General features: G+C 42.6%; 1 protein-coding gene across 2 annotated transcripts; it reads left to right on the top strand.

Moving 5' to 3' along the window:
• Positions 1 to 15,361: 15,361 nt before the first annotated feature.
• ube2f (ubiquitin-conjugating enzyme E2F (putative)) lies at positions 15,362 to 103,800 on the top strand. Of its 2 annotated transcripts, none has more exon segments than NM_001173966.1 (10): positions 15,362 to 15,544; positions 22,650 to 22,786; positions 26,765 to 26,794; positions 27,550 to 27,615; positions 59,699 to 59,766; positions 61,937 to 62,007; positions 62,552 to 62,609; positions 87,144 to 87,176; positions 89,171 to 89,233; positions 102,051 to 103,800. In NM_001173966.1, coding segments are annotated over 9 exon segments (558 nt in total). In that variant the 5' UTR covers positions 15,362 to 15,544; positions 22,650 to 22,668; the 3' UTR covers positions 102,102 to 103,800.
• The last annotated feature ends 19,218 nt before the right edge of the window (positions 103,801 to 123,018 follow it).

The raw sequence follows: 123,018 nt of genomic DNA, 5'->3' as shown, positions 1-123,018 counted from the left end.
CCAAATTCATCACATTATGCCAACTGAAAGAAGACCTTTGGTTGGTTCTTGGACCAGTCCATCAGATATTGACTGTTTATGATTAACTCTTTCAGTGAGCTAGTGGTAGTGCAGCTCAGTACAAAGCCTGTTGTTGTTGATTTATGGCTCAGTGATCAGTTGTAGTAGGGTTTTTATCTGAGTAAGGAAACTGAACTCATCCGGCTTTTGTATTTTCCCACATCAATCACAACAGGGAAAACACCTCATAGGAAAACAAGGTTCTGATCCCTCCCTCTCCCATCCTGTCTCCAGGGGACTTCTTATTGGTTCTGACACACTACACAGCTCTCTTTGAACCCATGTAACCCTGGTCCCCTTCATAAACATCCTCATTAGCAAACAACCCACATTCCTTATGAAGCCGCTGCACCGCCCCTTTCTCTATCTCTCTCATACTAGCCTGGCCAAGCGCCTAGTGGTTTCCCTGGAACTGGCCTTGTGAGGTAAGGGAATCTCTTGAAATTAGTGTGTTGGTGATCACATTCCTTAATGTGGCCTCCACACCCCAGTGAGAAAGAGAGCTTGCCTGAATTTGTGTAAAAACCTTATGAATAGCAGGTGTATTTCTGGGTTGGAGAATACATTTACATTTAAGTCATTTAGCAGACGCTCTTAACCAGAGCGACTTACAAATTGGTGCATTCACCTTATGATATCCAGTGGAACAACCACTTTACAATAGTGTATCTAAATCTTTTAAAGGGGGGGGGTAGAAGGGTTACTTAAAGAGGTGGGGTTTCAGGTGTCTCCGGAAGGTGGTGATTGACTCCGCTGTCCTGGCGTCGTGAGGGAGCATGTTCCACCATTGGGGTGCCAGAGCAGCGAACAGTTTTGACTGGGCTGAGCGGGAACTGTGCTTCCTCAGAGGTAGGGGGGCCAGCAGGCCAGAGGTGGATGAACGCAGTGCCCTTGTTTGGGTGTAGGGCCTGATCAGAGCCTGAAGGTATGGAGGTGCCGTTCCCTTCACAGCTCCGTAGGCAATCACCATGGAATACATTTCCTATTCCTGTTGTTTTTTTTCCTGTAGTATAGCTCAGTGGCATGGCCAATCGTCTGTTTGAAGGTATGGAGCATGCTGCCTCCTACTTAAAATAGTCTCCCTCAGCTCAATAAAGAGTTCATGTCCTTTCTGAATAAAAGGTAGGAGCAGTTGTGAATTCATGGATGCCAATGGAAGCCAAGCTTCCCCCAAAAATGTACCTAGAAAATAATCTAAATATAGAATAATGTATATTTCGCCTCTCATAATTGTCCTTCAATTCGCAAGAGGCTGAATGGATCTCACAAAAGAAAGATCCGAGCGAGCGAAACAGCGCCCCCTGTCTACGTGTGAATGGTCCTGGCTGAAGAAAAGGGAAGCGAGCTTGGATTTGTCGTATTTTTCAAATCGAATTGAACGCATACGTCATTGACAGAAACAACTTGAATTGTTGCATCTCGTTGTGTTATTGTTCTTCAGTGTCTCGCTAGCTAGCTAAATGTGGGCCTTTCCTAAATTAGCCATGGATGTAGATAGGGATTTGGACTTGTGGTTTTACTTAATTCTCCGTACTGGCCAATGATTTATAACGGCGATTCTGATCTAAACATTAATTCATACATTGTTGTACTACTGACCTGAGAGGATGGAAGTTCAATATGTAGCTCGATGTAGAAGGCTAACTTTAACTAGCTAATGTTGCCCATTGATGGAAGATAGGCTAGCGGGCAAGCATTTTAGCCAGGTAGCCTAGGACAACAAAAAACCTAAATCATGTACTGTATGACATAGTGATAGACCGTTTCGTCAACATGAGAGGTGGATTGCATTGGCGTTTCTCTACAAGTAGGGTGAGAACATGTTGTTTCTACTTGCACTCACACACACACACGTATAGAAATCAGAACCATGTGACCATATTTGGCTTACGTTGATTGGACCAAATAGTTTATGGTATCTTTAAATTGTCACTATATTACACTTGGCAGAGATTATTTGATGTTGAAATGGTGCTGGCATATTGGAGGCAGCTCCTGTTTTCTTTGCGACTTTCGGTAACTGGTTCTAAATCAATAGTTGTTTAGTGGTCCGAAAACGGCGGAAACATGAACTTGCTTGACCATGCTGTAGGTCATGTAACTAACTGTCTGTTACATGAAATATTCTTTGTGGACTTCACCGGACAGAGGTTGGAATCCGGTTTTGTGATAAAACAAAGGTGTGGTTGAATATATTCTGCAACTGTCTTATTGTCTCCGCCTTTAGGCCTATATATCACGGTCGCAAGGCATATGAATTAATTACACTGCTTGCTCTATAACCTGTTTTCACAACACAGATTGTAATACGAGGGGGCCTTGGCTTCCCCAGTGATTTTTACCATCGCACCGATACAGGGTAGCCGACTGTTTAAAAAAAAAATAATCAAATACCATGGAATATGCATGCTCAGATTATTTGGTTATGGTCTTCTGTGGACGTAAAATATAAACGTAACATGTAAAGTGTTGATCCCATGTTTTATGAACAGAAATAAAAGATCCAATACATACGCATTTCTCTCAAATTTTGTGCACAAATTTAGTTCACTGTTAGTGAGCATGTCTCCTGCTGATTAAACAGCATGATCATTACAGAGGTGCACCTTGTGCTGGGGACAATTAAAAAGGCCAAACTAAAATGTGCAGTTTTGTCACACTGCCACAGATGTTTTGAGGGAGCATGCAATTGACATGCTGACTGCAGGAATCTCCACCAGAGCTGTTACCTCAGACCACGTGTAACCATGCCTGATGAAACTGAGGAGTTCCGTAATAAAGCCCTTTTGTGAGGAAGAACTCATTCTGATTGGCTGGGCCTGGCTCCCAAGTGGGTGGGTCTCTGCCCTCCCAAGACTACCCGTGGCTGCACCCCTGCCCAGTCATGTGAAATCCATAGATTACGGCCTAATGAATTTATTTAAATTGACTGATTTCTGGATTTCCTTCCTGTAACTCAGTAAAATTGTTGAAAATGTTGCGTTTGTGTTTTTGTTCAGTATAGTTACAATGGCAAATATTATTGCAATACATTACAGTAGCAGACAAAAGTTTGGACACACCTAATAATTCCAGGGTTTTAATTTATTTTTACTATTTTCTACATTGTAGAATAATAGTGAAGACATCAAAACTATGAAATAACGCATATGGAATCATGTAGTAACCAAAAAAGTGTTAAACGAATCACAATATATTTTAGATTGTTCAAAGTAGCCACCCTTTGCCTTGACAGCTTTGCACACTCTTGGCATTCTCTCATCCAGCTGCGTGAGGTAGTCGCCTAGAATGCATTTGAATTAACAGGTGTGCCTTGTTAATTTGTGGAACGTTTTTCCTTCTTAATGCATTTGAGCCAATCAGTTGTGTTGTGACGAGGTAGGGGTGGTATACAGAAGATAGCCCTATTTGGTAAAAGGCCAAGTCCATATTATGGCAAGAACAGCTCAAATATGCAAATAGAAACTACAGTCCATCATTACTTTAAGACATGGTCAGTCAATCCAGAAAATATCAAGAAGTGCAGTTTCAAAAACCATCAAGTGCTATGATGAAACTGGATCTCATGAGGACCGCCACAGGAAAGGAAGACCCAGAGTTACCTCTGCGAGTTACCTCTACATTAGAGGATGAGTTCATTAGAGTTACCAGCCTCAGAAATTGCAGGCCAAATAAATGCTTCATAGAGTTCAGGTAACAGACACATCTCAACATCAACTGTTCAGAGGAGACTGCGTGAATCAGGCCTTCATGGTTGAATTGCTGCAAAGAAACCACTACTAAAGGACACATAAGAATAAGAGACTTGCTTAGGCCAAGAAACACGAACAATGAACATTAAACCAGTGATTTTCATCAAAGATTTACTTAGAATTCAAAGCACACTTAACCAGCATGGCTGTTTTGATGTCTTCACTATTATTCTGCAATATAGTAAACATAAAGAAAAACCCTTGAATGAGTAGGTGTGTCCAAACTTTTGACTGATACTGTATATCAATGCATGTTTCATTCCTGCTTTTACATTTTTTTGCACCAGAAAAAGATAGTCCATTGACATTCTCATGCCTTAAAATGTTTGCATGTACTAACAATGTCACATACGTGTGTGTGACGTTGATGTGTCCTGTTTGACAGAGGGGCATGCAACCCTTTGACCTGGCAGTAGATGACGGGTCAGGGTACCGTGCTCCTGGCCCCTCACTTCTCCTCGGTGGTGGGGACCGACGTGATCCCTGCCCAACTGCCCTGGAGCATGCCACTGCCCCTAACATCTCCTACAGGTCAGAGTCACCGCCACTAACATCTCCTACAGGTCACAGCCAACCACAGAGGGGAAAGGAGGAGGGTGGACTAGACTCGAGGGTCATGTTTTGTTTTGACTGACACTGTTGACTCAAACTCTCTTTACATTAGTCATAGAAAGAGTTTTGGTATAAGTAGGCCTACTAGACTTGTAGGTACAAAATCCTTTTATTCACTGTTAAATTGACATGGATTTACCAAGACCATCTGACGGGTGGTCAGTACCACAGTGTGATGGGGACTGTAGGGTTAAAGGCCTTTCTTGATGGGGACACAGTGAAATTAGGCCAAGGGCCAAGCTGGACAATGGGACTCTTGTCTCCTCAAACTCGTGCATGTTTCCCTCTGGTGAGCACATAAAAGCTACAACTACCAATACTATTCTGGAACATTGCCATCTGAACTATTATCTCAGGAACCAAACCAAATCACAAAGTTGCCTGCGAATTCTGGCCTCGTTCCCGATCGGTTTGTGCTCTTTTGCCAAGTCCTATCGTGGACTACTAAAGAAAGACCCAGAGGAGACAAGGAGACTGTCCACAGACATCACCCACAGGTTGGTCCCTCACAACATCACCTCCCAAGGCCTTGTTGATGCTGGTTGTGCTGTTATATGAACTTTTATACTTAGTAATTGTGTAAAAATGTCAAGGTATCAGTTAACATTACATCACAGAAACAAGAGGACATTGGGCCTCAAAGCAGAGGGAATAGTATATACTGGGAAAAGTACCTAGCATAGCACTTTCAGTCTCTAGAGGTTTTGCTTCATGGATACAAGCTTCTTTAGATTACTTTCCAGCATGGGTTTTCATTTTGTGTGTGTGTGCTTGTGCGTGTTTATGCCTCTGTCTAGGAGAGAGAAGTCAATCACACAATTCTCTATTTCCAATTGCTAAATTCCAATGACGCAGTGTCTTTAGCTACAAAATATTGTCATGCCATTTTATTGTTGCCCTTATTGAATGTGTCTTTTTGGATTCGCTTCCATGACATGTGTATAGCTGCTACCTGCGCTCTAATAATCTCTCCTGAACAGATCCCTTTACATAATCATATGCAATTATGTGAGATTTTTGTTCTGGGTGTTTGAAATTAGCGCCCTACTGACTATGGTGCCGTTCCAACTATGGTCACTAGAGGTCAGTGTTTAATCACAGTGATCTACAGAAACTACACAACCTCTGATGAAAATGGCATGTTTTCCCCACGCACACACAGACTGCCTTGGAGAAGTATATGTCCAGATTATGAGCCAGATCATACCATTACTTTCCACTTCATTACATTTGATAAGCATTAATGGAGTTTCCGTGGGACCAAGTGAAGATGCACTGACCTAGAGGAACAGAATAGTCTGTGGTTTATATTAGCTCTACATATCAAATATCCTACTGATTCATTTTCTTTTTTTGGTTACAATTTTTTATTTCTTTCACAAAATATGTGAATTCCACTAGAGAGGTCTTGTCATCTGAAATAATGTGGCACCAGATGATATAATCGTAGTAATATTTAATGGCATTATAAAGGTTTCTTTACCCAAGTATACATTACATTGATCTCTCATGACACTAGTGTCAACTTTCCCCATGGCAGAGGAGTTAGCTGGTCATTTCAAGGTTCTCTTGGTGCTCTATCCATTACCTGCGATAACAATGCAAATGTATTTTCCATATTGTGTGATATGAATTAAGTCTACATTTTTCATGACATATAACGTTTGTTAAATGGAAAACAATTATATTACAAGGTTAAATGAAATATCATACACCCTCAATGTTTTCTGCAGGATATATATGATAATCCACTGTGAATATCAGATTAATAACTACAGTATGCATCTGTACAGCAGACAGACGTGTTGTGATTGATTTCCATTTCGGAAAGATGCTCGCTCAATGGCTTCACAAAAGGTGCTCTGTTGCAAGCCCACCTCAAGGCTGTACACTAATTACTATCATTCTCAGTAGTAGCGAGGTATCAGTGGCAAATGGTAGTGCAGTAAAAAAACATTCTACTATTCAGTGAGATAACACAGACCCTATACAGCACTATTACTTCTTAGGCTACCTATGTTACTTCCTGTTGTTGTAGCTAGCCAGTTAGTGAATCTGTCTGTGTTAGCCATGTGTTCTGACTCTGATCCTGTATGACACTATCCACAGATGACCCAAAGTGACAGACCACTCCACCTCTGGTTTCTTCAACTGGGTAAAGCCTGGTCCTAGACCAGTAGATACAGTCCACATCCTGAAGTTATGACCATGATCTTATATGACAGACAGGGTTTACTCTGGTCCTAGACCAGTAGACTATGGTCCTCATCAGGTTGTCACAACATAATCTTGTATGACAGACAGCTGTCACTCTTCTAAAGGGCTGTACTGTCCCCTGTTAGTGGAAACACTGTCTAGCAAACACAATGAAAACGGTGAGACACATATCAGCCAAATTTGCAGTAGGGGTATGTCTACACCCAGATCTGACCTTATCTTCTTACCCTTTTCCTAAGCAACATTGGCCTTTATAGCTCCTATTTTAATATTCTGTAAACTGAAGCCTGGCATGGATGAAGAGCCAAGAGAGAGTGCTGGTGACTTTCATTTGTAGCAGGAAATTATGTTGGCTGCAGTGTTGACTGACTGACTGACTGACTCACTGGTTGGCTTGTTTCTAATCTAACTCGGGTCAAATCCACATTGGGGTATAAATAATGAAAATTGTTTTCCCCTGCCTGCCAGTATATCACAGTGTGTTGAAATGTCACAATGGTGGTCTGACCAGCAGAAATACCATAGGCAAACATAGTTTGACAAAATACTGTTTTTGATTGCCTATTAAGTTTGACGAGTTTTGGGTTCATGACTAATGACACTGACTGTATGAAAAATAAGTTTCCATGCCTGTTATCATCATTTCAAAATAAACTGCAAATACTCAATAGCAGAATTGCTATGTGGTTTTTCCTTTCACCATGTGAAAACAAGCTTTGCCCTCTGCCCTGTTCTATAATTCATTCTTAGGATGAAAACAGTTTATTTTTGCAGAGGTTTTATTTGTTTAGCTTATGCTTTTTATTAATTCAGTGAATACAATTGCCTCAGACCCGAAAGGCAATAAAAAGAATCCCTCATTGGATATATTTGATTTAAATGTCAGTCTCCTCTTTTCAATGGCTCAGCCTTGGTTCCTTTTTTTTCTTTATTCAAGCATTGAGTTGTCCATTGTTATATGCTCATATCATCTGTTGTATTTTTCTTTCCCTTTGAGATATTTTTTTATGATACAATATCATGGAAAGTCTCTCACAGCTCTGTATTATCACCAATATAAATAGTGATGAATGAAGATCTCTGCCTGCATAAGCCTGCATGTGTGTATCTCTGTGGTAAGATGTAGAGAGAGAGAGGATTTCACAGGAGCTTGTCCTACCTGTATGGGCATAGCGGGGGACATAATTACCTCCATCTGTAGAAACATTCACAGAAGAAACAGTAAATAACATTGCCTTAGGAAAATATGCCTTGAGTCCATCACAATGTTTGGTAAAATATAGCCAACCAGAACATTCAATAGAGAGTGGGTTCCACTCCTGGACCAAAATAAGTAGTGTGCTGTGCCGGATGTCCACCCACTCAAAGCATGGAAAGTGTGTGTGCGCGTGCTTGTGTGTTTGTGTGTGATATAGGGCAGGGAACAGCGGGTTGTTTCGCATCCATACTTTCTCTGAATAAGGGGCCAAGCTGGGACAAAAGTCCCACATCACTTCTGGAGCCACAGTCACACCAGGTGATCAGAATGAGTCCAGACCAGGACCAGACCACAGGAGTAAAGAATGTATAGATACACCCTCAGTTCTGGGATATTTATTGTCATTGGGTCCTCAGTCTACAGAATAATGCTGACACATAAAAACAAAAGATGTATAATAAATCTGACCCCTAGCCTGCTCTGTGGCTGTATATCATGGAAGTGGATGGCCATTAATCAGACACTGACTTGTCGTGAACACATGTTGTTTGAGAGAGAGCGCAGACCCTCATTGCACCAAGTCGTATTTTCTTTGTGAGAGGGCCAATTGGCTAGTAGCTCTATCATGGAACTGATGATGACATAGAGGGGAAAGCATTGACATCTCATTCAATGTTGGTGAAAATTTGACCCATTTAAGAAAATAGATTGAATTGCAAAGTATGAGTTCCTCACTTCAGCAATGACTGAAATGCCTGAATACTGCTGAAAACCTCATAGATGCTTAATTAAATGTACACATGCCAGATATGGAAAAAATTGGGATTTTAGAGATAAGAAATACATTGTTTCAGCTACTGCCCTGAGGCCCTTATCAGCATTCCCAAAATGTAAACTAAGGGTGGCAGCCTTGCTGAAGAAATTATCCCTTTGGAAAGGGTGGGTAGCCGAAGACCATGGTGTCACAACATAGAAAAGCAGTGCTGGCTCGCGGAACTTTTTTTTGGGGGGTTTATCTGGATCGTGGATTGCTCCTATTCTCTCATGCTATTCTCCTATTCTCTCATGCTCATAATCTCTGAGTTTTTATTTAGCTCTGCTGCCTGTAACACTTGGGTAAAACAAAAAAGGTATCACTTGGCACTAACAGACAGTGAAGCACCATTCATGAGACACCAAATGCGGGCCTTGACAGTCAGAGCAAGAGGGCACTGTTGCTTGGGCATCAGAACTGACATAGGCTAATTGGTACAGAAACCCAAACACTGCAAGTCTTGTGTCAGTGTGTGTGAATATAGTAGGCTTATGTAGCATTGTCAGGTTTGGGTAATTTCCAGTGTGTAGAAGTTAGCTGAGGCTGCAAGTTCTTGTGAATGGGTGGGGAGAAGCAAGGTTTTTTCCCACAAAAGTATTTACATTTTCTAACAAAAAAAGTAAAATTATCTCTTTTGACTTTCGAGTCCACTCACTGGGCAGTCCTGGCGGACAGCGCCGATTACCTGGAAGAGGCAGCGGATACCGTCTCTGAGTACATCCGTTTCTGTGAGGATCTCATTATTCAAAAAGAAAGTCAACATCTTCCCCAATATTAAACTGTGGGTAATTTAGGAATTAAAAGAGCTCAACCAGAATTATTTTTGTTTAAATCAGGTGGCAGTAAAGAGGAAATTAAAACTATTTAGAGGCAAATCAAAGCAAAATCAAATTAGAAAACCTTTTCAAGGACAAAGACATTTCGAAAGCCTGGTAGCCTTCCCTGTGGCTCAGTTGGTAGAGCATGGTGTTTGCAACGCCAGCATGGTGTGTGCAACGCCAGGGTTGTGGGTTAGATTTCCACGGGGTGCCAGTACAAAACAAAACAAAAAAATGCATGAAATTAAATGTATGAAATGTATGTATTCACTACTGTAAGTCGCTCTGGATAAGAGCGTCTGCTAAATGACCAAAATGTAAATGTAAGTGCTACATACCTTCACAGGCTACAAACCAAAGACACATTGTGTGACCGTCGAAAATGACCTTGCTTTTGCAAATCGTTTGAAAAGTTTCTATTGTACAGTCGTGGCCATAAGTTTTGAGAATGACACAAATATTAATTTTCACAAAGTTTGCTGCTTCAGTGTCTTTAAATATTTTTGTCAGATGTTACTATGGAACACTGAAGTATAATTACAAGCATTTCATAAGTGGCAAAGGCTTTTATTGACAATTACATGAAGTTGATGCAAAGAGTCAATATTTGCAGTGTTAACCCTTCTTTTTCAAGACCTCTGCAATCTGCCCTGGCATGCTGTCAATTAACTTCTGGGCCACATCCTGACTGATGGCAGCCCATTCTTGCATAATCAATGCTTGGAGTTTGTCAGAATTTGTGAGTTTTTGTTTGTCCACCCACCTCTTGAGGGTTGACCACAAGTTCTCAATGGGATTAAGGTCTGGGGAGTTTCCTGGCCATGGACCCAAAATATCGATGTTTTGTTCCCTGAGCCACTTAGTTATCACGTTTGCCTTATGGCAAGGTGCTCCATCATGCTGGAAAAGGCATTGTTCGTCACCAAACTGTTCCTGGATGGTTGGGAGAAGTTGCTCTCGGAGGATGTGTTGGTACCATTCTTTATTCATGGCTGTGTTCTTAGGCAAAATTGTGAGTGAGCCCACTCCCTTGGCTGAGAAGCAACCCCACACATGAATGGTCTCAGGATGCTTTACTGTTGGCATGACACAGGACTGATGGTAGCGCTCACCTTCGGATGCCCCAAACAATCGGAAAGGGGATTCATCAGACAAAATGACTTTACCCCAGTCCTCAGCAGTCCAATCCTTGTACCTTTTACAGAAAATCAGTCTGTCCCTGATGTTTTTCCTGGAGAGAAGTGGCTTCTTTGCTGCCCTTCTTGACACCAGGCCATCCTCAAAAAGTCTTCGCCTCACTGTGCGTGCAGATGCACTCACACCTGCCTGCTGCCATTCCTGAGCAAGCTCTGTACTGGTGGTGCCCCGATCCCGCAGCTGAATCAACTTTAGGAGACGGTCCTGGCGTTTGCTGGACTTTCTTGGGCGCCCTGAAGCCTTCTTCACAACAATTGAACCGCTCTCCTTGAAGTTCTTGATGACCTAATAAATGGTTGATTTAGGTGCAATCTTACTGGAAGCAATATCCTTGCCTGTGAAGCCCTTTTTGTGCAAAGCAATGATTGACAGAGGAAGAACAATGATTCCAAGTACCACCCTCCTTTTGAAGCTTCCAGTCTGTTATTGGATCTCAATCAGCATTACAGAGTGATCTCCAGCCTTGTCCTCGTCAACACACACCTGTGTTAACGAAAGAATCACTGACATGATATCAGCTGGTCCTTTTGTGGCAGGGCTGAAATGCAGTGGAAATGTTTTGGGGGGATTCAGTTCATTTGCATGACAAAGAGGGACTTTGCAATTAATTGCAATTCATCTGATCACTCTTCATAACTGTAACGCCCTGGCCATAGAGAGGGGTTTTTGTTCGTTATTTTGGTTAGGCCAGGGTGTTACATTGGGTGGGCGTTCTATGTGCATTTTTCTATGTTGGTTTGTTTCGTTGATTTTGGCCGTGTGGCTTCCAATCAGGCACAGCTGTAGAGTGTTGTTGCTGATTGGGAGTCACACATAAGTGCCTGTTTTTCCGTTGGGGTTTTGTGGGTAATTGTTTCTGTTTAGTGTTTGCACCTGACAGGACTGTTTGGCTGTCGGTTTTCTTGTTTTGTTTTGTGTAGTGTTCTTTAGTAAATTAAACTTCAATGATGAACACTAACTCCGCTGCGTATTGGTCCACTTTCTCAGACGATGAATTCTCTGTTTCGTCTGACGACGAAGACAGCCCTTACAATAACATTCTGGAGTATATGGAAATTGCCATCATACAAACTGAGGCATCAGACTTTGAAAATTAATATTTGTGTCATTCTCAAAACTTTTTGCCACGACTTTAGGTTTGACCTGTGATTTTACATCGCAGCAGAAAGTGGCCTTGGACAGTATAGACAGCATATCAGCTGTTGATATACAGATCTCCGTGAATGACGTCAAGCAATACTTTCAACGTGTCAACCAAAGATAATCATATGCTACCAACGGCGTCAGCAGCAAGGCACTTCAGGCATGCGCAGACCATCTCGCTTAACTGTTCCAGAAGATGTTCCAGCTGTCACTGAACATATGGCCAATTTACCACAGCTAAGGGCTGTTCTTACGCATGACGCAACGCGGAGTGCCTGGAAACAGCCCTTAGTGTCACACCTGCATCCGCTCCCCCTCCTTAGCGCTCGAGGGCGTCAGGCTGCCGATCACTACGCACACCTGTCACCATCATTACTCGCATCAGCGCTCATTGGACCTGCACTTCTTCACGTTGTTGATTGCCCCCTCTATATCTGTCTGTTCCTTAGTTTTGTTTCCCGTGTCAGCATTATTGTCGTATTGTCGTTTTGTTCCCCCATCCAGACGCCGTTCTTGTTTTGTTTGATGTCCGTTTTCCATTAAATGTTCACTCCCTGTACATGCTTCTCATCTCCAACATCGGTCCATACACTTAGCCTTGGTTGATTTACCATATATCACAAACCCTTTGGTGCCTTATTGCTATTATGAACTGGTTACCAATGTAATTACCAATGCAGGTCCTAATCCAGGCACTTGTCATCTCCCGTCTGGATTACTGCAACTCGCTGTTGGCTGGGCTCCCTGCCTGTGCCATTAAACCCCTACAACTCATCCAGAACGCCGTAGCCCGTCTGGTGTTCAACCTTCCCAAGTTCTCTCACGTCACCCCGCTCCTCCGCTCTCTCCACTGGCTTCCAGTTGAAGCTCGCATCCGCTACAAGACCATGGTGATTGCCTACGGAGCTGTGAAGGGAACGGCACCTCCATACCTTCAGGCTCTGATCAGGCCCTACACCCAAACAAGGGCACTGCGTTCATCCACCTCTGGCCTGCTGGCCCCCCTACCTCTGAGGAAGCACAGTTCCCGCTCAGCCCAGTCAAAACTGTTCGCTGCTCTGGCACCCCAATGGTGGAACAAGCTCCCTCACGACGCCAGGACAGCGGAGTCAATCACCACCTTCCGGAGACACCTGAAACCCCACCTCTTTAAAGAATACCTAGGATAGGATAAAGTAATCCTTCTAACCCCCCCCTTAAAAGATTTAGATGCACTATTGTAAAGTGGTTGTTCCACTGGATATCATAAGGTGAATGCACCAATTTGTAAGTCGCTCTGGATAAGAGCGTCTGCTAAATGACTTAAATGTAAATGTAATGTAATGTAATTAGAGCAGTACAAATAAATGTTTTGTCATCCCTGTGGTATACGGTCTGATATACAATGGCTGTCAGCCAATCAGCATTCAGGGCTTGAACCACCCAGTTTATCAGAACATTTATAAACTGGATGGTTCGAGCTCTGAATGCAGATTGTCTGAAAGCCATTGTAAATCAGACCGTATACCATGGGTATGAGAAAACATTTATTTTTACTGTTCTAATTACGTTGGTAACCAGTTTATAATAGCAATAAGGCACCAAAGGGTTTTTTTAATATGCAGATGACACCGCTGTTGTGGGTTTCCTTCACCCAGACCAAGCCTCTGTTCAATGTTTTGACAGAAAAACTGCAAAATGTGTCTTTCTTGAAATAAACGTTAAGAAAACAAAAGAGAAGGAAATTGATTTCAGATGAAACAAAACTCCACTACCCCCTACGAAGATCAATGGGGATTCAGTCGATAGAGTGACCACATATAAGTATCTTGGAATTGAAATAGACAATAAACTGAAATTAAATGACTGTGCCTTTGCAAAGATGAAGAAATTGCAACAGAAAATGTTTTTTTTTTTAACGCATACTGAACCATTATAAAGTCGACTGCCATGTCTTACAAATGTTCTATAAATCTGTCCTGCAGGGTTATAAAACCGTCTTAGGCCTCACAACCCCCTATCTGAGATACCGACTGCAGCCCTCATCCTCCACATACAACACCCGTTCTGCCAGTCACATTCTGTTAAAGGTCCCCCAAGGACCCACTTCCCTGGGTCACTTCTCTTTTCAGTTCGCTGCAGCTAGCGACTGGAACGAGCTGCAAAAAACACTCAAACTGGACTGTTTTATCTCCATCTCTTCATTCAAAGACTCAATCATGGACACTCTTACTGACAGTTGTGGCCGCCTCGCGTGATGTATTGTATTGTCTGTAACCAATCATGTTTGTACCATGTTTTGTGCTGCTACCATGTTGTGCTGCTGCCATGTTGTCTTGCTACCATGTTGTTGTCATGTTGTGTTGCTACCATGTTGTCTAGCTACCATGTTGTTGTCATGTTGTGTTGCTACCATGCTGTGTTTTCATGTGTTGCTGCCATCCTATGTTGTTGTCTTAGTCTTCTCTTTATGTAGTGTTGTGGTGTCTCTGTTGTCGTGAAGTGTGTTTTGTCCTATATTTTTATAACATTTTAATCCCAGCCCCCATCCCTGTAGGAGGCATTTTGCCTTTTGGTAGGCCGTCATTGTAAATAAGAATTTGTTCTTAACTGACTTGCCTAGCTAAATAAAGGTTAAATAAAACAGAGTGTGCTGTCCTTTGGTCTGATATGCATGTTTTTAAACATGCGAGTGCAAGACCAAGTCAAGCTTCAGCGCTTGATTAAGACAGTGGGAAGGATAATTGGTATAGATCAAGAATCAGCTACCAACCTGTACACAAAACTCATCCTCCTAAAACTTGAAAGCATTTTACAGGACAGTACTCATCCTCTTCATTCAAAATTCAGTCACAACAGCAGCCGGACAAGGGGAAAGAGACTTCTTCAAAGTAAATTAAAACGGATAGATATAGGGACTATTTTATTCCAACTGCCATTAGGCTGTGTAATAGATGATAGTCTGTTGGTCCCTCGAGTACACAGTATATTGCACTTTCACTTTAAATGTTTAGCTATGGCACTTTGAATGAATTATATTGTGTAGTTTCTGTGTTTTCATGTTTAGTGTACCTTCTCTTTAAGCACATGACCAAATGAATTTCCCCCTGGTGGGATAATAAAGTTGATCTGAATCTGAATCTTAACATGGTATGTAACTAGAAACCATAATTTACAAAACAATTCTTAGGGCGATTTCATGTATTTTATGTGAATGACTTTTCCAGTTCTGTTTTATGCATTCAGTTGTCGACTGTGACTGCAAGCTGGAACTGTAAAACAGACAACAACTGAAATGTATCCTGTGCTGAAAATGACACAACATATTGTGAGATAAAGCCATGATGAACATGGTGGCATATTTTTCCAACAATTAATCATCTTACCATTTAAAAAACAATAAAATATTGGGTTGTCTACATAACATAATAATGATGTGTTACATATTTTGCCCAACTGTGTTGCCTATTTCATTTTCTTTGTCTAGCGGAACAATGTTTTCATTAGATATTTGGCCGGACAACAATAACTAACGGAACAATCTCTGCACTTCCGTTAATGACACCGGCAGCAGAGTTGTTACAGCTGATTGTCAGCTTTTTTACATTTCAGTATTAACATTTCTCATTATATATTTGAGAGGTTGTTTGGCGACGGAAATTTTGTTTTAATCTGTCGCTGCAGGTGCAGCAAGAGGCTTAATTCCGAGTGTCGTTGATTATGGTGTAGAGGAAGCGTTTCTCTGAGACAGCAGGTAAACAACGGGGCAGACATTAGCTAACATGTTCACCTAGCTTGCTAGCAAGCCAAGTGACATTTCATTCGATAAAAACAATAACTATATAGCTAGATGTCTCTGGTAGAACCATAGCTATCACCCTTAGGTGTGTTTTTATGAATTGCTCCAGTTGTCATCCCAGTCTAACATTGTAACAACTGAAAGTTGGTGCATATTTCGATTGCTAACGTTGGCTAGCCAGTTGGTAGCTACGTTTCTTGCTACCTACATAGGTTTCTAGCGGCTAACGTTAACATCTTAACTACTATGCTATGTTGCTGTTATGTAGTTTACTAAAGTTAGCTAGCTAAACTAAACCCATAGCTAACTAGATTGCTGGAGTGATTAAATAAGTAGCTTCCTAAATATTCACTTGTCTAGCTACCTAGTTAGCTTTTATATGTTAACTAGCTCTATGTCATTGCTTTTTTAGCACTACAGTAGCTAATGTTAGCTACTACACAACACAGGAAACATTGTGTAAAGTTAGCTAGTTAACGTTAGCTAAATATGTTTACTACACTGTCACACCTAGTCTTAGCTAACTTTATTTTATCAGTGTTTTCTTGCTGTGTAACTAGGAATGCTTTAGCTATCTGTGCAAGTCTCCCCTTCCTTGCTTGCCACACCCTAACTACGTCCTAACTGAGTTTCACTTATTGTTTATTTGTCAAAAGCAGCATAATCCTGGCATCACATAACTATATGGGGGTCTTAGCTTGTTGACTGCCTGCGTTGGTGCAGTGCAGCTCTGCCCTGCTTTCATTTAGCTGAGAAACTGGTATCCTGGAGACCCAAAGTTGAATTTTATTGGATTCAACTTCTGACATAACTTTTCCCTGTTCCTAGCACTCATTTGACTTGCACGATCTCTACAAGCCAGAATGTTGAATACAATGATATTTTAACTTACTTTACCTGTTGTCTGTGTGGTTTCCACAGGAAAGTATAATTCAATAAACTTTTCAAGGCGCTGGTAGTGCTTTCAGATTTCTATCACCTGAAGCATGTACAGAACCATTTAAACGTGTGCACGAGCTTGGCAAGTATCCTTGCGTGGCGTGCATGTATTTTCTTATTTTGCCCATGCTTCAGGTGATAGAAATCTGAAAGCACTGCCAGTGCTTTGAAATGTTTTTTTTTTATTCTACTTTCCTGTTGATATATTATCTCACATTCCTACCTGCAAAAGGACCAACCGGAAAGTAAGTACAATGCAATGAAATTCAGAAAGAAAGAAACTGTCAGCTGTGCTATGGGAAATTAACAACCAATCTATTGTGAACATACAGTGGAATTACTGTCTGTAAACATAGCTAGGACAAGTGGCTTTTAAGTTAGTCCTAAATGTAGGCCCTGTGCAGACTGCACTTTGTGAGCTAGCTTTGTGCCGCAACGAGAGATTCTGTTGGGACATTGGGCCGATACAGATGGTTGGCTATGTATAGATCCAGTTGTATTAGCTTTCATTAATGTGGTTTTGTTTTTTCTTTCCTTTTATAGAACCACACGATTACTTCTTTGTTGTATGTGTGTACAACTGTGTGGTGGTGAGAATAAAACTCTGGATATGGAACATCTGCCTTGTTCTTGCCGGACAACCTGTAGTGAGTCAGAAATTTTGTCAATCAGCATTAAGTCACTAGCAGGTAAGGGAATCTATAGCCAACCGCTCAGACGGCTCCACCAAGCTGTTTTTACATGCCCAATATCCCTACAACAGAATCCCTTGTTGGGGGACAAAGCTACAGTACGTGAGCCTTCCCTGTAGTGCTGGCAGGCAGGCAGTGACAGCTGAAGCAGGTGGGGGTCATACTGGGCACATTTCATGGACACACTGATATCTGATACCTAGACCTCTGTCACTCCTCTAAACAAGCGCTCACTCCACATAGGCACAGGCAGCCTAGAGCAGCAGGGCCTATTCATTTTAAGATTTTGGGGTTGATATTCTGGTTCAGGTGCAGACATCCCAGGCCTGGTGGTTGTTGTTCCTTTTACATTCAGAACAAGAATGATTTGATGGATTGAAACAACTTCATCATAGTCTGGTATAAACTGCCTTGAACTTGTTCAGGAACAGGCTTGACTGCAGTTCTTAGTGCAGCATGAATGCATGCCGATTCAGACACATTCCTTTGTTTGAAACTGAGTAGGCTAGTCAGTCAGTGATTCCTCAAATCAAGCTGAACTATTTTAATTATTCTGGGTAGCAGTCCTAGCCACTAGCCAACTATGACAGCCACTCAGAGCTGAACTAAGAGAATAACCCTATCGGGATGGCCAGTCTCAAAGCGGGCGAATGACTCATCAAATAATGACAAGCTGGTCGGCCTGAGCCGCTGTATTGTTGTGCCTCTGTGCTGCAACCCCTCCCGACCGTTTGTCTTCTGCTGCCAAGCATCATCAATGGCCCTAGATAACAGTGCATCCAGGTGTGTTGACTGAGATTTAAACCAGCATGATGCCAACCATCTGCTCATTGTGAGACTAAGCTGACTACTGAGAACACAGTGAACAAGCTGATTAAAGTCAAGAGTCCAAAGGCCCATACAAGCTTCACTCAATTGATCTACGCTTGTGGGCGGAGTCGGATTTTTGGAGCAGTGGACAACTTTTAGCCCTTTTAAATTATACGATTCACGTAATATTCAACAAATGTAGTACTCAACATCAAATATGGACCAAACTTCTTCCTGCCATTGAGTAAAACGTGTGGTATCCAATAAAATGGTCCAAAGCCACCCATGGTCCCCCTCACACGCCATGCCAAGCCCACCCCAACAACCACTACAGTATAATTTCTCTTACAATCTGACAAGTAGTATGGAGCTGCAGCTTGAAGTATTGCTTTTAAATCCTTTGAAGCGTATTCCTGGTGAGTCTGGTGATTTTTTAATTATTTTTTTTTTAATTTAATTTAAAAAAAAAAATTATTCCCCCCCCCTCCCGTTTAGAGAAATGAGCCATTGCAGTCGCTTGCATCATTTACCATAAATCAGTGTGAAAGTGGTTTCCTGTGTTTATTAAATGGATCACAATATTTTCTTTGCAACTTTGTGTAAAAAAAAACAATAGCTTTTACTCATGATGACTGTGTGATATCACTCTCGGTAGCCGATGTGAACAAAACCTTTAAACAGGTCAACATTCACAAAGCCGCTGGGCCAGACGGATTACCAGGACATGTACTCAAGCATGCGCGGACCAACTGTCAGGTGTCTTCACTGACCTTTTCGACCTCTCCCTTACCGAGTCTGTAATACCAATATTTTTCAAGCAGACCACCATAGTCCTTGTGCCCAAGGAAGCGAAGGTAACCTGCCTAAATCACTACCGCCCGTGGCACTCACATCGATAGCCATGAAGTGCTTTGAAAGGCTGGTCATGGCTCACTTCAACAGCATCCTCCCGGACACCCTAGACCTACTCCAATTCGCATACCGCCCCAACAGATCCACAGATGACGCCATCTCAGTCGCACTCCACACTGCCCTTTCCTACCTGGACAAAAGGAACACCTATGTGAGAATGCTGTTTATTGACTACAGCTCAGCGTTCAACGCCATAGTGCCCACGAAGCTCATCACTAAGCTAAGGACCCTGGGACTGAACACCTCCCTCTGCAACTGGATCCTGGACTTCCTGACCGGCCGCTCCCAGGTGGTAAGAGTAGGCAACAACACATCCGCCACGCTGATCCTTAACGCTGGGGCCCCTCAGGGATGTGTACTTAGTCCTCTCCTGTATTCCCTGTTCACCCACGACTGCATGGCCTTAACACGACTCCAACACCATCATTAAGTTTGCTGTTGACACAACAGTGGTAGGCCTGATCACCGACAACGATGAGATGACTTTTATAGAGAGGTCAGAGAACTGGCAGTGTGGTGCCAGGACAACAACTCTCCCTCAATGTGAGAAAGACTACGTAGCTGATCGTGGACTACAGGAAAGGCGGGCTGAACAGGCCCCCCATTAACATCGACGGGGCTGTAGTGGAGCGGGTCGAGACTTTCAAGTTCCTTGGTGTTCACATCACCAACGAACTATCATGGTCCAAACATACCAAGACAGTCGTAAAGAGGGCACGACAAAACCTTTTTCCCCTCAGGAGACTGAAAAGATTTGGCATGTGTCCACAGATCCTCCAAAAGGTTCTACAGCTGCACCATCGAGAGCATCCTGACCGGTTGCATTACCGCCTGGTATGGCAACTGCTCGGTATCTGACCGTAAGGCGCTACAGAGGGTAGTGCGAACGGCCCAGTACATCACTGGGGCCAAGCTTCTTGCAATTCAGGACCTATACAATAGCCGGTGTCAGTGGAAAGCCCATAAAATTGTCAGACTCCAGTCACCCAAGTTATAGACTGTTTTCTCTGCTACCACACCCAAGCGGTACCGGAGTGCCAAGTCTAGGACCAAAAGGCTCCTCAATAGCTTCTACCCCCAAGCCATAAGACTGCTGAACAATTCATAAAATAGCCACTGGATAATTTACAACTTTGATGGATAACTAAGCTAGTGACTAATATGTTGACATTCCTGATAAAATAATACATTTATAAATCATTGCATGGCAGTAATTTGTTTTTCAATTATTAGAAAATGCTAGCAGATAGACTTCCATTCATTGCGCTAATGCTAGTTAGCATTGGCTCACCGAACTACCACTAACTTCCTTCATACTGGACATAAAAATGCTATCCATGGGTTCATCTGACTCTGGGGAGGTAGATGATGGGACTCATTGCTAAAATCCTGAAGTATCCCTTTAAACCCAACCCAATACCATTGCAAAACACTATACATGGCCTGTTTGGGACTTTTACCATTGAAAACCATTAGAGGCCATAATATTGAAACCATTAGATCGGCTGTAGCCTAATGGTTTTGTTTGTCAAGAATGGTCTAACTAATCTAGACCTTTTTTTTTTAAGGGAATCAACCACACAGTGAGGTGCCATTTCCCAGACACAAATTAAGTCCCGGACACAAAAAAACATGGTACTTTAACACACACTTGCGTTAAATAATACAATCGACTTCAATGGCTAATTTCTCCAAACGGAAAAAAACCCATCACCAGCTTCACATGCATTACATTACGAAGGATGACATGGAGACATAACTGATACTGTATACTGGTTGTTGGGGTGGGATTGGTGTGGGGTCCGTTGGCGGCTTTTGATCATTTTATTAGAATCCTCATTGTTGGGAAGAATTAGACCAATGGTCCAAATCGGATGTTAGGTACTATATATTGATGATTATGTGAGTCCTATAAATTAAAATGGCCAATTTCAGTTCAATCAATTAGTTTAATTTCTTGGATCAAATTATATTTCAACAAAATAATGTTTCAGGAATGCAAATGTTATTTGTTTCTAACTACAGAAACAATCTTAGATGGTGTCTGCTCTTTCTTGTGCTTTTGGAGGTGGAACGACTCCCGCGTGACCTATAACATTATCCAATTTGTTATGCTGCTTCAATGTATTCGCTCCCATATCAGCTAAAAATAGAATGTCATTTTTTTGTCACATAGAAGAAAAAGTAGAGTGCTACAGCTGTTTTTACATTTGAAAGTAGCCTAGAATCATGTATGAATCACTTCTAAATGGAATGATACAGCGCATGGCAATTTTCATATGCACAGGAGTTCTGTATGTTGAATGGCGGAGAGTAGTACATGAAGCTGCCCTTTTTGTGACGAAAAATGACATTGCAACACTGCGATACGCTCCAAATCAATCGTCTCCGTACCCCTTAAAGAGTGCCTGCAGCCCTGTGTACCATCTCTCTCAATGTCAGTCTAATTGGAAATAGAACACCTAATCAGTGTAAACTACTTTATTATTCCCTCTTAATTAGACTGGCTGGGATTAGTCTACTCATTGTGATCAAAGGCGGGAACAGCTGGGAAGTTAATACTACCTCTCCCCTTAATGTTTTTAAGCAGTTATGTCGTTTTGTGGTATGTCTGGGACAAACATGAATTAGGCTAGGACTAATCTGGGTCCATAAGGACTGACTTGGGAAATGGTTACTGTTGGGACTTTGTTTGAAAACAACACCTAACCTCTATGCCTTTACCCTAGCCTGCCTCCTGCCCAAGCCACTGGGACATTGCTTACACCTAGCCTATAGCCAACTGCACACCTAAAGGGAATGCAAGGTGTAAGAGGCTAGCTAGAGTTGTTCTTTTGGACAATAGTGTTTCTGTTGGCCGAAGGTCAAGTGCTGGTTGGTTGGTCTCTTCCCTGTGGTGGTAGAATGTAGCCTAAGGAAGTTCAGCCCATTAAAACACACAGAGGAGCTATCAGACATGGGCTTTGTCTTTTAGAGTAATGCTTGAATTAACTCTGACTTAAATGACTAATCACTATTAAACTGTCTAAAACTCTATTTATGTAGGCTATGTAACTGCACTGAAGAAACTACAAAGGAAGGTAGCTCCACAAATAAGTCTTGTTATAACTGAATACCACTGATTTTGTGGTCCTGCATGACAGTGTTAACATCAAGTAGCTGACTTGGGTTCTGGGTGATTAATTCCATTAGGTGTGCCAATCTATCAAACATGTTTCACACCACATGTAGTTCCTATCGACAGTGAAAGTTGCATGAATAAGTCATCAGGTTATGTGATTGAGCAGCCACTGCTGTTCTCAGCAAAATAGTTGCTGCAGTGTCTTTTGGGAGTGCAGTGACTTTTGAGTCCCAGGTGTGCTAAGTGTCCCAATTCCACTGGGCCTGCAGGGGACAAGAAGCCACAACTAACACATCCAGCCACACGCTGGTGGACAAAGGGCTTTGTGGGTAGCAGTTAGCACCTGTACACGCTCTGGCAAGACTTCATGTAATGTGAACATCAAGTAAAGGGAAGTGTATTCAGGAATTTGAGTGCTTATTTCGTTCTTTTATTTCTCCTTTCATGTTGTGTGTGTGTGTGTATATCATGGTCTATAGTCTACTACTATTCTGAATTGGTCATGTTTTATTGTAATATCACTACATCCCTGTCTCTTATGCATCATGTCACACACTGATCCACTGCTGTTATTGTGTGTTTTCAGGAGAGAGCGTAGGGTAGCCATGCTGACGTTGGCCAGTAAGCTGAAGAGGGACGAGGGGGTGAAGACTGGCAGGGCCCCTGGGGGCCCCTCCGACTCCTCTCACAGGGTCTCTATCAGGGACCGGCTGCTCATCAAAGGTACAACACACATGACCTTCTCTAAATGAATCTATCCGTCTCCCCCAGTTAGTCTTTTCACACTACTAGCATCTGGGTGAACCTAATGCTCTTCTCATGAATTTCAAAGAATTTCAATCTGTCCATCTCTCTTTCTCTCTTTTCATACTGTCTTTATTTCTTTACATTTTGATCCCTATATTCCTGTTGCTCACTCTTCTGTATAGTCTCACCATCCCGTTCCCTTAATCGTCTGTCCTAGACCAATCTCCTCTAATTTTATTCCTCCACACTCCATGTTCTGTTTCAAGCTCTGTAGTTCTGCTTTCTTTAAAAATCCATTCAAATTCAAGGTCAGAGAAAGAGAATGGATGTCTTTCTGTTCACAATCACTTTGGATGTTCATTCCTCAGTCTCTTCTCCATGATTCCTCCAAGTATTGTTTTTTTTCTTTGAGTTACATTAATGGCTTTTATTCTTTTTGTTAATTTCCTGTGTTGGTCAGGTCAAGACAAATTCCCCCTCAAGGGCAGAAAAAGTTGTTAAATTATGTCTGTCATTTGAGTTGTCTGTTTATGTTTTTGATGCTCTTAGCCTACACAGTGCAGAGCCGATACCGTGCCAGGTCACATTTTACCACTTCCTCTTTAGAGTTTCCTGAATAGCTAGCTAGAGTCAAACATCTCTGGTTGTGCCTATCTGTCTAGTGATTGAGGAGGTGGGCTTTGAACGTTAGCAGAACAGGAACACTGTCCGGATGTAGCGTCGTCATCAGCTCCTCTAGACTCCCTGACAGATTCACGTGTCCTCCCTCCTCTTTCTCCACCTCCCTCTGTCCTTGTCCGTAGCTATTACTGTTTTGTATCCTACCACTGGGGCATAATGTCCCAAGTTTATCCTCTTTTAATCATTCACCCTAACATCCACTGAAGGCAGTTTGCCACAAAGTACACAGTCCGATACTCCCTCTGAGATCTGAGGGAGGGAACATGCTTTTCTTGCTGTAACGGTGTGGAGCTGAAACTGCACAAGTCCAATGCATTGTATTGGTTGAAATAGCCCAGTACCCGTTGATAATACATATGCAGTACAGACTGTCTATTCACGATTGTGTCATGATTTATTGTTTTAATATTGCTTGCACAGCACTGTATCGAAGCTCCTAAGCTGTACCTAGAGCAAGATAAGTTACTCCTCACATCAGCACTGATGGAGATAGTAAGGAAAGGGGAACACAAAAGAGTAACCCCTTCTCTCCCCACAGGACTCCCTAGTGAGGTTACACTTACTGTACAGTCATCTGAGCTGACCCTTGTATTTATTTACTTTTTTGCACTGTCTCTATGCACATTCTCAGGGCCCTACACACACACTGACACTCCAACACACATACAAGCACTTACTCCATCATTTTCTCACACACATATAATATACACATGAACTCAGCAAAAAAAGAAACAGCCCTTTTTCAGGACCCTGTCTTTCAAAGATAATTCGTAAAAATCCAAATAACTTCACAGATCTTCATTGTAAAGGGTTTAAACACTGTTTCCCATACTTGTTCAATGAGCCATAAACAATTAATGAACATGCACCTGTGGAACGGTTGTTAAGACACTAACAGCTTACAGACGATAGGCAATTAAGGTCACAGTTATGAAAACTTAGGACACTGAAGAGGCCTTTCTACCGACTCAGAAAAACACCAAAAGAAAAATGCTTAGGGTCCCTGCTCATCTGCGTGAATGTGCCGTAGGCATGCTGCAAGGAGGCATGAGGACTGCAGATGTGGCCAGGGCAAGAAATTGCAATGTCTGAACTGTGACACGCCTAATAGGCTGACCACACCGCTCGCGTTGCAAAATAAATGTAGAAATCTGTTATTCAATTATTGCACCCACACCGCTCGCCAACGAGTGTCTGCGTTGCCAAGGGCTAAAATAGAAATCAGTTCTATTTCTGACGCAGATCGCGCTGCAAGTCCTGCCTCTCCCATCTCCTCATTGGTTTATAGAAGCAGGTGCCCACTTGCCATCTCCTCATTGGTTATACCCACGTGTGTGACTGAAAGACGAACGAGGTCAGTGGCAGTAATGCACCTAATTTATGAAAGTTGCCAATCGCAATATAAAGTCAAGAGAAGAAAAGGCCTGGAAGGAAGAGAGATGATTAGAAACGATTCGGTTGACCGTTTTATGTGTGGATGAATTGGCGGAGTAGAGGACCTTGTGCATTTCAGGTAAAATAACAACTCAATGTTTATATCCCAGGACAAATTAGCTAGCAACAGCAAGCTAGCCAAATAGGACAAATTAGCTAGCAAATGATAGCTAACTAGCTAAAGTGCCATAAATGTTTAATGCTTTTCGACTTGTCCCCAAATTAATGTAATTGGTTCAGAGTTTTGTTTTGATATTTTAACCTGTGTGTCGTGATTGCGTTTGGTGTGGGGGGACAAAATACATTTATGCACGATGGCGCAGGATGGTGCACACGCGCAGCCGGTTTGGGTTCCGTGTAAGACAGCGCCACAGGGAGACAGGATGGACAGCTGATCGTCCTCGCAGTGGCAGACCACGTGTAACAACACCTGCACAGGATCGGTACTTCCGAACATCACACCTGCGGGACAGGTACAGGATGGCAACAACAACTGCCCGAGTTACACCAGGAACGCACAATCCGTCCCTCAGTGCTCAGACTTTCCGCAATAGGCTGAGAGAGGCTGGACTGAGGGCTTGTAGGCCTGTTGTAAGGCAGGTCCTCGCCAGACATTACCGGCAACAACGTCGCCTATGGGCACAAACCCACCGTCGTTGTGTGTGTGACTTCCTGCAAGACAGGAATGTCAGTGTTCTGCCATTGCCAGCGAAGAGCCCGGATCTCAATCCCATTGGGCATGTTTGGGACTTGTTGGGTCGGAGGGTGAGGGAGGGCTAGGGCCATTCCTCCAAGAAATGTCCAGAAACTTGCAGGTGCCTTGGTGGAAGAGTGGGGTAACATCTCACAGCAAGAACCGGCAAATCTGGTGCAGTCCATGAGGAGGAGATGCACTGCAGTACTTAATGCAGCTGGTGGCCACACCAGATACTGACTGTTACTTTTGACGTTAACCCCCCTTTGTTCAGGGACACAATATTCCATTTCTGTTAGTCACGTCTGTGGAACTTGTTCAGTTTATGTCTCAGTTGTTGAACCTTGTTATGATCATACAAATATTTACACGTTAAGTTTGCTGAAAATAAATGCAGTTGACAGTGAGAAGGACATTTCTTTTTTTGCTGAGTTTACATTTATACTCTACTTTTCATACAATCATCATATACACTGCTGCTACTCTTTTATCATACAGTATATCCTGATGCCTAGTCACCTCACCCCTGTACTGTACATCTCCCTCATCACTCCAGTGTCCCTGCCCATTGTAAATATGGTACTGGAACTGACCCTGTATATACTTACTTGTGTTCTTATTTTTATTGCTTGTGTTTTTTTTCTTTTTCCTAATGTTTAGTGCTATATTGATTACTGTATTTTTGGATTCGGAGTTTGCAAGAAAGGCATTTCACTGTACTTGTGCACGTGACATTAAAACTTGAAACTATAGACAACCTGACTGTGGTACAAATGATTTGCTGAACCGTCTGCAGGTTTATCAATCATATTGTCTTTATTTTGATTAATTTACAACCTGATTTATGAGATCAATAATTACTGTGTAGCTACCATTTCATAATATTTGTTTCAGTCACACATTCAGCCTATGAATGATGAGGTAACTTTTTTCCATGGGTGTTTTGGGCATCTCCTCTAGTAAGTTTGTAGCATTCCAAAAACACAGGGCTGAGAGAGAAGGGAAGGGAGCGTGGGATATGATGTGTTGTTCCCTTAGGATTTGGTGCACACCACTGACTGCGCTCTCCTAGCTACCCACGCAATCAGGATTCTTAGTTTTAGTTTGACGACTCTCTCTCTCTCTCTCTCTCTCTCATATTGCAGAAGTTGCAGAACTTGAAGCCAACCTTCCTAGTAAGTGTATGCAGTGCAACATAAAATAAGTTGCAGATTCATGTGAATGTGTTTGATGTTCCCATGGCTCATTAGTAACTGAAGAGGCAGTTGCAGGCAGCGGTGGATGGCTCGGCTGTAGTGCTCCTGTCTGAACACCAGGGGGAGATTAAGAGCCACTGGAAAATGGATGATGATCATAGACCAGTTACTTCTTACTTCTATAGCCAAATACAGTACTCCATTGATATATATACACTACCGGTCAAATGTTTTAGAACATCTATTCAAGGGTTTTTCTTTATTTTGACTATTTTCTACATTGTAGAATAATAGTGAAGACATCAAAACTATGAAATAACACATGGAATTATGTAGTAACCAAAATAGTGTTAAACAAATGAAAGTATATTTGAGATTCTTCAAATAGCCATCCTTTGCCTGATGACATCTTTGCACACTCTTGGCGTTCTCTCTCAACCAGCTTCTGGTTACTACATGATTCCATGTGTTATTTGATAGTTTTGATGTCTTCACTATTATTCTACAATGAAGAAAAACCCTTGAATGAGTAGGTGTTCTAAAACTTTTGACCGGTACTGTATTAGCATAGAGATAACACAGATAGTGTAGACCTAGATTTATAATGTACACATAGTTATCTTAATCTATTTGAATCTATGTACATTTCCCAGAAAATATCAATTCAACTGTAAATGTTGGCTAATAACAACTGAGAGATGCCCTTATCCTCTCTCACCTCCTCCCCACCTTAGGTACGTGTAAAGCCAGCTTCCCTGATGAGAACAAGCTACATCACTTTCAGCTGGCTGTCTCTCCAGGTAAGACCCCACCATCTCACTAATAGCCAACCTGTGTGTATGTAGACCTACATAAATAACAATTGTTATTAACACAAGTGTGCAGTGAGCTAGTTACTAGGATAGTAAGGTATGATGACAGTCTGGAAGCTGTTTATAATCCCTTCAGTCAACCTTTAGAAGTAGGCTTTTAATAAGTGGCAGCGCTTAAGTAATTGTATTCTCCAAACCGTTGACCTCTGAGAGTTAAACTGGATCAGGGAGGTCAGAGGTCAGGAGGTCAAGTCTAAGAGGGACTACATCAGCGATTTCTCTAATTACTGCAGTGCTTATAAAGGGCATAAACTCCACGCCAGCTGAGTATCACACTGATAAAAATTAAAATCATGTGCTGTACTTATCTGACTTGTAGCTCACACCAATGACAAGCTGTACTAGTACAAACGTATTATTGAGTATTCTATAGTCCCCTATTGAGAACTGCTCTCCAGGCAAAAGTTCTGCTCCTCAGGAAGTTAATTGAGAGTCCTGGATCACGTCTGTGACAGCGCGTCCTGTTCTAGTCTAAGTGGTTGTTCCCTGTATTTAAATGCAGGCTGTCTCCAGCAGGATGGCAGGCAGGCAGCCATCATTATTCCCCAGGCAGGTCCTATCTTAGAGCGCTGCCTAGTGCATACCTGTCCTGTATACTGTAGTCTGAAGACGTACTGTTACTGGAGCAGCCTGGAATTATTCATGCCTTAGGAGACTTTGTTCTCCTAACTCTCTCTGTGTGTGTGTGTGCCTGCTTGCTTGTGTGAATTTCATCACGCACTCACCCACCCTTCTCCAGGTATGTGCACCTCATTTCTTCTCTTGCTAAATGAGCTCAGTTCCTTCCTTTAGCCTTCATAAAGTGCAGTATCAGCAGATTCTCTGATACTGCACTGTTGGTTGTCACCATTAAAGCAGTGTTATTCCGGGGTATTCAAAGACAGCCTGTTTGGTGGTCACAGAGGGCAGTGTGATTTAGTTGGGGAGTGAGTAGTGGGAACTGGAGACAGGATAGCTGTTGTTCTCCCTCTGTGGAGCCAGGAGACTTGGCTAGCAGCTGCCCCATGCGTTTAGCCTGCCCTGTCCAGGTTCAGGAGGATCAGCACAGAAACATGCATGTATAATGCAGTGCAATTGTAATGTTTTGCCACACAACATCTGCTGCATTTTTTTTCTCAGACGTATTTTTTTGTTGTTTTTTTAAGAGAGCCTTTACAATTTTGTAATATCTCCGTGGCCGCAGGGCTCCTGTAATGCTCAACTCTGTTTGAGAGCTTGATCTAGCATGGAGATAGTTCAGTTGGTGAAATGAGATGCTATCCACTATTTTAGAACCAAGCTCCTCAATACCTTGCATGGGTTGGAACATTGAGGTGCCTCCATAGTCCCTGTTCGAGGGGTGATTTAACAATTACCCTCATGCTGTACTTTGGTACGATAAGCTCCAAAATGTCCCTCAGCTGGCAGGCCCGCACTCCTCGAGGTTGATTCTTTTTAAATTCACAGTCTGTGTCAGTGCCTCAGCACGATGGAGAGGACCGCCCAGCCCCAGCAGTTGATTCTTTTTAAATTCACATCCTGTGGGAATGATACTGGTGATTTAATTGCGGAATCACCCGTAGATAAATTATCCTTCGAGTTTCTACTACACAGGTGATGTTGGCAAAACCCACAGGTTCTCCCGGCTCGAATTAAAATACCAAGAGAATGTCATGAGTTTGGATGTGGTGTGTTTAGGAGCCACCTCTCTATCTTTCTGCAGTGCTGTCAGCCAGTCACTCTCGAAAGGAGGCATATTTTATTTGCTGAGCAGTCATTTTAGTGTGCGTGTCTGTTTGTGCACGGGTACTCTCTGAGCCCTGTTAACGCTGAGTCAAGTGTATTCTCTCCTCTTGAGCCTGCTATTGTATTAACTTACTAAAGGCATGACTCCCCTGCTCTGGAGTTGACCTCTAAGGACCGGTAGAGAGGTGAGTGACTGTCTGGGAGTCTCAGCCTCAAAATTACAGTGCCTAATGAAAGTATTCAGACCCTTTGACTTTTTCCAATATTTTGTTAGGTTACAGCCTTATTCTACAATTTCAGAAATTCCCTCAAGCTACACACAATACCCCATAATGACAAAGCAAAAACAGGGTTTTAGACATTTTTGCTAATTTATAAAAAATGGAAATATCACATTTACATAAGTATTCAGACCCTTTACGCAGTACTTTGTTGAAGCACCTTTGACAGCGATTACAGCCTTGAGTCTTCTTGGGTATGACACTACAAGCTTGGCACACCTGTATTTGGGGAGTTTCTCCCATTCTTCTCTGCAGATCCTCTCAAGCTCTGTCAGGTTGGATGGGGAGCGTTGCTGCACATCTGTTTTCAGGTCTTTAGAGATGTTTGATCAGGTTCAAGTCCGTGGCTCTGGCTGGGCCACTCAAGGATAATCAGAGACTTGTCCTGAAGCCACTCCTGCGTTGTCTTGGCTGTATGCTTAAGGTTATTGTCCTGTTGGAAGGTGAAACTTTGCCCCAGTCTGAGGTCCTGAGCGCTCTGGAGCAGGTTTTCATTAAGTATGTCTCTGTACTTTGCTCTGTTCATCTTTGCCTCCCAGTCCCTGCCGCAGAAAAACATCCCCACAGCATGATGCTGCCACCATCATGCTTCTCCATAGGAATGGTGTCAGGTTTCTTCCAGACGTGATGCTTAGCATTCAGGCCAAAGAGTTCAATCTTGGTTTCATCAGACCAGAGAATCTTGTTTCTCATGGTCTGAGAGTCTTTAGGTGCCTTTTGGCAAACTCCAAGCGGGCTGTCATGAGGAGGGGCTTTTGTCTGGCCACTCTACCATAAAGGCCTGATTGGTGGAGTGCTGCAGAGATGGTTGTCCTTCTGGAAGGTTCTCCCAGCTCCACATAGGAACTCTGGAAATGTGTCAGTGACCATCAGGTTCTTGGTCACCTCCCTGACCAAGGCCCTTCTCCTCTGATTGCACATTTTCTAGGAAGAATCTTGGTGGTTCTTCCATTTAAGAATGATGGAGACCACTGTGCTCTTGGGGACCTTCAATTCTGCAGAAATGTTTTGGTACCCTTCCCCAGATCTGTGCTTCGACACAATCTTGTTTCGGAGCTCTACAAACAATTCCTTTGACTTCATGGCTTGGTTTTTGCTCTGACATGCACTGTCAGCTGTGGGACCTTATATAGACAGGTGTATGTGCCTTTCCAAATCATTTCCAATCAGTTGAATTTACTACAGGTGGACTCCAATCAAGTAGTAGAAACTTCTCAAGGATGATCAATGGAAACAGGATGCATCGGAGGTCAATTTGAGTCTCATAGCAAAGGGTCTGAATACTTTTTATTTTTATTATTAATACACCATCCCTACATTTGCATCTCTTTAAAAAAAAATCTGTTCGCTTTTCATTATGGGGTATTGTGTGTAGATTGCTGAGTTTGTATATAATTTAATCTATTTTAGAATAAGGCAGTAACGTAACAAAGTGAACGGTCAGAATGCTTTCCGAAGGAGATATAGATATATATTTTTTATATATATATATATATATATATATATATATTAATCAATTAATTAATTAATTAATTAATTAGAAAACCCTTTTGCAATTGTTAGCACAGCTGAAAACTTGTGCTGGATATCATAAGGTGAATGCACCAATTTGTAAGTCGCTCTGGATAAGAGCGTCTGCTAAATGACTTAAATGTAAATGTAAAGAAGCAATAAAACCAGCTTCGGACACCAGTCTCAACGTCAACAGTGAAGAGGCGACTTCGGGATGCTGGCCTTCTAGGCAGAGTGTCTGTGTTCTTTTTCCCATCTTAATCTTTTTCTTTTTATTGGCCAGTCTGAGATATGGCTTTTTCTTTGCAACTCTGCCTAGAAGGCCAGCATCCCGGAGTCGCCTCTTCACTGTTGACGTTGAGACTGGTGTTTTGTGGGCACTATTTCATGAAGCTGCCAGTTGAGGACTTGTGAGGCGTCTGTTTCTCAAACTAGACACTCTAATGTACTTGTCCTCTTGCTCAGCAGTGCACCGGGGCCTCCCACTCTTTCTATTCTGGTTAGAGCCAGTTTGCGCTGTTCTGTGACGGGAGTAGTACACAGCGTTGTATGAGATCTTCAGTTTCTTGGCAATTTCTTGCATGGAATAGCCTTCATTTTTCAGAACAAGTATCGACTGACGAGTTAACTTCTTGTGGGACGGTAGCGTCCCACCTGGTCAACATCCGGTGAAATTGCAGAGCGCGAAATTCAAATTACAGAAATATAAATATTTAACATCCATGAAAATACAAGTATTATACATCAAAATAAAGCTTAACTTCTTGTTAATGCAACTGCTGTGTCAGATTTCAAAAAGGCTTTACGGCGAAAGCACACCATGCGATTTTCTAAGGACAGCGCCCCGCATACAAAAGCATGAAAAACATTTTTCAATCAGGCAGGTGCGACACGAAAGTCAGAAATAGCGATATAATAAATGCCTTACCTTTGAAGACCTTCTGTTGGCACTCCAAAAGGTCCCAGTTACATCACAAATGGTCCTTTTTGTTCGATAAAGTCCTTCTTTATATCCATAAAAACTCAGTTTAGCTGGTGCGCTTCATTCAATAATCCACCGGTTTCCCTCCTTCAAAATTAATCCCAAACATTACCAATAAACTTATCCAAACAAGTCAAACAATGTTTATAATCAAACCTCAGGTACCCTAATACGTAAATAAATGATAACATTTAAGACGGAGAATAGTATGTTCATTACCGGAGATAAATAAGACGCGCTTTCACCCACGCGCATGGAAACACTACAGCCAAAATGGGAGCCACTTAGGAAAACGACAACTTCTAGCTCATTTTTCAAAAACCAGCCTGAAACTTTTTTAAAGAGTGTTGACATCTAGTGGAAGCCATGGGAACTGCAATCTGAGAGGACTTCGCCTCATAATAAACATGAAAGCCATTGGAAACAGTGGTAGGCTGATTTCTTTGGGGGGGGGATGGTTTGTCCTCGGGGTTTCGCCTGCCATATCAGTTCTGTTCTACTCAGACATTATTTTAACAATTTTAGAAACTTAGAGTTTTCTATCCAAATCTTTGAATTATATGCATATCCTAGCTTCTGGGCCTGAGTAACAGGCAGTTTACTTTGGGCCCGCTTTTCATCTGGATGTGAACATACTGCCCCCTACCCAAGAGAGGTATGTCTTTGTTTCTGGCCATTTTGAGCCTGTAATCGAACCCACAGGTGCTGATGCTCCAGATACTCAACTAGTCTAAAGAAGGCCAGTTTTATTGCTTCTTTAATTAGGACAACAGTTTTCAGCTGTGCTAACATAATTGCAAAAGGTTTTTCTAATGATCAATTAGCCTTTTAAAATGATAAACTTGAATTAGCTAACACAACGTGCCATTGGAACATAGGAGTGATGGTTGCTGATAATGGGGCTCTGTACGCCTATGTAGATATTCCATTAATAATCAGCTTTTTCCAGCTACAATAGTAATTTACAACATTAACAATGTCTACACTGTATTTCTGATCAATTTGGTGTTATTTTAATGGACAAAATATGTACTTTTCTTTCAAAAACAAGGACATTTCTAAGTGACCCCAAACTTTTGAACGGTAGTGTACTTACCACACCTTCATCATCTAATTGGACTTTCCTCTATACGTCCCTGCTTGTGGTTTAAATTACTCTATCATAACATTTTGTCTATCATATCTAGTGCGGTCATACTTAGTGGTGTGTTGCTTAGGGTACTGTCCTAAGTTGATAACTACATGATAAGTCTACAGCTGTAAGGCACCAGCTTCGGACAGTCTACAGGGATGACCTATGGACAGTGGTGTAAACTACATAAGTGAAAATACTTTAAAGTACTACTTAACCTCTCTGGGCCAGTGGGACGTTTGCGTCCCACCCTATTCAACAGCCAGTGGAATCGCGTGGCGCGAAATACAAATACCTCAAATGCTTTAACTTCAATTTCTCAAACATATGACTATTTTACACCATTTGAAAGATAAGACTCTCGTTAATCCAACCACGTTGTCCGATTTCAAAAAGGCTTTACAGCGAAAGCAAAACATTAGATTATGTCAGGAGAGTACCCTGCCAAAAATAATCACACAGCCATTTTCAAAGCAAGCATATGTCACAAAAACCACAGCTAAATGCAGCACTAACCTTTGATCTTCATCAGATGACACTCCTAGGACATTATGTTATACAATACATGCATGTTTTGTTCAATCAAGTTCATATTTATATCAAAAACCAGCTTTTACATTAGCATGTGATGTTCAGAATTAGCATACCCACCGCAAACATCCGGTGAATTTACTAAATTACTCATGATAAACATTGACAAAATACATAATTATTTTAAGAATTATAGATACAGAACTCCTTTATGCAAACGCTATGTCAGATTTTAAAATAGCTTTTCGGCGAAAGCACATTTTGCAATATTCTGAGTACATAGCTCAGCCATCACGGCTAGCTAATTTGACACCCACCAAGTTTGGGACAACCTAAACTCAGAATTACTATTAGAAAAATTTGATTATCTTTGCTGTTCTTCATCAGAATGCACTCCCAGGACTTCTACTTCAACAACAAATGTTGTTTTGGTTCCAAATAATCCATAGTTATATTCAAATACCTCCGTTTTGTTCGTGCGTTCAGGTCACTATCCGAAGGGTAACGCGCGAGCGCATTTCGTGACAAAAAAATGCAAAATATTCCATTTACGTACTTAGAAGCATGTCAAACGCTGTTTAAAATCAATTTTTATGCTATTTTTCTCGTAAAATAGCGATAATATTCCAACCGGACAACGTTGTATTCATTCAAAGAGGGAAAGAAAAAAATGGCGAAGTCTCGTGGATGCGCATCTCCAGTGTCACTGTCCCCAGGCAGGCCACTTACAAACTCTGCTGCTGTACTTTGCCCAGAGACAGGAGATGTGTCATTCCGCTTTCTAAAGGCTTTAGAGAGCCAATGGAAGCCTTAGAAAGTGTCACGTAACAGCACAGATGCTGTAATTTCGAGAGAGATGCAACAGAAGGACAACAACTTGTCAGACAGGGCACTTCCTGCATGGAATCTTCTCAGGTTTTGGCCTGCCATATGAGTTCTGTTATACTCACAGACACCATTTCAAACAGTTTTAGAAACTTTAGAGTCTTTTCTATCCAAATCTACTAATTATATTCATATTCTCGTTACTGGGCAAGAGTAGTAACCAGTTTAAATCGGGTACGTTTTTTTATCCGGCCGTGAAAATACTGCCCCCTAGCCCCAACGGGTTAAGTTTTTTGTGGTATCTGTACTTTACTATTTATATTTTTGCCAACTTTTACTTCACTACATTCCTAAAGAAAATGATATACCTTTTACTCCATACATTTTCCCTGATACCCAAAAGTACTTGTTACATTTTGACAGGAAAATGGTCCATTTCACGCACTTATCAAGAGAACATCCCTGGTCATCTGCCTTTGATCTTGTGGACTCACTAAGCACATGCATTGTTCATAAATTATGTCAGGTTTTCCTAATATAAGGAATCTGAAATTATTCATACTTTTACTTTTGATACTTAAGTATATTTAAAACCAAATACTTTTAGACTTTTACTCAAGTAGTATTTTACTGGGGGATTTTACTTGAGTATTTTTCTATTAATTTATCTTTACTTCTACACCAACAACCATGAACCAAAGAGAAAAAAAAAAGAGAAAAAAAGACAGAAGAAAACAACAATGCCCCCCCAAAAATAAAAATACGAAGGACATCAAGGACAACTGTATATGTTTGTGTGCATGTCTGGCACTTATGTGTGTGTTCTTGTATGCGTTTATTTGAATGAGCGGGGGGGTGTGTGTGTGCACAAACACCTGCACGGCATCAGCCTCAGGCAAACCGGCATTAGCTGTAAAAACACTGCCCCTCAGTGTCATTCAAACATACCTTTTATTATGTTTTATTTTGACTTTAATTTTGACTTATCTTTGACCATCATTATCTCCCGCACAGCAACTCCACTCCCACTTTTCCCCAATTCCACATCCCAACCCTCAGCTTCCCTCAGCCCTTCCCACTTATCTCTGCTGGCCACCCTCTTCGGATTTCTATGCATCACATATCTTTCAACTATGCTGTGATGTTTAACGTACAATTTCAATCTATCGAATAGAATACACAGATTGCGAGTTGAAGATAGTAAAAGTAATTAAGAATATTAGTAACTGACTGACCCAGTCTCTCCAGATCTCTTAACAGTACTATTTCTAGGGTCAATTTTAGATCAATGCTATGCATTTTCAGCCATTCCTGAACCTGAGACCAGAAACAGGCTACCTGAGGGCAATACCAAAATAAATTGTCTATTGATTCTGTATCCTCACAACAAAATCTGCAGAGCTTCGATGATTTTATGCCCCAAATATTCAAGATTTTGTTGGTGTCAAGAATTCTATATAATAATTTTAGCTGAAAAGCATGAAGTCTTGAATCTTGCATTGTTTTATATATCAACTCATACACCCTGTTCCATGAAATCGGTTCATCAAAAATGTATTTTGTCTGGTTTAGTGTCCCAGATAAAGCGAAATATTTTTTTCTCATATGATTTGAAAATGAATTATCAGGGGTAGGCAGCGCCATAAGGAAGTGAGTAAACTGAGATATGACTAAGGAGTTAATCAAGGCAGTGGATCTTTATTTTTTAAAGATCTAATATGTAATATTGTATACTTATCATTAATTAGGTTTTAGTCCATAGAGTACAGAAAACTTATCTAGATCTTCAATGAGACATTGCGTTGTGACCCCCCCCCAACCCCTCTTTTACACTACTGCTACTCTCTCTGTTTATCATATATGCACTGTCACTAACTATACATTCATGTACATACTACCTCAATTGGCCCGACCAACCAGTGCTCCTTCCTGCACATTGGCTAACCGGGCTATCTGCATTGTGTCCTGCCAACCCCTCTTTACGCTACTGCTACTCTCTGTTCATCATATATGCATAGTCACTTTAACCATATCTACATTTACATACTACCTCAATCAGCCTGACTAACTGGTGCCTGTATATAGCCTCTCTACTGTTATAGCCTCGCTACTGTATAAAGCCTCGCTAATGTTATTTTTCACTGTCTTTTTACTGTTGTTTTTATTTCTTTACTTACCTATTGTTCACATAATACTTTTTTTGCACAATTGGTTAGACCCTGTAAGTAAGCATTTCACTGTAAGGACTACACCTGTTGTATTCGGCACACGTGACAAATAAACTTTGATTTGATCTAGCTTGCGGACTTAATATAGAACTTGAGTCATCGGCACACATGGACACCTTTGTTTTTAAGCCTTGGATTTCTAATCCTCTGTTGTTATTGGATCTGATTTTAATGGCTAGCATTTCGATGGCCATAATGAATAGATATGGTGACAGCAGACACCCTTGTTTAACTCCTCTTGACAATTCAAATCTCTCTGAGAAGTAGCCGTTATTTACTATTTTATACCTGGGGTTGCTATACATACTTATTTTATCAAATGCCTTTACAAAATCTGCTATAAATACCAGGCCTGGCTTCTTAAATGTTTCTCGATGTTCTATTATTTCTAGTAGTTGTCGTATATTATCTCCAATGTATCGTCCTTTCTGATCAGGAAGAACAATACCTGATTAAAACCCTTTTAATTCTGAGTGCTATGCATTTCGCTAGTATTTTTGCATCACAACATTAAAGTGTAAGGGGCCTCCAGTTTTTTAGATAGACTGGGTCTTTTATATTTGCCATCTGGGTGTTTTAATAATGGAGAAATCAGACCTACCTGACAGACTACCATTTCTATAGGAGTAGTTAAAACAATCTAACAATGGAGCTTTTAGTATCAAAAAATCAAAAAAGGCTTGATATACCACTACCGGTATGCCATCAAGCCCTGGGATTTTTCCAGACTGAAAGAATAGCCTCAAATTCTTCCTCTGTAATTTGGCCTTCTCACTGATCTTTCTGTAGATTTGTTAATTTTCAATTTTTTTATATTATTTTGAAAGAATTCCTTACCGTGATCTTCATTCAGTGGGAGAGGATGAGACGGAAAAGAGAACATCTGCCTAAAATATTTAGCTTCGTCTTTTAAAATATCATTTGGAGAGTCATAGATGACTCTGTCTTCAGCAATGAGTTTCTGCAAATTATTTTTGTTAGCATTCCTGTATTGGAGATTCGGGAAGAATTTTGTTAATTTTTCTCCATATTATATCCAGTTTGCTTTATTTTTGTAATAGATTACATTAGATTGTTCTTGAATAAATTCCTCAAGTTCTTTTTGTTTTTCCTCTAACTTATTTTGCATCTCTGTAGTATTGTTTTTATTGCTATCTACCTGTACTATTAGTTCATGGATTTCCTTTGTTAGTCTTGTCTCTTTTTAGCCAGAAACTGCTTTTTTATTATTGATGAATATTGAATTGAATGGCATCTGAAGGTACATTTTAAAGGTATCCCAAACAATAAGGGAATTTACTGAACTTATATTATACTGGAAAATATTCAGTTCTAAATTATTTTATCTTAGTTAAAAAATATGTTCTCCTCCAGTAAACTTTGATTACATTTCCAATATCCCCATCCACGTGGACAATCTGAGTTATGTGAATGCCAATTAGATGATGATCCGATCGCATTCTGTTTCCTATTAAAACTTTTTTAACCTTTGATGCAAGAGAGATAGAGACAAAGTAGGCAAGACGACTAGCTTGATTAAGTCTCCTCCATGTGTATCTCACTAGGTTGGGATTTTTTAGTGTCCAAATATCCACTATTTCTAATGTGTCCATAATATTTGTGATTTCCTTAAGGGCACAGTGATAATAGTTTGTAGAGTGATTACCTTTACGGCCCACTTAACACCTGTGTTATAGTCTCCTACCATAATGATTTGATCATTTGTGCCTGTAAATTCAACAAATTGGTATAAATGTTTTCGAAGAAGTATGGATCATCCTGATTTAGACCATATAGATTAATGAGACAAATCTCTTTTTCGTCCACTTTCATATTAAAAAAGATCCACCTTTCTTGCGAATCATCATTCCTGACTATTTGCACATTCAGATCGAAATTTTTGTTAATTCATATCATCACACCTTTTGAGTTCCTTTGTCCATGACAGAGAATTATTTCACCACCCCATTCCTTTTTCCACACAACTTCATCTAAGGATGTAGAGTGAGTTTCCTGTAAACAGTATATGTTATATTCCTTTTCTTTTAGCCACAGAAAGACTGATCTTTTTTTATAATCTGCTAAACCTTTATAATTATAACTGGCTATACTTATTTTATCCCTTTATCCCTTACCATAACTAGATACTATTCTCAGTCTAAATTGACCATAATTAGTGCTTGTAAAGTTATTGCCATCAGAGGTATTATGATGGTCAAAATTAGAGCTTTCAAATGTCTGATATTTAGAATTCAAGAAATAGGTTCTAGCAATATTTGTTTGAATCCCCTGCCTGTTTGCCTGTGAGCCAATGCCACAGATGTTAGAAAATGAAGACATGATATTATGTGTGTAGTAAATCTGAGTATGATATTGGATGTGATTTAGTGAGAGTGTGTACAATGTCTGTATAAGAGTACAACTATAATGTGTGCTGTCCAAATAAATAACTCCGCCAATTTGCATGGTTGAGTGTCTGTGTGTGTAACATGTAGTGCGTATAGCCTTAATATTTATGATGATAATTGTAATTCATATCGTATCACTGTCATAGTTGCATCATAATTACCTTTAACATAATTGAAAACACATCCCAACATTTCCATAGCATTTGATGTTTCACATGATCATGAAAGAGACCTTGCGTTACTCTAGAGACGGCTTCACTACAGTACAAATGTATTCCGTTTAATGTTATTATTCCCCAATGCCACTATTCTGATATCTTCCCCTTGCTTGTTGTAAACATATATAAACTTGTAGACAAATACATAAAAAAGAGACAAACATATTCAATTATAAAACATTTCTCAACAATAGAGAGAGGGCAAGAAGAGAAGTGAGAGAAGAGAGCGAGATCAGGGGTGTGTGTGTAAGTCCGTATGTGTAAGCGAGTATGTAATTGAGTACGTGTGTGTTGATATCCACTTCATAGTGTTCAGATATTTTTACAGTTCTATTTGTTAAAGGCATGTGTGTTAACATCAGAAGAGTGTTTTGGAGATTCCCTTCCACGTGGTGCAATCTGAGTGACTACTACCTCATCTGTCGCTGTTATCAAGGGCAATTTGACTTGTTAGGTTTCTAACCTTCTGACTATTCCTGGCATTGGCACTGGTACCAAAGGGGACAACTATCCTACCGATTTATTCCGCATTGTTTTCCTACCGGAACACATGTTTAGAGCATTTTACTATTTGCATTGTAGTTGAGACTACGCATGGCTACGAATGATTATTGTTACCATTTTTGGGGGGGGCAGGTGGAAAGTGTGGGACACCTCAGTGATATCTTTTACGACCAGTGTGGGACACCTCTGTGATATCTCAATATATATTCCAAGGTTATCCCCGTCGAGGGGCTTGTCCGTCCCTTTCTGTTCTCGTGGGGGAAGTTTACAACTTGATTTGTTTTTTGATCGGGTGGCCTCGTACAGTGTTGCACGTAGCCACGACCCACCCACTGGCCTCGAGGCTCATCATGGAGCTGGGCTAGTATTCCCCCCTTTTTGTCTCGGGACACCCCCACCAGCGGTTGGTGTTGGTATCCAAGGCACAAACAAAAATATTGTGCACTTTGTACAAGTTGTCAGCAGCTGCGTTGTTCGTAGATTGGCTGTAACCGTTCAACCAAATCTCCTGGTGTTTGTGCTTCAAAATGCTCACTGACTATCATGGCCCGCATTTTCCACAGCGCCCACGTGTGGGAACCGTTTCAGTAACTGTGAACTGAGACGAGGATATCTTTCGGCGATATCGCACAGTGTTATACCAGTTGGAGTTACCGGGTCAGTGGCGGGACTGAAGCAGTTCGTTTCATACAAAAATAAAGCAAACTGGATAGAATATGGAGAAAAATGAACATTATAATTATTACTTACCCTACATTACTCATCTCATATGTATATACTGTACGCTATACCATCTACTGCATCTTGCCATCTTGATGTAATGTATCACTAGCCACTTTAAACAATGCCACTTAATATGTTTTCATACCCTACATTACTCATCTCATACAGTGGGGGGAAAAAGTATTTGATCCCCTGCTGATTTTGTACGTTTGCCCACTTACAAAGAAATGATCAGTCTATAATTTCAATGGTAGGTTTATATGAACAGTGAGAGACAGAATAACAACAAAAAAATCCAGAAACACGCATGTCAAAAATGTTATAAAATGATTTGCATTTTAATGAGGGAAATAAGTATTTGACCCCTCTGCAAAACATGACTTAGTACTTGGTGGCAAATCCCATGTTGGCAATCACAGAGGTCAGACGTTTCTTGTAGTTGGCCACCAGGTTTGCACACATCTCAGGAGGGATTTTGTCCCACTCCTCTTTGCAGATCTTCTCCAAGTCATTAAGGTTTCGAGGCTGACGTTTGCCAACTCGAACCTTCAGCTCCCTCCACAGATTTTCTATGGGATTAAGGTCTGGAGACTGGCTAGGCCACTCCAGGACCTTAATGTGCTTCTTCTTGACTACTCCTTTGTTGCCTTGGCTGTGTGTTTTGGGTCATTGTCATGCTGGAATACCCATCCACGACCCATTTTCAATGCCCTGTCTGAGGGAAGGAGGTTCTCACCCAGGATTTGACAGTACATGGCCCCGTCAAATGATGCGGTGAAGTTGTCCTGTCCCCTTAGCAGAAAAACACCCCCAAAGCATAATGTTTCCACCTCCATTTTTGACGGTGGAGATGGTGTTCTTGGGGTCATAGGCAGCATTCTTCCTCCTCCAAACACGGCGAGTTGAGTTGATGCCAAAGAGCTCCATTTTGGTCTCATCTGATCTGACCACAACACTTTCACCAGTTGTCCTCTGACTCATTCAGATGTTCATTGGCAAACTTCAGACGAGCATGTATATGTATTCTTGAGCAGGGGGACCTTGCGGGCGCTGCAGGATTTCAGTCCTTCACGGTGTAGTGTGTTACCAATTGTTTTCTTGGTGACAATGGTACCAGCTGCCTTGAGATCATTGACAAGATACTCCCGTGTAGTTCTGGGCTGATTCCTCACCGTTCTCATGATCATTGCAACCCCACGAGGTGAGATCTTGCATGGAGCCACAGGCCGAGGGAGATTGACAGTTCTTTTGTGTTTCTTCCATTTGCGAATAATCACACCAACTGTTGTCACCTTCTCACCAAGCTGCTTGGCGATGGTCTTGTAGCCCATTCCAGCCTTGTGTAGGTCTACAATCTTGTCCCTGACATCCTTGGAGAGCTCTTTGGTCTTGGCCATGGTGGAGAGTTTGGAATCTGATTGATTGCTTTTGTGGACAGGTGTCTTTTATACAGGTAACAAACTGAGATTAGGAGCACTCCCTTTAAGAGTGTGCTCCTAATCTCAGCTCGTTACCTGTATAAAAGACACCTGGGAGCCAGAAATCTTTCTGGTTGAGAGGGGGTCAAATACTTATTTCCCTCATTAAAATGCAAATCATTTTATAACATTTTTGACATGCGTTTTCTGGATATTTTTGTTGTTATTCTGTCTCTCACTGTTCAAATAAACCTACCATTAATTATAGACTGATCCTTTCTTTATCAGTGGGCAAACATACAAAATCAGCAGGGGATCAAATACTTTTTCCCCCCACTGTAGCGACCAGGTTGATTGTAGTGGTAGTCTTTTCGCTGGCAATGTTCTTTATAGTTATTTTGGCCTCGGTGGTTATTGGTATCGTGGTTATGCGGTAGATACCATTGTTGTGCGTCATCACTCAACGCTCCTATCCCTGATGCCGCACTCTAACTGGAGTGCTCCTGCTCAATATTGAAAACCGAGATGTCAGGGCTCTTAGCGCGGCTCACTTTTGATGCCTCAAAAGCTGTTCTCGTAAGCTCTCTGAGTTCTGAGATTGACAAACCAACGTGGGCTGTAGGGCCCAAGTAGTTAATAAGTTGGGATACATGTTAGACAGAAACATTTGTTTGAATGTTAATATCTCTTCCATTCCTGTTTCAGTGAGTAGGCCAAAGTTTTCAATGCCGTGGCAAGTTTTGCGTAGCTGTTTTGCACGTGTTGCTGTTGTAGACAGATTAACCTTGTCACGTGTCTTTTCGACATTTGTTTCAACAGATAAAGCATGTCAGTACCCGTTGCGTTCGGGTAGCCGTCAAAGGCGTCCTCCATGTCTGCTAAGAACGTCTGTGTCGTTTGGCTTCCCTGGAACGGGGTTAAAGGTGCAGAAGTTTTTGATGAGTTTGTCAAGGCGTTCCACACTAAGAGCGCTTTGGCTTTGTTGGTGAGGAGGCGCCATATTACTCGGTGCCGAATGGCCAAGAGGAAAAGACTAAGGAACACCTGAGAGAGGTAAAGTCTGAAACCTGTCGTCTTCACTCCTTTGTGTACCGAGCTCAGTTTGCAAGCTTTGTTTGGTAGTCACACTGTAGCGCGTGACTGTTCTGGAGTTCCTCCAGGTGGTACCTAAGGGTGGTATTCTGCTGCATAGCAGAGTCCACTTTGGAGCTTAGAGTGCTTATTTTAGACACGTGAGTGTCACACTTGCTCCGTTCGGCCACATACTTAATTGTCATGGTTTACAGGTAGAAGTCTTGAGTGCGGAGGGAGAGATTCAGTAATGAGATTTCATCTGCTTGCTTAGAGATCATTTTGTCTGTATTCCTCACCTGGGTTCTCCCATCATTCATTTGGTCAGCGACTTCAAGGAGTTCCGCTGTTTTGTCATCCAACTTGTTCATTAAATGATCTTTTGTCTGCAGCAATTTGGACTAGAACAATGTTGCTTTGAGTGTTCATCAAAACTGCAAGCATGTTATCACGTTGCGCGCCCCTGTTTGCAGCTAACTTGTCCGATTTATCTATTTTGGTGTGGATTTCGTCGTATTTATATTTGGCTAAATCGAGTTGTTCCTGTAGAAGACAATTTTGTTCCTGTGGAAGATGATTTTGTTCAAGAGTTTGTCGTCAAGTTTTTTTCATTTCTTTTAATTGTTCCATTCTCAAACGCAGTTCCTCGGCAAGCAGTATCTTTTCAGCTTTTGTCATTCGTTTCCTGGTTCTCTCCACCTGTCCCTTCATCTCAAGCATTTTTAGCTCGTGCTTATGCTGTGCACCGCGGTACTGGATTGATGTCAATCTCTGCTGACGACCATACTTCAGGGCTAAACTGGAGAGAACCTTTACAAGGCCTGAGCCTGATGGTTTATTTTGGATGGCGTTATTCGCATATTTTTTCACATTTTTTGCTTATGGCATTGTGATCTAACATTCTCAGCCCTTTGGCATAGCTTGGGTTTATATCGCAACTGAGTTCAGTGATCAATCTGTCCATGGCAGAGGGTTCAGTTATTAGCGGGGAAATGGGGGCCAGCCCCTCTGATAGCTTGATTATAAAAAATGTTTTGTAAGTTTGGATTTTGACTCGTTGGAAGCTGCAAAACGATTTAAATATGTGTATAGACGTTAATGACTCATCAATACTGGATCAGTAATGTGGGAGTTGGACTTCAATGAACTTGCAAATGGAATTGATTTAGCAATGTTAATGATTAATCATACCTGTATAGGCTATCTGGGAATTAAACTTTAATTAACCTGAAAGCGTCGCTGTATCTAGGTTAAGATTGACAAGTTTAAAATGTTTCATTAGTTGGAACAAATTAATTGGATCCTTAGCTGAATGATCAACCTGGTAAAAAGGTTTGTTTGGCAATTTAACTTCCTCGTTAAATCGAATGAGACAACGATATCCAATCAGTTGAGATTGGTACGATATTATAAAGTCTAACCAGTTACATGTGTGAGAACTCTTTGCCCCACAAGGGGTCTCTTACCCCTGAAAGCTGAAATCACACGGGATTCCAGCAAAGGCGGGACTTCCGTCGCCCAAAGCGTGGGATTTCCGCTGTAAACAAAGGCGAATGGCTTCTCTCTGTTCGTTAGCTAAGATTCTAATGCAAAGCTAGTCGTTCTTGTACAATTTTTAATTCAAGAACAAAAGGGTCCCCTTCAATTCGGGAATGGGGGTTTACTAACGACGTCTCACGTTCAACCCAATCTGCGTTTCTTGCTAGCAATGTTACGGAACAAAGAAATACTCGCTGTATCTACTCACACTCATGAAGCGAGAGAGAGAGAGACAGCTAATACTTCGCTTCGGACAAACAAATATATCTTCTCAAATTTCCTTAATAGGCTGGCCATTATGTCCTAGCTCTGGAAATGAATAATTACCCTGCACACTTTGACCCTTTGTCAGGTATACATCACCGGAGTCAATCTCTCCCTGCTATCTGGAAGAAACTCTCACACTCAACGACAATCCTGCCTACTGCTCTTTTGGTGTATAATGTAATTTGCTATGCAATTCCCATAGACTGAATTAAACTGTAAGGCCTAATTGTGTATTAGATTCCTCGCACGGGGTTCCTCGCACGGGGCTCCAGTATGTCGTGACTTGACTTTAACATTAATCTGAAGACAGTTCGTTGATGAGATAAATAACAATGTTTAATTGTTACCCAATTTAAATTAATCATGTAACAATTAACTCATTAAGATCTGGCGCACCATGAGACCGGTTCTTTAAAGAGTTATCATCTCCTGAATTAAACACTAAAAGATCTTAACCTATCGCATCTATAAACAGTCAACTTATTAATCATAACCTCATCATATCATCATTCTGGGGTGGCAGGTAGCCTAGTGGTTAGAGCGTTGGACTAGTAACTGAAAGATTGCAAGATCGAATCCACAAGCTGACAAGGTAAAAAATCTGTTGTTCTGCCCCTGTTGTTCTGCCCACTGTTCCTAGGCTGTCATTGAGAATAAGAATTTGTTCTTAACTGACCTGCCTAGTTAAATGTAAAAAAGTCGTAACCTCCTTGCATCTGCAAGACCCAAGCCTTACTTATGATTCAGTATAAAACAAATTGGTTTAATTATTTATTTACTAGCTAATTAAATGGTAACACAGGATAAACACACACTTATTACGATAACAACAGGTCCCTAGCACACTGACACAACATGGCTGCTTGTTACAAAAGAAATGGAGGGGGGGCAGAGAGGGACAGAGACACTTAACATTGGTACATTTAGAAACTACTCTCACTTATAGTAATTATATACTTTGCACACAAACTGCCAACCTCTTTGAGTAAGAAACTAATGTATTTATGGGAAATGTCTTGGTTCGCCGGCTCTCTCTTGGTGGACAGGGCTGGCTTGGAAAGGGAGTTGGGACTTTTCGCTGCATACTTGTAAGGCTTTGATTGTCCAAAAAGGTTCCGACAAGTGTCATACTGTTGTCCGGGTATCCTGTGACTTGTCGTGTAGTCCTGAACCGAACTGCAGAGTTTTTATTTTCCTTCCATTTGCTCCTGAAGATGCTTCTTTGAAGATGGGCTTGCCAGACGCTTTGATGGTTCCCAGTAGGGTGATGAGAGAGGCGTAATACGATGGTTTGAGCAGAGTAGTAGGTTGGTTCTACTTAAATTCTCTTACGTAAGTACTTTACTTAGGACAGCTAATCAGCTGTACCAGTGATTGTCCAGGAGGTGAGTTTATCGTCTCAACCTCGTGTTGAGATTCAAAGTTCAGACCACTTTTAATGTGCAGCCTCACGCTTTTCTGGTCTAGTATGTTCATTTCTTAACCCATCATGTTATACCGTTTTTTCGAAAGGTGCGGTTCCGTCAGGTTGACACGCTCTGACTACACTCGGTGGTGTGACTTGTCACTTGTAGAACAATGATCCCTTATAGTTTCTCAAATCACGTCCCTCTCTTAACAAAAACACTTTCATCATTGTTATATTACATGCACAATGCATAGTATGGACGCTTCGTACATGTAGAGAGTATACTTTCCAAGTTACAGTATTTAAATTTATAACATTTTTAATGACATCACAAAATGACTAGCACAATTAAGTTAGTGTTCTATAGATTGCCTCCTGACTATTCCCCACATTCTATGTTAGAAATATTGTTCCAGTAGTTGCTTTTGAATGTGTTAGTGTTTCGGCGAGGAAAAAGTATCTTGAAACAAAGGACATTCCTTTGGTGAATATTGGAGCGGGAGACCTGAATCTTCCCTCCTTGATTTTTTTCGAGTATTTCTCTTTGCATTGTTGGGAAGTGCCCGTAAGTAAGCATTTCATCTTTAGTCTACACCTGTTGTTAATGAATCATGTGACAAATGCAATTTGATACGTAAGCCTAGTATTAATTTTTGCATTAATCCATAGGTTAGCCTTAGCATTTACTTAAGTGGCTGATCATTACGAACCCCATTAATGTTTTCTTAGAGGAAGTTGCACAATTTGCTCCACAACATGCATCCAATTCATAAGCTTGGATGTCCATTGTGTTCTACAGCTGCACTAATACCCATTTCTGTCCTGCTGTAAATAAAGGGAGCATTTGAGCTAGCTAATATTGGCACCCTTCACAATAGTTTTCAAGTTCGTCGTCGTCATCAAAATAACTCTTGTATGCCAATATTTATTTTCCTTGCAACAGTAAAGGCTTACAGCTACAACACCAACAACCACTGTTGTGGAATCACAATACATGAATGTTTCAATATACTATATGTGTAATTGTTTTTGATGTACCATCTGAGCCCCATATTTGATCTACCTAGCTTCCGTTAAAGCAACCTCAGATGGATGAGTTAGTGCATACTGTACATGCCGGTTTCATGATGTAGTTTACCCTAACAGTGAACCCAAAGTGAGGGGAGACGGCGCAACTTTTCCCTTGCTCATCCCCTCAACCCTTGTCCCCTGTATTCTTTCATCACTGTATATCTCAGTGTCTCTCTTCAGAACTGGGACACTGACAGCTTGGGTTCACTTGGTGCTTTGTTCTGGGCTATGTGTAGCCATTATGTGTGGCGACCTTTCCCCATTTGTGGCTGGTTTGATATGAAGCCATTAGCAGAAACCACAATGCTTTTTTTATACAGGGGATTAGCTCTAAACAATTGGAGCAACATGCTGGGAGTGCCTTGCCTTAATAGGCCCAGTCCAGTTTGGTGTTCTTATGAGATCATTGTGATGTTGAGTTCTGGGCCCATATTTACAAAGAAGAACTCAGATTAGGAGACACTGTTGATCTAGGATCAGTTTTGCCTATTCGATTATAACAAACGGATGGGGGGACCTGATCCCAGATCAGAACTCCTCCTACTCTAAGACGCGTTATGAATACGGGCCCTGAAATGAATCACCTTTTTACTACTATATTCATAGTTTGACACATTTATAAACGTACAGTACCAGTCTAAAGTTTGGATACACCTACTCATTCCAGGGTTTTTCTTTATTTTTACTATTTTCTACATTGTAGAATAGTAGTGAAGACATCAAAACTATGAAATAACATATCGAATCAAGTAGTAACCAAAAAAGTGTTGGACAAATCAAAATATATTTTATATTTGAAAACCTTCAAAGTAGCCAACCTTTGCCTTGATTACAGCTTTGCACACTTTTGGCATTCTCTCAACCAGCTTCATGAGGTAGTCACCTGGAATTATTCTTTGCAAAATTTGAGTTGGGCCATCCGGACCTCAGTGAAGACTGAATACGGCCTGCCGGGGGAAATTAGTTTGACACCCCTGCTGTAATGTATGCATGGTCAGAGACAATAATTCTGAGAAACCATGGAGAAACCCTGGATGCATCCCAAATGGCACCCTATTTCCATAGGGCCTCTGGTCAAAAGTAGTGCACTAGGGAATTGGGCGCCATTTGGAACTCATACCCCACGTACGTAAAGCCTGTAAGATAATAACCTACAGGGGTGCGGACAGAGATCTCCTGTGGATAATACAAGGACTCTCCTCTCTTTTTTCCAATGTGATTAGTGTCAGGCATGGACCTGCATGCTGAGCATCACTTTAACACTCAGGGCCAGTGTATGCATGTGTGCTATGTGTAAATGTAGACTAAAGGGTTGGCATTAACTAATGAATGTGTGTAGCAGAGAAACAGGTTATCAATTTATCCTACTTTAAACCCCACTTTCAACATGGCACCGTCATAGGATGCCTCCTTTCCAACAAGTACATTTGTAAAGTTTCTGCCCTGCTAGAGGTGAAGTGGTAACGTCTAGGAGCAACAACGGCTCAGCCGGGAAGTCGTAGGCCACACAAGCTCACAGAATGGTTCCGCAGAGTGCTGAAGTGCTTAGTGTGTAAAACTCTTCTGTCCTCTGTTGCAACATTCACTATCATGTACCAAACATCCTCTGGAAGCAACGTCAGCACAAGAAATGTTCGTCGTGAGCTTCATGAAATGGGTTTCCATCGCCGAGCAGCCGCACACAAGCCTAAGATCACCATGCGCAATGCCAAGCGTCGGCCGTAGTTGTGTAAACCTCGCAGTCATTGGACTCTGGAGCAGTGGAAACGCGTTCTCTGGAGTGATGAATCACGCTTCACCATCTGACAGTCCGACGGACGAATCTGGGTTTGGCGGATGCCAGGAGAACGCTATCTGCCCCAATGCATAGTGCCAACTGTAAAGTGTGGTGGAGGAGGAATAATGGTCTGGGGCTGTTTTTCATGGTTCGGGCTAGGTCCTTTAGTTCCAGTGAAGGGAAATCTTAACTCTACAGCATACAATGACATTCTAGACGATTCTGTGCTTCCAACTTTGTGGCAACAGTTTGGGGATGGTCCTTTAAAAATCAAATTGTATTGATCACATACACGTATTTAGCAGATGTTATTGCAGGTGTAGCGAAATGCTTGTGTTCCTGGCTCCAACAGTGCAGTAACAATTCACAACATACACAAGTCTTAAAAGTTAAAGAATGGAATTAAGAAATATATCAAAATTAGGACGAGCGATGTCGGAGTGGCATTGACTAAAATACAGTATAATAGAATACAGTATATACATATGCGATGAGTAAAGCAGTATGTAAACATTATTTAAGTGACCAGTGATTCTATGTATATAGGGCAGCAGCCTCTAAGGTGCAGGGTTGAGTAACCAGGTGGTAGCCAGCTAGTGATGGCTATTTAGAAGTCTGATGGCCTTGAGATAGAAGCTGTTTTTCAGTCTCTCGGTCTCAGCTTTGATGCACCTGTACTGACCTTGCCTTCAAGATGAAAGCTGGTGAACAGGCCGTGGCTCGGGTGGTTGATGATCTTTTTGGCCTTCCTGTGACATCGGTTGCTGTACAGTGGTTCCTCCTTTCAAAGTTGCGTCATACTGCGGCACACCTTGTGTGCTGCCTCAGCATTCTGTGGCACGTCATTTAATTCTCAGCCATTTTTTTCTGTTACTGCAAGCTGTTGCTATTTTGACCACCAGAGGGCATCTTTGAGAAGCATTTGATAGTATTCTGTATTGACATTACCAGACAATTTAAAACCTGTTTTGTATTAACATAGTATATGGGATTGATTTTAAGAAATTTGGCTTAATTAATTAGATTAATATTGTGGTGTTTCTATTCAGAGAAAAACGACATCCTCAGGGTTTCTATGACGCTGTACAACGTGATGTCGGGAGTAGGCTACAGGATCGGCGGATTCTAAATGATTTGCCTTCATTAGCTAAAGAATCCCTGTGTCCTGTGGACGGGAGACCAGGTTACGAGGAGGATGGAGTAGGCTGTCTTTGTTCTTAACTGATTCCATATGTGTTATTTCATACTTGTGATGGCTTCACTATTATTCTACAATGTAGAAAATAGTGAAAATATAGAAACATCATGGAATGAGTAGGTGTGTCCCAAGTTTTGACTGGTACTTGCTTAATTAATTTGAATAATATTATGGTGTTTCTATTCCATGAAAAACAAAACCATCAGGGTTTCCGTTAGGATGGAATGGAAAATACTAGGATGGTGTTCTTAATGTTTTGTACACTGTGTATTTTACATTTTTAAAAGTTATTCAAGGATAAATTACCAAAGTTACAATAGATTGCCATAGATTTTCTGTTAATTATAATAAATCTACGTTAACTTTGGTAAAGTACCAGTAGCTTTGCAACATAAGGAATGGTGAATACAAGGCTGGCTTGCTGATTGAATGTTTACTGGACTTCAGTCAGTTTAGACTGTCTCTGAGGAGGGAGGCTGGGGAAACGAGAAGTTTTTGATGAAGGCTATTGACTGAGGCATTTCGCCTTGTAGCAAAGCCCACAGGGAAGAGGGGTAAACATTTCACAAATTACATTTTCAAACATCAATCAAATGTATTTTTAAAGCCTTTTCTACATCAACAGATGTCACAAAGTGTTATTACATGGAGCCCATGCCAGATTTCCTCTATTGGTACGGTCCTTCTGTATGAGCTCTCCACATGGTTACATCAGTATTGAAGGCGAAGAAGTGCTAGACAACAGATATTTTGGGAGACTTGCTTAGGCTATTATCTGCTTGTTCCAAAACAACAAAGGTTATATTTCAAGTAAGCTGGGATATAGAAGGAGATCATTGATTTGCAATTATTGTTTGCAATGCATTGGGAAAACCTCCCTGGTCTTTGGTTGAATCTGTGTTTGAAATTCACTGCTTAACTGAGGGACCTTACAGATAATTGCATGTGTGGGGTACAGAGATGAAGTCATTAAAAATAATATTAAACTCTATTATTGCACACAGAGTGAGTCCATGCAATGTATGTGACTTGTTAAGCAAATGTTTACTCATGAACTTATTTAGTCTTGCCCTAACAAAGTGGTTGAATACTTGTTGACTTTTGAACAAAATTATTCCACTTTGACATAATCGGGTATTGTGCATAGGCCAGGGACAAAAAATATATAATTTTAATCCATTTTAAATTCAGGCGGTAACCGAACAAAATTTGGAGAAAGTGGAGGCGTGTGAATACTTTCTGAAGGCACTGTAGGTATCAGCCGTAGCTATCTTAGCTGCTAGCGTTCAAAGCTAGCTAGATAGCTAGCTAACAACAAAACTATCTGGACTAGTGACAAAGCAGTGGATGGAAGCATCTCAGTGATGTGCAGTTTGCGAACAATTAGTTATTTTTTTAACTCTTTTTACTGACTCTACTTTCATGATTCCTTTTTTTCATTGATTTGTTCATTCTAGTTATTTATTTTTGTTTGACCTGCTGGCTGCAATGAATACAGCAGGATTAATAGCGTATGCAGTACATACTCCTCCAGCTCAGCAGCTCCAGAGACATGCGCCGACCACCAACTGTCTATCTATTGTCCGCGCTGGAAACAGTGTTTCTGTTAGAACAATGTGGCACCGGAAATTTGAACAGCAGCGCATCCTGAGTGGTGCAGCGGTCTAAGGCACTATATCGTAGTGCAAGAGGTGTCACTACAGACCCGGGTTCAATCCCGGGCTGTATCACCACCGGCTGTGGTCGGGAGTCCCATAGGCCGGCACAAAATTGGCCCAGCGTCGTCCAGGTTAGGGGAGGGTTTGGCCGGGGTAGGCCGTCATTGTAAATAAGAATTTGTTCTTAACTGACTTGCCTAGTTAAAATAAGGTGTAAAAAAAGAAATCATTTATCAGACATTTGAGAAATTTACAGGACCCAAATGCATTTTGGCTAGGCTACTTGGAAGCAATGTTAGTAAGACATGCCTCATATGTAGTAAAATGTTCAGGTTTCAAACAATTAAGTAAAAACTGTAATACCTTATGTTTCACCGAGTCGTGGCTGAACGAAGACACGGATAATATAGAGCTGGTGGGATTTTTCATGCATCGGCAGGACAGAGCAGCTACGTTCTGGTAAAACGAGGGGCGGGGGGGGTTGTGTGTCAATTTGTCAACAGCTGGTGCTAAATGTCTAATATTAAAGAAGGCTTGAGGTATTGCTCACCTGAGGTAGAGTACCTTATGATAAGCTGTTGCCCACACTATCTACCAAGAGTTCTCATCTATATTATTCATAGCCGTCTCTTTACCAACACAAACCGATGCTGGCACTAATACCGCACTCAACCAGCTGTATAAGGCCATAAGCAAACAAGAAAATGCTCATCCAGAAGTGGCCGGGACTTTAATGCAGGCAAACTTAAATCAGTTTTACCTGATTTCTACCAGCATGTCACATGTGCAACCAGAGGAATTCCACTAGATGTCAACAGTCTTTAGAAATTGTTTCAGGCTTATATTCAGAGAAATGAGAGAGTAAGACCACTCTGAATGAGTGGACCCTACAGTGTCCCAGAGATTTTTCATGTGCGTGACCGAGAGCGCGCCTTTCTTGTTTACCTTTTATATTGACGATGTTATTGTCCGGATGAAATATTAGCGATTATTTAGGCTAAAAACAACCTGAGGATTGATTATAAACATCGTTTGAAATGTTTCTACGAACTTTACGGATACTATTTAGATTTTTCGTCTGCCTGTTGTGACAGCGTTTGAGCCTGTGGATTACTGAACAAAACGGAGGTTTTTGGATATAAACAGGGACTTTATCGAACAAAACGAACATTTATTGAGTAAATGGGAGTCTTGTGAGTGCAACCATATGAAGATCATCAAAGGTAAGTGATTCATTTTATCTCTATTTCTGACTTGTGTAACTCCCCTACTTTGCTGGTAACTGTTTGTAATGATTTGTCTGCTGGGCGCTCTTCTCAGATAATCGCATTGTATGCTTTCGCCGTAGAGCCTTTTTGAAATCTGACACCGTGGTTGGATTAACAAGAAGTTAATCTTTAAACCAATGTATAACACTTGTATGCTTTATGAATTTTTATTATGAGTGTTTCTGAATTTGGCGCTCTGCAATTTCACTGGATGTTGGCCAGGTGGGACGCAAGCGTCCCACGTACCCTAGTGAGGTTAACAGCTTCTACCCCCAAGCCTTAAGACTGCTGAACAATTAATCAAATGGCCACCCAGACTATTTACATTGGTACCAGTACCCCCGTATATAGCCTCGTTTTTGTTATTTTATTGTTACTTTGTATTATTTTTTACTTTTGTTTATTTGGTCAATTTTTTCTTCACTCTTTCTTGAACTGCATGGTGGGTTAAGGGCTTGTAAGTATGCATTTCACGGAAAGGTCTACCTGTTGTATTCAGCATATGTGACAAGTACATTTTTTATTTGATTTACATGTTTTCAGAATGCATACTGCCTCCAGCTCATTGTAAAGTTGTATGTGATGCGCTGATGAAGTCAGCATATACATAGGCAATGGAAGGCAGTTTATAACAGCAGCTCTCACGCTGTCTGACAGATTTTTCGCTCAGACTGTGTGCTGTACGCGTGTTATAAATAAGATGCGTAACGAATATACTCTACCCGCGGCGATCTAAGTCCACACAATTATGCAAATTAACCTATAGGCCGATAAGAACGACCAGTCAAATGTGCAGTACCAGTCAGAAATTTGGACACACCTACTCATTTAAGGGTTTTTCTTTATATGTACTATTTTCTACATTGTACAATAGTGAAGACATCAACACTGAAATAACACTTATGGAATTATGTAGTAACCAAAAAAGTGTTAAACAAATCAAAATATATTTGAGATTCTTCAAAGTTGACAGCTTTGCACACTCTTGGCATTCTATCATCCAGCTTCATGAGGTAGTCAGCTGGAATGCATTTTTGGTTCCAACTGCTGTGTCTTTGTGAGAGTAGGTGAACGAAGGATCTCCGCATGTGTGGTTCCCACCATGAAGCATGGAGGAGGATGTGGATGGTGTGGGAGTGCTTTGCTGGTGACACTCTGGTGATATATTTAGAAGTCAAGGCACACTTAACCAGCATGGCATCCATGCAAAATGTGGTTGCTTTGAAGAATCTAAAATATATTTTGATTTGTTTAACACTTTTTTTGGTTAATACATAATTCCATGTGTTATTTCATAGTTTTTATGTCTTCATTATTATTCTACAATGTAGAAAAGAGTACAAATAAAGAAAAACCCTTGAATGAGTAGGTTTGTCCAAACTTTTGACTGGCACTGTGTTTACATTGACTGGTATTTCTGTCAATGAATATGCTAAAAAGTATTGTTTTGCAATGGGATTTTATTCTTATCCCAGGCATTTGGCTGTGGGAAATTTTATTTATTGGCTTTTCCAAAAAAACACATCTGACAAAAGCTGGCTATTACCGGCTAACGGAAACCCTTGCAGGAGAAATGACCATGCTGGTCATTTATAAACATTTGAACATCTTGGCCATGTTGTGTTATAATCACCACCCGGCACAGCCAGAAGAAGACTGGCCACCCCTCATAGCCTGGTTCCTCTCTAGGTTTCTTCCTAGGTTTTGGCATTAATAGGGAGTTTTTCCTAGCCACCGTGCTTCTAAACCTGCATTGCTTGCTGTTTGGGGTTTTAGGCTGGGTTTCTGTACAGCACTTTGAGATATCAGCTGACGTAAGAAGGGCTATATAAATACATTTGATTTGATTTTGATTTGATCATGTTGCAGGCAGCGTAGAGAAGAAACATTTTTCAACTGATATTTAATCGCATGGTACAAGAATAAATACAATTAATTGATTATTGAATTTTATCGATGGACACAGCTTTGTAAAACCAAAACATACAGTGCCTTCAGAAAGTATTCAGACACCTTGCCTTTCTTCCACATTTTGTTACGTTACAGCCTTATTCTAAAATTAATTGATTAAGAATTATTTATCTCCACACAATACTGTTAGTGAAGATTTGAATTAGGGCACTTAACTATAACAGCACTAAATGTAGATTGATTATTTCACAAACTTGAGTCTAGTGATGGGAAGTTCAAATCTTCACTGACTGATCAGATATACCTTATTTACATAAGTATTCAGACCCTTTGCTATGAGACTCGAAATTAAGCTCTGGTGCATCCTGTTTCCATTGATCATCCTTGAGAGGTTTCTACAACTTGATTGGAGTCCACCTGTGGTAAATTCAATTGATTGGACATGATTTGGAAAGGCACACCTGTCTATATAAGGTCCCATGGTTGACAATGTATGTCAGAGCAAAAACCAAGCCACGATGTCAAAGGAATTGTCCGTAGAGCTCCGAGACAGGATTCTGTCAAGGCACAGATCTGGGGAATGGTATCAAAACATTTCTGCGGCATTGAAGGTCCCCAAGAACACAGTTACCTCCATCATTCTTAAATGGAAGAAGTTTGGAACCACCAAGACTCTTCCTAAAGCTGGCCATCCGGCCAAACTGAGCAATTGGGAGAGAAGGGCCTTGGTCAGGGAGGTGACCAAGAACCTGATGGTCACTCTGAAGGAACTCTGTGGCGATGAGAGAACCTTCCAGAAGGATAACCATCTCTGCTGCACTCCACCAATCAGGCCTTTATGGTAGTGTATAGATAGATAGAAGCCACTCCTCAGTAAAAGGCACATGACAGCTTCTTGGAGTTTGCCAAAAGGCACCTAAAGGACTCTTTGACCATGAGAAACAAGATACTCTGGTCTGATGAAACCAACATTGAACTCTTTGGCCTGAATGTCAAGCGTCACGTCTGGAGGAAACCTGGCACCATCCCTACGGTGAAGCATGGTGGTGGCAGCATGCTGTGGGGATGTTTTTCAGCGGCAGGGACTGGGAGACTAGTCCGGATCGAGGGAAAGATGAAAGGAGCAAAGTACAGAAAGATCCTTGATTAAAAACCTGCTCCAGAGTGTTCAGGACCTCAAACTGGGGTGAAGGTTCACCTTCCAACAGGACAACGACCCTAAACACACAGCCAAGACGACATTTTTACATTTTTACATTTTAGTCATTTAGCAGACGCTCTTATCCAGAGCGACTTACAGTAGTGAATGCATACATTTCATACAATTTTTTTTGCTGGCCCCCCGTGGGAATCGAACCCACAACCCTGGCGTTGCAAACACCATGCTCTACCAACTGAGCTACAGGAGTGACTTTGGGACAAGTCTCAATGTCCTTGAGTGGGCCGCCCGGACTTGAACCCATTTGATCATCTCTGGAGAGACCTGAAAATAGCTGTGCAGCAACGCTCCCAATCCAACCTGACAGAGCTTGAGAGGATCTGCTGAGAAGAATGGGAGAAACTCCCCAAATACAGCTTATAGCGTCATACCCAAGAAGACTCAAGGCTGTAATCGCTGACAAAGATGCTTCAACAAAGTACTGAGTAAAGGTTCTGAATACTTATGTAAATGTGATATTTCAGGGTTTTTTGTATAAATTTGCAACATTTTCTAAAAACCTGTTTTTGCTTTTTAATTATGGGGTGTTGTGTGTAGATTGATGACAAAAAAGACACAATTGAATCCATTTTAGAATCTCAGCTGCTTGTCAAACATGGACATAATCTGAAGATGATATACCTGGGCCGTGGTATGATCCTGCACTGCTATACCATTCATGGTCCGAATCCACACTTTAGCCTACTTCAAACCTAGGCTAGATTTCTGCCTCGTAAAAAAATGTATTCAGAAATACTTTGGGTGACACTTTTTTTACTCTTCTAAATGCTTACTCCCGGTGCTCAAAAACTGTGTAATAATTTACCTGTTCTACTTATCGTACAAAGAGATCCCCATCTGGTAGGTGAGGCTAAGCGTCCTGTTTCCCGACTACCCAAAGAAACATGGTGTGTGAGATGGGAGCCCTAAATATTCCTTCAGTGAGAACCCTCTGCAGTTATTAGGACGCAGTAGGCATGGAGAGAGCAGAGCAAAGACCACAGTATTATTATCCCCCAGCCAGGCCTGCGTCTGTGCCATCCTCATTCTCACAGCATTTGTCTGTCATTATTCAACCCTATGCCAAATAGGCGGATTAGAATATTGTCCTAAATCTGCAAGGGAAATGCAGACATCACACCTTAAGGGCCAGGAATTGGATTGGCTTTTTAACCTCTGTGATGACTGAGAAAATGTGCTGGAAGGTGTAGCTTGGTGTAAACCTAAAGGTGTAAAGGTAAGGAGTGGTTCTTTACCCAGTCGTATCTGTACACATCTATGTTCTCGCCGTGTTAAAATAGTGTGTGGAATTCAGTCTCTCCATCAATCCTGAGCTGTGTGAAGATGTCTGATCGGTGTGGGGACTGGAGAGAGAAAGTGGGATTACGCCAGATAGAAGACCGCCCCCTAATAGCCTACCTCTGTGAGGTGAGCAGGAGGGAAAGCGTTGGAAAGGTGTGTGTTTGCCTGTGTGTGCATGCGTGCTGCGAGAGACTAGATCAGCTTTCAGCTAGACTTTAGGGCAGGGTCCTTGATGCTCCAAAGGCTCAGTAGACAGCATATTCTCCTGATAGTGGGCCAGGCTGTAGAAATATTATAGGCTTCGGGGGCTGATCGCTCGTTCAGGGCATCCGATCCCTCTGGTTCTGCTTCACCCACCCTGCATCTCAGTGAAATAGGTTTGAAGGAGCAGGGCAAACGGTATCAAGGCTGTGAAATACCTGGACATGGAAAAGTTATGACATTCAATGTTCACAAAGATGATTCAGCGCTCTGTGAAATGCAACAGTGTTGGTTGTTTTTATTTTATATCAAGCAAGTCCCTCTCTCTGTAGATGCTAATATAAGGAATCGGACTAATACATTGTTGCCAAAAATGTTAGCACTTGGATGTTGTGAAATGCTCTAAGTGTCATTAAAAAAAGCTCTTGTTATTTATAATCTTTGACTGCATGGAATCTTCAGTGGAGGCATCTGGTGAATGTGTGGGAATGTTATCTGGAAAGGAACATGGCCCTGGACCCCGTTCACTTCAGGCATCTTTGCTGTGCCATTTGTGCACTCTGCACTTTATTACCCCTTGTGCCAGTGCAGCTGGAGGAGGGCTCTCTGTAGCCGTCATGCCAGCAGCACACTGGCTACTTCCGCCAGGAGATGGCCTGGCGATGCAGCTGCTTCTTTTTGGCTCGGACTCCCCGGTCTATGTCTCTGCTCTCTACGCCTACTGGCTCTGACTCATCAGCCATACTTTGGTGATAAGGGTGATGGGGTCAGACCTGATGATTTCACAGTGCCTGAAGTTGTTTGTGAACCAGCCAACCTCCATATCCCACAGAAATTGCATAGAAATCTGCCTTAACCTGAAATTATGGGGCAATTATAGCTTTTTAGAAAACTGTTTAGGTTGAGACACCTCCAAGTTTCTAGCTTTGAAGATGTTCCATTGGTCGATGCTTTATTACCCAGGTAGATTGCTCTGTTATTTCACAATGATTTATTTATACTTCGTAAGGTTTTACACATTCTGAAAGCCATATAGCCTAGCCAGTGTTTGTGTGCGGTGTGCCTGCGCATGCTTGCACTAATAATAGGCTGCACAACATATTAAAAGTCGTTAAAGCAAACGGCTAATATTCTTTAAGGGCTTAAGATGTGTTTAACAGAGCAGAACCTGTGTTTTCTCAGAAGGGTTCCAATGCTGATTCGTAATGAGTGTGTCTGGTGTCAAGCTGCTGCTAATTAGACCTAGCAGTCCGTTTCCTTCCGCTCAGGTCGGATCAGGGTTAAGAGAGAGCCTTCCCCCAGAGGGAGGGAACAATCACAGGCCCATCATGGCTCAGGATCACACAGGATTTTATTGAACGCATCCCAATTATTGACCTCTAAGACAATCCTGTATGCTGGAGACGGTGCCTAGAGAACAGCTCATTACTGGGACATGGTTGCTCAACCAGTGCGTTAGACTAGAGTGACTTAAGCCTGGCCCCGCCATCAAACCTTCCTGCTGATAGACAACACATGTCCCCCAGGAGACTGCTGGGAATTCCACCGGCTAAACTGCTGCTGCTCACTGTCTCTCTCTCCTTCTTTCTCTCTCTCGTTCTCTCATTCTCTCTTTCTCGTTCTCTCTCTTTGTCTCTCGCTCTCTTCATCTGCAGATGAAGGCTACTACCAGAGTGGAAAATTCCAGTTTGAAATAAACGTCCCTGAAGCTTACAACATGGTGGTAAGTGGTCCTGTCATGTCTCATTAGAAATTGTGTGTTTGTGTTTGTGCGTGTGGGGTCCGATGGAGGTGCTACTGAGCAGGTGTTGAGGGATGCAGAGGAGGACTCGTGGTTTCCATTTCCATGGCTAATTCTTAGTTTTATAACACCCGCACACACACCAGAGGCCTTCCAATCATACAATCCACCTGAATTAGGACAGCTCAGGGTCATGACTTAGGAAATCGTTCCGATCCTCCCTCCCATTTGAATGTCCCCATGGCCAATACATACCAGGGCTGTGTCTGAAATGGCACCCTATTCCCGACATAGTGCACCACTTTTCAGCAGAGCCCTTGTCAATAGGGTTCTCTTTTGGATTTAACCCAGAAGTTCTGTGGAGATAAAACCCTGATGCTGTGCAGCACTGTGGGTAATTTACACTCTCCCAGTTTGCCTCCCGTCCACAGCTCCATCAGGAGAAAGTGAGTACAGGTCCTCTCGGTAAACAGCCTGGTGTGGAGTTGGAGGTGGCAGGGATGCAGGGTGAGTTACAGCCCAACACAGAACAGTCTCAGCCTTTAGTTTTCCCTCCATCCCTCCATTCTCTTCCTTGTTTATATGCCACACATCCATCCTGGATGGCGTTTTATCTCACCTCCACACTGCTCATCTTAATACACGCACGCACGCACAAACACACTCCTGTGTGTCATCAGGAACAGTCCAGGCTTTGAATTTACAGCCTGTTTCTTCCAAAACCTTACGCTCTGTGCTTTACAGCCTGTTTCTACCGAAGACCTTATGCTTTGTGCTTTATCTTAATGGTGAATTTACAGCTTGTGTATACAAAGACGTTGTGCTCTGTGCTTTATCTTAATGGAGGCTAATTAGACAGGCAGTAAAGGCTTTGTATGGATTTACCAGCCTTTTATGAGAGCTAATAAACGGCCTGAAAGAGACTCATAAAGTAAATGAGTTTTTTTTTTTTTTTTTTAGGCCTAGCCCCTAGATACTCAACACATCTGACCATTATAGCAAACTGGGCCACAGTATTAAACAAAGATTTTCAATCGATATATTATTTTTGAAATGTCTTGATCCCAGCCTTTTAATAATGAATTTGACTGGTTATTCTAAGCCATCTCAGGTTGTTGTAAGGTGGTCAGCTGAGGAGTTTGATAATGGTGTAAGGTGACAGTAGGGTCGGCATTTTAAAGACGGACTCTTAGCCAGGACCGGCCTCATTGCATTCAATTCATTAGCATCTTAATTCCATTTTTGGACTTCAGACAAAACGTTTGCACTGCACATCACAGGACTTAGTTATTGTCATCTCGGAGTATTGGCATAGCCAGCTGGTAACTTTTTCATGAATCTTTCCCTAACTAGTTCACCTTCGTTAGAGAATGGGCAAAGGCTGCATTAGGGAAAAGTAGTTGCTTAAAGTTCCCGAGGCCCTTGCCTTTCTCACAGGCTTGACAACCTAACATAACATAAACAAGATGGAGCAAAAGTTGTGATTTAGCAAGTTATTTCATTCAATGTCTCTTATGGAATATATCATTGTGCACGGTAAAAAAAAAGGCAAGATTTGGGAAATTGACTGGAGCAGAGAGTGGTATTTTAAGAAAAGTAAAGTCCAAACACTTCCAAAGTGGTATTGTCCTCTTAGCAAATTGCCTAGGACTCTGTCTTCTAGAGGCCTCTTTGATGAACTATTGCAGACTGACACTTCTATTTCTCTCTCTATACTGTGTGTATAACGATGTATTTATCTCTCACGGTGCCACCCTCTTCTCACCGTTTTGATGAGCACTAATGAGGTCTAAGGCTGACATATGATCAAATAAACAATGTTAAAAGAAGAAGACACTGCTTTTTTTTGTGGCGTTTGTCTTGTTAGTTTTTGTTTTCATGTTTGGTTCAGTCTGGGGAAGAAAATATACAAGGGTTTCTTTTGAAGAATCTCAGCACCATATGAAAGTATGTCTCCTCCTGAGCTATGCTGTGCCTTGTATCTTGGTTTGTTGGTTTCTGGAGGTTAGTTTTCCTCAGGCAAATCTATGTGTCCCATACTGTCCCAATCAAACCTTGTGATAAAATGGGTCTTAACCGCTTCCTCAGGCTCAAGAGAGAGCTGGCTGGTGGACGAGATTAATCCTAATCTGTCCCATGTTTCTCTCCCCAGCCTCCCAAAGTGAAATGTCAGACCAGAATATGGCACCCCAACATCGCTGAGACGGGGGAGATCTGTTTGAGGTAATGAACTCTTTCTCACATTGCCAAACACTGATTGGCTATTCATCCTCTGTGTGTGTATTTAAAGGATGGCGATTCAGAAGTGGACTACATGGACAGATTTCAAAGTGTGGTTAGTGGATACAGGAGCCCTAGCAGTGGTCAAGCAGTGTGTGTGTGTGTGTGTGTGTGTGAGATATATGCTAGGGCTGGAGAGAGGAAAACATTTACAGGCAAAATTGATGTCTGACTAGTCTCTAGTTATTCTCAGAACCTTGGAGAGCAGCTAATGACCAGACAACAAGAGTGCTGCTGTAAAAATGCATATCTCTATGATAACACACTGACATCTAGTCATCAGCACATGTAAGGTCAAGTAAAGCAGATATTTTAAGATGCCTGGCTGGCTGACTTTCATTTGGGATGTCCAATAATTTATAGAGCAATAAATATCACAGGGGAGACTGTCATGGGGGAAAGGTCTGACTGTAGTAGTAGGCTATTTTTATATTGTGATTTCCGACATGATGGGGATTTTGATTTCTTCTGGTTTCTATTTTCCCAGTTTGTTGCGGGAGCACTCTATCGACGGCACTGGCTGGGCCCCTACGAGAACATTAAAGGTGAGTCTCTAATCACTGTAACACCAGCACCTATAGCTCAGACTGATATCAGTGACCATCTTAATGAACCTCTGTGGTCCCACCGCCCCCGCTCTTAAACTAGTAGTGGATCTTTAAAGCACCGTTCACCCTCCTACCCCTGCTCTGAGCGGGAGATGGATACTGCTGCAGGGGGAGGAGAACATGGGAGCCCTAGTCTAAAAGGAGCTTTGTACGTCAGAAAAGTATGCAAAGAGTGGAAATTGCCATTCAATGTGGAAGTAGCGATTGCAAAGCACTTTCAAAATCCCTTGCCTGCTTCATAAGGTTCTTTCTAAGATCTCAACAAGCACAGTGTGTTCTGTAAACTAAGCATAAACCATGACACACTATTTCCCACCTGACTTTCTCATCTCTACTACTGAAAGAACACAGTCTTCTCTTGAAAGGAGGGCACTTTCAATTGTGTGAGTTTAATGCCATCAGCCCTACCTTCCGGTTGGTAGATGGCAGAACTGAGAATGTAAGATAAATCTCACTCGGTTTGACCTGGTGAACTTTGCTAAGCCTTTCTCTGTTGTGGGGTGTGTGTTATTGATCCAAAGAAACGGTGATTTCTCTGAACGAGGCCCCATTCTTCTCTGTGGTGGTGGTCTGCTGCTAACAGTTATTGTCATGTATTGCTCCTGAGGGAGTTGGCTCACTATGAAGCAGGGCTCCTTGCTTGAAACCCCAATGGTTTTCCTTTGATGAATAGCACGGGCTTGACCCGAGAGCCATGGTGTTGAACATGTGCTATGCATTGAACTTGCTTTGCAATTCCAGATAGATTTAAGATCCCTTGTCAAAAAGTCATTGGGTGTTTGAAATTCCAAACCTTGGCCTATTAAAGATGTGTTAAATCTTTTCATATGACTTATGACCAGCACATACCACCATTTTTTTTTTTAGGAGCGTGCCCTTTGCATGTTGATGGTAATATTCTAATGTATTTGCAGACAGGAGACATGAAGTGACTATGAAGTCAACCCTTAGGCCTTGATTGTGTCTCACTGGTGTTTCTCTTATCAGAAGCCACTGTGAGTCACACCCCAACTCATCTCTCTGCGTAACGCCTACGTCACATCTTCCGTCTCCTCTCTTCCCCTTTGACACACTGAGATACAGTACCGCTCGAATGGATTCAGTTTGTAGTGTCACAGCCACTCTATTTAGGCCCTGAGCTCAAAACGATTGATTAAATTGACGGCGAGGGAGATGAGGTGACACTGTGAAAGGCGACAGTATGTTATTGTTGTGTGGTTGCTCGTCTCCTAGACGTCACAGTTGCAATACCTTATACCGCACACGCACACAGGCACACGTAAACACAGGTACAAGCACACGCACACGCACATTCTCCCTGGCTCGCTCATCTTCTGTTTCCGCGATTCGGGTGTAATTAACAGCTCTGATATCCCCATGACGTCCTCCTTAGGTGGTTCCCTGGCTAACTAACGTCTTACTTAGCTACCGATGACACCCACAGCCAGCCAGGGTCATTTACTGCGTGATGACTGTTTCAAAAGCCATTACCGTGTCATGTTTCAAATTCTTATGATATGAAGTTATTCTCATTAGCCTGACTCAGTTCGTTTTTCTGCTGTGATAACATCCAGCATAAACTCCAAGCCTAGCTAAGGTGTGTAAGAAGGATAGGACCTGACTTGAGGCAGTGATGTACATCTACCAGCAGTACAGTAACTATTAGAGAGAATAGGATGCACTGGAGGAATACTAACTGTCAGTTCTGAGGAAAAGATTGGAATCATTAGTCTTTAGGAGGAGGTGATTTAACAGTCAGTACCTAAAGTGATGGCCATGGCCTGTTTCCTTGCCTGTTCAGGCTCTTTCTACTGGACACCTGTGATTTTGCGTGTCAGTTAGCCAGCCTAGTAATTGAGGTAATCTGCTGCTGTACAAGGTCTGCTTTCCAAATGGCACCCTATTCCGTATATAGTGCGCTACTTTTAACCAGGGCCTATATGGCCTATAGCATACTGCAATATATAGGGAATAGTACTGCAATATATAGGGAATAGGGTGCCATTTGGGACGTAGCCTACTTACTATTGGCAGTAGCGGGACCGCAACAGGAAGAGACTGTTGCCGTGTCTGAATACCCATTCTTGTGTTCTAAATAGTAAGCTTTTTGGGTATGAAAAAAATAGACCTTTCTTTAGGCAATGAACAACTTCTCTGATAGAAACGCCCCATGTGGCATCGATATTAGTCAGAAACATTTATTCTACTGTCAAAAAATGTACTACAAAGTGTAAATGGGATCATTTTTGTCACAAGGTCAGTCTCGTCCAAAACAGAGTTTTGTAAGTGAGTTCGTCATGACTTGAGGGTTGGGTTTTGATTTCGACAATGCTCACTTGCCCACTAACACAAGATACACAGCTGTGGTCAATATACTCTATCCATCCTACCGCAGAACACAGACAGCGAGCGAGACTTCCCAGCAGCGGTTCAGACATGCAGTGCCTTTAGAAAGTATTCAGACCCCTTTACTTTTTCAACATTTGGTTTTGTTACTGTCATGTGAATTTTCAATCTCAATGATAATAACTAACAATCAATAAGCTTTGACCAATCCCCGAGGTTTGTAAGGCCCTGGGTTTAATAATAATTAGGCAAAGACTCAGCTTATACAAAAGGTTCGTACAGTTTATTCACAAGAACGTACTAAAGTCCACAATACAAAGACATGCCATTTTATAACTCACTCCCTACTTACGCACATACCTCCACACAAACAGTAGATAGCCTACGCACATACATAGACACGAACAGTATGTAGAATGTATCCTTCCCCATGGTTCTCACCTCTGTTCATCATTACCAAACTGGCAGTTCCATCCCCCCGAGATTAGAGGAACCTTGAAAGGACTCCCTGTCCTATCGTACGTTTCTCAGAGTTCTAGCCAGGTCAGGCCATACAGTTTAATTGTTCTCGGTATCTTCTTAGAACACACACACACACACACACACACACACACACACACACACACACACACACACTTCTCTCCCTCACATGTCTCTACCGAACCTTATTGGACTTACATTTAGTACTTTACGTTCATTATACATGCTACATAAACTAAAATTCACTAATAGTTATGTTTCAGGGTGGAATTCTTTAATCATTACCTTTTAAGCATATAAATTGCCTTATCAATCCACCCCATGACTAAATAATACACACTGATGCATCAATTGCCATATGGAATCATAAATGTTATACAAAATCAAATAAAACCAATACATGTATTTATATCCGATACTCATCAATGACTGTTCTAGGCCTATATCCAATCATAACTCTTCTTTTTAGGATTTTCATTATAATCTTCATTAAAGGAACAGTCTTTCTAAACATTGAAGATAGTCTCATCTAACATTGGCTCCTCGTGGTATGGGGGAGATGTTTTATGCTCCTCATGGTTGAAAGAAACGGAGCCATCTCCTAGGTCAGGAGACCTGTATTCGTCATCCCACTGATCGGAGCTCGGAATCGGTCCATATCTCACCATCTATTGCGTCATCGATCTCTCTAGAGTTCTGGTGATTAAACCTCTCACACAAGGGACCAAACAGCATCCACACAACACCAACACACTCATACAGGTGAAAGCGGCCCACAATACAGTACTTACAATATCTTTCCATTTCCCAAACATGCTATCGAACCACCCTGTCAGGGAAGTATCCACCCCAGAGTTCTCTGCTAACTCATGAGCTAATGTGTTATTAGAAATAAATGTACAGCAATGAACCCCAATCATTCTACATACCCCGCCCTTTTCTGCCAATAACATATCGAGAGCCAGTCTATTTTACCAGGTCATGAGGGAGGTGGTGGATAATTGGTCAGAGAACCCCTTTACTGCATCCCCGGTTTCATTCATGAATCTCTGTTGATTTATAATAGATGTAATTAATCTAATCCACATTCTTATTTATTTTTCAACCACCAAAAGAACGTAGTGGTAAAGTCTTCACCTATTTGATTCATAGCTTTGTATTCATCTGGGACTTCCCTGTGGATGCCAATATCATCCATCTAGACAAAGCTACTCCCATCCTGGTCAAAACTCCTCCTGTCCCTACTTTAGCCACCTATAACTGTCCTCTGATGACTAACTCAAACTGGTCGGACCAATAACATCAGGGCGCAAGTTCCTAACCACCCTTTTGGTAGGTCCTGTCATATGCGTCCTTTCCTGGTACAAGCCCACCATACATCAGTTATAGGTGCTGTGAGGTTAAGAATTTTCTCCTGTACTTCCAAACCTAAGTCAGTCACATTTAACAATTGCCTTACAGCCATTAAAATCACCTAAGTTCTCGGTGTCCTACTTGTATCTATAACACTTGTACTCACCAGGAGTTAAAGTGAACCGAGGTGGGTTGGCCGAGTACTTCAATCTGGCAAACCCAATCCCTGTACAGTTGTCTGCTTCCCCAGGAAATTGTTTACTGTTTACCTTAAACCCTACATCTTGACCTTCTTTGACTCCTATTCTGTAAGTCACTCATCCTTGATGGTCAGTGTATTATATAGTTTATCTTTTACTTCTTATCAATGACAACAGTGTCGTATAATTAGTACCTGAAGGTGGTGGATCTGAATGTATCAGAAAGATTACCAAGACTATGATGCAGCTCAGAGTCCCTAATCTTTCCAAAAGCCGCCAACCCTCTCCTGCCCTTAGTCGGTCTGCTAGGTACCACCCCATACTCACACCTCTAGGAGCACACACAATGATGAATGGTCGGGATAGGAAACCTTTGTTAAGGAGGTAACCCCCCGGACCCTGTTGGTACTCGGTTCTTCTCCTAACTCTCTCTGTGTGTGTGTGTGTGTGTGTGTGTGTGTGTGTGTGTGTGTGTGTGTGTGTGTGTGTGTGTGTGTGTGTGTGTGATCAGCAGTGCTTGTATGTGTACATTTTTGCAGTGGGTAACATGGACCCAAGTGACTCTCAGCTTTTCTAATGGCAAAGGCGGTGGTCTAACAGAACCTGGTATGGGGCTTCCCAACGGGCTGCTTCCAGTCTTTTCTCCTCAGGGACTGGATCCACACCCAGTCTCCTGGTTGGATTGTGTGAATCACCTTCTCCTGTAATTCACCTGTTGGACACAAAATCTTGGACATACGGGTTTGGTTAACCTCTTACATCTAGATGTTCCGCTAGCGGAACGCCTCGCCAATATCCAATGATAGAGCGTGGCGCGAATTACAAACTCCTCAAAAACTTCAAAACTTCAAGCTATTTTAAAATCGGACATAGCGAGTGCATAAAGGAGTTCTGTATCTATAATTCTTAAAATAATTGTTATGTTTTTTGTGAACGTTTATCGTGAGTCATTTAGTAAATTCACCGGAAGTTTGCGGGGGGGTATGCTAGTTCTGAACGTCACATGCTAATGTGAAAAGCTGGTTTTTGATATAAATATGAACTTGATTGAAGAAAACATGCATGTATTGTATAACATAATGTCCTAGGATTGTCATCTGATGAAGATCATCAAAGGTTAGTGCTGCATTTAGCTGTGGTTTGGGTTTATGTGACATATGCTAGCTTGAAAAATGGGTGTCTGATTATTTCTGGCTGGGTACTCTGCTGACGTAATCTAATGTTTTGCTTTCGTTGTAAAGCCTTTTTGAAATCGGACAGTGTGGTTAGATTAACGAGAGTCTTGTCTTTAAAATGGTGTAAAATAGTCATATGTTTGAGAAATTGAAGTAATAGCATTTCTAAGGTATTTGAATATCGCGCCACGGGATTACACTGGCTGTTGCGTAGGTGCCCACCTAGCCCAGAGAGGTTAATTACTTGTTACATTTATTTCTTATTCTTACCCATATTTTTTAAACTGCATTGTTGGTTAGGGGCTCGTAAGTAAGCATTTCACTGTAAGGCGCATGTGACTAATAAAATTTGATTTGATCAAAGATGCAGGCGTCCTTCCTAACTTAGTTGACGGAGAGGAAGGAAACCACTCAGATTTCACCATGAGGCCAGTGGTGACTTTAAAACAGTCAGAGTTTAATGGCTGTGATAGGAGACCACTGAGGATGGATCATCAACATTGTAGTTACTCCATAATACTAATCTAATTGACAGAGTGAAAAGAAGGCAGCCTGTTCAGAATAAAAACATATTCCAAAACATGCATCCTGTTTGCAACAAGGCACGAAGGTAATACTGCAAACAATGTTGCAAGGCAAATTAACGTTTTGTCCTGAATTCAAGGTGTTATGTTTGGGGCAAATCCAATACAACACATTACTTAGTACCACTCTTCATATTTTCAAGCATAGTGGTGGCTACATCATGTTATGTGTGTGATTGTAACCGTTAAGGATTGGGGAGTCTTTCAGGATAAAGAAACTTAGTGGAGCTAAGCACAGGCAGAGGAAAACCCGGTTTTCTGCTTTCCACCAGACTCGGAGATGAATTGACCTTTCAACAGAACAATAACGTGATTCTACATGTAAATTCGGTGTGCAAATTACATTGCGGTGCTAAGTACTCTCAACCAGGAAATGCTATTTGTGTGTCTGAGCCATCAGCTGCCAGTAGCTGGCCCATCGGAACAAGCTCTCTATTAGCTACCAGTAGCTGGCCCGTAGGAACCAGCTGTCTATTAGCTACCAGTAGCTGGCCCGTAGGAACCAGCTGTCTATTAGCTACCAGTAGCTGGCCCGTAGGAACAAGCTGTCTATTAGCTACCAGTACGTGGCCCGTAGGAACAAGCTGTCTATTAGCTACCAGTACGTGGCCCGTAGGAACAAGCTGTCTATTAGCTACCAGTAGCTGGCCCGTAGGAACAAGCTGTCTATTAGTTACCAGTACGTGGCCCGTAGGAACAAGCTGTCTATTAGCTACCAGTACGTGGCCCGTAGGAACAAGCTGTCTATTAGCTACCAGTACGTGGCCCGTAGGAACAAGCTGTCTATTAGCTACCAGTACGTGGCCCATAGGAACAAGCTGTCTATTAGCTACCAGTACGTGGCCCGTAGGAACAAGCTGTCTATTAGCTACCAGTACGTGGCCCGTAGGAACAAGCTGTCTGTTAGCTACCAGTACGTGGCCTGTAGGAACAAGCTGTCTGTTAGCTACCAGTACGTGGCCCGTAGGAACAAGCTGTCTATTAGCTACCAGTACGTGGCCCGTAGGAACAAGCTGTCTATTAGCTACCAGTACGTGGCCCGTAGGAACAAGCTGTCTATTAGCTACCAGTACGTGGCTCATGGGAACAAGCTGTCTATTAGCTACCAGTAGCTTGTCCATAAGAACAAGCTGTCTATTAGCTGCCAGTAAGAGGATTCAGGAGGGCTCTGGATCAATGAGCTAGACACTCGCTCAGCACCTAAGGTGTTGGCAGCTATAATAGATTTTGGTACATCTCATTCTCGCTCGCTCTGTCTTTCTCACAGGGTACACATTAGACCAAGATGAGAAGGAACTATCCCAGTCCTTATGTTCCCAAGCTCCTACTCTAGCAAATCATGCGAGTCTATTGAAATGCTGGGAAAGCATTTTGTTAGCCTGCATAGAGTTTCAACTTTGCCTGTGCATATGTTGTTGCGAATCTCTGACAATGTTGTGTTTATTAGATTCAGTCCCCTCAAAATATTATAGAACAAAATGTCACAGTGAGACTGGGTGAGTGTGATCAGCCTGCGAGATTAGCTAGATGAAAATAACAGGGACGCAATGCTTGCTCCTTTCAAATCTTAAATCTTTCAGGTTCAGCCCTCCTCATGATATATTTTGGCCCAAATATCCCAGCACAAAATGTCACAGCGAGACTGGACGAGTGTAATCACCCTCTGAGATTAGCTAGATGAAAATAAAAGAAACGCAATGCAAGCTGCTTTCCAATCATTCATCTTCAATGTGACAAATAGTTCAGACGATGTCACCCCAAAGTCACACAACACGCCAAAGACGGTGCAGTCGGAAAGTATTCAGACCCCTTGACTTTTTCCACATATCTTTACGTTACAGCCTTATTCTAAAATGTATTAAATAAATGTTTTTTCCTCAGCAATCTACAGACAATAACCTGTTTTCGCTTTGTCATTATGGGGTTTTAGAAATGTTTATATTTACATAAATATTCAGACCCTTTTGCTATTGAGCTCAGGTGCATCATCTTTGAGATGTTTCTACAACTTGATTGGATTCCAGCTGTCTATATAAGGTCCCACATTTGACAGTGCATGTCAGAGCAAAAACCAAGCCATGAGGTCGAAGGAATAGTCCATAGAGCTCCGAGACGACAAGATTGTGTTGCAGCACAGATCTGGGGGAGGGTACCAAAACATTTCTTAGCATTGAAGGTCCCCAAGAACACAGTGGCCTCCATAATTCTTAAATGGAAGAAGTTTGGAACCACCAAGACTCTTCCTAGAGCTGGCTTCCTGGCCAAACTGAACAACCGTGGGGAAAAGGGCTTTAGTCTGGGAGGTGATCAAGATACCCAATGGTCACTCTGATAGAGCTCCAGAGTTCATCTGTGGAGATGGGAGAACCTTCCTGAAGGACAACCATCTCTGCAGCACTCCACCAATTAGGCCTTTATGGTAGAGTGGCCAGACAGAAGCCACTCCTCAGCACATGACAGCCTGCTTGGAGTTTGCCAAAAGGAACCGAAAGCACAAGATTCTCTGGTCGGATGAAACCAATGTAGAACTCTATGGCCTGAATGCCAAGTGTCACATCTGGAGGAAACCTGGCACCATCCCTACTGTGAAGCATGGTGGTGGCAGCATCATGCTGTGGGGATATTTTTTCATCGGTAGGGACTGGGAAACTAGTCAGTATCGAGGGAAAGATGAACCGAGCAAAGTACAGAGAGATCCTTGATGAAAACCTGCTCCAGAGTGCTCAGGACCTCCTCCTGGGGTGAAGGTTCACCTTCCAACAGGACAATGACCCAAAGCACACAGCCAAGACAATGCAGTGGCTTTAGGACAAGACTCAATGTCCTTGAGTGGTCCAGCCAGAGCACGAACTTGAACCCGATCGAACATCTCTGGAGAGACCTGAAAATAGCTGTGCAGCAACGCTCCCCATCCAACCTGACAGAGCTTGAGGGGATCTGCAGAGAAGAATGGGAGAAACTCCCCATATACAGGTGTGCCAAACTCATAGCGTCATACCCAGGAAGACTCGGGGCTGTTATTGCTGCCAAAGGTGCTTCAACAAAGTACTGAGTAAAGGGGTGGAATACTTATGTAAATGTTATATTTCATTTTTTTTTATATAAATGTGCAACAATGTCAATAAAAGAGTTTTTGCTTTGTCATTATGGAGTATTGTGTGTAGATTAATGAGGGAAAAATAGGATTTAATCCATTTTAGAATAAGGATGTAACGTAATAAAATGTGGAAAAGGTCAAGGGGTCTGAATACTTTCTGAGTGCACTGCATCCCCTGCTCCATTCAAATCTTTAATTCCACGTTTCCTAAAGGCTTTTCATCCAATTGACCCATCAGTCTGTGCAACCTGGAGCTTGGAGTAAGCGAAATAAGAGACTATCATTCAATCCTTAGGCGGTGACCCATGGCCAATCAATTGATTTAATCAGTGGAGAGAATAACTCCAGCCTCTGAAAGTCTTCTCTCAAACACAAGGCTATCAACAGAGTTATCAGTTTTTGTATCCTAGAGCGATGAGGAAGTCTGAATTTCCTCTCCTGTCCTCTTCCCTCCTTTTCTCTGTCATGTCTTCCGTCTATGACAAACAATACAGGCCAAAACATGAGTCATTTTGGCACTATGCCATTTTCATTATTTTTCCATTAAATGTCTCATCAGAGGCATGTGAAATTTGAAATGCACATTTGAGGTGGGGTTTTTGAAGTGTTCCCCCCCCTCCAATTTATGCCTTGGACACATCAGTATAGGATGAGTCAACAAAATGATTTGGGTATGCGTTTTAAAAGTGAGATTTACACTGGATAGTTACTTTAAGGCAGAGCTCAAACATTTCGTAAACCTGTTCCCAGACTACTGGCTGTGCTCTGCAGACCGCAGTTCCTAACCTTGCACATTACAGACAGACAAATAGCCCATGGCTCTATCTGCAGGTGTAATTAATTCCAGTGTTCCTGTCCTTCGATGGCCCCAGGATCTGCTGGCCACTTAGCCTCCTGCTTAATCAGTGTATTGACTAGGGGTGTGAACATTTAAACTGAATTGGGATCTTTAACTTTTAGAGAAAAATCTCTAACCGAAAATAACTTTTTGTTTATTTTATTTTTTACACAATTAAAATCACAGTTTGGTAAAAACAAATCTACAACTAACAGGTCCAGATCATCATCATAAAGGGAAAACCATTTTTTATTTTATTTTACCTTTTATTTAACTAGGCAAGTCGGTTAAGAACACATTCTTATTTTCAATGACAGCCTAGGAACAGTGGGTTAACTGCCTTGTACAGGGGCAAAACGACAGATTTTCACCCTGTCAGCTCTAATCACTAGGCTACCTGCCGCCCAAACGCAACAACGCTGTAATGGTAGGAGGAGATATGCATATTTCAAATGATTTTCCAGAGATATAAAGCGCTCTACACGTTCCATATCTTTAACAGTAATAATGGCAGAGAGTGAGACAGGGAAGTGACGGCAGCGATGTCCTGTATAGCAATACTTGGATAACTTAAATGAAAAGGTGGTGAAATGGAAACTTTGCGAGGTGGAATTGAGCTACAGTGGTAGCTTAACCATCTGAAAGGGAGGCACCATGAAACCCAAACCATTGCTGGCAGCAGCGCACGCCCCCCCAACAACAGACGTTAGACAGGCTTTTCACACAAACAAGTGCGATAAGGGATGGCGTGAGAAAATCACAGCGCTGATTACAGAAATTATTGCAGTTTATATGCAGCCATTGTCAATGGTAGAGCATGTCGGCTTCAATGGGCGCTGATGGCATATCTAGAACCAGACTACAAGATGCTACGTGATGTCCCGGGTGGAGATATTCTACTATGATTGGTCTGCAAGTACAAAGTGCGAGCTCTCAAACACCATACGTGGCGTTAACAGATTGTTGGACGTCTATGAACACGCTGTCATACATCACTGCAACGAGCCATCACATTGATGAGAAGTGGGACATGAAGTCCCATGTACTGACCATTGAGAACATGGAGGAGAGGCAGCAGAGAACCCAAAAGCATCATTAATCACCATCGTTGCTGAGTGGATGGGGGGGCAGCAGCAAAGTGAGCGCTGTTTGGTAGCCAGGACTGCAGTAGATTGAACTGCATCACGCCCTAGCGGTCATACTCGGGACCATATCTGCATTGTGAAATCACATGTCATTTTATGATTTATCGTTTTAACCCCCTCACATCAATGTCCACGCCCCCGCGGAAATCTAATCGCCATAATAAATCAATCCCTATAATGTTTTTTGCATTGGATGCAACGTGCTTCCACGTCGGTAGTGAAAGGTGACCGAGCTAGAATGGTGTTTGTCAGACCATGAGACATCCCGAAAATAGGTCTTGTCACAAAATCGTCTGTAGCATCTTAATGGTTTGGCCTACAAAATATTACGATCCCTCTATTGACCCCTCTATGGGCGAGACTCTCACGAACACAATGTTTTTTGCGGTTTTTGCTCTACGACCCCCACAAGCGTCTTGGGACTCGGTACTGCTGATCTGACAACTTCTGTCTATAGTATCTGAACAGTTTGGTCAGCACACTAATATTACCCCTTTGTGGAAAGGTGAGAGACTCTCACAAACACGTTCATGTCGGTTGTTTTGTCTAGAACGCCCACAGGCCTCTGTCAAAAGAGTGTGCAAAGCTGTCATCAAGACCAAGGGTGGCTACTTTGAAGAATCTAAAATCTAAAATAATACATTTGTTTAACACTTTTTATGGTTACTACATGATTCCAAATGTGTTATTTCATAGTTTTGATGTCTTCACCATTATTCTACAATGTAGAAAATTGTACAAATAAAGAAAAACCCTAGAATGAGTAGGTGTGTCCAAACTGTTTTTAACTTCAAGGGGTCTTAAAATTCCAAATCAAATAGCAAAATTATCTTAGGTATGACCTTCTTAAAACAATTCCATATAGCTTAGTATACCCCCCATCCCCCTGCTTAGTAAAGGCTTAGAGTCTTATGAGTTAAACCGGGGGAAAAATGCCAGTTTAAATGTTAAGACAAATTGTACATTTGTCACATCCCTAGTTATTGACAGGCCAATATCCTCCGTCCCTTGTCGATGAGCACTGAGAGTGCATGAGAGGACTGCACCTGACTGTTTTAACCACTGTGGGGGAGAGAGGGGGTGCTGGATGACACACACACACACACACACACACACACACACACACACACACACACACACACACACACACACACACACACACTGTCTTGTTGGGTAGGTTAATCCAAGCAAGTGCTGTTTTGGAACATCCAGGTTACCAGATTTGGTATAATAAAGCCCTCAGACTGTTCATCCATACAGTACATCCTAACCCTAGCCTCGGGTGCACTGTTGGGAGTTTATACCTCTGTTGCGCTCCCTGCTATCTCCCTCTGTCCAGCACTTTTTCCTGCTACTCTCTGCACCACTCTCCCAGCCTCTCCTACTGTCCCCCACCAATCAATACAGTGTAGATCACTGGCCCTCTCTCTGAACCTGTAGTCTACTGTGAGATTTGACTTTGTTCTGTGACCCGGAACTCAAACGTCTGACAGACTAGGGTAAAATGTTTACCTCTGATTTAATCCAGCCTACACACTGTAAAGAGAGTAGGGTGTGTGTGAGATAGGGACTTGATTGTGTTTGGGTGATAGTTTTACCCTTGACCACCGCCTTGTACTCCCTCTATGTGTGCCAAAGAATGATGAGAAATTGATTTCACTAGAGCAACATAAACATTTTATCAGGTAGTTGCGGTAGACAGAAGTGTATATTGTTACTTTGCAGTCCTACCAGGTTGCTTTAAATGAAGATCAAACTAAATCTAGAAAAGAGCAGATAAAAAATAAATAAAAAACTGGAAGCTTTTTTTGTATTGTAGAAGTTGGCCCGGGGCATTCTCTATGATAAGTGTGTTGTGTTGTGGAGAGGGTGACACTGTCCCTCTTTGCTGTCACCTCTCCTGTGCAGCACAGCTCCAACCCACACAGCTACTGTCACCTTTCCCCTCCTTGACCAGGCAGCACACACGCGCACACACGCACACACGCACACACACACATACAGTGCCTTCCGAAAGTATTCATACCCCTTGACTTATTCCACATTGTTGTTACAGCCTGAATTCAAAATGGATTAAATGTTTTTCTCACCCATCTACACACAATGACAAAGTAAAAACATGTTTTTAGAAATGTTTGTAAATTAAATACAGGCCTATCTCATTTACATAAGTAATTACACCCCTGAGTAATTTCTTTGTAGAAGCACCTTAGGTGGCTTTTAGTGGTCTTCGGTATGTTTGTATCAGCTTTGCGCATCTGTATTTGGGGATTTTTTTATCATTCTTCCTTGCAGATTTTCTCAAGTTCTGTTAAATTAGATGGTGAGCTGCGGGGAACAGCAATCTTCAAGTCTTTCCACGGATTTTCAATGGGATTCAAGACTGGGCTTTGACTGGCCCGCTCTAGAACTTTCTTGTTCTTGCTGTTTGGGGTCATTATCCTCTTGGAACGTAAAATCTTGGGCCCAGTCTGTCGTCATTTGTACTTTGAAGCAGCTTCTCATCAAGGATTTGCCTGCATTTTGCTCCATTCATTGCTACCTTTATCCTGACCATTCTCCGAGTCCCTGCCTCTGAATAGCATCCCCATAGCATGATGCTGCCACCACCATGCTTCACGGTAGGGATGGTGTTCGACAGGTAATGAGCTGTGTCTGGGGTTTTTTCTCCAGATATATAGCGCTTTGCATTCAGGCCAAAGAGTTATATTTTTCTCTCATCAGACCACATAATCTTTTGCCTTATAGTCAGTCTTTCACGTGCCTTTTTGTAAACTCCTGGTGTACTGTCGTGCCTTTTTTCTCAGGAGTGGCTTCCGTCTGGCCACTCTCCAATAAAGCCCAGGGGCCGGATTCACAAAACATTACTTACGAATAAACGTAAAAAGTTCATAAGAGTTCGTAAATGCAATTCCTTTTCTTAGGAACTTCGTAAATATCTTATGTGGCATTGACATTAGTGACGTGCTTGAAACCAATAAATAACCCTATGTGACAGGGATGATTGGATTTGGTTATTTCATAATTTTTCACACATTATAGCAATCAGACTAGCTATATCAAAATCAAAAATGGATAATCAAGAAAAGATTGTGAAGTGATGGAGGAAATATCAGCAAGGAAAAGGTTGCTGTTGGGGAGACTTGATAACTGCGGGGTCACTGCAGAGACCAAAAAGAAAGGATGGGTGAGTTGCCGAGTCTGTCTCTGCCGTCAGGGGTATGGCAAGGGACAGTGACGCCGTAAAAAGAAGTGGTCCGACATCAAGTCGGCTGCTAAGAAGAAGGGAGCTGAGAGACCATTCATGTGGACCAGCTGGAGGAGAAGGTGACGTCCATCATGGCAATGGTGGTAGAGGGACTGCGCGACTGGTAAGTTAGTGAGCTGCGTTAGCTAGCTGACGTGTAAAGACATTATAGCCAAAATAGCTAACGACGTTAACGTTAGCCAAGTTTTTCTTTGCAAATTGACGAGATAGCACTAGCTATTTAACACTTCTAGAATATTGTAGTTAATTACTAGCTATCGAGATCATTTGTGTTCTTGCTGTATTTAAATATCCGGTAACCAACTGTGTCTGTGGTGCAAGAAAACATTCATGGTTACAAAAGTATCCATTCATCTCAAGACAAGGGTTTAGCTGTCCTAAAGTTAAGTACATTTCCGAGAAGAAATCCTAAAGCATTATTTTTAAGAATCCCATTTTTTTACTTTTTTCTTTGGAAGAAACTTTTCCAATAACTTTATTGAGAAATAGCAACTTTGCTTAACTTTCTTCTTAACTATAGACTTAAGAAAAAATGTCAGTTAAGAAGAAATTTCTTCTTAAGAAGGTTTTGTGAATCCGGCCCAAGATTGGTAAAGAGCTGTGGAGATTGTTGTCCTTCTGGCAGTTTCTCCCATCTCAGCCAAGTAACTCTGTAGTTCTGTCAGAGTGGTCATTGGGTTCTTGATCACCCTGTTCAAGGTCCTTCTTGCCTGGTTGCTCAGTTTGGTTTTACAGGCAGGTCTGCGTAGTTCCATATTTTTGTTTTATTTCCCAATGATAGATACCACTGTGCTCTTGGACTTTCAATACTTTTTTTTTGGTACCGTTCCCAAGATCTGTGCCACGACACAATCCTGTCTCGGAGCTCTACGGACAATTCCTTCGACCTCGTGGCTTAGATTTTGCTATGACATGCACTGTCAATCGTGGGACCTTATATAGACAGGTGTGTGCCTTTCCAAATCATGTCCAATTAATTGGATTTACCACAGGTGGACTCCGATCAAATTGTAGAAACTCTCAAGGATGATCAATAGAAACAGGATACACCTGAGCTCAATTTCAAGTCTCATAGCAAAGGGTCTGAATAGTTATGTAAATAAGGTATTTGTTTTAAATTTTGTATATACAGTTGAAGTCGGAAGTTTACATACACTTAGGTTGCAGTCATTAAAACTCGTTTTTTTCAACCACTCCACAAATTTCTTGTTAACGTCTTACATCTAGCGGAACACCGCTCCAATATCCAATGATAGGGTGTGGCGCGAATTACAAACTCCTCAAAAATCCCAAAACTTCAATTTTTCAAACATATGACTATTTTACACCATTTTAAAGACAAGACTCTCCTTTATCTTACCACATTGTCCGATTTCAAAAAGGCTTTACAAGGAAAGCAAAACATTCGATTATGTCAGGAGAGGACCCAGCCAGAAATAATCAGACACCCATTTTTCAAGCTAGCATATGTCACAAAAACCAAAACCACAGCTAAATGCAGCACTAACCTTTGATGATCTTCATCAGATGACACTCCTAGGACATTATGTTATACAATACATGCATGTTTTGTTCAATCAAGTTCATATTTATATCAAAAACCAGCTTTTTACATTAGCATGTGACGTTCAGAACTAGCATACCCACCGAAAACTTCCGGTGAATTTACTAAATTACTCACGATAAACGTTCACAAAAAGCATAACAATTATTTTAAGAATTATAGATACAGAACTCCTTTATGCAATCGCTATGTCCGATTTTTAAAATAGCTTTTCGGTGAAAGCACATTTTGCAATATTCTGAGTAGATAGCCCGGCCATCATGGCTAGCTAATTTGACACCCATCAAGTTTGGCACTCACCAAACTCAGATTTACTATAAGAAAAATTGGATTACCTTTGCTGTTCTTCGTCAGAATGCACTCCCAGGACTTCTACTTCAACAACAAATGTTGGTTTGGTTCCAAATAATCCATAGTTATATCCAAATAGCTGCGTTTGTTCGTGCGTTCAAGACACTATCCGAAAGGGTGACGCGCCGGCGCGTATCGTGACCAACAATTTCAAAATATTCCATTACCGTACTTCGAAGCATCTCAAACGCTGTTTAAAATCAATTTTTATGCGATTTTTCTCGTAAAATAGCGATAATATTCCGACCGGGTGACGTTGTTTTCGTTCAAAGACTGAAAATGTAAAATGGACTCTTCACGTCCACGCGCGCGCCCGTTTCATTGTTCTCAGATCGACCACTATCCAAATGCGCTACTGTTTTTCAGCCAGGAACTGCAGAGTCATCATTCAACGTTCTGGCGCCTTCTGAGAGCCTATGGGAGTCTTAGAAAATGTCACGTTACAGCAGAGATCCTCTGTTTTCGATAAAGAGGCTATAGAAGGCCAAGAAATGGTCAGAGAGGGCACTTCCTGTTTAGAATCTTCTCAGGTTTTGGCCTGCCATATGAGTTCTGTTATACTCACAGACACCATTCAAACAGTTTTAGAAACTTTAGGGTGTTTTCTATCCAAATCAAACAATTATATGCATATTCTAGTTTCTGGGCAGGAGTAATAACCAGATTAAATCGGGTACGTTTTTTTATCCGGACGTGAAAATACTGCCCCCTATCCTAAACATGTTAACAATCTATAGTTTTGGCAAGTCGGTTAGGACATCTACTTTGTGCATGACACAAGTCATTTTTCCAACAATTGTTTACAGACAGATTATTTCACTTATAATTCACTGTATCACAATTCCAGTACATACACTAAGTTGACTGTGCCTTTTTAAACAGCTTGGAAAATTCCAGAAAATGATGTCATGGCTTTAGAAGCTTCTGATAGGTTAATTGACATCATTTGAGTCAATTGGAGGTGTACCTGTGGATGTATTTCAAGGCCTACCTTCAAACGCAGTGCCTCTTTGCTTGACTTCATGGGAAAATCAAAAGAAATCTGCCAAGACCTCAGAAAAAAATGGTAGACCTCCACAAATCTGGTTCATCATTGGGAGCAATTTGCAAATGCCTGAAAGTACCACGTTCATCTGTACAAACAATAGTACGCAAGTATAAACACCATGGGACCACGCAGCCATCATACCGATCAGGAAGGAGACGCCGTCTGTCTCCTAGAGATGAACGTACTTTGGTGCGAAAAGTGCAAATCAATCCCAGAACAACAGCAAAAGGACCTTGTGAAGATGCTGGAGGAAACGGGTACAAAAGTATCTATAGCCACAGTCAAACGAGTCTTATATCAACGTGACCTGAAAGGCCGCCGCTCAGCAAGGAAGTAGCCACTGCTCCAAAACCGCCATAAAAAAAGCCAGACTACGGTTTGCAACTACACATGGGTACAAAGATAGTACTTTTTGGAGAAATGTCCTCTGGTCTGATGAAACAAAAATAGAACTGTTTGGCCATAATGACTATCGTTATGCTTGGAGGAAAAAGGGGGATGCTTGCAAGCCGAAGAACACCATCCCAACCGTGAATCACGGGGTGGCAGCATCCTGATGTGGGGGTGCTTTGCTGCAGGAGAGACTGGTGTACTTCACAAAATAGATGACATCAAATTATGTGGATATATTGAAGCAACATCTCAAGACATCAGTCAGGAAGTTAAAGCTTGGTTGCAAATGGGTCAAAGTACAGATACCCCCAAAAAACGACTTAAGTAGTACTTAAAAGTAGGTTAACTTAAGTACTTCACACCACTGACTGTACACACGCACACAGTCACTCAGACGCACCACATCTGTGCAAATAGATAAACATAGGCATACACACACATTTAGCTATTTATTTTACGCTCTCACACACAAACACACCATGCTTGACTCATTTTGGAGCAGCAGCCTGCCTGACAAAAATAGTTTTTCAGAATTTGTCTATCCATCCTATTCACCACTCACATGCCCAACACTTACTTCTGCCAATATAACATGTTCTCATTTCTCTTTCATAACCTCAGTCCTTCCTCCTCCACAATTTCTCCCACAGTCTCACTATTCACTCAAAAATAGACTCCTTTGGCTTATGCAAGTGGTTATGTTATCCTTATCGCTTTGTTAGTGCTCTTTAGTAGTTGCAGTCAGATCTGATACATATGTCTACATATAGTATCCAGAACTCCAGGCCCCCTTAAACCAGCGGAGAGTCCAGATTCCCAAAGTGAATGGTACAGGAAGACTAAGTGCAATCACAAGCAAGGGAAGGCTTGGAACATCTAGTTAATATAGTTGTTGGATAAGTCCCATAGCCCTCAACTTTTTGGTGTTATGGAGCCTTTTGCGGGTTAGTTTCCCTGTAGGATATCACCTTAGAAATAACAAGAACAGAGGAAGAAATAACAAGAACAGAGGAAGAGCAATGACTGGTGACTGTCTTCCTGTTTGTTAATGTGTGTTGTTGGTTCTCTTATTCATCATTCAAAACGGATACGGTAGGCTATCTGATGGGCGGTGCATTGTTAACAAGTCATAGGCCACTACTTCTGTGTATTGTTATTTATCATGGTCTACATCAAGCTGTGGGTCCTGTATTAGAATCAAGTCAGATATTTGTAAGGAATTTAAACATCAGGCTAATTATGCACAGTAGTAATTTCAAGGTCAAGAGCTGGACCTTGTTAAAAAAAAATATATCCCAGATGGGGATCAACCGTATGGAGATATAAGATCATTAAAATAGAGGGCAGGTCCTGTAGAGAAAGGTATTGACTATATTTCATTTAAATGCAAATCCACCAACTGTCAATCATGGCCTCTGCCAGCACTGCAGTTTGCATCACAGCCCAAGATAATATTTGTTTTTATTCCAAGAACGTTTTATTTCTTCACTTGCAATCAATTGTCTTCTGTTTTTTGATGGGACCACCCTTTGTTTTATAATGAAATGGCAAAGTGATAAGAGCAAATTGGGCCCATCACCTTTGTTTTCTGCAAGGCATATATCTGATTTTCAATGTGTAGCTACTACCATTAGAAATCCCCGTTAGGGTTGGTATCCATTAACAGTACTGTTTCCTTGTTCTAATGAGCCTCTCATTCTCATCCTCCCCTTCAATGCATTGAATGTCTTTGGTTTAACCCCATCAATATCATGCCAAATGTATTGTGAACACAGCATGCATTTTGTATTCGTGTATCATGATCTGTACCAATCCACAAATGTAAATCACCAATCCACAAATGTAAATCACCAATCCACAAATGTAAATCACTATCCATAAATGCAATTCACTATCCATGAACACCTTTTGATTTGTATTTGTAAATCGAAATATTGCATAAAAAAAAATGTTAACTGCAGATATACAGGTAATTTCCAAGGGTCTTAAGTAAAATGACTGCCATAAAAATGTGCACATAGGAGAGATATGCACAAACATGACAGATATGGCAAACCTGCAACTCCATATTTGGAAGCACTTAGGTCACCTGACTTTTGGCAGGGATTTGACAACAAGAAAAAGAAAGTTCTCACGCGCAGAAAGCGATTTCTATAAATCACTGGCGGCCTCTCGTTCGGCCATGTTGATGCCTGCCTTTCAAGGCTGCAGAAATTATAGTATGGTAACCATAATATGTTAACCACTATGTCCAACGTAAATAATTGCACTTAGGTCACCTGACTTTTGGCAGGGATTTGACAACAAGAAAAATAAAAGTTCTCACGAGTAGAAAACAATTTTTAGTCGTTGAAAAATTTTTCTCGCCGGTAGAAAGGGACTTGCATTCATTGAAAAAGATTTCTACCCGTAGAAAGCAATTTCTATAAATTGCTGGCAGCCTCTCGATCATGTTGATGCTGCCTTTCAAGGCTGCAGAAATTATAGTGTGGTAACCATAATATGTTAACCACTATGTCCAATGTAAATAATTGAAACCTTATCCTTAGATTACTCTATATTTGCAACACTATTGTGGTGTACAGTTGAATTAGCTGGCCCAAATAGTTGAATTGGGCCCTCCCGAGTGGCGCAGTGGTCTAAGGCACTGCATTGCACTGTGCCACTAGAGATTCTGGGTTCGAGTCCAGGCTCTGTCGCAGCCGGCCGCGACCGGGAGGCCCATGGGGCGGCGCACAATTGGCCCAGCGTCGTCTGGGTTAGGGTGGGTTTGGCCGGCAGGGATATCCTTGTCTCATCGTGCACTAGCGCCTCCTGTTGCGGGCTGGGCGCAGTGCACGCTGACACGGTCGCCAGGTTTACAGTGATTCCTCCGACACATTGGTGCGGCTGGCTTCCGGGTTCAAGAAGCAGTGCGGCTTGGTTGGGTTGTGTTTCGGAGGACGCATGGCTCTCGACCTTCGCCTCTCGCCTCTCCCGAGTCCGTATGGGAGTTGCAGCAACGAGACAAGACTGAAACTACTACCAATTGGATACCACGAAATTGGGGTGAAAAAAATAAAAATTAGCTGGCCTGTGTGATACAATGTCATACATTGTACGTGATTATAATCCAGCTGCTGTCTCACGTTGCACAGATGATGAGCATTAAGGAGACATAAGTATTCCTGAGGCCTCTAACTGTTTCGCCAGGAGAGGGGAGGTGTAGGATATGAGATCAGACCAGCACAGCTGCCAACACTCCTCTGTCCCAGCTGTGGCATTCTATTACCCTTATGTTGGTTCCCGTTGCAAAAGCCCTTAGTGAGGCACCGTTCAGATCATCCTTAATAGTCATCCAATCAGTCACTTAAGGTCATTCATTTCATGTGAAGATGGACACGTGTATCTGGTTTCCCTTTCTGCTGACTGCCATCCAGCGGGCCCAGCCTTCTCAGCCTCCCTATCAACAGCAGCCTGTCTTGGCACCAGCTCCTGCCACAGTCAAAAAGCTCTGAGGGTCCGTGATAGAAACAGGTCATTGTTCATATGTGACACACACTGACTGTTTGTGTCCTGGCCAATGCGATTTTGGTTTCTCTCACCAGAACCCACCTCAAATATCTTTTAAAATGTTAGAAAATGTTCCTTGATCACAGAGGGCCAATTTTCATCAAGGCTGAAAGGGGCCAATGTCGAAGTAGGTGTCCTGTGTGCTTAATTCTTTTTCGAAGAAGTTGAGACTTAAGAGAATCTATTAATTTAGTGGTGCTATCACACAGGCCAGCTAATTCAACTATTTGGGCGATGAATGGGTGTACACTGCAATAGTGTTGCAAATATAGAGTAATATAGGTAATATAGGGCTAGGGTTTCAATTATTTACGTTGGACATAGTGGTTAACATATTATGGTTACCATACTATAATTTCTGCAGCCTTGAAAGGCAGGCATCAACATGGCCGAACGAGAGGCCGCCAGTGATTTATAGAAATCGCTTTCTGCGCGTGAGAACTTTCTTTTTCTTGTTGTCAAATCCCTGCCAATAGTCAGGTGACCTAAGCGCTTCCAAATATGGATTTGCAGGTTTTCCATATCTGTCTTGTTTTGCGCTTATCTCTCCTATGTGCAAATCTTTATGGCAGTCATTTTACTTAAGACCCTTGGAAATGACCTGCATATCTGCAGTTATAAAAATATATATCGATTTACAAATGCAAATCATAAGGTGTTTGTTTGTGGATAGTGATTTACATTTGTGCATTGGTACTTATTTGTACAGATCATGATACACAAATTCAAAATGCATGCTGTGTGTTCACAATACATTTGGCATGATATTGATCCCATACATCACTCCCTGAGGGGTGTACTTGATTTAACTGAGTTCTTGATTTAACTGTCGTGTCTTTGGGGTACCATTAAACTGAAGACATGTTTATCAATGAACTCCCTGTAATTATTATCACGCGATTAAACTGATTAATCGTTTAATTGTAATTAACTAGGAGATCGGGGCACCAAGGAAAATATTCAGATTACAAAGCTATAATTTTCCTAATATAACTTTCCTATATTATAACATATATTCTATTCTATTATAGTATAGGCCGATTATCTTCTGGTTTAAATGGTGTATTTTACCTCGCGTCCAGTCTCATTCCAAACGTCGTAAATTGTTGTATCTGCACGAACCCAGTCTTTACTAAAATCATCCATACATCAATTGTCTTAAAATCATTTATTTACTAAACTAATTAATTCACAGAAAGTATACAAACAGTAATTAATCAGTAAGTAATCACAAAGAATTGGTAGAGTAATGTGCCCTAGTGGTCTAAACAGGCATGGCTGGTGTCTTGTTGAACAATGGGTCATAAAGGGCAGCTGAGAAGGTACACAGAGTTCATTAATATTAACAATTGACAATTGAACGCTCACTCATTCGCGAACAATTGCAATCAATATATATTTACGCTCAGTGTGTCGTCGGGATCCTTGTTGGAGCGTCGTTCGGTTGGAGAGTTTTGTCCGCGTTCTCTCTCTCGGTTAGAATGGATCTTTCAAAGCGACATTCATTAATGTCGTCATAGAATGGGTGTTTCGTTGGTCTTCACGTTCAATTATATAATTTACTTAGCTGCAGACTAATAATTAATATCAAAGACTTGTTCTTATTCTGTCGGTATCAATAGTCTAAAATTTAACCACGTGGTATAGTTCACTTTCAGTAGAGTACTTGGATGGTCAAACCTATTGGCTAACTCGCAATGGAGTGGAGGCCGGGTCTGAAGAAAGTAGATCAGGCTATGGTTTTATAGTGACCATAGAACAGGCTTGTCAAATGACGCCTGGTCCTGTCTGTGTCCTTGGGGCGTGCCGATGACTGAGTTAAGCTTGGTACAGAAATATAATTCTATCACATTAACATCATTACATAGCATCTCAATGTATTACAAATAGCTTTATCCTTATTAATACATTCTATACAACCATGTGGATGCAATTCTCATCGCTGAAACTATTATATAAACAGTTTTATGGTAATATGGCTATATTGTCTCTTCTGAGTATCACAAAATTGTACCAAGCGGACCAGTTCGTAGCTGGATTCTTCACCAATCTTCCATACCTTCTCCAGAACACAAATGTCGCTTGGCTCCCCAATTCTGTGAGTTGGAAGAATTTCCTGTGTCTCTCTATGGGCCATGTGGCAAGAGATTCTCCTCTTAGAGTTTTTACAACCCTTGCACACAGGGCCTGGGTGGGGGAAGGTAGGTTGGGGGATGGTGCAAGGGGGGAGGGGGTCAACTGTCCTCCCTGTACTCAAAGAGGCCAACGTCATGACATAACCTTATGACTTCCTATGGAGTACGCTATATTTGACCCTTTCATTCCCTGAGGAGTGTCCTTATTTTAACCCTGTTACTCAAACAAATACATTTGGAACTGGACAGGGCTTTGGATCATTATTTTCCTCATCAATCTCAGCTCATAGCCAACTGACAACTAAATGGAAAACAAAAACATGTTTTTTCCCCCTCTTCAGTTCATTTATTCTCCAGAATGTGTCAATACGTATTAAACCTCTGTGGGACAGGTCTATGGCATTATCAGTTGGCAGGGGAATAGAGTTGAATGTCCACACTGACGTCCTCTAAGTGAAGCTAGCATACATTAATACATTAAGAGCTATTTTGTAAGGGTAATTGTTTACACGTCGCCCGTCGGCATCTCATTATGTTTAATGATTCATGAATTAACACACCCTTTGCGAAGACGGAGATGCTCAATTAACAGAGCCAGTGTCCTCTTTTTAATATCCTCAAAATATATATGTTAATGAATACCCATCATACCGTTCTTCAGTGTTTTAATCATCAAGGATATTTGCCTAATACATTCCCAGAGGCAAACCACTTGGATAATCAGAAAAGGTTCCATCTTCATTAGATACAATAGAGCTAATCAGATGATATCCAATTAGGGCATTCAACGATTTTGTTTGTGTTAATTTGTTGGCTCACAAATGCTTACCGATTGGCCCGGTTGTTACTGACTGGTTTTAGTTTGACTTTTAATGGGACATAAAACTATGATGAGCTATGGATGTCTGCTGATGTTTTGTCTGTTGCCTCTGTGTCTTTCAGGATGTAGTCTGGGGATTGAACTCCTTGTTTACCGTAAGTACCTTTTTTTTAATCAAAACCATTTGACATCTACAGTACCTTCGGAAAGTATTCAGACCCCTTGACTTTTTCCAAATTTTTGTTACGTTACAGCCTTATTTTAAAATGGATTAAGTAAAAAAAAATCCTCAGCAATCTACAAACAATAATGACACGACGGAAACCATTTTGTTTTTACATTTTTGCACATTTATTAAGATAAAACAACAAATACCTTATTTACATAAGTATTCAGACCCTTTGCTATGAGACTCGAAATTGAGCTCAAGTTCATCCTGTTTCCATTGATCATCCTTGAGGTGTTTCCACAACTTGGAGTCCACCTGTAGTAAATTCAATATAGGGACTTGGTCAGGGAGGTCACTCTGACAGAGCTCTAGAGTTCCTTTGTGGAGATGGGAGAACCTTCCAGAATGACAACCATCTCTGCAGCACTTTATGGTAGAGTGGACAGATGAGAGCCACTCCTCAGTACACGACAGCCTGCTTGGAGTTTGCCAAAAGGCACCTAAAGACTCTCAGACCATTTTGTTTTTATTTATTTATTTATTTAACCTTTCCTTAACTAGGCAAGTCATTTAAGAACAAATTCTTATTTACAATGGCTGCCTAGGAACAGTGGGTTAACTACCTTGTTCAGGGGCAGAACGACAGGTTCTCTGTTCTGATGAAACCAAGATTGAACTCTTTATCCTGAATGCCAAGCGTCACATCTGGATGAAACCTGGCACCATCCCTACGGTGAAGCATGGTGGTGGCAGCATCATGCTGCGCGGATGTTTTTCAGCGGCAGGGACTGGGAGACTAGTCAGGATTGAGGGGAAAGATGAACGGAGCAAAGTACAGAGATCCTTGATGAAAACCTGCTCCAGAGTGCTCAGGACCTCGGACTGGAGCGAAGGTTCACCTTCCAGCAGGACAACGACCCTAAGCACACAGTCAAGACAACGCAGGAGTGGCTTCGGGACAAGTCTCAATGTCCTTGAGTGGCCCAGTTAGAGCCCGGTCGCACATCACTGGAGAGACCTGAAAATAGTTGTGCAGCAACGCTCCCCATCCAACCTGACAGAGCTTGAGAGGATCTACAGAGAAGAATGCGAGAAACTCCCCAAATACAGCTGTGCCAAGCTTGTAGCGTCATACCCAAGAAGAGTCGAGGCTGTAATCACTGCCAAAGATGGTTCAACAAAGTACTAAGTAAAGGGTCTGAATACTTATGTAAATGTGATATTTCAGTTTGAATGTTTTTGCACCAAATTAAAAAAAAAAAAACGTTTTTGTGTAGATTGATGAGGAAAAAACCCAATTTCATCCATTTTAGAATAAGGCTATAACGTAACAAAATGGGAAAAAAGTCAACGGGTCTGAATACTTTCCGAATGCATTGTATGTTAAAATGTGTTTCTATTCTTATGACAACAGGTATAGGCTTTACAGTAACAACTCAGTCTATCTATTTTATGTATAAAACCATACAAACCCGTTTTTCCGAGCAATTCCCCAAGCATTTTCTGTAAACATTGAGGAGAAAGCAGGTAAGTAAGGAGAATGAAGCGTCTTAAGTGTTCCTGTAAGCGACTGTTGTTGCTTGGTTGATTGGGTTGATAGCATCTCTTTCGCTCCTCTCCAGGCTGCTTCCCACAATGATGATGCAGCCTGATGCTCAGTCATGCCCTGAGGCTTAGCTTTTAATCAGGAAGTGAGGCGCTCTACACACAGGCCTAGCCGCCATTTTATCTCCTTAATAACACACCGCGCCTCGCCCGCCACGCACACCGTCTCTACGGCAACCGGCTAATTACACTACTTTGTCTTTTAACTTAAATCCAGGGTGACATTGCATACTGCCAGTGGCTGTTAGTATCAGACAACAACATTTGCCTGACTGTTACGTTTGTTGTTTTCATCTGGGTTAGCGGGTTTTAGTTTATCTGAAACTGTTTTTAGTAAACTTTTGCTGACTCAAGCTCATTTTCTATTTCATTCAGGATCTACTGAACTTCGATGACCCATTGAACATCGACGCGGCCGAGCATCATCTGCGCGATAAGGTAACACCAACCAGCCCACCTGGAGGGAGGTCATCTTCCCTATGTCCTGTCCATGACCTTACATGGGCATCAGTAAGTAGGACGTGTTTAGAAGGTCTGAAAGCTCTAGAAGTGGAATGTGGGGCTATTCTGTAGAACTCACTAATGAACACTTCGTTCGGAACCACTGGGTACTGTGCTGGTCTGTCTCACTGTGTGTCTAAGTAGTGCCCTATATAGAGAATAGGGTGCCATTTGTGATTCACGCTGTGTCTCATTCTGCCTGGGCTATCCATGCCCGGCAGGAGACAGACCTCTCTGGGACCTCTCACACTCCCTCCCAAGTGGTGCTCGGCTGGGGCTTGCAGTACTCCCCAGTCCCCAGACAGACAGTGTATGCTAAATTTCAGAGAGCAAGAGCAGCTTAGTATGTCAACAGCAGGGCTGTGGTTTACATTTAAGATCATGCCTGATGCCTCATTACTGTTTGCCACTCGCAGCGGGTCGATATCTGCACAGTCTTCATCACACCCTCTCCGCCTGTGTAGAGTGGAGTGTAACATGGTCACTCTGGTTGGTTTCACACACCAAAAACCTGTCCAAAAACCCAGACTGGGCTACCGGAACATAAACTAGAGGAAACGAGACCGGAGAAGGTAAGTGAAGGAAGGAATAGGCCAAACTAATGTCGGAGAGGAGACAAGGCAAGACCTACAGGAAGTATTGATTTCAATGGATGGTTTCCTCTGGTCTCTTCAGTCCTGAGCAATGTTCCTTCTAACATGCTGACTGCACCTGGCATGCGCACATGTTGATTTTGTCCGTCTACACCAGACGCGATCAGGACATGCAGGCTGAAATATCAAAACGAACTGTGAACCGACTATATTAATTTGGGGACAAGTCGAAACACATGAAACATTCATGGACATTTACCTAGCTTGGTGTTGCTAGCTAATTTGTCCTGGGATATAAACATTGGGTTGTAATTTTACCTGAAATGCACAAGGTCTTTTTTTTTCCTGGATCTTTGTAGAATCTTGACCCATTTTGAGTCACACAAAATTCTGTGTTCTCTACTCTGACAATTAATCCACAGATAAAAGGGAAACCTCTAGTATTCTCTCCTCCTTCAGTCTTCTTCCTTCCGTCCTCCTTTTCATTCTGCTTTTTCTTCTTCTTCCTTTTTCTTTCTTTCTTTTCTCCTTCTCCTTCTTTCTCCTCCTTTCTTCTCCTTCTCCCTTCTTCTTTTCCTCCTCCTTTCCCTTCTTCTTTTCCTCCTCCTTTCCCTTCTTCTTCTCCTTTCCTTTCTCCTTTTCCTCTTCCTTATAATAATTACAGATTGATCATTTTGACGAAGTGTGTACTGGCTATGGCGTTTCGTGGGACCTTTTTGTTTTTCAAGCAAAGGTTATTTAAGTTACTATGAGAGGCACAGACGTTCACTTTGCCTTGCCAAGTTCTGCTAGGAGCAAACAAAACCTAGTATGCAGACGCCTTAAGGTTGTTGTTCATAGGAGCCATTACAGAGAGAGTAGTGGACACAGTGGGCTTCCAAACACTCAGGGAAACATGTCATTGCCATAACTACACTGAGCTGTTTTTTTTTGCAAAGGTGAGTTAAAATATAAGGAAGGGAGAAAGAAATCCTCTTGTGTTAGAACAGTGGTTCCCAAACTTTTTTGCTTCGTGGCCCAACAATTGAGCTGTCTTTTGAGTCGAGACCCACCATAATGGTTGAGCGGTGAAAAAAACATCAACAGACCAAATAATAAATAAAAAATATCATTTTTGCAGCGGAGGGAGAATGTTGTTGTTTTTACGTTCATTTCTGGGAATTGTACGCATTTTGACATGGCAAATGTTGTGTTCTTATGCTCAACATTATAACAAAATCAATGGGGGCCTGATTGTATAACCCACAGTTTGGGAAGCACTGTGTCAGACCACCTTTAGTTAAGTTGCCATTAATACACTACTGTAACAGGTTCCCCTTAATAGTATCACTGCACCTACAGTGCTTTCAGTATTACAGCCTGAATTAAAAATGTATTACAAATATTTTTTTCTCACCCATCTACACACAATACGCCATAATGACAAAGTGAAAACATGTTTTTAGACAATTTTGCTAATTTATTGAAAATGAAATACAGAAATGGGTAATTTACATAAATATTCAACCCCCTGAGTCCATACATGTTAGAATCTCCTTTGGCAGTGATGGCAGCTCTGAGTCTTTCTGGGTAAGTCCCTAAGAGCTTTGCACACCTGAATTGTAAGATAATTGAGCATTATTCTTTAAAAAAAAATTATTCAAGCCATGTCAAATTGGTTGTTGAGCATTGCTAGACAGCCATTTTCAAATCTTGCCATAGATTTTCAAGCCGATTTAACTCAAAACTGTAACTAGGCCACTATTGGTAAACAACTCCAGTGTATATTTGGCCATGTGTTTTAGGTTATTGTCCTGCTGAAAGGTTTATTTTTCCCCTGTAACTCCCCAGTCCTTAATGATTACAAGCATAACCCATAACATGATTCAGCCACCACTATGCTTGAAAATATAGATGTATTGGATTTGCCCTAAACATAACACTTTGAAATCAGGACAAAAATGTACTTGCTTTGCCACATTTTTGCAGTATTACTTTAGTGCCTTGTTGCAAACTGGATGCATGTTGTGGAATATTTTTACTCTGTATAAGCTTCCTTCTTTTGTGGATCCATCCTCAGTTTTCTCCTATCACAGCCATTAAACTCTGTAACTGTTTAAAAGTCACCATTGGCCTCATGGTGAAATCCCTGAGGAGTTTCCTTCCTCTCCGGCCACTGAGTTAGGAAGGATGTCTAGCTTTGTAGTGACTGGGTGATTGATACACCATCCAAAGTGTAATTAATAACTTCACCATGTTCAAAGGGATATTCAATATCTACCTTTTTATTTTTTTAAATGTTGCCCTTCTTTGCGAGGCATTGGAAAACATCCTTGGTCTTTGTGGTTGAATCTGTTTGAAAGTCACTGCTCGACCTTACAGATAATCTGTATGTGTGGGGTACAGAGATGAGGTAGTCATTCAAAAATCATGATGAACGCTGTTATTGCACATAGTCCATGCAACTTATTATGTTACTTGTTAAACAAATGTCTACTCCTGAACTTTTGACTTCCCATAACAAAAGGGTTGAATACTTATTGACTCAAGATATTTCTGAGTTTCATTTTTAATGTGTAAAAATCTCTAAAAACATAATTCCACTTTGACTGGTGTTTTGCGGGTACTATTTAATATCAAAGTCAACAGTGAAGAGGCGACTCCGGGATGCTGGCCTTCTAGTCAGAGTTGCAAAGAAAAAGCCAGATCTCAGACTGGCCAATAAAAAGAACAGATTAAGATGGGCAAAAGAACACAGACACTGGACAGAGAAACTCTGCCTAGAAGGCCAGCATCCCGGAGTCGCCTCTTCACTGTTGACGTTGAAACTGGTGTTTTGCCGGTACTATTTAATGAAGCTGTCAGTTGTGGACTTGTGAGGCATCTGTTTCACAAACTAGACACTCTAATGTACTTGTCCTCTTGCTCAGTTGTGCACCGGGGCCTCCCAGTCCTCTTTCTATTCTGGTTAGAGCCAGTTTGCACTGTTCTGTGAAGGGAGTAGTACACAGCATTGTATGAGATCTTCAGTTTCTTGGCAATTTCTCGCATGGAATAGCCTTCATTTCTCAGAACAAGAATAGACTGATGAGTTTCAGAAGAAAGTTCTTTGTTTCTGGCCATTTTGAGCCTGTAATTGAATCCACAAATGCTGATGCTACAGATACTCAACTAGTCTAAAGAAGGCCAGTTTTATTGCTTATTTAATCAGGACAACAGTTTTCAGCCGTGCTAACATAATTGCAAAAGGGTTTTCTAATGATCAATTAGCCTTTTAAAATGATAAACTTGGATTAGCTAACACAACGCGCCATTGGAACGCAGTAGTGATGGTTACTGATAATGGGCCTCTGTACGCCTATGTAGATATTCCATAAAGAATCTGCCGTTTCCAGCTACAATAGTCATTTACAACATTTAACAATGTCTACACTGCATTTCTGATCAATTTGCTGTTATTTTAATGGACAAAAAATGTGCTTTTCTTTCAAAAACATTTCTAAGTGACCCCAAACTCGTGTGTGTGTGTGTGTGTGTGTGTGTGTGTGTGTGTGTGTGTGTGTGTGTGTGTGTGTGTGCAGTTGAAGTCGGAAGTTTACATACACCTTAGCCAAATACATTTAAACTCAGTTTTTCACAATTCCTGACATTTAATCCTAGTAAAAATTCCCTGTCTTAGGTTAGTTAGGATCACCACTTTATTTTAAGAATGTGAAATGTCAGAATAATAGTAGAGAGAATTATTTCTTTCAGCTTTTATTTCTTTCATCTCATTCCCAGTGGGTCAGAAGTTTACATACACTCAATTAGTATTTGGTAGCATTGCAAATCAATCCCAGAACAACAGCAAAGGACCCTGTGAAGATGCTGGAGGAAACAGGTAAAAAAAAGTATCTATATCCACAGTAAAACGAGTTCTATGTCAACATACTGTGAAAGGCCGCTCAGCAAGGAAGAAGCCACAGCTCCAAAACCGCCATAAAAAAGCTAGACTACGGTTTGCAATTGCACATGGGGACAAAGAGCGTACTTTGTCGAGAAATGTCCTCTGGTCTGATGAAACCAAAAATTGAACTGTTTGGCCATAATGACCATCAGTATGTTTGGAGGAAAAAGGGAGAGGCTTGGAAGCCGAAGAACACCATCCCAACCGTGAAGCACGGGGGTGCCAGCATCGTGTTGTGGGTGTGCTTTGCTGCAGGAGGGACTGGTGCACTTCTCAAAATAGATGGCATCATGAGATAGGAAAATTATGTGGATATATTGAAGCAACATCTCAAGACATCAGTCAGGATGTTAAAGCTTGGTCGCAAATGGGTCCTCCAAATGGACAATGACCCCAAGCATACTTCCAAAGTTGTGGCAAAATGGCTTAAGGACAACAAAGTCAAGGTATTGGAGTGGCCATCACAAAGCCCTGACCTCAACCCTACAGAACATTTGTGGGCAGAACTGAAAAGTCGTGTGCGAGCAAGGAGGCCTAGAAACTTGACTCAGTTACACCAGCTCTGGCAGGAGGAATGGGCCAAAATTCACCTAACTTATTGTGGGAAGCTTGTGGAAGGCTACCCGATACGTTTGACCCAAGTTAAACAATTTAAAGCAAATGCTACCAAATACTAATTGAGTTTATGTAAACTTCTGACCCACTGGGAATGTGATGAAAGAAATAAAAGCTGAAATAAATCATTCTCCACTATTATTCTGACATTTCACGTTCTTAAAATAAAGTGGTGATCCTAACTGACCTAAGACGGGGAATTTTTACTAGGACAAAATTTCAGGAATTGTGAAAAACTGAGTATAAATGTATTTGGCTAAGGTGTATGTAAACTTCAGATATATATATATATACACACACAGTAACACAAGGAATAAAATACACAAAAATGTAGCCTTATACAGGTTGTACCAGATCAATATATTAGAGGTAGGTATGTACATGAAAGCAGGGTAAAGTGACTATGCTTCAAGGATGGATAATAATAAGATTAAAAATAAAGAACAGAGTAGCAGCAGCATATGGTGAGTGTAAAAGTGCTTGTGTTTGTGATGTCGGTATACGTGTGTGTGTGCGTGCTTGCATGCGTATGTAGTGAATGTATGTGGGTTTTGTGTGAGTGTGTCTATGTAGTGAGTGTGTATAGACATATATTCTTGTGAGTGTGCATAGAGGCAGTGCAGATAGTCTGGGTAACCATTTAATTAACAATTTTTAGCAGTCTTATGACTACTTAGCTGTCTTATGGCTTGGGTGTAGAAGCTGTCTCGGAGCCTGTTGGTCCAATAGCCGATGCTCCGGTGCTGTTTTTCAGATGTTAGCAAAGTGAAGTCTATTGCTTGTTTGGCTGGAGACTTTGGCAATTTTCCGGGCCTTCCTCTGACAACGCCTGATATAGAGGTCCTGGATCAAACAATACAATTTGTTTAGAAAGCCCTTTTTACATCAGCTGATGTCACAGAGTGCTATACAGAAACCCAGCCTAAAACCCCAAACAGCAAGCAATGCAGATGTAGAAGCACTGTGGCTAGGAAAAACTCCCTAGAAAGGCAAGAACCTAGAAAGAAACCTAGAGAGGAACCAGGCTCTTTGAAGTGGCCAGTCTTCCGGCTATGCCGGGTTGAGATTATAACAGTACATGGCCAAGCTGTTCAAATGTTCATAGATGATCAGCAGGGTCAAATAATAATAATCACAGTGGTTGTAGAGTGTGCAACGGGTCAGCACCTCCGGAGTAAATGTCAGTTGGCTTTTCATAGCCGATCATTCAGCGTTAGAGAGAGTCGAAAACAGCAGGTCCGCAACAAGGTAGCACGTCCGGTGAACAGGTCAGGGTTCCATAGCCGCAGGCAGAACAGTTGAAACTGGAGCAGCAGCGCGACCAGGTGGACTGGGCACAGCAAAGAGTCATCAGGCTAGGTAGTCCTGAGGCATGGTCCCAGGGCTCAGGTTCTCCGGGAGGAGAGAGCGAGAATTAGAGAGAGCATACTTAAATTCACACAGGACACCTGATAAGACAGGAGAAATACTCCAGACATAACAGACTAACCCTAGACCCCCGACACAAACTATTGCAGCATAATGGCAGTACGCACCACCCTCTAGCACTTTGAGGTCAAGGACGGTACATTTGCCATACCAAGCGGTGATGCAGCCAGTCGAGATGCTGTCGATGGTGCAGCTGTAGAACCTTTTGAGGATCCAAGGGACCATGACAAATATTTTCAGCCTCCTGGGGGGGAAGAGGTGCTGTCATGCCCTCTTCACGATTATGCGGGTGTGTGTGGACCATGTTCAATTCTTAGTGATGTGGACGCCAAGGAACTTAAAAGGAGCAGGGGCTCATGTACTCTACATACTCCCTCACACTAACACAGATATGCACAGTAGTTGTCCCAGCTGCCTCTCACAAGCCCCTGCCGAGTGTGACGTCCACAGTTTGTGGTTCTCAACGTGAGGGCCGTGGCATTCGTGAGGAGTGTCCAATCTCTTGGTCTCCCCTGACTCTGTAGCTTTGTGGCGTGCCGACTGAACATCAAGTCTTTGTGCGGAGGGAATTGTGGGATGTGTGTCAGAGGGTACTGGGAAACCACGGCTCACACGTCCACCACATAGCATAGTGATGCTAAATGACCATGTAATCACCATACTGATGCAGCAGACTCCCAGCTGACTCATCACAGGAAGCTTGGCCTCAAACTCTCTCTCTCCCTCTCGAGAGGAAACTAGGGCTTTTAATAGTAACGGAGTCATGTTGCAGCAGTGGTGTTGCAGATACCCCATCCCACAGTAGGAAAAACAACAGCCATCCAGTCAAATGGATCTGACCTCCTACTGAGAACAGCCCTTTTTCCAGCTTTATCGTTGGTTCAGCAACAACCGTAGAGACAGTAGGCTTGAAGCGGAACTCCCCCAGTGCTCAATGCTCTCTGTCTGCGTTGTTATTCTATTGTCAGCTGGGAGGGGTTGGGGGGGGGCATACAGTAGTGCTGTGGAAGATGGAACATACCAGAACGGAACAGACTGAACCCACATGGGGCTGCCATTTGACTGTTGACCTTAAAACTAAAGAGGCCGATGATTAGCCAGGCATGATGACTTTCTTGACCTTGTCTTTGTCAGAAACACAAAGGCATATTGGACTTATACTTTGTCATCCACACGGTGAAGCATGGTGGTGGCAGCATCATGCTGAGGGGATGTTTTTCAGCGGCAGGGACTGGGAGACTAGTCATGATCGAGGGAAAGATGAACAGAGCAAAGTACAGAAAGATCCTTGATGAAAACCTGCTCCAGAGCACTCAGCACCTCAGACTGGGGCGAAGGTTCACCCTCCAACAGGACAACGACCCTAAACACACAGCCAGGACAACGCAGGAGTGGCTTCGGATCAAGTCTCTGAATGTCCTCGAGTGGCCCAGCCCGAACTTGAACCCGATCAAACATCTCTGGAGAGACCTGAAAATAGCTTTGCAGTGACGCTCCCCATCCAACCTGACAGAGCTTGAGAGGATCTGCAGAAAAGAATGGGAGAAAGTCCCCAAATACAGGTGTGCCAAGCTTGTAGCGTCATACCCAAGAAGACTCGATGCTGTAATCGCTTTAACAAAGTACTGAGTAAAGGGTCTGAATACTTACCTAAATGTGATATTTCTTTTCTTTTTTTATACATTTGCAACAATATGGGGTATTGTGTAGATTGGTGATGGGGGGGGGGAAATATTTTATCAATTTTAGAATAAGGCTGTATTGTAACAACGTGGAAAAAGTCAAGGGGTCTAAATACTTTCTGAATAAATTGTATAAGTGAATTTGTCCAAATACTTTTATTTTATTTCCATAAAATGGGGGGGACTATGTACAAAAAGTACTGTATTTTTGTTCCCGATGAAAATACCCTCAAATTAAAGCTGATCATCTCTACTACAACCTAGTCATTGTATCATTTTAAATCCAAATTGCTGGAGTACAGAGCCAAAACAAACAAAATAATTGTTACTGTCCAAATACTTTTGGACATCACATTAACTATTGCAATGCCACAGAAAATGGTTGATTTAAGGTTGGCCACAGCAAACTAACAGCCACGTTTTGACTGATGATTAGTCACTCAGGTATTCTAGCATGGTCAGCCATACTGCACCATCCGATGGCTTAACGAAGGCTTTGCATAATGCTCTCTTGAGGGACTCTGTGGTCTTCTGACTGCATCCTAATGCAGATCTATGGATCTCCAACCACCCCAGAACCAGTATCTTTACTGTGCTAACAATCTGTCTCACACTGGATCAATAGCCAATCAACTGGCTGTTGGTTTACGTGTGAAAAGAACCCAGCATCCATGTGACTGGGTCTGGTTCTACATGGTTCTGGATGGTTGAACCACGGTGGTCTTTAGCGCTTAGTATAGAGTGTCAGTTTTGTGAAGTGAAAACTTTGACGCTGCAGAAATGTTGTCACAAGTAGTTTTGTCAACTTTCTTTCTGACAATAATTCTTTGAAATCACTAGCTCATCTGGCCTCTGTGTGATCTTCTGTCGGGCTATCTAGTATTTGTAACACCTTGCTGGCTGTGGGCCACCTTCAGCGCTAGTTCTACCTGACATGATCTGACCTGAATCGGTGCAAACTGATCACGTTACCAGGTGAGCCAGAGGGCTCTGAAATGTTCTATCCCTAGTCCTGATGGGGAGGAAAGAGGAAGAGGGGGATTCGAAGTGATAGAGTGCGAGATGAGTGCCATCAGGAGGTCTCGTTTCCTACCACTCCATCCCTTCCGCTCTCCCACCCCTGCGGTCTTCCCTGACAGCGTCTGCTGAGTTGGTGTTCAGGTGATGTGATTGCCTTTTACATAGCTTGACTGCTGCTCCTACCCTACCTGTAGCAGTGGTGGTGTGTGCAGCAGGTCTAGCACGGCAGGTGCTGTCCCTACACAGTAGCGTCGGGACAGGAACACACAGTAGACTCACATTAATGCTATGTTGAGCTGTCTGTTCCCATCTGGACAGATTACATCCAATTTGGGCTATCAGGCTTTTTTAGCTGGAGGGGTGAGTGTTTGAGGGTGACTCGCAAAACGGTGCAGTGGAGAACATCTCTGGATGACATATACAAAAAGGTCAAGTATCTGAAATAATCCAACAGCCTTCTGTGAACGAACACCCACACTTGACTTTGCTGATCGCTACTTTAAAGGAAAACTTTTGCTTACTATGACTGAGAAATGTGGTTGCCCCACCTAGCTATCTTAAGATGAATGCACTAACTGTAAGTCGCTCTGGATAAGAGTGTCTGCTAAATGACTATGTAAATGTAAAGGACATGGAGGAGAGGGGCCATGCAGCCCTGTGTTCTGAAGTAACCTTGTTTGGTGTTACAAATCATGTCACACGGTTACTGAAGGCCATTGATTGGTCAGTTTGGTTTCTGAAAACGTCTGAATTGCCAAACCAAAGAGTGACTGAGGGTTTCAGAGCGCATGTCATCTCTGCCAGTCGTGTGTAATAAACATGTCCCTGGGAGTCAAAACGGTGACATTGATGAGATCTGACAGGAAATTCAGCGTGTCTCTTTTCCTGTATTCGCTGTAGCAGGGGAGGGACAGTATGTAGTTTTGACCTATTCCCCGAGGAAAATGGTTTATAAATCTGCAGGACTAGGTTGATTTACATCTGCACTTTTACTTTTGAATTCGTTTGATGACATTGACTTGTATGTCAAAGAACTGTTCTGAATGTCATCATTCATCTCCATTGTTATGTTGAGTAGTTGTAGTATAACCTAATATAAAAAGGCCCACATGACCACAAACACTTCAGATTGTTTTAATGGGGCAGATTAATACGCAGAAATACGTGGGGGGGCTATTTCAAGCTCTGTGCTGCGCTCGGCTCACTGCCAAAATATTTAGCAAGGCTGCAGAGTTATGTAAAGTGGGGGGCGCAGCAGTTGAATCCCCCAAGGTCTCAGCTTGGAGTGTTCCGGGGTCCCTGTTCTAACTGTTAGTTCAAAGTCTCTGTTCTGTCTGCCTAGCTGTGCTGAGGGCTCTTTAACTTAGTGATATTTACTTTGCTCTGTTGCTATGGCCTGACTGTAAAGCTAGAGCACATTCCACCCAAGGCGAAGTACAGCCATTTGCATTAATTCATTTACCTCTTGAAGAGGTGTTTTGAACAGAAGAGGTGTTTTGAACACTGGTGTACCTGCCTGCTGGGAGGATGTGAGCTAATTCAGTAGGAAAGGTTACATGGTTCAGTTCACTAATGGATGGCCGCTAACGTTAGTCCGTCAGTCAGTGTCTGCCTCAACTACAGGCTTTGTTTGGTTGGTTTCCGCACTGCTATCCTCCTCCATATCAGTCTCTGTCTCTGTCCTCCCCACGTCCTTGGAGTTTCACATAACAGACCAACGTCATAATCTACCCCCCAGGTCATCTGCCCTCTGGCTTTCGTTAAGGACTGTGGAGACCCAGTAGGATGGATTATGACTCAAATAGCAGGTTACCAACCAGCCGTCTGATTGTGATATTCATCTACATTTACATACAAGCTTTCATGCAACGACGGACGGAGAGAGAGATCTGTAGTGCTAATTGTTTTTCCCTGAGGGTAAAGTAAGCTATTGAGTAGCAGGCCCGGGCTCTTTTAGATGACATGCTAGGAACTAAGTCTAGTACTAACTGTAAGTCTCTCTGGATAAGATTGTCTGCTAAATGACGAAAATGTCAATTGTAAGTCAGCCACACACATTTGTCCTAAAGTCGTCACCATTTTAAAGCATTGTGTCTGAGACTCTTCTGGCCTTTTCCAGCCCTGACCAAGCCTCATTCTGAGCTTATTCTCAAAGGAATGAATCCTATCTTGGGAAACGTGCATCTGTGAAACTGGAGCTTGATGGGTAAATAATGCGTTGATGTCTATGGGATGTCCCTGTGCAGATTGGAGGAGGGTTTACAGTTGCTTCTTTCACTTGCCTTGTCTCCTGATACCAGGGCTGTGTAGTCTTTTAGCGGACTCCACCCCCTTCTAACCTCATCAATTCCCAATCGAACCCAAATCCTGGACCACTAGTGAGAAGAGCAGAAAATAGGCTTTTGTTGGATGCGTTGGTTGTTGCTCTCAGAACTGTGCTGTGCTGTGCATGACCTGAGCTGGTGTGGTTTAATATAGCTGGCCCTGGAAAAGGAAAAGGGCAGGGGGCAAGCTGACCCAGGAGAGACAAACCGAGCCAAGGATATCAATCGCCTTGAGCTGCTCCTGCCACCTGTGCCGCTACGTACGCTGCCATGCCAACCTGGCTCCATTTCTCCAATCATCTAGCACACTGTCCCCAGACAGGCTCATGGGAATTAATTTGACTTTATTTCATATAAACTCTACACACATGCACAGAGTACACAGTCTCTCTCTCTCTCACTCACACACACACACACACACACACACACACACACCCTCATGGCAGACACACACACTCACTCTGGCCCAGGCTTTAACCTCCCAGTTCTGTAGGGGAGGTACTGCACTATAGTGTTCCATACCATTCAGAAGGATCAATTAGGCCCACCACACTGTGTATGAACCGGCTGGGGAAACAGAGGTGGTCACAGACAGACAGAGCAAAGATGGGCTGTTCACTGCGTTCCTCCAGACTCCCTGTAGACTGGGGCTATTTACAGCCTGGTGCTGGGTACAGAACAACGGGCCAGCAGAGCTAATTGAGGAATCCTGAGCCCTCCTGGGTTCCTCTCAGGCATCTTGTTGTTGGAGGCTGTTTACCCGGAGCCAGAGCTTTAGCAGTGCCCTCCGGATCTACCTCCATCTCCACAGTCTGGCAATGGGGACCGTATTGCCTGGCCGGACGGATGCTCTGCGGTAATGTTTTCATAGCTCTGGCTGTTGCCGTGCCCTCAGTGGTCGTATCATGTTTTGCTTGCCAGGAAGTGCGCAGGGTTTGTTGGTAACGTTTTCATCCCACTGTATCACTGGCATCAACCCCTGAAGCAGCTTACTGGATTATTATTGAATGTCTCGCTCAAAGTCATTTAAACTGATGAACCCACTGTATGAATATTGGCCTAAAGATTTTCAGAGCAGATGGAGGTAAGATGTTTGTAAAAATGTAAACAAGGATGTACAGTAGATCCAGAAAAGCTCACTGATGTTGTTTGTGTGTCTTGCTCTAGGAGGATTTCCGGAATAAGGTTCAAGATTACATCAAGCACTATGCAAGATGATGACTGCGTCAGCTGCGCCGGCTGCCTGCAACCCCCCCTTTCTTCGACTGCGCAGCTGAACCCCGCCCCCTAACGTCTCGTCAACCAACCAACCGCTGCACATTGCTGACACGCCCTGACTGCAATACGATGACGCTGAAAGAAAAAAAAGATTTACAAGAAAAATTGTTTTTTAAAAGTTTGAGGGATTATGCTTTAATTGCCCTGAGTGGCCTAGAGTAATCATGCTGCGTCACCGCAGGGATTGTCCAATGACGGGGCCTCTCTGTGTGTCTGAGCCAATAATAGTGAGCGCATGTGGCAGTGAGGACCCGGGATTTAACCAATCCACTTAGCTGTTATTTAAGAATTGACGAATCAAAGAGAGAGATTATCTGTTAGTGTTTCTCAGTTCTAGTGCCTGCCATGTCTGGTTGCAAAGGAAATGCACACGAGCGCACACACACACACAGAATCCCTTCACGCACATTGAAAAGCAAACACACTCAACTAGTTACTCACAACACACAGCACTTGGTTGTGCATGCACACCCACCCAGCCACACAGAAACACACACAGCTGGAAAAACAACATCTCTGTTATGTCACTCATTCAAGGCCTGCACTCCCCCGCCCACACCCACCTCATCAGACAGCATGTGAATGACAAGTGCCACCGACCCAGTCAGTCCCCATTCTAGTGTCCACTTCACTCAGCGTACGTCTGAAATGGCACCCCTGTATATTACCCTACTTTTGACAAGAGCCCTATAGGCCCTGGTCAGAAGTAGTGCACTACATAGGGAATAGGGTACCACTTCCTGTCTGTTCTGTTCACTCATCCACAGGGGGCACACAATTTACCGGTGCCCCAGACACACTGTAACACTGTCCAGATGAAGCTCCTAGGAAAAGACTCAAGCTGTACCACAGTACAAGTTCTACCACCACACCTGAACCTTGACCTTATCTCAGCTCCCCTGACCTCTGGGGAAGCCAAACGTAGAGGGCACTGTGCCTCTGAAAGTCTGTCTGTCTTGCTCCATCCCTCCATCCTGACATTTCTCCCTCCACTCTCTTAGGCCCCACCACACTCATGCATTCTCCTCTGCCCCCATGGAGGTAGGGGGAATACGAGGGCTCTCTTCTCTGCTAGGTTGTGTATGAGAGTCCTCTGTTGTGAGGCAAGTGAGGTGTCTAAAGGGAAGGGCCTGTGGTCTCCTCTGTATGCATGTCCTCATGTGTCTGAATGTCCCCCTCTATGTGTGTGTGTTTCTGAGAGATATGTATATCTTTGAGTGTGTGGGTTTGTTGCTTGGCTTTGCCTGGGCTGGCGTTGTGCCTGTATGTGTGCATATTGGAACGTTAGATTCAGTGTCATCACTGTATTAAAAAATTGTATTCACATGTTTGCATGAGGCAAAATGTATGTGACCAGGAGGTGGTGTATTTTACAGTAGGTATGTTAGAGGAGTGTGTGTGCGTGTGTGTGTGTGTGTGTGCGTGCGTGCGTGTTCAAATGGACAGGGGTTCATGTGACTTGTTTTTAGCATGCTCTGGTTCCTAGCCCCACACTCCTTATTTTACTGGTCCAGCTAGCCTAGTTCTCTGTGGGGCTCGGGAGGGTCTGTCTGTTCCTCAGTTTAAATCCTCCTTTTCTTTCTCAGATTGTATATCAATTTTTTAAGATATATTAAAGAGGATATAATAAGGAAAAACATGTACTTATTGTGTTTTTTCTTTCTTTCCACAGTCAATGTCCTTAACACACATTCATGGATTGTAATTGCTGGCAACAATGTTAATTGAACTGCAATGTTATAACTAGTGGTGCAACGGATCACAAAACTCACGGTTCGGATCACGGTTTCGAGTCGCAGAGCAGATCGTTTTTCAGATCAGCAAAAAAAATAAGGGAGACAAATAACTTTGCTTTCCATTTATTACTTAAATCAAGGAACTTTTCAATGTTTAAATAAAATCTTAAAATAAAATATTCAATACTCAATTGTTCAATTAAAGTGCAATATGAGGCATGATACCTTCTTCCTTTGAACAATAGTGAATTAAAAAATAGCCTGTGTCCACATCAAAAAAAAGAAAGCAGACCTGAGCTTAACTTAAAGATGAGGATGTCTACATTGTCTGGGGAAAGGGTAGACCTCTGCAGTCACTATGTCCCCTGCCGTGGAGAACACCCTCTCACTAGCAACTGTAGTGCCAGGTAGCATCTTGCCATCATGGCAATGTGAGGGTATTTACATTCATTGCTTATCCACTATGCCAGTGGATCACCATCCACTGGAATGCCGCTTGCTGCCTTGTAGGATGATGCCACCTCTTTGATGGTGTTGGCAAACGTCTTGCCTGTGTCCTTGCTCGCAAAGGTCTCCCTGAAAAGCTCCTTCATGGCCAAATGATTTAGTGGAGGAGATGCCTCTGATTCTGCTCCTGTCAGCGCTGTGGCTTGACCCTGCAGAAAAAATGACTTTATCTATTAAACTAACTCATTATATATTTTCATATTTCATACAACTATAATTGTGGCAATAACATTTAATAAAAGCCATTTATTATTCCAAATCAAAAATGAATGATTCTAATAGCAATAGCATAGACTGCAGTATATTTATCTAAGTAATTCACTTCTTTTTTTACGTCTTCAGTGGCCACAGTCTCAGTGGTGAGATCACTGTATGTCCTCCGGCGTAGGGCAGGGTCTAGGTGAGACAGGGACTTGAACAGACAGGGACTTGAACCTTGGATCCAGTGCAGTAGATCTATGAAGGTAGTTCTGTACATTAGGGGGGTATCTGGGGTTCAGGTCCTCTCTAATGGGAGCCTTGACATCTAGTGATGGTGCTGTCTTCCTCACTTGGGGCCATAGATTGTAGAATCCTTGTTTTCAGAGATAGGATCATGGACACAGACAGTGCAGTTTCAGTGCTCAATAGGCTTGTAACCGTTTTGAGGGGTTTGAGCATCTGGAGGACCTCTGCCGCTTTCACGTCATCAGACAAGGTGACGATGTCTATTTTTTTTCAAGGTCTTGTTTGTAAGTGCAGAGTATACAGCTGCCTGCTGCTCAAGATGGAACTCCACTTATGACATGTTGGAGAGCTATCTTGTTGTGACATGGTGTATGAGCTTGTGGGTCAGTAGCTGTAACATTTCTTTCTTGGTCTAAAGCACATGAGTGGCTGTTGTGCATCGGTGGCAAAAGGAAGCCAACTTCCTGATCCTCCCAAGGAGGCGGTCCATCTGGTTCACTGAGATTCCCCTTTGGGATGCTAAATTGATCACATGTGCAAAGCAAGCTATCTGTGGCCCCAGTCCAGCCTCTATCACTGCATTTACTTGGTTCTTGGCATTATCTGTGGTGGTTGGGATATTGCTATTGTGCCTCTTTAGCTTCCACTCTCCTAGCTGCTCCTAGCTGTACCTGCGCCAGATTTGTGCCTGTGTGACTCTCATAGAGGGGGTGTGTCTGTAGCACCGGACTTAGCATCTCCCACTCCTCTGGTTTAGTGAACAGTTACGTAGCTTTCCGTTGCCCTGGAGGTCCACTCCTCTGTGGTGTAGGGAACAGTCACATAGCTTTCCGTTGCCCTGGAGGTCCACTCCTCTGTGGTGTAGTGAGCAGTCACGGCCACATAGCTTTCCGTTGCCCTGGAGGTCCACCCGTCTGTGGTGAGGGCAACAGAGGATGCCTTGGATAAGTCATCGACAATTTTGATATTTTCCTGTTCATGAAGATCTGGCACGATCTTCATACTGAAGTGGGTGCGCGAGGGGATTTCGTAGCGTGGCTAAAGGACTTTCACCATATTTTTAAACCCTTTGTTTTCCTCAACAGAGTATGGCCTCATGTCTGCAGCGATAAACGTCCCAATAGATTTAGTGATGGCCTTAGTCCGGTCTGATTCTGCAGCAAAGGGCTGCTTAAATGCCGCGGTGAGAAGTTGTCCCTTGGCTGAGTTGGTTCCCGTCACTGACACACCAGGGTGATGACGCTTTAAATATGTATTTCCATGATCATACGGCTTTCTTGTGGCACAATGCCTACACACCGTAATGGTGTTGTCCACCACTCTTCTTCCATCATCATATTCGACAGGGAAGCAAAAATGCTCCTATACAAAATGCTCCCAATGCTCCCATAGACTTAAATGAAGCGGGAGGCTTTTCCAGTTCTTCAGCTCCTCCGCCAGCCATGGCTGTCACTGCTTTTTTTTCTTCTTAGATTTTTGCAACGCGAGAATCCAGGATTGATTCGTTGGAATTCAACATGCTCCGTTCACGTGAACAGTACACACAACTGCTTAAAAAATGATCAAATCAACCTTCAGGCTTCAGAGTAAAACACAGCACACATCTGTCTTGTCTTTATATTTTCACTGCAACTCTGCATCAAGATTTAGGGGATTATTACTTTAAAAAGTATAAGCAGCAGTAAAAGTGTTTCACACTATGATGGTTAAACTTTGCAATTGATCTGCCGAACCGTGGGGGGTGACCCGTACGGATCACGGACCAACTACAGTCCGTTACACCACTAGTTATAACTGTCCTGTGTACAACAACGTTAATGACATATTAAGCTAATTACTGATGTTGACACGTTAGTTCTCAGGGGTGTATTCACTACGAACCAAACGAAACAGGGAGGGACCTACCTGAATTTGTCCAATAGAAACTCTAGTTTTATTTGCAAAACATTTTAGACAAATGATTACACTCCAGGTCTCACACAGTGCTGTTTAGTGTTAACTAACTCTGTGCTGAAATGATGACCATAGCAGGTTAATCCAGGCTGTCAGATAGTGAGTCAGTCTCCTGAGAAAGAGGGCGTTCAGTGTCAGCAGCCTGGACCACCTCCCCTCACCTCTCTCTCACACACACTCCACTGGACCCCCTCACCTCTCTCACACACACACATACACACACACACTCCACTGGACCACCTCCCCTCACCTCTCTCTCTCACATACATACTCCACTGGACCACCTCCCCTCACCCCTCTCTCTCTCTCTCACATACAAACTCCACTGGACCACCTCCCCTCACCTCTCGCTCTCTCTCACACATACACTCCACTGGACCCCCTCACCCCTCTCTCTCTCACACACTCCACTGGACCCCCTCACCCCTCTCTCTCACACACACACTCCACTGGACCCCCTCACCCCTCTCTCTCACACACACATACACACTCCACTGGACCACCTCCCCTCACCTCTCGCTCTCTCTCACATACACACTCCACTGGACCACTTCCCCTCACCTCTCTCTCACATACACACTCCACTGTACCACTTCCCCTCACCTCTCTCTCTCTCACATACACACTCCACTGGACCACTTCCCCTCACCTCTCTCTCTCACATACACACTCCACTGGACCCCCTCACCTCTTTCTCTCATACACACATACACTCCACTGGACCACCTCATACACAGTTTTTCAGCCGACAGCTGTCAATCACTCACAACTTCTGCAGGTATGTGCAATCTCTCCTGCACCGTGAGAGAGCCTGGCTCGCAGAGAGACTGTAGACTGCAGTACCTATGGAGCCAGATGCCTGCAGTACCTATGGAGCCAGATGCCTGCAGTACCTATGGAGCCAGATGACTGCAGTACCTATGGAGCCAGATGCCTGCAGTACCTATGGAGCCAGATGACTGCAGTACCTATGGAGCCAGATGACTGCAGTACCTATGGAGCCAGATGCCTGCAGTACCTATGGAGCCAGATGACTGCAGTACCTATGGAGCCAGATGACTGCAGTACCTATGGAGCCAGATGACTGCAGTACCTATGGAGCCAGATGACTGCAGTACCTATGGAGCCAGATGACTGCAGTACCTATGGAGCCAGATGACTGCAGTACCTATGGAGCCAGATGACTGCAGTACCTATGGAGCCAGATGCCTGCAGTACCTATGGAGCCAGATGACTGCAGTACCTATGGAGCCAGATGCCTGCAGTACCTATGGAGCCAGATGACTGCAGTACCTATGGAGCCAGATGCCTGCAGTACCTATGGAGCCAGATGCCTGCAGTACCTATGGAGCCAGATGCCTGCAGTACCTATGGAGCCAGATGCCTGCAGTACCTATGGAGCCAGATGCCTGCAGTACCTATGGAGCCAGATGCCTGCAGTACCTATGGAGCCAGATGCCTGCCAAAAGGTTGAACGTTTGGATCGTAAGAAAATCTAGACGTACATTCTTATGATCGTAAGAAAAGCCATGAAAATTAATCTGTGAACATACCAACATCATGTTACGATTATGATGACGTACAATAATACCTTTTAAGAGTTTTGCCAGTTTCACCTCACAAACAAACAAAAAACAGCCTGTGAGGAGTGCTACCCAAACAAGCAAAACACAGTATAATATAAACGGAAGTCAGGGAAACCGAAAAGAGGTATCCTGCACGTTTACATTTCACACATGGCTTTTCTTGCGATCCTAACAATTTACGTATGGATTTTCTTACGAACCTAACGATACGTACGTTCAACCTTTTGGCAGGTATCTGGCTCCATAAGTACCGCCCCACGCTCTCTTCTAAAAAGGGGGAGACGGCTGTGCTGCGGCAGGAGGCATGCAGGTACAGAGCAGTCAGGAAGAGGGCCATCTTGCTTGAGGCTGTGACACCCTGCTGTACTGTCTTTTACACTGGATCGAAGCTTCTTCCTTTCCCCATGAAAGATTTCTCTCATTGCTACTGCCTTTTTAACTAGTATACACCCAGAACTGTTCAGCCATACACTTTCGCTTCCTCTGCACGTAGCCTGTACCTTCTTTAGCACACTCTACAACCTTGAGGACAGTTTTCATTTAGGAAAAGTGCTGATTCCCCTCATTTTTCTGGCCCCTTTGTTCATGGCCGTCTGAAAGAGATGTTATCAATTTAGTGTAGAACAGGGACAAAATGTTTGTTTCCAAATCAGTTAGCCTTAACATGCACACACACTGGCAAAGATTTTCAGCATGCAGGCAGACACGAATACGTTTCTGGGTGACAGAGGGCTTTGCATTTGTTTCGTTCAAAAACATTTTTTTTTTTTTACATTGAACCAACGTTGAATTGACGTCAGTGCCCAGTGGGTAGTTGGTACTCCCACACACAGAGAGTGTCCTGAAAGACATTGTCAGGAGGATGCCTCTCAATGATGTATCAACCCACTTACTGTACAAGTTCTCATTGAAATAACCCATGTTCCATATTCATAGCACTGCCTTTGGACCCTTGAAAAGCGCTGATATAAATTCAATGTAGCATAAGTCTATTTCCATAATATACTTTGATATCAAAATATGAATCTCTAGTAAAGTAATAGGCATTACAAAGTAGAGTGGAGAGATTCTATTTTTTCTTCTGATTCCCCTAATAAATGTATTTGGTTTTAGCTTGTTCCAAATGCAGGCTCTTAGCACTGAGAATTAAAGGTCCAACGCAGCTGTTTTTATCTCAATATCAAGTCATTTCTGGGTAACAATTAAGTAACTTAATGTGATTGTTTTAAATTGTCAAAAAGAAACAAAATATATTTTGTTTTTGGCAGAGAGGTTTGGAACTCTGTCTTATTGTTCTATTAACTAATTTGCTGCCTGGTGATGTCACCAAGCAGGCCAAAACTCCATCCCACCAAAATAGGCTGACATTTCAAACAGCTCTTACACTAAAGGGACATTTTCATAATTTCACAGTGTTATTCCAACCTCGTAGTGTGGAAATGTATATAAAACGCAGGAAATAACGTTTTTGGCTGCACTGGGCCTTTAAAGAGGTGCTCAAAAATACACTGTTGTTGTTTATTGATTGTACCATTTTTCTTCGGTGGGTGTTAAATTGCTGTACAGCAACTGTGATGATAATGAAACTCCCATATTGAAACTCCATTGTGTTAAACTGGGAGAGCATGGTATCTGAACAGTCAGTCAGTTATGCCTATACCCATACAAACCCATCTCCCTCACTCACTCTCCTGTTTCTAAAAACAGTGCCCTGAAGAGTGTAGTATGATGAGTCATCAGTCAAATCTATGGGTGGCCATCATCAACCACCACATCCAAACCCAGCACTAAAGACCAACCACTGTCTGTCTGCAGTACAGTGCACAGTGTGTTATGTCACATTATCTGCTTTCAAAATAGATTTTCACCCATTTCACAAAGTGGAAGCCATTAAAACAACGATGCCCCCAATCACACTTGTGGGCACATACTTGACCTGGTCATCACTGACTCCACCGCCATCAAAAACATTAGGGTCTATGACCTCTGGGTCTGACCACAAGGTTCTCACACTGGACTTGATATTCTTTCCTCATCTAACCAAGTCCAAGCATCCCATGTGTTTCCGGAACTGGAAAAACAGACCCAGCCAGCCTGTCAGAGGACATCTTGAACCTGTCATCTACAGCTTTTTTTCGTCAGTGGATGAAACTGGAGTTTTACAACCAATCCCTGGGCAGTGCGCCTGACCTCCATGCCACCATAAAAATATGGGACGTTGCATTTGCTCGCTCAGCTCCCTGGTTTACTCCAGAGATGAGAAATATGAAATCTACTGGACGCATCCTAGAGCAGGCGTCTCAGAAACTCGTGCCTCACCATCCACAAACGTACCTTTCAAGAGCACCAACAGGCCTATTCCAAGGCCCTGAAAGAGGCGTGGTCGACATTCTACTCCAATCTCATCAGTAACAATCTGTGAAACTCAACAAACCTGTTTTCTGCCATAAACCATCTTTTACAAACCCAGTCCCAGTTGCCCATTGAGACAACGGAAGAGCAGTGTAACAGCTTCATTTGCTTTTTTAAAACAAAGGTCAGCAAAATAAGATCTTTCATCTCCAGCTCTACCACCCTTGACCCTCCACCAACGCCAACTCGGTCTCTCTCCTGCTTCCTTTGAAGTCACCCAGGGAGGTATTGAAAAAAACATCTCATAATTAAAATCTGTACCTTGGGTCCTATTCCAACAGCCCTGCTCAAATTATGCACCCCTGCACTCAGCCCTCTGATAATCCAGATTGTTAACCACTCCCTCCAATCTGGCAGTGTTCCACCTGCATTTAAGACCGCTGTCATCAGCTCCCTTCTGAAGAAGCCCACCCTAGATGCAGAAGTGCTGGCCAATACCCAACCTCCCCTTTCTCTCCAAGGTGTTGGAAAAAGTTGTTGCTGTACAGCTCTCAATCATAACATATTTGAGAAGTTCCAGTCAGGTTTCCAGCCGACCCAGGGAACTGAAACGGTCCTAACCAGGGTCATCAACTACCTGCTGATGCAGCCCCCCCCAGTCTCCTGATCCTCCTGGACTGTCAGGGCCAGCTCTGAGCTAGTTTCACTCCTACCTCTCAGACAGGACTGAGAATTTGTTGCTTGGTGGTCCCGGACCCAACGCGGTGTCCCACAAGGATCTGTTCTTGGACCCATCCAGTTCATCCTGTACATTCTCCCCCTCGGTCGTGTCAATCAACTGGCATGAAATATCATTCCACTGCTATGCTGATGACACCCAGCTGTATGTAAAAACTGCCCCAAGTTCCTCTGATGCATGTGCCCATCTGAACTCCTGCCTTGAGAAGATAAGGGCATGGATGAAGCGTAACTTCCTTCAACTGAACCTCAGCAAAACTGAGTCCCTACACCCCCTCCAGGTCCAGCACTCACCAATAATAACACACCTCACCATTGCAGGACACAACATCCCTCTCTCCCACTCTGTTACAGATATCCTGTATGTGTGTTTCTTTTCTCTCCTTCTCCCCTCACAGGTGACAATCATCATTCCCCAATCAGTCACTAATCAGAAGTCACCTGCACCTTTTAATTTACCCTATCACAGCCCCTTTCCCTTGGTTTAAAAACCCAGTCAGTTGTTTTCTCCCCAGATCAAGCTCTGTGTCCCCAGCTCTCTCTTTTGTATTGCTCCTACATGTCCCATTTCTCCGGTTATCATGTGAGTGTTGTTTGTTGGGAAAAGGGGGCACCAAGACAAGTCGCCCATGGGCACACACTACCCGTAGGTAAACCTTGTCTAAATACACTAGTTAGAACTGGGCGGACCACTCAATGTATATTATTGGTTAGTGAGCTAGCTGTTGTTGAAGCATGTAGACTAGCTTAGGGGTGTTTTTGGAATTATTTTTTCTTTCCTTGGGTCCAGCTCAGCCCCTTTACCGTGTGTTTAAAAATAAACATTTAGTGTGACAGTAACTTTCAGTTGTTTTTGGTTCTCACTGTTCCTTTTCACTATTATACTTTGCATGAGTTATGTTACAGGTCTCATTTCCATCCCCCCCTAGACTGCAGGGCCAAAGGGATTCATAACAAGTGGGGGCTCATCCGGGATCTGTTGTTACTGACACCCATGCAGATTGTTATAGTGGTTAGTTCAGTGTTGAGCGTCATAGCATTAGTGTTTGGTATTGGTTTAGTAGTTCAAAATGGCTACTTTTGATGTGAAATCCTTTTTGGATAACCCTTCATGGGAGAATTGACAAATGTCGTAAAGTTGATTTACTGACCCTTGTCTATTTCGCACTATTTAGTTAAGGCTGAGGTTAAAAAGTTGGTGGTAAATGTATTGTTGAAAGAACAAGTGCTTGTGTTACCGCTGCCTGAGCCCACTACCCCTGTAAGGGATGTTGCGGCTCCGGTAAGCCCATTGGTGTCTAAGGGCGACGCTAAAGCTCCAGCCACATTGCCCCGTTTTGATCCCCTCTCCCCACTGTCATCCGATATGGACATCCCCCTGGCATCACCGGTTGACAGTGGGGAGAGGGGATCAAAACGGGGCAATGTGGCTGGAACTTTAGCGTCGCCCTTAGACACCAATGGGCTTACCGGAGCCGCAACATCCCTTACAGGGGTAGTAGGCTCAGGCAGCGGTAACACAAGCACCTGCTCTTCCAACAAAATATTTAACACTAGTTTCTTAACCTCCGCCTTAACTAAACTGTGCGAAATAGACAATGAATAATGGTCTGTTAAGGTCATTAAATCAATTTACGACATTTATCAAACACCTCCCACGAAGGTTTATCCAAAAAGGATTTCACATCAAAAGTAGCCATCTTGAACTATAACACAAGAGCTACCAAATAGCAAACACTAATGCTATGATGCTCAACACTGAACTAACCACTATAACAATCTGCATGGGCGGCATGGGTGTCAGTAAAGACAGATCCCGGATGAGCCCCCACTTGTTACGAATCCCTTTGGCCCTGCAGTCTAGGGGGGGATGGAAATTAGACCCGTAACATAACTCCTGCAAATTATAAGTGAGAACAAATAACCAGACAACTACAATCTACCGTCAAACTAATGTTTTTTTATAAACACACGGTAATGGGGTGTGAGAAAAGGGGCTGAGCTGGACCCAAACAAAGAAACAATAATCCAAAAACACCCCTAAGCTAGTCTACCTGCTTCAACAACAGCTAACTCACTAACCAAAAATACAGTGGGTGGTCCGCCCAGTTCTAACTAGGGTACTTCGACAAAGTATTCCTACGGGTAATGTATGCCCATGGGCGACTTGTCTTGGTACCCCCTTTTCCCACCTACAAACAGTCAACACTTTAACCAAAAACAATACTCACAGGCTGATGGACAAAGTGACATGTAGTTGCAATACAAAAGAGAGATCAATACAGAGAGAGAGAATGAACACAAAGATTGATCTGGGGAGAACAACTGAATGGGTTTTTAAACCAAGGGAAAGGGGATGTGATTGGTTGAGGGAAAAGGAGCAGGTGTCTTCTGATTGTGGCTGATTGGTGACTGATTGGGGAGTGATGATTGTCACCTGTGAGGAGGAGAAGAAGAGAAAAGAAATACACATACAGGATACACACTCAGGATACCTGTATCCGTAACACACTCAGTTTCCAATATGCATGTGAAGCTTGATTCCTCCCTGACCTTTGACAGCCACATCAAACAACTGTGTAAAGCGTCATTCTATCACCTCGAGAACATTGCCAAACTCCGTCCCACCCCCTCACTCAGTCTGATGCAGAGAAGCCTGTCCATGCATTTATCTCCTCAAGGCTGGACTACTGTAACACACTCTTCATCTGGATCCCTGGCAGGAGTCTCCAGAAGCTCCAGTACATCCAGAACAGTGCTACCAGGATACTGATGAGTGCGGAAACACCATCACATCACCCCCATCCTGGCATCTCTGCAGTGGCTCCCCGTCTCATTCCGGAATGAATTTGAAACCTTTCTACTGATTTTCCAGACTCTCTTTATCTCAAAGAACTGCTCTCCCTCCATAACCCCACCCACACCCTCAGCTGGACCAAGCACCGCTCCTTGGGGGATCAGGCTTTTAGCCCACAGCCTCAGGAATGCCGCCCTGGACCACCTGAAGGCACCACAGACTCTGGGCTCCTTTAAAACGGACCTAAAGACCTTTCTCTTTAGGAAGGCTTTATGTTGATAGCTGTGCTTCGGGGTGTCCTTGTGCCTTGTAGCGTCAGCTGGGTTCTTTGTCAGTTGCCCTGTCTAGTTAGGTCCAATTTTTTCCTATTTATTTTTTGTTTATTTTATGCACTTTGAGATATTTGTAAATAATTCTGTAATTGTCCCTTTAAACATCCTAAGGTCAACATCCCCATCCCCACATTTCTCTCATGTAAATGTTGTAGCTACATATAAAGATTAAACCATTTATTTTGGAAATATCTAGTGTTTGCAATTTCTTCATTACCATGCTGATTTCAAGTTGTATTGGATTTATTCCGTTAAAGACATTGAATACATGTTGTTTCGTATATATTTAGTATGTTTAGTTTTTTTCTCTGTGAAGTAATTTCATTTAAAGTTGTGATTTGGTTTGTGTAGATACATTTCAATGTTAACACACAGTAACCAGAAACCTGATCTTATTTCCCAGAATTGTTTGCCAAAAGTTCACAAATTGAGGCAATTTTACCGGAACAATTTTCCAAAATATTAATTTGCATCTGAAAATGTGACCTTTCTGCAAATTGGCCAAAAGTTTGCCACACTTGTTTGCCAGAAGCCAGTTTTTTTGGTAAGGGTAAATTATGAAATGCCTCTGTAAAAACACACTAAATTATTCCCAGTCACACAGTAGCCATGGTTTTACAGGGAACATAGATCTTCAGCAGCTAGCAGTGTAAACTGTTTTTACTGAGAACACCCAGGTCATGAGAGGAGACAGTGTGCCATACAATGTCAAGGGCAAAGAAGACACTTTCTGAGGCACACACATAATGCCGAATAGGTGCATTTATAATGCAGAATGATGCACTTACAATGCATTAGAACACTTACTATAAGCTGTTCGCCAGAGACGCTGTACCTTGTCAAGGGCAAACAAGGAGCTTCCATAATCCATCTATACTTATTTTAGCTAATGATCATCATAGACTTTTATAGCCATTGAAGGACATACAGTAGCAACAGGATTCAGGCCAGGAGATGGAATAAGTCTTCTGACATCCATCCCGACCAAATGGAGAAATGGGTTCTCCGTCCCAGCATCACAGTTTGACCTGGAGATCCCAGCATCCTTCATAGCGCAGGGAAAGGAAAGGAGACACTGTTCCTCTCACATCACCACCAGGACCGCCACTGCTGGGAAGTGCTGAGTAGATGTAGTGTGATCGGGTGATACGGCGGAGATCAATACGTCCCTCCATGACCTCCCCTGACCCCAAGTCGTCCGACAGCAGTCAGGAGAAACAGCCCATAAATCACTGATGGATTATGTAGTGAAGTCTGTGTGTGTGGATAGTGAGAAAAGTTTATCAAGAGCTTCAGCTGGCTATTTCTGTTCGTGTTCTAACCCCCGTTACAGCCTCTCCAGGATCAAATAACCCTTGGAACACTTTACTAGTCTATACTGAGCTGCTGTATGTGTCTGGGTCCAACTCTATATGAGTTCCTGTTACTTTACCATTTGATATCAATGCCTAGCTGTCTTTGAGTATTGGTCACTGAAGCAATTTGCAGTGAAGGTTTTTGTATTTATTTAATTTTTAACTGTGCATGAAAGTATAAGTAATGACTAGGCAATAGGGCTCAGTTTCTAAAAACAGTACAGTGAAGAGTATAGTATGATGTCATCAGTCAAATCTGTGGGTAACCATCATCACCAACCACCACATCCAAACCCAGAACCAACCACAGTCTGTCTGCCGTGCACAGTGTGTTATGTCACATGATTATCTACTTTCAGAAATTGATTGCCACCCATTTCACATAGTTGAAGCCATGTAAAACGGGGATAATTGTCTTTACTGATAATCTACCCACACACTAACCCAGATACGGGAACGGCAGATGTAGTCATTTTTTCACAGCAGGAGCAGAACAGCAATTCCCTCCTTTCAAACACGCATGTGATGATATATTTCTACTCAAACCGGTCTTGTTCATAGGGCCTGTCAAATCGTATCGTTTCAGTTAGAGGTGTTTTGAATGATTGATTTGTTTACACTTCTTGGTGGTTGAGTTAACTGCCCCAGCAATCACAGGAGTTTGTTTTCTTTCTGTGGGAGGTCAGGTAGGTGGCGAGTGTCTGTGTGTCAGGAGAGGAGAAAGTGTGCCTGCCATACCATGTCAAGAGCAAACAAGAAACTTTTTAAAGGCACACACACATAATGCCTTATAAAGTTCAAGTCAGAAGTTTACATACACTTAGGTTGGAGTCATTAAAACTTGTTTTTCAACCACTCCACAAATTTCTTGTTAACAAACTTCAGTTTTGGAAAATCGGTTATGACATCTGCTTTGTGCATGACACAAGTCATTTTTCCAACAATTGTTTGCAGACAGATTATTTCACTGTATCACAATTCCAGTGGGTCAGAAGTTTACATACACTAAGTTGACTGTGCCTTTAAACAGCTTGGAAAATTGCAGAAAATGTTCAGTGTCATGGCTTTAGAAGCTTATGATAGGCTAATTGACATCATTTGAGTCAATTGGTGGTGTACCTGTGGATATATTGCAAGGCCTACCTTCAAACTCAGTGCCTCTTTGCTTGACGTCATGGGGAAATCAGCCAAGACCTCCACAAGTCTGATTCATCCTTAGGAGCAATTTCCAAATGCCTGAAGTTACCACGTTCATCTGTACAAACAATAGTACGTAAGTATAAAAACCATGGGACCACGCAGCCGTCATACCGCTCAGGAAGGAGACGCGTTCTGTCTCCTAGAGATTAACGTACTTTGGTGCGAAAAGTGCAAATCAATCCCAGAACAACAGCAAAGGACCTTGTGAAGATGCTGGAGGAAACAGGTACAAAAGTATCTATATCCACAGTAAAACGAGTCCTATATTGACATAACCTGAAAGGCCGCTCAGGAAGGAAGAAGCCACTGCTCCAAAACTGCCATAAAAAAAAGCCAGATTACGGTTTGCAACTGCCCATGGGGACAAAGATCGTACTTTTTGGAGAAATGTCCACTGGTCTGATGAAACAAAATAGAACTGTTTGGCCATAATGACCATCAGTATGTTTGGAGGAAAAAGGGTGATGCTGTCAGAAGGTGAGTGTAGCTAGTGCATGAAGTCAGGCGCAGGAGAGCAAAATGAGAGAGCACTTTACTTTACTGTACTTTACTCAAAAATGAAGGCACAAGGTAACAAATACACTTGACCTAATACAAACAGTAAATATATTACGCACGGGTGAAAACAGCACCCGTCGAAATACCAGCCATCATGAACCGAAATAAACATAGAAACAATCACGCACAAAAAACATGGGGGGAAAAGAGGGTTAAATACATGAACATGTAATTGGGGAATGAAAACCAGGTGTGTAGAAAACAAAGATAAATGGAGACAGTGGAAATCCCGCAGCATCTATGGGTCTAATACGTCCTCCACTGGCACCCAGCATCTATCCTCCGGACCGTACCCCTCCCATTCCACGAGGTACTGAAGGCCACTCGCCCGACGCCTCGAATCCGGTATGGATCAAACTGCATACACCGGGCCCCCTCGATGTCCAGAGGGGGCGGAGGAACCTCCCGCACCTCAGACTCCTGGAGTGGACCAGCCACCACCGGCCTGAGGAGAGACACATGGAACGAGGGGTTAATACGGTAATCGGGGGGAAGCTGTAACCTGTAACAAACCTCGTTCAGTCTCCTCAGGACTTTGAATGGCCCCACAAACCGCGGGCCCAGCTTCCGGCAGGGCAGGCGGAGGGGCAGGTTTCAGGTCGAGAGCCAGACCCGGTCCCCCCGGTGCGAACACCGGGGCCTCACTGTGGTGGAGATCTGCGCAGGTTTTCTGGCACCTCACGGCCCGCTGAAGGTGCACATGAGCGGCGTCCCATGTCTCCTCAACGCATCTAAACCAGTCATCCACTGCAGGAGCCTCGATCTGGCTCTGATGCCAAGGCGCCAGAACCGGCTGATACCCCAGTACGCACTGGAAGGGGGAGAGGTTAGTGGAGGAGTGGCGGAGCGAGTTCTGGGCCATCTCTGCCCAGGGCAAGAACGCCGCCCACTCCCCCGGCAGAAACCTACCCACATCCTGGTTCACTCTCTCCACTTGCCCGTTACTCGGGGTGAAAACCCGTTCCATGAATGCCCTCCAGACCCTTGACGTGAACTGGGGACCTCGATCAGATACTATATCCTCAGGCACCCCGTAGTGCCAGAAGACGTGTGTAAACAGGGCCTCCGCAGTCTGTAGGGCCGTAGGGAGACCGGGCAAAGGGAGGAGATGACAGGACTTAGAAAACCGATCCACAATGACCAGAATCGTGGTGTTACCCTGTGAAGGAGGAAGATCCGTTAGGAAATCAACCGACAGGTGCGACCACGGATGTTGAGGAACGGGTAAGGGTTGTAACTTCCCTCTGGGCAAGTGTCTAGGGACCTTGCACTGGGCGCACACTGAGCAGGAGGAGACATAAACCCTCACGTCCTTAGCCAAAGTGGACCACCAGTACTTCCCACTAAGACACTAGTCCGACCAATGCCAGGATGACCAGAGGAGGGTGACGTATGGGCCCAGTAGATCAAACGGTCGCGGACAGCAGACGGAACGTACAGACGCCCAGCTGGACATTGGAGGGGAGTGGGCTGTGTACACAACACCAGCTCGATGTCCGCGTTCAGCTCCCACACTACCGGTGCCATCAGGCAAGAGGCCGGGAGTATGGGAGTGTGATCCATGGGCCGCTCCTCTGTGTCATACATCTGGGACAGTGCGTCTGCCTTCACATTCTGGGAACCTGGTCTGTAGGATAGGGTGAAAACAAAACGGGTAAAAAACATGGCCCACCTTGCCTGGCGAGGATTCAGTCTCCTCGCCGCCCGGAGGTACTCCAAATTGCGGTGGTCAGTCCAGATGAGAAAAGGGTGTTTAGCCCCCTCAAGCCAATGTCTCCACGCCTTCAAAGCCTTGACGACAGCCAACAACTCCCGGTCCCCCATGTCATAGTTTCGCTCCACCGGGCTGAGCTTCTTCGAAAAGAAGGCACAGGGGTTGAGCTTTGGTGGTGTACCCGAGCGCTGAGAGAACACGGCTCCTATCCCAGCCTCGGACGCGTCCACCTCCCCTATGAACGCCAAAGAGCGATCCGGATGAGCCAGTACGGGAGCCGAGGTAAACAGAGCCCTCAGCTGACCACTGTAAACGCACCGGTCCCCCCTTCAGCAGTGAGGTAATGGAGCCGCTACCTGAGCAAAGCCCCGGATAAACCTCCGGTAGTAGTTGGCAAACCCTAGAAACCGCTGCACTTCCTTTACCGTGGTGGGAGTCGGCCAATTACGCATGGCTGAAATGCAGTCACTCTCCATCTCCACCCCTGAAGTGGAAATGCGGAAGGAAAATTATGTGGCTATATTGAAACAACATCTCAAGACATCAGTAAGGAAGTTAAGTCTTGGTCGCAAATGGGTCTTCCAAATGGACAATGACCCCAAGCATACTTCCAAAGGACAACAAAGTCAAGATATTGGAGTGGCCATCACAAAGCCCTGACCTCAAACCTACAGAAAGTTGTGGGCAAAACTGGAAAAGCGTGTGCGAGCAAGGAGGTCTACAAACCTGACTCAGTTACACCAGCTCTGTCAGGAGGAATGGGACAAAATTCACCCAACTTATTGCGGGAAGCTTGTGGAAGGCTACCCAAAATGTTTGACCCAAGTTAAAGGCAATGCTACCAAATACAAATTGAGTGTACATTTACATTTTAGTCATTTAGCAGTAGTGAATGTATACATTTCATTTCCAATTTTTTTTTTCTCCCTGTGCTGGCCCCCCGTGGGAATCGAACCCACAACCCTGCCGTTGCAAACACCATGCTCTACCAACTGAGCTACAGGGAAGGCTATTTAAACTTCCGAGTGATGAAAGACATAAAAGCTGAAATAAATCATTCTCTCTGCTATTATTCTGACATTATACATTCTTAAAATAAAGTGGTGATCTTAACTGACCTAAGACAGGGAATTTTTACTAGGATTAAATGTCAGGAATTGAGAAAACTGAGTTTAAATGTATTTGGCTAAGGTGTATGTAAACTTCTGACTTCAACTGTAGGTGCATTTATAATGTCTAATGATATACTGTATTTATTTAAGCAATAAGGCACGAGGGGGTGTGGTATATGGCCAATATACAGTGCCTTGCAAAAGTATTCATCCCCCTTGGAGTTTTTCCTATTTTGTTGCATTACAACCTGCAATTGAAATGGATTTTTATTTGGATTTCATGTAATGGACATACACAAAATAGTCCAAATTGGTGAAGTGAAATGAAAAAATAACTTATTTCAATAATATCTGGTGCAACCAATTACCTTCAGAAGTCACTTAATTAGTTAACTAAAGTCCACCTGTGTGCAATCTACGTGTCACATGATCTGCCATATGGTCTCAGTATATATACACCTGTTCTGAACGGCCCCAGAGTCTGCAACACCGCTAAGCAAGGGGCACCACCAAGCAAGTGGCACCATGAAGACCAATGAGCTCTCCAAACAAGTCAGGGACAAAGTTGTGGAGAAGTACAGATCAGGGTTGGGTTATAACAAAAATATCCTAAACTTTGAACATCCCACGAAGCACCATTAATTCCATTATTAAAAAATGGAAGGAATATGGCACCACAACAAACCTGCCAAGAGAGGGCTTCTCACCAAAACTCACGGACCAGGCAAGGAGGGAATTAATCAGAGAGGCAACAAAGAGACCAAAGATAACCCTGAAGGAGCTGCAAACCTCCACAGCGGAGATTGGAGTATCTGTCCATAGGACCACAGTATCTGTCCATAGGACCACTCCACAGAGCTGGGCTTTACGGAAGAGTGGCCAGAAAAAAAGCCATTGCTTTAAGAAAAAAATAAGCAAACACGTTTGGTGTTCACCAAAAGGCATGTGGGAGACTCTCCAAACATATGGAAGAAGGTACTCTGGTCAGATGAGACTAAAATGCCATCAAGGAAAACGCTATGTCTGGCGTAAACCCAACACCTCTCATCACCCCAAGAACATCATCCGATGTTTTTCATCGGCAAGGAATGGGAAACTGGTCAAAATTGATGGAATAATGGATGGTGCTAAATACAGGGAAATTCCTGAGGGAAACCTGTTTCAGTCTTCCAGAGATTTGAGACTGGGACAGAGGTTCACCTTCCAGCAGGACAATGGCCCTAAGCATACTGCTAAAGCAACACTTGAGTGGTTTAAGGGGAAATATTTAAATGTCTTGGAATGGCCTAGTCAAAGCCCAGACCTCAATCCAATTGAGAATCTGTGGTATGACTTAAAGATTGCTGTACACCAGCGGAACCCATCCAACTTGAAGGAGCTGGAGCAGTTTTGCCTTGAAGAATGGGCAAAAATACCAGTGGCTAGATGTGCCAAGCTTATAGAGACATACCCCAAGAGACTTGCAGCTGTAATTGCTGAATAGTTATGCACGCTCAAGTTTTCTCTTTTTTTGTCTTATTTCTTGTTTGTTTCACAATAAAACATATTTTGCATCTCAAAGTGGTAGGCATGTTGTGTAAATCAAATGATACAAACCCACAAAAAATCTATTTTAATTCTAGGTTGTAAGGCCACAAAATAAGAAAAATGCCAAGGGGGGGGTGAATACTTTTGCAAGCCACTGTACCACGGCTAAGGGCTATTCTTACGCACGTCGCATCGCAGAGTGCCTGGACACAACCCTTAGCCGTTGTATATTGGCCATATACCACAAACCCTTGAGGTGCCTTATTGCCATTATAAACTGGTTACCAACGTAATTAAAGCTGTATACCGTGGTATACCTCCCTAATCTTACTACATTTGCACACACTGTACATAGATTTTTCTTTTGTGTTATTGTCTGTACATTTGTTTATCCCATGTGTAACTCTATGTTGTTGTTTTTGTTGTACTGCTTTGCTTTATCTTGGCCAGGTCGCAGTTGTAAATGAGAACTAGTTCTCAACTGGCCTACCTGGTTAAATAAAGGTGAAATAAAAAATACGAAAATAAAAAATACGCTCTGATATACAACGGCTGTCAGCCAATGAGCATTCAGGGCTCGAACCACCCAGTTTATAAAATGAATTATTACACTTGCTATAAGCTGTCCACTGGAGACACTGTACCATGTCAAGGGCAAACAAGGAGCTTACATAATTCATCTCCCCTTAAGTTACCTATGTTCATCATAGACTCTTATTATTGTGATTCCACCAATAAATGTAATCCCCTTTAGCTTATGATTCAAATGCAGGCTCTTAGCGCTGAGTATTAAAGAGGTGCTCATATATGCCATTATGTTGTTGTTGTTTATTGATTGTGTCAGTTCACTTCGGTGGGTGTTAAATTGCTGTACAGCAATTGTGATGATAATGAGAAGTGAAGGTCTTATGCAAACAAAGCAAAACAACTCTCCATGTTGTGT

Source organism: Salmo salar, chromosome ssa25, assembly GCF_905237065.1.
Source record: "Salmo salar chromosome ssa25, Ssal_v3.1, whole genome shotgun sequence".
Classification (NCBI taxonomy): domain Eukaryota; kingdom Metazoa; phylum Chordata; class Actinopteri; order Salmoniformes; family Salmonidae; genus Salmo; species Salmo salar.
This window is presented reverse-complemented; position numbering and strand designations above follow the sequence as displayed.

What these genes read in the sequence shown, in the direction of transcription:
- ube2f (XM_014173423.2), top strand. Translation starts at nt 22,669, where the DNA reads ATGCTGACGTTGGCCAGTAAGCTGAAGAGGGACGAGGGGGTGAAGACT. An exon ending in TCAGCTGGCTGTCTCTCCAG is followed by an intron (nt 27,616 to 59,698) that starts GTAAGACCCCAC and finishes CTTCATCTGCAG; the next exon opens with ATGAAGGCTACTACCAGAGT. An exon ending in GATTGAACTCCTTGTTTACC is followed by an intron (nt 87,177 to 89,170) that starts GTAAGTACCTTT and finishes TATTTCATTCAG; the next exon opens with GATCTACTGAACTTCGATGA.